The sequence below is a fragment of the Aphelocoma coerulescens genome, chromosome 3 (genome assembly GCF_041296385.1).
Source record: "Aphelocoma coerulescens isolate FSJ_1873_10779 chromosome 3, UR_Acoe_1.0, whole genome shotgun sequence".
Taxonomy (NCBI): domain Eukaryota; kingdom Metazoa; phylum Chordata; class Aves; order Passeriformes; family Corvidae; genus Aphelocoma; species Aphelocoma coerulescens.
In genome coordinates this window covers 93533583-93677761 of record NC_091016.1, presented here as the reverse complement: position 1 = coordinate 93677761, position 144179 = coordinate 93533583, and the positions used below count along the sequence as shown (strand labels likewise).

The 144179-nt window shown below is 38.4% G+C and overlaps 1 protein-coding gene across 5 annotated transcripts; it reads right to left on the bottom strand.

Moving 5' to 3' along the window:
- Positions 1–42791: 42791 nt before the first annotated feature.
- On the bottom strand, positions 42792–143374 carry COL12A1 (collagen type XII alpha 1 chain). 5 transcript variants are annotated; one of them, XM_069011310.1, is made up of 67 exons: positions 143203–143374; positions 142936–143030; positions 140245–140352; positions 131884–132000; positions 131067–131210; positions 130126–130182; positions 129177–129440; positions 128899–129063; positions 128274–128447; positions 127177–127467; positions 126350–126952; positions 124694–124966; positions 122175–122447; positions 120974–121246; positions 109210–109479; positions 107064–107330; positions 104961–105153; positions 103207–103328; positions 100457–100606; positions 100251–100370; positions 99579–99743; positions 99245–99391; positions 98487–98626; positions 97209–97338; positions 96043–96188; positions 95647–95776; positions 94711–94850; positions 93859–93988; positions 91657–91793; positions 91243–91375; positions 91115–91141; positions 90662–90804; positions 88417–88546; positions 87410–87549; positions 86194–86323; positions 85301–85443; positions 84252–84381; positions 83185–83327; positions 81628–81757; positions 81311–81430; positions 80554–80700; positions 79683–79799; positions 79109–79255; positions 78947–79021; positions 78255–78394; positions 76283–76406; positions 75945–76088; positions 73924–74088; positions 71196–71234; positions 70964–71102; positions 68661–68803; positions 68176–68285; positions 62958–63107; positions 62477–62554; positions 61794–61880; positions 60904–60957; positions 60284–60379; positions 58801–58854; positions 57841–57894; positions 56641–56694; positions 55468–55539; positions 49431–49466; positions 49255–49321; positions 47531–47719; positions 46428–46496; positions 45216–45386; positions 42792–44037 (listed from the first exon to the last, which is right to left on the bottom strand). In XM_069011310.1, exons 3-67 carry the CDS (start codon positions 140315–140317, stop codon positions 44027–44029), a joined length of 9195 nt encoding a protein of 3064 aa, XP_068867411.1. In that variant the 5' UTR covers positions 140318–140352; positions 142936–143030; positions 143203–143374; the 3' UTR covers positions 42792–44026. The 5 variants fall into 5 exon arrangements, with proteins under 5 accessions (XP_068867411.1, XP_068867412.1, XP_068867414.1 ...); XM_069011311.1 differs by lacking the exon at positions 142936–143030 and having other exon boundaries at positions 143074–143374; XM_069011312.1 differs by lacking the exon at positions 42792–44037 and adding an exon at positions 44053–44820 and having other exon boundaries at positions 142936–143374.
- Between the last annotated feature and the right edge of the window lie 805 nt (positions 143375–144179).

Here is a 144179-nt window from a genome sequence, read left to right as displayed (position 1 = left end):
ATTAAATAAATGTGGTCTGACATACTTCATGCCAGCCCATAAAGTGCTCCTCAGTCCAGGCCCACAAAAAATGCCAATAAATGGGGCTGCTAACCCTCTACAAAGGCTCCATGAACACATCTCATTCACAGAATTGTTCTTAGCTCTATGAATCTTATCTGTACAGGAGTATATGCATTTTCATAGACATTTTAAACATGAAATCAGTCCCTTTTTTTTTTCCAGAATTTTAAAGTTATTCAGAGAGTGAACCAGTTTGAGACACTGACATTTCTGCTTTCATTCCTCTTGCTGCAGAATGCTTTAACAAGTGATAAGAAATTGACTCATACTTTAGAAATATCTTGCAAGTTATTTATTCATACATAATAGCTTCTTAATTTAGATCAGAGTGTCAAGTAGAAGTATCTCATCCTGAAACATCTTAGAGCTGAATCTCAGTCTTCATCTGGAGACAAGGGGCCATATATTGATCTAGCTGCTCATACATAGGTCAGTCCTGCAGACTTTATTTAAAGTCAATTTTCTCCAAGTTAAACAAACCAAACCCCTCAGCTGCTCCTCATTCCTTTTATGTGCCAGCCCCCCAGCCACCTTGGTATCTTTGCACTGGGTACCATCCCTTGCTAATCTATCTCTGGGGATGTAACCCTGGGTAGCTGAAAATTGGACACTGCAGGCATGGACTCACAAGGGCTGAGTGGAGCAGACTAATTGTGGTTCTGGACCAAATAGCTACTGCAGTCGAGGATGTGATGAGCCTTTTACTCTGCAAGAGCATCCTCTGGACTCCTGTTCAGCTTCTAGTGTACCAGGATCATCAGACCTTTTAGAGATTTTCTCCCTACCAGCCAGTCTCCAGCCTGGGTTCATTCCCTCCAAGAGCAGACCTTTGCATTTCTCTTTGCTAAATTTCTTGAGATACCTGTCAGCCTTCATATCAAGGTCCCTTAAGGCAGTCCTACCCTTTTGTGAGTCAACAACTTCAGATAAGAATTCATTGATATTACTGTATGAAATTTACCTTCAAATTACCACTCATTCCTAAAAATAACTCACACAATTAATTATTTTTATTCTGTAAGATGTCAGTATTCTTTGATGTGTATGTCTCCAGGACTAAAGATATTCCCAATTTCTTATTGTTCCCTCATTGTTCAAATAAATTAATAAAAATTAATAACTTTCTTAAGCTCTGGTCTGTTAGCTCAGAATGAAAATAGGGTCAGTTGAAGTCTTCCCACTCATTAGGTTTCCATTGTCAGATACTTGCCAAGGGTTCAGCCACAGTTTCTTGGCTTGTGTTTATAGCACCAGAAACTCCCAGGTGGTCTCTCTATCCAATTATCCACCAGGTTGGTATTGGCTTCTGTGATGAGTTGGAGGTATCACACTTCAGTCTGACACAGCCAAAGTCAAAATGCACTAATATGAAACATTCTATTTCAATAGTTTGTTGAGCAATACATGTTTCCCAACTTCCTTTTTTGGACTGCCAAATAATTTTTAGAATGGGAAATTTATTAAAACTTAGGTTTAGTTTGGTGAAGACCCTCAAAGTTTTATCTCCATCAGAAACTGAATTGGTGATCTTCATAGGAACATTCTACTTATAGTTTCCAAAAAAAACAGTCCGTAAAACAACAGAACAAAATAAAAATTGGTCTCAATTTCCACCATGATGCTACTTTGATGGTTAGTAGCATTCTGTATCTTCTTTTTCTTTCTGTACCACTTACAGCACACTTTTCCAAATTTCTTTCAAAATGTGGTATGAGGAGAGAGACAAGTGGCAGAAAATCCAACCAGGTGAGTTTGTGGAGGAGAAAATATGTGCGAGAAGGATGATGGAGGAGTGTCACAGTATAAGTCTCTCCTCATGAGTGTATGGGCCACAACAGAGATGGGAGCTGCTGTCACAATCAGTGATAATATTTACCATCTGCACAATGACAGGACCCAAATGGGAAAATTTGGAAGCTCTGACGTAGAGAAAAAAGACACCAGACAACATGTTTAAGCCACAGTGTGGTCATAACTGACATAAAGGTTGATCAGAGAGCAGGACCTGGAGTGTAAATAAAGTACACAACATTACCATTACATGAGAGCCACTCTTCAGACCAGAACCTCTTACTTCTCAGGCAACCTTAGCAAATTGAATAATAAACCCTAAACCAAGGCTATTTTATACTAAGGAGATTCAAAGAAATAGTGTTCTTTCACAAAGGACTGTGACAAACTGCTTGCATTGTGCAGATTTTCCCCAGTCTTCTAAGAAATGGGCAGTATTGGAATCCTAATTTTAATTAATTTTACCAGTAGAATTTCAGAAACCTGTAGAGGTCTGTAGTAACAAGACTCCACCCTGAAGTCGTGCTGGAGCACTCACAGCTGCCAGCAGTTAGATCTGTTAGGATGAACTCCTCTGAAGTTGCTGTTGGCTCATCACAACAAATCACTGTGTGTCCAAGATTCTTCTATGTGCTGGTGTTACAAACCCTGTGGGCAAGGAACAGGGACACGGGCTGCTTTCTAATAGTTATTTTTCTTAAGAAAAATTCAACAAGGGATTATTACTTCTATTTATCACTCACAGAGAGGAAGATCACCTTCCTCTTATTTCTTTGATTTGGCTGCTAGATGACACAAAGTCACAGTCTATTTATTTTATTCACATCTGAAGTGAGATTAAGAAAAAGGCTAATGCACGAAGACTTAGCACAAAACTAGGAGACAGGGCTTTATAGTACAGCAGGAACCTGGTATATTCAACCATGTGGCAATAAGAAAGATAAATAAAGTTCTGTTGCAGACATCCATTTGTTTCTTTTTCTCACCAGCTTCAAAATATTCTTCAAATTCATGGAAAACACTTCTCAAAATCTCTAGTGACCATATTCTGTCTACCTAAAAAGCAACTTCTCATTGGTTGAGAGAACATTATCAACTTGCAAAATAAAATAAAAGAGAACTTCCATAACTGCACTAGTACTGCTAATCCCATAAAGAGGGCAAGAGTTTTACCTTCTGGGCACCACCAATTAGGAGGTTGTGCAGATCTTGGGCTAAAAATTGCAATCAGAGCCTCTGTGTGTTTATCACAGTTCCTTAATTGAGACAGAGGTCAGACTACGCTCTGCACCATTTGTCTTTGTTAGAAGTTCTGCAGAAGTCAGCTCATTCAACATTTCTGGATTGTATTCTGCATACCTTGGATGCTGTAGACAGCCAATTACATCCATCCAGGTAGTTATGCTATAAAAGGACCATTATGGACCTGTTCCTAGTTTGAACTCTCTAGGCAGCTTCTTCCTTTCTTAGCCTTTAGTTAAGGGAAATTTTTTCCAAGATACTTATGAGAGCCTGTATTTTACTTCACCCCAATCCTTGAAACAGGACTACTTTCTGAACTAGATTTCCTTGAAAAACATCTCAGGGTTTTCCCATGGCAGGACTCTAACATAATACAGATGAAAGAAAGCAAACACACTGCTCAGGCCTTGATCTCCCACTTACGTGCATAATTAATTTCACATGGAAAAATATTTCCATTGATTTAGGATTCTTCATAAGCAGAATATGCAGTTCATATGTATTTGTAGAACTGGGGGTCATACACTGTACACAACCGTACATTTGTTATTTTTATTGGGAAAATATTGAACTAAAGGCCTGGAGACTTAAGTATGACAAGAAAAAGAAATTTTTATGATTTATAGTGTGGAAGCCTTTTCTAGGCTCAGGAAGAATCAAAAAGTAATGATTTTCTGGCTATTGACACACAGGCTTTATGCTTTGCCCAGTCACCTCTTCAACAATATTAGCTAATCCAAAACATTTTGAAATTTCCCATTCCCTAAATTACTCCAATCTAAACAGATCAGTGATTAACTTTAAATCTGCATTCCAAATGGCATGCAGCTCTTTGGTTAAGCTTTCTCTTTGCAAAGAAATTCTTATTTGCTTTTATTTCAATGTTACATTATTTTTGGTCTAGATGTGAATGCTACTTAAGCATTTAAAAATTAACCTGCTGTTTGGAACAAGAGGGGTAGAAGTTCTGGAAACCCTTAGTCCCTTTGTCTGACTCCAATAAACATCATAGACCATAATATTTCAAAAAATTCCAACTGCTTGATCAGCTTGAAAAAGCTATTAGTATCCTGGCAAAAACTTCACTTAAATATGTACACTTAATAAAACTTCCATAATGAGAACAATTAAAATTCTATTATGTCAGAGTTCTGAGCAGGAAGCCATGCCTTATTTTTACCTCTGTAGGAATAACACAATTCATAACTTCAATGTCCACTTTTCACTGCAGTGAGCAAGCTGTTTAATGCTGTCAACAACACCAGGTTCCCCCTCCAGCATCTGCTTTATTGGCCAACACATATAAACAAAGCAGCTCAGGTCATGCTTCCTGCTCATTCAAAATAAGGAATACCAGGCATGAACTCTTTTGCCCTACTTTTACTGAGCTCCATAACTTGAAAAAAAAAAAAAAAAAAAAAAGAATCCTTTTTCCAGCATTTCTTGCAATTCTTATGCCAGGAGAATGCATTCATATGTTAGCATGACGCATAAAGGAGTACTCCCTTGATCAAAGAGATCAGTATTTGAGGTGAACGGGTGTGAATCTACTGAACATAGGCTAACATAAGTATACTAACAACATTACTAAGCTAATGCAAACTAAGATATAGGCTTCTTTCTCTAGTGATACTTCGGAACTAGCAGCTGTATGAGGAATAAATTAATGAGTTTTGTTGCATTGCTTGCAATGTCTGGATTCTTTCACAGTCAGTTTTTGCACTTGTCTAAATCGGCAGTGAGGTTCATTGGGAAATACAGTCGCCACACCAATAGTCCTTACTACTAGCTTCTTAATATTCACCAGAATTTCCAAGCAAATATACCTTCCTAACCATCTTCCATTTTAGAACACTAACCACTGTGAAAGAAGTGAAGAAGTAACAAAAGGCTTTTCATCCTTCTTTGAGAAGAATAGTCACTGATCCTCTATCACTTTTAGCTATTCTATGGTAAATGCTTTAATTTCTAGCTAAAGAGAACTACAGAGTTTACACAGGAAGGTCAAAATCAACATGAGAATCACTACAGAAAAGTTCAAATTAAAAAAAAAATTCATTCTTCTTGGCATTTATAAGTGGAAAGCTGATAAGCTGTGCCACCTTGAAAAGTATCTGCGATTTCTGGTGAGCAGCACAGTCTATTCATATGAGGTTTTCCTACCTAACAGCATCAAATCACAGAAACAGAAATGCTCCTGAAACAAACCTCTGCAAGTCTCAAAATCACACTCAGAGAGAAACAATTCCCAGTACTAGATCATGCCTGGCATAGCTTTGTCTAGCCAAGGCTTGAAAACCCCCTGAATGGAAACTCCATCAGCTCTCTGGGAAATCTAGGCCTGTTTCTCCAACCTCTCAAACTGAATTCTGTGCTGTTGTCTCATATCATCTGCCACTACTATAAAGATGTAAGATCCAGACCTTTACAACTGTCATTCAAGTATTTGTAGGCTGCAGCCAGACTATCCCTTAGCTCCCCTTTTCCATGCTGAATGAGCCAGCTGTCCTAACCCCTTTGCAAAGGCACTCTGTTCAAAATCCCTGACCACTGAAGAATGCTTCCTTCAGACTCTTGCCATTTCTCAACATCCACTTGAAACGGGTGCTTAAAACAGGTTGCTGCATTCCAGATGTAGTCTCACCAGAGCCATGAAGAGGGTTACAATACATTCCTCCAACTGTTTGACCACACCTTCCTAATGTGTGCCGTAGCCCATTGTCCACTTCTCCTTGTTCATAATGGCAGTGCACTTTTGTTTCCTATTCCAGTAGTTTTTCAGAAAATCCTCTGGTGTCCCTGTGGAAAAGAAACTGATAATGAGTCAGTAGTGTGCACATGCATCAAAGGAAGACAGCCAGCTTTTGGGCTGTATTTAAAGAGTTTAGCCAACAGTCAAGGGAAGTGACTATTCCCTCTTTCCTGCTCTGTGAGGCCACATGTTCTGTGTCCTGTTTTGGGTTTGCTCCAGTACAAGAAAGACATGCGGCTCTGGGATCACTCCAGTAGAAGAGTCACCAAGGCAGTGGGGAGGCTGAAGCACAGGATGTTCAAAGAGAAACTGAGGGAGTTGGGTTTGGTCAGTATGGAGAAAGAGGCTGTGGCTATTGCTACCTACAATGTACTGGGAGAGTGTAGAGAGAACAGGGCCACTCTTCTCTGAGGTACAGGAAGGAAAACACAGAAAATTCCAACTCAATATAAGGGAAAATTCCTAACATGAGGGTAGATAAACACTGTATCAAGTTGAGGTGTGGAGATATTCAAAATACAGTAAGACAAGGCTTTGAGTAGCCTGATCAAATGGCCAAAGATTCAACAAGTCAACCTCCAGAGACTTTTTCAACCTACATGAGTCAGTAATTATTTGTCCTTCACTGTATTCCCAAGGTCTCCTGCAGCAAGGCTGCTACTCAGCCAGCCTGTTCCCAGTCTTCCAGGTGCAGATATTTGTTCTTTTTGTTGAAATTCATGCTGGCACAATCCTTAAGTTTCTCAGGGTCAGTCTAAATATAAACTGTGTCCTTTGCTATATCAGCAGCTCCTTCCTATCTTAATAATGCCTGCAAATTTGCTGAACAGTGCTTTCTGCTTTATGATACAGGTCACTGATAAAAATAGTGAGGAACATCAGCTCCATTATCAACCCTGGAATACTTTGCTTGTTACTGACCACTGCCTGAACACAGTCATTTCAACTCACCCAATGGTCTGATCATCTAGCCCATCCTTTCTCAGCTTCCAGATGGGAGTTCTGGGGTCAGAAACCTTACTAAAGGCATATCCACCCCTCTCCCCTCATTCTCATAACCAGTCATTTCACTACAGAAAGCAATCAGGATGTCTGTTTCTGATTACCTCCTTGTCCTGTTTGAGTTTAGAAATGGATTCCAGGAGAAGGTTGTGCACCACAATCTTTGCAGGGACTGAGGTAAGCCAGCAGCTGACAGCAGTCCAGATCCTAGTTTTTGCCATTCTTGCATATGACTGTCTTGTTTGCTTTTTCCATTCATCATGATTTTTCACAGACAATACACAGCAGCCTTGGAATCACAGCAGTCAGGAAGGCAACTACAGCAGCCAACTTTTCCAGCACCTTTAGGTCAGTACCAGGAATATGAATGTGTCTGGATGAAGCAGTTTCTGGCTTGTTCACACAGCAATGGCTCCTTCCCAAACTGTTCTGATACCTGCAGGGAACAGGGAGAAGGTTCTGCCTGTGATATGAAATGTGAAAAAGGCCCTAAATGCTTCAGCTTTTTCCATATAGCCCACACTGTGTTCTCTCTTATACACCAGCAGCCCCAAATCTTTCCTTTACAATTTGTCCTTCGTGTTCAATATAATGAAGCTATTTTTAGCTTTAGGGTTTTGGCTTTCCTGATTTTGTGTCCCCAAGTACCCTAGTGATCCTTTTATATTCTTCCTTTGTGGCCTGTTTTGTTTCAAACACTTTCACTGTTTGTATTTCAGTTCATCAAAAAGAACCCTTTTGAGCAAGCTGGTCTTGTTCTGAAACTTCTTGTTTTCCCACATAAAAGGATGTCTTGATCCATCAGTGAGTTCACTGTGAAGGAGTCATCCAGCTCTGTTGGGTACCCGGCCACTGCATGGCTGCTTCACAGAGGACTTTGCTTAGCAATTCCTTGAATAATAAAATCTGTTTTCTGAAAGTCTAGAGCCCTATGTCTGCAGCTTTATTTCCAGACTTCCTCCAAATCCTGAGCTTCATTGCCTCGTGCTCCCTGCATCTTAAGATGCCATCAGTGTCTGTATTTTTCAGTCCTTCTCAGTCTGTGGGCAGTAAGTCCTACAGAGCAACACCCCCGGAAGGCCTCTCCAACACTCGCATTGGAAATGTGTCACCCACACAGTCCAGCCTTGGGCTGTCTGCATGAAGGCACATTGACCTCATAGCAGCTGTCTGGACAGCTGAGACCACTCATAAAAACAGGTGCCTGCACGTGGGAGGTTTCCACTGGTTATTTGGAGAAGGCCTCTTCCCTTGTTTCCTATCAATCAGGTCTGTGGCAGACTTCCAAGATGTCCTTAGTCTTACCTTTCCTCTCCAAAGCTGATGCAGAAGCTTTCAGTTTAGCATGTCTCTAGTTCTGCCCTATAGAGCCCTGTGAATATAAAAGATAACCTGCTCCTTATTTTCCCTGGATATCACTCCTCAATGGCCCATTTTCTCCATGGATTACCTTCCTATCATATTCCCTGTCTGATGCAAACAGACCCTGATTGAGACTGGCCCCACCTTTTGTCTCCTCAAACCTTGATCTCCTTGTTCATCAGAAGAGGTCACTAAAGGCACCAAGGGCAGTGAAACATTCTAGATATTTAAATGATGGCATATAAAAGCAGTAATCAGTGAATAGCTTATGTACAATTATTCTCAGGAGTAAGTGGGATTTTTAAAGTGTACTAAAACACATGATATTTGCATAGAATTGCATATTGACATAAGAGGCAGAGGTAAATTAGAGGCATTCAGCTTGGAATCTTCAGCTCAAATTTGTAGTCTTTATCCTTGGATCCATAATATGACTTCAGGGCTTGTGTTCCTTGTGCTAAGTTTTTAGATTCATGTAAGTAACAGCTTACTTACAGTGTCATGCTAAGATCTTAAACCTTTTTTCTACTAAATTCTACTAGTTTAGGCTGGAGAAAGATCAACTTTATTTATCTTTATTTTGGCTGTTGTGGCTCTTTCAACTGCCAGACTCTTTGCATTTCCATTTAACATTATTCACAATAATACTAAGCATTTGTATGAGGATCCGTGTATGAATTATCTTACAGTCAGTAAGTAGCTTTATTTGCAGCAAATAATTTTACTTTTTTTTTTTTTTTAATTTTAAAATATTTCTCTTTTCCTATAGCAATTATATTGTGCACTACAACAAACTACAGTAAAAAAATTTAAGTCATATTAAAATGCACTGGTTTCCTAAATTTAATGTAAAACATTTGGACTTCATTTTCTTCCAGACACATTAAGTTTTTATGACTTCTTTTTGAAAGATTGTCCTGTGCTCCATAATTCATATTTGTTTCTGCTCTGGCACATTATTCATTTACCAATAAATTTATTATAAGATGTATTTTGGAATTCTTGTATTTTGTTTTGGGTTTTTTTTAATTATTTTCTGATTTCATCTAGAAATTCAAATTAATGCCAGACAAATAGAAGCAATTATCTGGAAGTCAATCCAAAGATAAATGCTCAAGTTTAAGCAGAGTGCAGTATTTCACTATTCTGTGGTGTTCAAAGAGAGTATATAACAGCAAAATTGTGTTGAGATGTCAATTTTTCTATTATTTCATTCCATGCTTGAAAAATAAAATTATTACTTCAATAAAAAATTTAATATTTCCTTCAGGCATTCTTTTTAGTAACAAAAAAGGTGCCATCCAATCCTACAGAAAATATTTTTAGATTTACATTAAGTCACTATTTTAGGCATAAAAAATACTTGTGGAAAACTAAATTAGAGTTTCCATCACATGAAAAAAACCCCACCTTTTAGTTTCTCATAAAGTCTAGGGTTTTTAAGAGGTGGCTGAAGGCAGCTTCCATTAGAAGCATTGGCACTTACCATCACTATGAACCTCATCACACATCTGTAACACTCAGTTTGCTTTGAAACTCTTGACCACATGTGGTTTATAGTCAGCCTCCAGCTTCTGGAGTTAAGGTTGTTGTTAGAAAAAACAGTGTTAGAAAGCTTTGTTCTTAGAGGCCAAAAATGGGTTTTGCGTGATCTGTTTCTAAACAGATTTCTGCACCTGCATCTGCCACCAGCACTCCTTGCGACTGTACTTTCTGGAAAATAAATCTCTTTTATCTGCCTGCTTGCAGTGCATCCTCTTTATGGTAGTGGTCATAACTTCTGTGGTGTAAGAATGCACCTGGGGCACGAAACAGAGCTCACTGTTCCACAGTCCGGCAGGAATTTGACAGAATAAATACAACTCTTCTTTCTTTCAGACCCATGTTGAATACAAAGCCCAAATTGTAAAACTTCAGAAAACTGTATCAATGGATAAATTTAAGCCATATCAAATTAGATATTTTCCAGCTCCTGACCCTGAACCTTTTGTTAAAACTTGAACTCCGAAATCCAAATTATTTTTAGCTTCAAAACCCTTGGCTAATTTATTTTCATTTTGCATGTCTTTGTGCTTCCAGTTTCTGGCAACTTCTACAAGTAAGAATGCCAAAGTCCTCCATTCAAATTGTATCCTTTGCCAAGTGAAAAGGGGAAAACACTCAAAATCATGCAAGACAGTCTTTTCTCATGAGTCTTCTGTTCTCATGAACTTTGTAGGCCAATTCTAGAAATACAAAAGTTCATCATGTAAGAGACATCAGATAAGGAACCAAACTTCTGGGATTCACCCATTTGTCACTAATTTCTCTTCCCTCTGGCAAAAAAAAGCAAGACTGCTGAAGGAAAGAAAAAATGTAAGGAAGGGAGAAAACTCCAGAAATCTAAAAAAAATATTAAGAGAAGATCCATGAACAGACTGAAAAGAAAATAAAGAAAGTCCTGAAGAAAAACTAATGACAATAGGCTGGGCAGAGCTGCATTCAGGAAGTGAATTATGGAGAGGAAAAATGGGATAAGATGGGCATCTAATTGGATATAGACATGGGCTTTGTCTTAGAAGCTAAAAAACTACCTTAACCTGAGCACCTCAGTTCAAATAGCCAAAGCTGAGGTGAGCATTACCTAAATACTTTCTTATCACCTTCTTCATTCTTTTGTGTACATCAGTAATTCTTTTATTCTACAATACTGGCAGTATTTTAGGATCCTCATATTTATACAAAGGTGTACTGGTTTTAGTTTGGGTACAGTTTACTTTCTTCACAGTGGCTGGTATGGGGGTCTGTTTTGGATTTGTGCTGAACACAGGGTTGATAATATAGAGATGTTTTTGTTATTGCTGAGCAGAGCTTACACAGAGCCAAGGCCTTCTCTGCTTTTTGTACTGCCATACTGGGAAGGGGGCAGGGGGCCTTGGGAGGTTGGGAGGAGACACAGCCGGGGCAGGTGACCCAAACTGGCCAAAGGGACATTCCAGGCCACGTGATATCATGCTTAGTATATAAAGTGGAGTAAAAAAAGGAAGATGGGGGACATTTGTACTGATGGTGTTTGTCTTCCCAAGTCACCATTAGACACGATGGGGCCCTGCTCTCCTGGAGAGGGCTGAACACCTGCCTGCCCATGGGAAGCAGGAGATTAATTCCTTGCTTTGCTTTGCTTGTATGCACAGTTTTTGCTTGTCCTATTAAACTGTGTCTTTATCTCAACACATGAGTTTTCTCACTTTTACAATTGTGATAGATGCATCAAAACTCCTGATCATTATAGAAGCCTTTATCTCAACTCTGTGGATAAAACCTGTGTATTTGAGTGCTGTACTACAATATATGACAACATAATGCAGGGGCAAAAAAGCAAAGTGTGGGGGAAGAGACAAAAATCTATTCACATTGTCTTACTTTCACTCACATACCTGTAGATCCATCCACCCAAGCACTACAATGTTCTGTGAACTCACACCATGGCCGCTGCACTCCTCTAGCTATTTACAGTCTCTTGACATAAAGAGCCTTAAAAAATGCCATTATCTTGGAACTTGGAATTACAGACACTTTAATCTTATGGTTCTCATATTATCTGATCAAATGATCCTAATCTTCTGAATTTTTACATCATTGCAAGACCTTTAGCCACATGACTTTCATCACATTTGTCAGGAGGATAAAACCTCACATAACTTTGAAAATGTGCATGTTTAAAAGGTTATTGCTATTAGTATCCATGGATATCTGCTGGGATCCCCTGCAGTGCTTTCATGAGCTACAAGCTGGTTGTGATTGCTGTGAATGCTGTAAAACTCTGTTCTTCTCATTCACCAGACACTAACCTTTCTTTGCTGAAGTCACAGGTCCACAAAATCTATTTTTTTTCACTAAAAAAACACTTTTTATGATGAAACTAATATTATATTGGTTAATGTTTGGTAGAAATCCATTTAATTTTTATTCTTCAGTTCTAAAAACAACAGAGCAATAGCGACTAATAGAAGAAACCTCACAATAGCAATCCTATGTATACACTAAATATGCAACTGGCAATGAGAAGTATTGACTATGTAGAGACACTTGTAAACACTGCATATGTAAATAAGTAACTAAGCAGAGGTTAGAGTATTTTTCTTTTAAAAAATAGGTTTTCTTATTCTTGGAAAACACCATTCTTGCAAAAAAAAAAAGACAAGCTGAAGCCTACTATTGCACAGTGGCCACCATGTAGCTCTTAACATTAGCTAGCAAGTTTTCCTGTTAATTAAAGCAAGCATTTTTCCAAGAGTCTCAGTTAATTGTTCTCTTATACCAGTCTATTTTTGTTCCTTTAGGCTGTATATAGGAAACTCAGCTTCCCAAACAGGCTGGAAGAAGCCTGGGAGTCCTGTCCTCACACATAGATCTCCTTACTTCAGCTCTTTTCTCCTCTTTCTTTAACAATAGCTTTCAAATGAAGGAAGAGGAGATACTACAATCAGTTAATATCTGAAATGTTTCTCCTTGATTGTAAACAGCCTCTGTTGTGAAAGAAAGCACAGTGCTGTTTGCTGGCATTAATAAAACTTTATTAGAGATACCTGATCTATATTGCAGAAACACAGAATGCTGGATGAGAGCCAGTGTCCTGGATACAGTATTCCTAACAGTGGGTTTATCTTGTTGTACCAATGTAATACACATTTCACAATAAGAAAAACCTCATCACCAACCACCTTCTTTTTCAGCATGACACAACCATGTACAGTTTCACAAAGGCATTTTAATTTCTGCCCTCTTGGAGATAAATTCCTGGCATGTGAATGGGTGAAGCTATGGCTCACAAGGTGCTGGGGTGATCATCAGGAGCAACTGGTCTGCTCTTTGCTGGTTCTTCAGCCAGCTTCCCTTGTGCCTTCCTAGGTAATGCATTCCTAGGGAAGAAGTTTCTACTGGAATGTACACTTCCTCAGTAAAACACAGTTAGGAAAGGTTACTCCTTCCGTTAATTATTTCAGCTTTACGCCTAATGTTCAATGGGACGTATCCAGGCCTTGCTGACTCTGAAAGGCTCGCGAGCCAGCCACTACATTGAGGTGCATCTGTCTGCGCTTACAGGGAGGGTGCCAAAAATAGCAAAGGTTTAGATCTCTACAGCCAAGACTTCTGAAAACACAGGCCAAAAAACAGTAAGTTTGACATCAAAATGACTCAAATCCAACAGATGAAACAGATTACAATACAAGGTTAGAAAACAAAGCTGCCCTTTGGCATTCAGATCATTTTCACCAGCCTTCCCTCAGGCCAACAGCTTTCTCCTGATTCTCTAGGCTGCAAAAAACACTGGGCAGCCTGTGTGGGGTCCACTGGGAAGGTCTTCTTCCCACCACCTTTAAGATGTGTGTTTGTTCCCTAAGTCTCTCAGAACACTTCCAACATCTAAACACTACAGGCTCCCGCTGGCTGCCTCCCTCATGCTCCATACTGACCATTCCATCTTCTGCTCCAGATGCGCGTGCCTAGATAGTCCAAGAGAAATCTCCCAGGACCAGCAGCATCCAGACAAGGCAACCAGGGGCCTTCTCCCACTGCCTAGCCACTCTATCAGACAACACCATACAGTATATCAACAGGTAGTAGGCACATCAAGTGAATGTTCCTGCATCTCCTCCATCAGTTTCTCTTACTTTATCTTCAGACATTACAATACTATTGACTGGGAAAAAAAACAAACAAAACCAAACCAAACCAATCAAAAAAACCCCACCAAACAAACAAAAACCAACCAAAAAAAAAAAAAAAAAAAAAACCACAAAAAAAACCAGAAAAACAAACCAAAACCAAAAACCCAAAAGAAACCCCAAACGAAATAACTCCCCAAAACTTTCCTCTCTCCCCAGACTTTAACTGGTTAATGTTTTCTCTTTACTTGCCTTTGTGGTGCATGGTCACAGATACTCCTCTGATTTCTCTAAATCCAGTTGAGAAGCTCAAAGTCCTTTTTAACAGTCATACATTTCTTCTATGATTTGTCACTTATATGTAAGTGTTTTGTTTCATCATCTCTTGACATACGTACATCCTGATATAAATCAAAGTTTTTATCTTCACAGTTTCTGATAACCAACTCTTGTTTTGCTTTCAATTATCTCTTTTAATTTACTCTGCATTTCTAATGCTGTCTCTGGTCATAAATCTAAAGTCAATGTGGTCTTACAAAATGGACCTGTTCATGTCTGGGGATTCAGAAGATTATTTATTTAAAATTTCGTGACCGATTCAGGATGCTGCTAATAAAACATGCATACAGAACTGGCCACATGTTCACATACAATGGTGCTCCCTTGCTGCCTATTTGCCCCTAACTGCTTAAAAGAGTAGTCAGGCAGACACATACAATCAAATGAACTTCCAGTATCTCTGATGTACCTGTCTCAGGTGACATCCTTTCTCTTTGTCTCAGCTCTATGCACAGGAGCTGTGTAGGCCATGGTACTATGCACTAACAAGCTCCTGAGAGTTGTTTTATAATTCACTCCAAAGCCTGCACTAGAGCATAGCTTATTACCACAACAAAACTGTATTTGGACTTGACTGATTACACAGTCTGTTCTGAACCCTTTTAGTCCCCAGGAACGATGATCATCCCTGCTATTAAAAGTTGTACAACTAATATGTCAGTGGAAGTTAAGAACGCTTCAATTCATACTGTGATAGTCTCGTTCATCTGTAATGTCTCGGGGGCTTTTATCTTTTGCATAGAAGCTCATGGTACATCTCCATGAGACTTTGAGCATGCCCCTTGCTTTTTTGGCAAAGGATTTGTAAATTTAGGACATGATTCATGTAGAATGTGTCTATCTATAACTAAAGGAATGGTCCACGTTTCCCAGACTGGCACTACTGATGCTATTCTGGTCACCCTGAATGTCCTGTAAGCAGCTGAAGCACATACTTGAGAAAGGCTGGATTAGGCAGCAGCTCTTCTGGAAGGAGACAAAAGTTTTGGTCATTCCTAAACTGAAAGGATCATCTATGCTCTGTTGTTGAAAAAGATAGAAAAATCCCATTCTGGTGGAGAAATGGGGATCTGCAAAGCACATAAAGAAAAAAATCCTTTTCATATGGTTCAGGTGACAGGAATTTAGCTGAAGTGTTTTGTCCAGATAAAGGTGCTGAAGTTTGATAAAACTGTGGATCAATTAGGGAGAGTCCAAATGAGAACAAAGAGTAAGTCTTGAAAAGGGTAGCCTAGGCGGAAAAAAACTGAAAGATTCTGGAAAAATTATTAAAGTGCAAAACAGAAATAAAGCCCTTTCTTCAGGGTGATTTCTGTTCATCTGCTCTGTCTTACCAATAAAATCTTAAGGTCACCCAGTGCAGACTGCATATTGTAAAGTGTTCCCACAACTCACTAATTTTCTAAATACTTTAGAATAAATGATAGGATGTAAGAATTTAGCTTTCTTCCTTACTTTATGCTATCCTTAGTAATGGATCTAGTAACAGCTAGTAATCTCACTAACAGCTGACTTCAAAAAGGACACTCTTCTTCAGATTCTGCACTGGATTCAAGAAGGATGACCTCAATAATTAATCTTCCACTGCTGTTCTTTTCTTTGTAAATAAAATTCCGCCAGCTGCTACATTCACACTCCTTGAAAAGTGAAGATGTCACGCTTCAAGTATTTTGGTGGTTATTGCTTGTTTTTTTTATGGCTTTGTCACTAGCCTGTTATTATATGAGGTTTTTTCCAGATATGGTGTTTGTATCAAACCAGTAAGAAATATCCATGGTGCCAGGATGCTGAGCTTACGTAAACAGAAATCATGTAATTTTAACCCATGGAATCTTAATTATAAAGTATTCCGGACACTTCTCAGTAGAGAAGGTCAGTAGATCTGGGTCAATGAACATCACTGATATCCAGAGGGTAGAAAGAGTCATTTTTAAACATGCTGTTTTCCAAAAATGCTTTTGAGCTTGTAGGTCATCCAAGATTTCCAGAGTCTAACAAACAGGGAAGTTTTTAGTTTAGGCTTTAAATACCTTCTATTACCTTGACCCCACATAATGTATGGGCAATAAATAGGAAGATTTCAAATCAGGGAAACTAATTAAGTATGCTAACCACCTCTTGTATATTCTGCTCCAACACTGTGCCCATGTTGACCCATCACATGTTTTTTTTCTCCCATCGCTAAGTGTCATGGGTTAGCAAGCACAGTCCCAGAAGTGATGTCCTTGCCAAGGAGTGCTTACAACTTCCTCTATGACCTGACAGAACCTATCAGCTGGCCAGAATGAATATGGACAATTCTTTAAGCCACTTAAAGTTGTGACCGCCTCTGTGATGCACACTTAAGAATAGAAACCCTGAGGCAGAGGCTCTCTCTTGTTTCTGGTGCTGGGACAGGTGGCTACGGGCCCCGTGTGGGGGCCAGTGGGCCCGGCCCAGGCCCTGCTCAGGCCAGGCTGGGCTGGGCCATGGCCATCCTGGAGCCATGGGTCCTGTTCTACCTGCGGAAACCCCCCTCCCCGCCACTGCCTTGCCGTGGGCAGCCGGAGCGGCTTGGCTCTCTCCCCTCTCCACTGTGATAAGAAACATTCCAGCTGCAAGGCCGAGGTGAGATTAACCCTTTTAGTGCTGTGAAGAGCTGAAAACCTGAGGGAAGAGAAAGAGGAGATGCTTAAAGCTGAAATTCTGTTGTGAAGCTATGATATGTCAGAGTACCCATTGTAGTTCCATGAAGATATGGGGGGTGGAGTGTTCAACTCGTGCTTGTGAGCAAAAGCACCTGCGCTGAGATAGGCAGATGCTGACACAGCTGTAATTTCATGAGAAGTTTGGACAGGGAGAGATGAACCAGATGAGGACTTTTGCTCCAAATGGGAAAGGAGAAAACTTCAGTTCCTAGAGATGCTCCCAGAGGTAGCCCTAAAGATGAAGATGAGGAAGACCCTTTGCTCCCAGGGAAGGAGAAGGGCCTCTGTTCTTAGAGATTAAATGCTCCCAGAGATGGTTGAAGAGAACTTCTGTTTCTGAATGGCTCAACCTTAAAATTGTACCCCAAAAACCTTCAAGAGGGGACCCTCGAAAGCAGTTGTAGGAAAAGCTGCAAGTTGGGGGAAGAGACTCACATGCGAGCAGAGAGACTCCTCTTCCTAAATGGACTGAACAAGGTTATTATGGAAGTGGTAAACAGACTGAACATCTGAAGGGTTGTCTTTTTACATTGTCACTGGGAGAAGGGAGGAAGGTGGGGGGAAGAGAAGAGTTCTGAAGGTGTGGTATAATTTTTTTTCCCTCTTTTAGGTCTGTTAATAAACTTCTTTATATTCTTTCAAGTTTGGTGCTTGCTTTGCGTTTCTCCTAATTCTTATCTCACAGAAGATAAACAGTAGTGAGTATTTTGGACCAAACCACTACACTAAGTTTCAATGCTACCTGTGTAAGAGCATGAGCTATGGATATGATCTGTTTAAAGGGCTTCTGTTAGTGCCTAAATAATTATGAAGAAAAATCCTTCCCTGAGATCAGTGACTATTCAGAACATATAGCAAATTTGAGTATAAGCCTAAAAATCTGTTAAGGTCAATTATTCAATAGAAATGTCAATGACAATATAGGGGCCTATGAAAAGAAGGGAAAGTTCAATGCTACAAAATATCAAAAGCTGATAACAATTAAAAAGAAAAAACCCACAACATATCTTCCTTCTAGGATATTTCACTTCTAATCTAAGCCAATGACAAAGTGTCTAAGGACAACGTCTTTTAACAACTTAGTTCCTAGAAAAAGTACAGTAGTTTACATGTCCATAAGCCAAAAAATTCAGAGTAGGGTTTACCCTAACCAGTGGTAATGTAGCTCTGTCTTTGTGGAATTTTTGTTTATCTGTAGGAAGCAATAGTGTAGTGGATATTAGCAATGTTGGCAGTGTAAACGGCCATTAGGGAAATGATTAAAATTATTCCAAAAGCTAAACATTTTTAGAAATACTTCAGTTGCCCTGCTGTTTTCATTACTTTTTTCCCCCTTGAAGTTTTTATTCAGCTTTTCCAGTCTCTGCCCATCACCCAGAAGTCTTTCTTGCTTTACCCTCAGACAAGGATACCCCAAAAAGTCTCATGCTAAAACCATGAAAAACATTTTTTAAAAAGCTGAACTGAAACCCCTGGGCTCTCAGCTACAGGTGTGGATGTGGCCCCAGGAGAAGATGTTCAGGGCAATTAAGGCTTATTTCTGCCCTCAGATCCTGAATATAATAGAAATTAAGTCACCACAGAACTGTAGTAAAGGTGCTGTTATGGAATTAAAATTGGTTGGACAAGAGGAAGCAGTGTTTCAGCAGTAGTGTCCCTTGGGATGTGCTCTTTGGAGTGGCTTAATTCACATCTCTATCAGTGATCTGATGAGAGGAACATGGTTATACAACAACATGATGAAATCTCCAAGTCTGGCAATGATACTAAGACCTTTCACCTACTAAAATGCTCAGTGGGTGGGCAAAATGTGGTGAGTGATTTTCAGTATGGAAAAACAAAAGGTGATACGTTTAAGTACAGGGCTACGAAGATGATTTGGGGGCTGTATCACCTCAATTATGAGGAAAGGCTGAGAGAGCTGGGCCTGTTTAGCCTGGAGAAAACTGAGAGGGGGTCTTATCAATGCATACAAGCATCTGAAGAGAGCGTGCCAAGAGGATGGAGCCAAGCAGCAACAGGAAAAAAGTGGAACACAGGAAGTTCCACCTGAATATAAGGAAGAACTTCTTTACTATGCAGGTGACTGAGCACTAGAACAGGTTGCCCAGAGACGCTGTGGAGACATTCAAAAGCCATCTGGGCACAATTCTGTACAAGGTGCTCTATGGGACCCTGCCTGAGAAGGGATGTTGGACTAGGTGGTGTCCAATCTTACCATTCTGCAATTCTGTAACTCTTTGAAGTAGAAATTATGTATATCATGTGTACAGATGTGGTTTTCAGGTCTAAATTCAGCAACTCAGTGTGCAACTCAAACATTTGGAGTCAGCTCTCTGAAATTGGCTTAGTGTGCAGAAGCAGCCTAAAGAGAAGCATTGGAGTGCACTGTGTCACCAGAAAGGGCATGGAGAACAATTTCCTGGGCATCATTTTGCCAATGCTGAAAACTTTGTTGCACCTGCATTTTGTATAAGGTGTGTAGTCTTGGTCTTCACCTCTACAGGGAGCAGGGGATAAATAAAGTGCAGAGGAAGGCTCTTAAAATGATCAGGAGGATGAAGTAGCTGCCGTACAGTAGGACGTTAAAAACACTGGGACATTTAAATTTGGAAAGTAGGAGCCTGAATGATATATTCATGAGGTTTACAAAGTGGTTAAAAATAATACAAAACATTTTTCAGCATAGTCCACAGAACTGTAACAGCAGGCACTGGCTGAATTAGCAGAAGGTTAGTATGAAACAGCTCTGAAATAAAGTACACTGTTTATACAAAGGGTAGTGAACTTCTGGAACTTTTTGTCACAGGAGTTTGTGAAGGCAGGAAGTATCAGCAGGCCTAAAAGGGTATTAAACAAATTTAAGCGCAGCAGATCTACAAACAGATACTTTGGGACTACAAATTGTTCTGAGTAGGAAGTGGTTCATTCTTTACTGTTCAGTATGGTATTCTGATTGTTTGTCCTTGAGGCATTGTTGTTGGACAGGCTTTTATAACTGGCAGTCTAACAGTTATCTGCAGTTTATCTGCATTTACTCAAACAACTCTCTTTGTTAATATCAGCATGGGTAGGGAGCAGAAATCACAACCAGCTTTACAAAGCAATTCAGGGTGGAAGATTTGGAAGCCAAGCAGGCAATCTAGAACAGCACCAAGCAGATTATTTAGCCTCCCACCTCCAACAATCTCTGAACTGCTGCATACACATTGTATGTACCTGGCTCTGTTGCCCATCTTACTTCATAACAAACTCTTCAAATTAGTATGGTTCAATATGATATTTGTCTCAGAAAATTCCCTGAGGTGAAATAGTTGGAGGTCAGAAGAATATTTGGGAGAAATACCTCCCATGGTGGCCCTCTAGGATTCCCCTTGCTCTTGGAAAAGGATACTGGTCTGAGTCAGCATGGCTGTTCCTGCTCTGACCAGTGCTCCTGCCATATATTGACTACATGAACAGAACATACTAACATTAAATCTGAAATGAAATCTACTTGCCTGTTGAAGCCAGACAATAGCTGGTTTAATTCCTTTGCACCAGGCAGCTCAACCAGTTGGAGGCCTTAAGAATTTAACATTTGAAAACAACATATGGAAGGCAATGTTCATGTACAAACCTCACTGACTGTCTGTCCCCAAATAAAATTTGGTCACTTTTTGGAGATGCTATGAGGTAGTTTAAAAATTTCAGTGGTTATTCTGTTCATTGCTATTTTGATCCTCTAAGGATCACATTCTATGACTTGTTTCTGGGTTGTTAATTTTAATATATTTTAAATTGGCCCATTTTTCATCTGAATGTTATTGTGCTTAGACAACATGCTGGATATGGCATTTTGTAGCTAATTAAAATACATTCAAATATTTTCCTTTAAATCACACAGTTAAATAACATGAAGAGACTATATAATTAATATACACTCTCTATAATTACATTATTTCACTTTAGTTTTACATAAAGCCCTACTATTTCAGAAACCAGATCTTGGCAAATTTTAAGAAAGCAGAAGTGCTAACTCAACACACTGATGGAGAGCCAAAGCCTGGAGATACTACGTGACTTTCTTGAAGCTGCTCAGGGAGCAGCAGAGGAGCTAAATTAGTGCTAGATCTCTTGGGTTCTGAATCACAACCACAATATTGCCCTCCCTCTTCTCACTACTTCTACTCAAGCAACAGTATCCTATACTGATCTTCTGCAACTACGTTTCTAGGGAAACCCAAGGGAATCTATCTTTTTGGACCTTCCTTCTGTGTGTAAGTATGCTGGCAGATGGGTGGCTGAGTCACAGATGCCAAACATCTGACTGGGTGAGGCTAAGCAGTAGCCAGAGAGCAAGGCTGCCAAGCTGCTCCCTGCAGACAAGGATCAGAGCCTGCATGTAGCCAGCAAATGTCCAAATGAGGACGTTAACAGAGAAACATCTCTAGCAGGAGTCATGTGTTTTGGCTCCTCCTCAGCCTTATGCCACCACAATAACCCATCATGGTAAACCAAATTTGGAACAAGAAAAAAACTCTGGACATAGAGTTCATACATATAAAATTGCAGTTCATCCAAAGAGTATTTTCCAGACTTCTGAGGTCGATGCAACATTTGCTTACTCTGAGCAATATTGCTCCCAGCAATACAGACATTGTTTGAACAATACAGACCCAGACTGAACAATTGCTCTTAACAATGCAAGCCATTAAACTCGTCAGCCAGAGAGCCTAGCAGAGTTAATGAAACTGGAAAATTCTGCCATCTTGGACTCTTAGAAGTGAAATGAAGTGCCAAAAGAAGCATTCCCAGAAGCTAAGTTTCATCCAGTACCCCAGAACTGTTCTGTTCAGGAGAGAAGGGGCTGAAAGCAGTAACCTGAAATACAACTTGTAGTTTGCAGGAGAATAACTTTTCTCTTCTTTGCTTCTAAAGATGGCAATTTGGGGAAAGTAGCTTCCAAAATGTAACTCAGGCCTTTGGACATAATCCCAGGGCTTCTGGCCTTTGTGAAGGGATTACACAAACTTCAGAGGGACTCCTGAGACCTTGTGAGCCACCTCTCTCTGACACAGGGGGTTGAATGTTTTTCCCACTCACCTGGTTTTCTCCAGTCCATTATCTTTCCACATCAGGACACATCCTGTGGGATACATTAGATATTAACCAACTAATATTAACAAATTCTTCTTTGTGTCTAACCTCTACATCACAGGTGATTTCAAGTCCAGATAATGTCATTAGGGACAAAATCAATACTCATAGCAAATGTTTTGCAAAAAGCCTGGAAAATCTGAGCTGGGATAGAGAGAGCCATTTATCCCTTCTTCTCTCATGACTGTCTCTCTATTCTGCTCATGGATCTTCATTGGGTTATTCCCACAAACAGATAATATGTTTCCAAAGTGTGCACCGCTTTTACTTAAAAGATTTAAATTGTGAGAAATTACATTTCCTTAGTTACAACATTTTAATAGTTACCTTCATAGTCAATAGTGTCACATGGTTTACTTGGGTTTGATTTCCAACTGCTGGACCTTTTGTTTTCTGTTTTAAACTGCTTTATTTTTTAAGCAAATTAAATTGATCTTCCCATGGAGAAGTGTGGAAAACTATTTTAATAAATGATGGAACATGAACATAATGTTAGTTACTGGGTAATGTGCTTTAGCTTGTAGTCGGTGACCTGGACAATAATACTGTGAGCTGCCCCTAGGTTATGACATACATAATAATTCAAAACAGTAGTGCTACATAGTGATGACATGGCAGTTTGTGCAGCTTTGTATTGCTTTTGAGGTGGTCATTAGATCACAAAATCAGGGAGACAATATTTCTTTTTAAAAGTAGAGTGTAAAGTACCATGCAAATGGTGAACTATAACCCAGGATAGTCAAACCTTATCCCTGACTGCTTTTTGGAAACCACTTCTGTGATAATTTTTTGTTTGAACAATAAAAATATTTTTACACGCATTTCTTAGCTCAGCAAATCAAAATTTTGGTCAATTGTCTGTTGTTAGTCATAAAATAGAAGGGCATTTTAGGGAGTATGTATATGCACATATAGATTTGTATAAAAAATACAGTGTGCATGTGTCTGTGTCACTTCTATCTCACCTTTTCCAAACAGCTTGTGCCCTATCTGCCATAACCTGATTAAATGCATATTAATAACAGATGTTATATTCCTTTCCCTTTCCTGCACATGATAATTTTCATATGTGTCCTGCACGGGGCCCAGGATGGGACCTCCTCATCCCCTGACACTTGGAAGAGTGTCTTGTGACTATTATTATTGCTAATCTTTAGTGATTATTTGCTTCACAGTGATGCCTCTGTGTGTCAGTCATGTTCAGAACCCTTGTGCACCACACAGAAAATTTGTATAAAGGAAGAGACAATAGTTAGATCTACATAGAGGGGCAGTACTTAGCCTGATAGGTAACTCTCCCAGCATATCACCAACTAATTCTGTGCCTCTCAGGTACTATAGAAAAGGCAGATGCTAAAACATCTCTGTGGTTGTTGAATTTATTAATACATATGAAGAGGTTTCTCTCTCATCAGAAGACCAACTTGGGAAAATGAATGAAGGTGCTTCTCATAAATATGTGATAAGAGGATGGTACTGTATTGCTTGGAGCTGGTACTGGCAATAAATAGATGATACAACAGCTTCTCAGTGCAGTTGGAGAGGACAAGGAAAAGAACACTTGCAGAAACATTCCTAACTAGGAGCCAAAATGTTTGGCATGTCACTTTTAGGTCAGGTGCTATAATACTGTACTATGCCAGTATAAGGCCATACTAAAATCACAAAGGAGGAAATCTAACCTTTTTATTTATTTCATTAGATATCCTGAATAATGGTTCTATATGGCTTAAATTTTTATTAAGAAAAAGGTTTAGTCAATGGACGCTTTATTCCAACTTACATGATTTCCCAGCTACACATCCACCCCTCTAGGAGCTGACAGATTCTGCTGGTGGGCAGACTAGACACAAGGAGCAGCAAGAACTAAGAAGGGGTGTTGGCTGTGTCTTTTCACTCTGAAGGACATCAGTGCATTACTTAGTTGCATCTGAGGCAGCAGTTCCTCAAAAATGTTTGCCCAGCTGCAGAGTTGGAGGACTTCTGCCAGAGAATGCAGTGGAGAAAACAGAGAAGTGAGTGGAGTTCAGGGTGAGGGCTGAGTCCTGGCTCATCTCCCTACAGAGACACAGCCTTGTTGCAAGCTAAGGAGGAACATCTGATGGAGCTCTACAAACCAGTGCAAGAGGCTTCAAAGCAGCCTCATAGAAGTCATATCTTGCAGCTCTCAGCAGAGTTAAAAATTACTTGAAAAAAACTAATGTACTAAGCAGAGCAGAATTTTGAACACACAAAACTAAGACTCAGGCTACTTGCCTGTGTGCTGTGATTTATATCAAAAATGGGGAGTAAAAACCTATAACCCTTCACAATGCTTTGTCTTGAGTCTTACAAGCTAAAAGTAGCTGTAGGGTTGTGGTGGAGATGACCCAGATTTGCCAAGAATAGAAAATCTATTTAATTATTTGGGTTTAGGTAGCAAAAAAAGAAGGTGCAAGGAGCTGTCAAACAGTCAGCACCTGCTCCGCATGCATTAGTGTTCACATGTACAAAAAACCCCAAAACCCAGATGCGAGAACAGAGACATCCTAAGCTTAGACTAGCTGGGTTTGGTACACACATTCTAAGGCTCTTTATGACTGTGTGGTCCTGCTTATTCTTCTACTTGCTGGCAGGAGAAAAAAGGTCACTGGAAATCCTTAAACTGCCTGCATGACAGATTAAACAGTCTGGTCTCACAGTAGCACTAAGAAACTTGCTTGCAGACAAGGCTGAGCAGGAAAGCAGGACTTTGCTTGCAGGAAAGCAGGACTTTGCTTGCATCATATCATCATTAATATCTACGGTGGTATAGACAAAAGCTAGACATCCAGAGATTGCCTACATTTCCTTCAGGCAATCCACTCCAGATGCTGTCAAGTGACTTCTAGCAGTGCCCTGCTTGGAAAGAGGGATTAGCTGGATGATCTCTGCAAGGGCACTAACTTGTTCCAACATAAAAAAAGTCAGAAGGACAATACATAATAATTATTTCTATTTCTGACACATCTTACACTACACAGTTTCAGAAATTGAAAAATACAGTTCTGAAAGCCTCAGCAGTGATGATGTGATCAGAACACTAATATGTTATACAGCAGGAAGGAATTACTGAAAATTCTACCATGCATACAAATCTTTGCTCCTACTGACTAACATCCTCTTTCTTGTTGGTATGTCTCCAGAGAACTTCCAAAAATAAATTCAACTGGTTTTTAAAAATACACATTTTGGATTATACTTCTTTAACTAATAGATCATGGAAGGGATACATCTAGAACAGGAAATTCAAAGTCTGACTATTAAAACAGGAGAGATTTTGCAAGGAACTTATCGTCCAAATTGACTTAGATGTAGATTTAGAAGCTGAGTAACAAAATTTCCAAGTGTCCTGATTTTTGGCAATTCCAGTTGCAAAAAGATGTCAATTGCATGCCTGGTCACAGTAAAAGAGAAACCTTCCCAAGGTTATGGAGTGGTCAAAGACAATGCTCCAGATCTCCTTGCCCTCCTTCTGTAATGATTTTCTACAACTAGGGTCATGAATGTATCAAAGATAGGATAATGCTGCATATAATAGGATTTTTTTTTTCACTGAGATGGACATCTATGTGTCTGCTGCTCCTGTTCATGAAGAAGTGGAAGTGTAGATTATATGGCAAGGGGAGGCGCAGGTACTTATAAAGAACCCAAACAGAAGGAGATGACTACTGCCAGGAATTAATCAGTGTATGTCTTTTCTCTGTCCCATAGCCAGTGTCTCATTCTTTAGCTTCTCTGTTCTGTTCTGTTCTGTTCTGTTCTATTCTGTCACCACATTCAACTCTGGCAATACCAAACTCTTAACAGCTAGACAACAGGAGGGCAGGGATCAGATAAAGTAGAAACTTCCTCATGTCCCTAAAGATGTGAAGAAATTTAGAATGGATCCACAGAGAAAGAAGGAAATTTGGGGGACATTGGGCAGGCAGAAGAGAGTAGAAATAGCCACAAGAATAGCTGTGGTGGGGAATAGAATTAAGTCTATGGGCGTAACCTGACCACGTGTGACAGCCTTTCTGATCAGGGGAGGACAGCAGTCATTCTGCTCCCATTCTTCCAGGACTTACATTGTCCTAAACAGACTCTGAAAAGGGCACAAGCTTCTGTCTCCTGCTCTTTTTGCACACTAAGAACAGCTCTAGAGTGCAGTCCAGTGCAAGTGGGCTTGTTTTGAACTATGGCTTTATGGTTCTTTTAAGATTAATGTGGTTAGGGTTTATATGTGGGAAAAAAGCTGTTACTTACTCCTACATTCTTTCTATGCTCACATGTACTCCAAATAATCCATAAAAGGTCTCCAACATAATCATTACACTGGTCAAATATGAAAGGCAGTCTTGCAAAATTTTACTTACTCACACTGCCTCTGTGAGTCACCTTTCATTTTAAGCAGTAAGTAAAGCATTTTTTGGCTCTTCTTGTCGCCACTGATGAAAATAAGGATGAATAGATTTTCTGTAACTGGAAGGCAAATTCTTCTTCTGTTCTACCTTTTCTTGCATTTTTGCAAGTCTGAAGCCAAAGTGTTTCATTCTGATCCAATTTTATTGTGTTTTCTCAAAATCCATGTGCTTCCTAGACATGAAGAGCACCCAGTGCATATACAAAACATCATATTTTAATTTATCTGCAATTTTACTTTTCAGGATTTAATCAAATGATAATGATAGCCGGCTACACTTCTGGAAAATTTTCTATGACTTCCCAGAACAGTGGATAATTGTCTAACTAGATGTTGCCCTCTGTTGTGTGTTCAGCTGTTGATGTCTAGCACTCCTCTCAATGGACACACTGGTCATGACCCAGTCTTAAACATCTTCTGTCATATTTGGGAAGGTACCACAAAGCTGAAGACTTTTTCTGTATTAACCTGAAACTGATAAAACAGGCCAGATTACAGGACTCCATCTGAAGAAAGTAATGGTTAATCATTTTTGAAGCACTTGTAAGCAAGGAGCAGCAGCTTTCCAATGTTCTCACTCCTGTTCTTTATACACACTAGACCTCTTGGGAATAGCTGAAGCATTGCCAGAAGTAATTTTTATTTTCTTAGCTAACATGAGTAAAATGTTTCAGATGCTGAATGCAGTTTACGTTCTACTTCACTGTGCCATTGATTATGCTCACCTGGAGCTGCAAATGGGTTCTTCTCAGGAATACTTATGGGGAACTAACTGCCAGTATAGCAAACAGCTGTCTTTTAAACCACCATTCCTCAAGAAAAGATCAACAAATTCTTAATTCTTTTGGCTATTGTTTATGCAGTGTTTATTCTTACAGTGTTTTCCATGTGCATGTAAATTCCCTGAAAATAACTTACCAATAGTCTAATTTGTTCCAGTGAACAGAATTCTTCAGGTCATTGGTTTCTGGTATTTTTTAAATGTGATGATGGGAAATCCAAGTTCAAAGCATGCACAATCTCTTAAATATTGTACTTAAAAAATCAACATGAGACATAACTTTTAAATTGAGACCCATGACAGTTCTCCAGCACGGTATGATGTTATGTTACACTTGAAGAGATTATTTGACTAGCTGATACAGTGTACACAGAAATTTCCCCTGTGTGTTTTTGCAGCTCCCTTGGTATCTGCATGCCTTGAAGTGTTCAGTGTATTTATTATAGGATATATATATATAAAAATTAATCCCCACAATGGGAGAGACGGTACCATGAAATCCCTTCCTAAGACACTCTCTGGCTACCAACTTTGCCAGAATCAGATAGCTCCCATAAGATTCCCCTCCTTAGACCTACCAATCCTCATCTCAAATCTCAGTGCATTTGTAGGTTTACTTAGATCAGACGTCTGGTTTCAAAAGCATTCCTACTTTCCAGTCCAGTTATACTTACAACCATTTCCAGAATTATGGCCCACCTTTCCTGAGATTTACTAGTTCCTGTGCAATATGCATCTAGCTAGGAAAGTTTTTGTTATTTTTTTTAATAGCTGAGGACTTGAGTCACAAGAAAACTCAGCACCCTGGAGGACTGGAACAGGTTGGATAAAGGCATCTTTCTTTTTGTAAGTGTGACTTAGATTTGAAAAAGCTGAATCTTTGAACTCTGGCCCACTGCCTGCATTTCCTGGTAACTATAACAGACATGGACCATTTGTGAACAGCTCAGATATTTGGACGCCACTAACATACATAAGACTTGATCCAAAACCCACTACAGTCAATGGAAAGACTTTTGGTTGATTTCCATTCTCTCTGGACCAGGAATACTTCATAAGGCTAGAACATACATGCTGTCTTTTGCTGCTTTTTCTCCACGTAGTAGCACATCCATATTGCCTTTGCAAATATTTTCCAAATAATGGTCCAAAACAAAGACCCGAGTGCCTTAGCACAAAGTTCCCTTCTTCATAGAAAAATTCCAAAGGGCATAAACAGTGACTGTGAGCCTAAACACACCTAAACACACCTAAACACACCTAAAACAACAAAATAGTAAGTAACAAATGCTCAGTAAAGATAATTCATCATCTATAATGTGCAGAAAAACAAACAGAAAAGCTTTGAAACAGGATTACCACTATGAAGGTATGAGTTTGTACAAATGCAGATCCATTTATGAAACACTGCAGCAATCAGAATTGCTAGGGAAATTAACACGAGAATAATGTGGGACTTTACCCTAGAAGCCACAGACACAGTATTTTTGTTTGCATATAAAATATAAATGATTTCTGCCAATTTCTAGTGGGAGTCACTGATTGTTTTTACTGACAAAAATTACTGTTACATTGCCAAAATTGTAAAATAATCATGAGATGTTTCATTAAATGGGACAATTGAACTGAGCTCCTGAAAGAATGGGAAAAGTTGGCACACTGCAAAATTTGGGCTCTTTGAGCAAAAGGAGATTCTCCCTGCAAACTGTTATGGAAGGATCTTAATGTGTTTGAGAGAGGGAGAGCACAGGAACTTCTGTGCCTGGGGCTGCTCGACTTGTATTTTTTGGAGAGTGGGAGTCCTGGAGCTTGTAGGACACTGATGGGCTAATTGCACGAGTACAGTTGGTGCTGTGAAAAGCAGCAGTGGCCCTGCGGAGTCTCCATCCCATGGAATCACAGCAGTCTCACTGAGGTGGCACAAGTGTCAGTGTGTACATCCAGAGCCACCGCAGCAGCAGAAGGAAAAATTAGGGGTTCAATAGTAATAGAACAGCTTGCCCAGATTCAGTCTCCAAGGAGCACTTCAGGGCACCAGGATCAGCGGTGAACCTGCTGCCCTGCCAGTCTAGACATGTGGACACTTGGAGGCCCTGGGATCTAGGCACTGGACATGGAGCCACTTGTACCACCTTGCCCTATTATTGCTTTGCACTAAGACACGGCTCTCACTGCCAGTCACAGTCCTTCTTGAGCCCAAGGTGCTGCCATGGAAACAGTCTATTTATTGTGTCCTTGCTCTTATGAGGTTGCTGCTGGGTTTGAAGGTAGGGCAAAGTGTTTCAATTCATGAATTTCCAAATGATGTGGAGTAGTGTTATGGTTTTAAATCACCCAAATTTGATTGTAAGGTTGAAGTAATGTAAATGTTCATCATAAATCTGAACACATCAAAGCAAAGTTTCTCTTCGGGGATGCAAAATAAGAACAGGATAGGAAAATATGGGAATCAGCCTGGTTTTCCAGTTGCAGGTAAACATTAAACACTCCAATCAATACTGGATTAGTGCCAAGGAGGACTAGGATAACGCATCAGAAAAGTTAAGATGATAAACAAAAAATCAAAATAGGAGATGTCTATAGATATAAAAGATAATGTTTCTTTTTCTTTCCAAAACATGTCTTGAGAGCCCTACACTCTGCAAGAACAGACTGTACTGGCATGAGCAGACAAAAAGCAGTGGGAAAGACTGGTAAATCCCCTTTCAACCACATAAACAAACTTGTCTCTAGGCATGACATCACAATCCATAAAAGGCTCCAGTGCTAGGGTTTCATTCTGCTTTGAGTGTCTTAAGCATGCATTTTTGACTTGACTTGTTGAATAACCCCAGGGGGGAAATGAAAACAAGCAATCAAGACTTTCCTCTATTCATCAGAGTTCTGAAGACAGTTTCCCACCAGCTGACACAATGTAATTCAGCCTTTTCTTGAAGAGCAGCATAGCTAGAGAGAGCTATTGGGCATGGATTGTCCTCCTGGCAGGAATGTGAACTGCTGGTTTATCTTGTGAAAGATCAGGTGTTTTTGTTTGTTCACAGTATGTTGACTGTAACAGAACCAAATGGGTCCATTTAGATGTAGATATATAATTCATCCCTTCCTGAAAATCTTTGTGTTTGTGATAATGCCTGGCAACAAACCAAGCTTCCACTGAAAGGCCTGAATCTACTTTTCCAGAAAGAACAATTTAGTGATAATGTCAAAATAATATGTTACATCCAAACAATAATGTGCCACAAAGTGACAAACCACTGACAGACAGATGTCAGTGATCTGACAAATCAATAAACAGCTGTTTCAATAGATAAGAAGGTTCCCCATTGGGTAAGTCATTGGTGCTCCAGTTATTGCAGGGGTCCATGCTCCAAAGTTTTCTCTGAATGGCAGCTAATGATTAATTTAAAGCAGAGCATTTGGGTGAGGGGGAAGATTGGTCTTCTACTTTCACTTCCATTGCTTTCAGACCCTTATGAGGAAAGAGAACAAAATCAGAAAAAAAGACCTGAATCTATTATTGCCTCATTTTTTCAGTCTAAAAATAAAAAAGTCTTGTAAAAATCTCACTTCCTATGCTGACTACAATTATTTATTTTGCAAGGTGCTGGGGAAAGGTTAAGAGCAGAAATTGGATGAGCACAGTCAGAAATCAGCTATTTTATGACCCACCAACTCCATCACCCTTCATCAGTCCTAAGATGGCTTTTTCCCTAAAAGCTTTTCCATGGAATAAATTACCTCAATTTTCAATTCTGCACAAAGAAGTTCAAAACTGCAGTTTTTCAAACCATGGTAGATACTAGTGTCTGAGACAAAGCACACATTTCACTTGTGTGTGGGATCAGGGCTGTGACACGCTGGATAACCTGGGGTGGGAAGTTATGCCGTCTCTGGAACATCACTAGGTCATGCAGGACCCAGCAGAAATGCTTATAAGCCACCTCTGCACACGTCCTCTACTAAAACTTCAGTCACTCTTTAGTGTTTTGTCATCTGTTTACATAAAAATTTTTTCCTCTCTAAGGGGTCACTTCTGAAAATAAGCCTCTGTTTTAAATGCTTTGACAGTGACTGCATAAATTTACATGACGCATTTCACAATCCTTGGAAAATTTCTTTGCTTATGATGGATGCTCAACATTTCTTTGAGATAAGTTTGCAGTGGGAGCTGCGGGGGAAGGTTACACTGGCAAGACATCAAAATCTGAAGAAATCATAGAACACTGCTAATAACATCTTTGTGCTTTACCTCAACAATTATTTTTACAGCATGAGGAATTGTGCCAGAAATTCAAATTACATTCATTTTATTACATTTGCCCAAGTGTTTTGCATGCAGGTATAATCCACTTTGCATCACAAGAATTAAGTAGGAGCCAATTACTGAATCATAGAATTAGAGAACTGTTGAGCCTGGAAGGAGCCTCTGGAGGTCATCTTGTCTTGTACCTAGACCCAGTGGCCCAAGACTATCTCCAGAGAGTTTTTGAATGTCTATCCAAGGATGGAGACTCCACATCATCTCTGGTCAACCTGTGGCACTGCTTAGCCACTCAGTCAGTGGAAAGGTTTTCCTGATGCTCAGATGGAGCCTCCTGTGTTTCAGATTGTGCTTATTGCCTCTGGTCCTGTCACTGGATACCACTGGAAAGAGCCTGGCTCTGTCTTCTTTTCTCCTTCCATCAGGTGTTTATACACATTGATGAGATCCACCCTGAGCCTTCTCTTCCCCAGAATGAACAGTCCAGCCAGGTTCTTCCATCCCTTGAAATTGTATTTTCTTGAGTGTAAATGTCCAGCTGGTAAATCTGACCTGTTGCTTCTTTACATTCTGCCCAGTGCCCTTTGAAATGTGTTTAGATGATTACAACATGGAGCTTTACTACATAAACTTTTTCCCCAGTTAAGAATAGCAGCACTAAAATTGACCTCATTTTTCAATACACATGAAGACACAATTGGATAGGAAACAACCTCTGAAAATATTGAAAATGTTAAAGTTCAAGGGAAGGCAGAGAGATAAGTTTTTGCTGGTTTTGGTGATTTTTAAATTATTCAGTTGCCTATATTTAATTTAAATATATATGATGACAGACTTCTAGGAATTATAAAACTGATTTCAATTTTATTCATTATTTGCTAAAATAATTTGGCTTTTATATTAGCTAGCTCACATGCTTCTGTTCAGTGGCAGACACTTTGAGCAGATGTGCCCTTTGTGTCTTGCCTCTTCGGAAAGATGGATGGATATTTTTAATGTGAAAGAGACAATTCTTTCATCTGTTTTATTTCTCCTTGGGGCATTTTCTAGTTTCTACCCTAATAATTGCCCGCAGGAAAATTATTCTGCATTTTAATTTTGTACGATGTAAGTAACATGCTCAGCTAAGAGATCCAAATCCACCCACTCAAAGATGATATTTTCCCAGTCTTTGGCTTGATGAAGTTCAGCAGGGACTGAGGTTCTGTATTCCAAAACATAAACTAGGCATGGGATCCCCAGCACAGAGCACTTGCTATGCAGTTTCATTCTGGTTAGCTTTGTATTTTACTCTTGACTGTCCATCCTTCTGTAAGGCACCTCCTTCTTCCTCATGGAAAGCACTGGGTGACTGCAAAGCACAATCTCATGATGTAAAGGGAATGAGTTTACTGTAGCTATGGATGGCAAAGTTAACTACCAAGTCCTTTATATGCATGTTCATAAAAGGCACACAGTGAGTTCTTACATGGAAGGAATTCTTGAAAACATGACAATTTCATTTATATTACAGCTGCATAGAGGCACATGTAAACCCAACCTGCATCTGAAGTTGTGGAGTTACACGTCACCTTCCATTCAGAAATTACTTAGATGTATTAATGTGGTACTAGACCTCACCAAAAACTGCTCTCATACTCTGCTATCATCAGATCTTGCTAGATAGGGCTCAGCACCATGAGAGCACAGCTAAACAGTCTTCTTTAAAAAGCTGGTTCATGTCTGAAAACAGAGTATACCAGTCCCAGTGCCAAACAGAAGCTGAACTTTCCCGGAAAAAAAAACAACTAACTTAACTCAGGGTACTGAGACCTATTGAAATTCTGGCTATAATTCATGAAATTCCGTGCTGATCCATTTCCAATGAGTTTATTAAAGGCAAAACTCAATTGGTTTGGAAGGAGCTAGTTCTTTCTCCAGTAGAATTTCTACCACACTGAAATGTGGCTTCTCCCACAGTACAATGCACAATGCTACTAATGTTACAGGATAATCATAGTCCAATGTAATGTGCCAAAAGTCTGCATACTAATTGAAAAATGCTGGTTGTAAATTTTGGCTGCCAAAGCTGAATTGATTCATTCAGCTTTAGAAATATGTATCCTTTTGCAGCATTTTGTGTAGGTGTGGGACCTGGGGAAAGATTAGCAAGAATACAGTCAGATATAGCATATAAAGGAAGGTGAATTTAAAACTGGAACAAAATGTCATACAATATTGGTAATAAAGTAAGATCTACCCAGCTGTTGTAGCTGGAGCCATTCTTAAAACTGCAAAAGCAAAATCAGTTGTATGTGAGAAATATGTGTATAAGACATGGCAGTGAATATAGAACTTAAGAATCACAAAACACATTTTATCATAATGATCATAATTTGTCATAAAGATCATAATTTATCATTCTATTCACTCTGTTTACACAGAATGCAAAACACAGGGAAAACAAAGCCATTCTACACATGAAATATAAGCTATTTGGAACTTCTGGGGTTCTAAAAGCACAGTTGACTACACTTTCTTAATTTACCATGCAGTGGAGTGCCTAGGTATCCCAGAAGCATTCTGCCAAAAGGGGACATAGTGAAACTCATGGTGTTGTAAGTTACCATAAAACCAATGTGTTATATTTTGGCCTGCATACATTTTTGAAGCCTTTCAATATATGAACAAAGTCTGACAAAGACGGTTGACAGGTAATAAAAATAAGGGAGATCTGCCTATTCTGATCACTTCTAGGTAAGACCTATACCTTGATCTGAAATGAGACTTTTCTTGCATATGCCCATCCAGAGGGTGTTTTACCTCTCTAGCATCTCTAAGTTCAGTTTGAACACCACCACATCTTATGAGACCATCTTAGAAGTACTTTTAAGAAGGAATTAATAATATATTTTGGTTTAGAGACCTCAAGAACTCTTTGTTTACTCTAATGTGCAAGATGAATCTATTAAAATACATGACATTGCTATGCAGAAAATAGAAAAAACTCTTCTTGTGATACCTAATCTCATATCTATATCTATATCTATCCATAATATTATCCATTCACCTCTGAATAAAATGATTCAGAGATATGAAAAGAGGGGTTTTTTTATGTAAAAGAGAAATTTAAAATTATGAGTGGCAAGTCTGAGTAATGCAGTTAGACTGAGGTTGAGACATATCACAAATGGACTGAGTCAGCCACACAGCTGAATGAGTAGGGTTGTTAAAGAAAGTCTTTATTTCAGGAAATTGGTAATATTGCTTCTGACACAGTCAGTGTTTGCCTGAAAGAGTATAATCTATTTCTCCTTTAATGACTTTCCATTTAGATTTAATTTCAAGGAGAATTGTCTAAAATAGCTATTTATAAAAACTGCCTGTGACTCTCATCCACTCTACATTTCTAGTATTATATCTGTATACTGGTACATAAGGCAGGATATAGCTATCATTCACATTTCTACCATATTCCCTTTTGAAAAAATATCAATAACATTCTGCTGCCAAATGTTGTATTTTTAGAATATGCAGAAATTGTGTCTGTGTATTGTCTGCCAGAAATGGATGGTGAGTACATTTATTTTAAAGTGTAGGCCTCTTACTTCTGTTTTTATATTTCTGTAGATCATCAGCTAGAATCTTCACAATTTTTTTCCCAGTAAATCTCAATAAATCACAGCACAAAGCATCACCTTAAATATGAACATAAAGGTTTGTGAGCAAAACTGTGGGGTTTCTTAAATTTTACATCATTTCAGTGTCTGTAGTTCAAGTATTATATGTGTAATATCCCAGTTCTTAATTTATTCCACTTCTGTGTTTCCAGCAGAGGCCTCATTGTTATCTTTATTTAGTGACAACACTCTGTTCCATCCCTCCAGCAAGACTCTACTGCACCACATTCCAGTGTCAGCAGCCAGTGTCCCTCCCAGCACACCTTCAGCCTTAGTGGGAACAGCCCATACAGCCCTCATAAGGGACAGGTTTTGTACAATTTTACAATCCAGCCTGGTGAAGGAATAGTTCCAGTGATGACCATTTAAGGATTTCCCAACCAACCATTGTTAAAATACTGCGTGAGCAGAAAATAGTATTTTCAGAGACAGATGCTGAGCCTGACTGTCCTTTCCAAATAAACATGGGAATCTCCCCACCCTGCCATGCCCCAGGATGCCATTTCAGCCCAGCCTGGGGCCATCAGCCCCTGCCCCAGCACTGTTATGAATCATGAAAACACTTTAATTTTGTGCCACTGTCTAAGTAAAGCTTTTGATCTTTTCTATACATTTAAACATCTTTCTCTTCAAATTTCTGGAAACTGCACCTATTTCACTGGAAAATTTCTTGTCTCATTTATGGGGAAGCAAGTGCCATAAAAGGAAGACACCTCTTTCAGACATATATTTGAGAAATTGAACAGATATAGGAAATGTTTGGTGCTGTTTTGACTTTTGTTGCTACTGAAGAGAGATCAGTTCAGGAGATTGAGAAATATAACCACAGGATACTACCTTAGAGGATGCACTGGCCAGGATTTTACAGTTTACAGGCATTTTCTGTCAAATATACTGTAGACAAGGGCATTGCCAAATAACAACAGAGAGTATTCATGGTATTCTGAGGAACTGCCAAAGAAAACAAGCCTGCAGATTACACTTTATTTGATGTTACGCTGACATTTTTCACATGAACGGGGTTTCTGGAACTGAAAATTAAAGGGTAAACATCTAAGAATGGATTTTCGGCCAGGATTCCTGCTTTTTATTTAAACCTTGGTTATGGTTTTATATCTTTGCTTATTTACCCACAATGAGAAATAATGTTAAGATTAAAAGCCATTGCAGTTAAAAGAACATTATTTTCCACTGTCTTCCAGTGCACCAAAAGATGGGTAATAGCAAAATGGAAGTCACATGGGGTACATGATTCAGGAATTCTAGAAACTTTCTTAATATTTTTTGTTCATATACTGCCAGAAAAATAGCAAGTAAACAAGTGCTTGGAATAGCAGGAAGGCAAAGGGAGTGGAAGACAGCAGAGGGATCCCTGTCTGCCAGACTTTACTTTGCCAGGCTAAACAAGCCCAGCTCTTGCAATCAGCAGGTGCTCCAGCCCCTGGACCACCTCTGTCTTCCCCAGATGAACTAGCTGCAATGTGTCCTTATCCTTCATATTTCCTGGAGCTAAACAGGCAGGAGGCCTTTAGAGCTCATAAGCTTCAGGGAAGAAAGGGCACGGAAGAAGGGAAGGAACACCGTGCCAGGCAGGACATGTTGGCATAATATGAGAGAGAAAACCGCTCCTGTACAGTGTACAGTAATCTTAGTTACTTTGCTCTGTTCGTTGTCATGAACAGAACCCAAAGCTGCAAACATTAAATAAAGTGTTGCAATTTTCCTGCAGAGGTTGCTATGAGGCATAAACATCAGGGCACTAAAACTGATAAACGTCTCATATTTTTTTCAGTTTGGCAGCTGCAAAATAGGTATTACTCAAAGTATTTATCAGTTTTATATACTTCTTCTTATCCCAGACAGGAATACTTGTTTTTAATCAATACTGGAGTTCTTTTTTTTGCTCAGAGACCAATAATTCTGGTGAAGTTCATGACAGTAGGCCCAGGATATGTGCCCTCTCTAAAGGAAAAAGATACAGCTTTTGTTTTCTTCTTTCTGGTATTTCCTGTGCATCTGAAGTTTTTCTGCTTTCATTATAGATCAAGGAAGAAAATAAATCTCCTTCATTATTTTTAACTTCAAAACTTGACAGGGATAACACGCTCTGAAAATGAGAAACAGAAAGTATTTTATTTCTTCTCTGTCTCATTTTCATTATATATTCAATATTTAATATTATAAAAATAATCTTTGTAGTGACTTGGAAGATAACAAGGCTGGTTAAAGAGGCCAAGTTATTAGGGCCATATTGCTTTCTGAAACTCAGAGATCAACAGGTGTCTCAAAGTAAACACCCAGAAATGTCATGTTCTTAAAACTTTAGGAACACTTGAAAATCCATCAAGTAGCTTGCAAGGGCCCAGGAAGCAATAAATATGAGTTTTGCAAAGAAAATGTACAGTGGTAATGAATAAAAACCTCAAGACATCCTGGACTGCCTATAGAGGAGTGACAGACAGGGGGAGTCAAACTGGGCACAAAACTATTCTTCACAAACTGTTCAGAAACAAACAGGAGTGTTCAGGGATGAATAAATTCATAACCACAAAGCTGACACAGACATGAAACTGAGACCAGCACTTGTGTGACATCTTAATACAGTCTTGCTGCATTTCCTCATCAAAAGGAAAATATCTGATTACTAAAGTCTTTCTGAATCTCCAAGCTTAGAGTACAGACTTGTTCACTCAAAGCAGGACTACAAATGCAACCTCATTAATTTGGTGGAAAAAACATAGCTGATCATACAAGAGAATTTCACAATCACTGTCTGAGGTGTAATTGTCACAGTTAGCTCAATGATTGAACAAAAGAACTAAAACAATAAAGTGGAAATATATTAAGCACAAATCAATGAAAGTGCAACTGAGCATTTTTTTTTCAGATGCCAATAGTGTATCAGCACTAAAATCACTGTTGGATTCTATTCTTTTTAGCTGAATGTCATCTAAGAAATGTTCAGATGTGGAGAAGCATTCAAGAGGATTTCTTTTAATCCCCAACTCCTTTTCCAGAACATGAAAGTGATCAGTAAGCATTTTTTATTAGTTGGTCAAGGCAAAAATTTGAGGCCTTCTGCAGGATACTGAAGGAAACAAACCCTTTATCAGAAGCTGTGTTTTCTTGATGGCTATAAGCTGGTCTGATCTTTTTGACTTTGAAGACCAGAAATACAACTACCTTCATATCAGTAGGTTCAATGGTACATTAAAAATAAAACTATACAAAAGGTGTTCATTCTTATTTAAAAACTGACATGAACAATTCATATTCTCGCAGTGCAACATCTTCCCAAAATGTTCTCCCATTTGTAGCTGTGGTCTGAGCTGCAGTCAAAAAATGCCAACACATCATTTCACTTCATAAGAGCAAGGGCAACCTCAAGGATTGTGTGCCTTCTTTAATGTGTTTTCCACAGAATAATTTATTTTCGAAACTTGCTAATCAGAATTATTGCATTTTAGATCTATAGAGATTGATCAAGTTATCACTAATATATATTTTTTTTACTTTTTTTAATACAAAGAGGGGCCTTCATGGGAACAAAGATCAATGGCTTGTGTTGTTTTCTGAAACTCTTTGTATCTGGCCAAATCAGTTATTGTCCCTTTATCATCTCCTTTTATAAGTCTCTCTGAGCAGTCAGCACTAGGGCATTCAAGAGACTACTGCAAAACCACAGTAGAAGTAAAACTGAAGGACAGCACTCCTACATCCTTTCCTTCACTCCATTTTTGCCCACTATTGCACAAAGATCTCAGCAGTGATGCATTATCACAATATTTAGCCTCCATAAATCAGTAATGTTGTCTGGGTATTTTTGCAGTTTTGCTATCCATGCTATCAGAAATGCAAAGACTTTGCTCTCTGAGCAGAGATGTGTGGGACAATGACTGTCTTCATTAAGTTCCTCTCTGTAAAGACAGAATCACAGAGTCACAGAATGGGTAAGTTTGGAAGGGATCACAGTGAGTCATGTGGTCCAGCCTCCCTGCTCAGGGTCATCCCAGAGTACATGGCACAGGATTTTGTCCAGATGATTCTTAAATATCTCCAGTCAGGGAGACTCCACACTCTTTCTGGGCAATCTGTTCTGGTGCTCAGTCATTAACAACTAAAGAAGAAAGTCTTCCTCATATTCACATAGAACTTTCTGTACAACAGTTTTTGCCCATTGCCTCTTGTCCTGTTGCTTGGCACCACTGAGCAGAGCCTGGAAACTTCCTCTTGGCACCTTCCCTTCAGATGCTGATAGACATTGATGAGGTCCTCTTTCAGTCATCTCTTCTCCAGGCTGAACAAGCTCAACTCCCTCAGCCTATGAAATGCTCCATACTGATTTGAAGCAAGCAGCAACCCTTTCCCACCTGCTTGTTTGTATCCACAGTTTTTGCCAGAATGAGTGGAAATGTGTATGCAATTAAAATTCAGCTTTCAAACAATTTCCCTCTTTAAAACTGCCAGACTATATAAACTGCTCAGTTGTGTATGAGATATTCAAGAACTGAAATCTGTTTGTATTTACATTGAATCTGTATTTTTCCAGTATTTCTTTGGCTCAGCTTTGCAACAGCTTTCCCAGAAGTGTCATCAGTAGCCCTACCACCTCCTGAGAGTCATTCCCCTGAGAATTCCTGGAAATAAGTTTTCTTCCTTGTTGGCCTCAAACAGTAAACACTCATTTATAAGCTGCCCAAACACTTAAAGTATTCTCTTAATATTCTGGATGGGCCAGTGGAAGTTCTTTTTGCTTCAAAATGTACTGTCAGAAACCTGGCTCATGTCAAACAGGTGAAAGAAGTGTTAATTAGCTTTGGGGATCATGGGGATTTTTAAATGAAACATAAATGCTTATCAGCACTTATCTCAAGTACACAGATGGTCACGACTCATATGTCACAATTCTGTGCCTGCAGGGAGCACATAACCTAGAGCTTACATCTACCCTGCAGATCTGCAGATGTAAATCTACAGATGTAATTCTGCAGAGCAGAATTTTGTCCATAAAAATGTATTGACTACCAATAAGTTCAGGTTTTATTGAATGTTTAAATATTTCAGGCCACCAGATCATCAAATAGTGGTATCTCTATTAGGATTGATATCAATGAAGAATAAAAAAAAAAAAAAAACCAAGGCATCCTTGGCATGCATTCGGTGTATTTTGTGAAGAAATAAAAAATAATTTAAAATATATACTTTAAATAAGGTAAAATTTTCTGTTTGGAGGACAGAAAGGAATCTTTCAAATGAAGACATGGGCATCTAGTTAAACTTGTCCTAGAGACACACAATGCCAAAAAAAGACAGATGGGAGATCAATGCAAGATGTCATTTTTTTTAAATACTAGTCAGATAGACATTTTCATTAACTTCTCCAAATTTCTACCAGTATCTTTTATTTTTCTGCCAAACACATGCCTTTCTTTATCGTACGTGAAACTGCAGAACATGTTTTTGATACCCAACTCTGAACACTTAGAAAAAAGCATAAAGAATTAATAGCTCAGATTGTTCTTTAAACATTCCTCAGTTCAACCCAGAAGAAGCCTCTTACAGTCTAAAAGGCATATGGCTGTAATCAGGATCACTCTTTGAAATGCCGTTTGTTTGCATTTCGTTTCACTGATAACCAGGCAGGCAGTCTATGGAGTTGTGTCATTTCCATTTGTGGACACTAAAATTTGCCATGCAGCTTCCAGTGCAGAGTAAGATTCAGTGATCAGGAAGCCAGCCTGCACATCTAGCTTCACTTCTGTGACAAATGTCTTGCATGATCTTAAGAAACAGAGCTCCAGCTTTCCCAGTTATGTCAAAAGGCTTTGCTCCAGGTCCTGTGGCAAAAGCCATTTCTACTTATAAGGTAGACAATTAAGATACCGTGGATAAGAAGGATCACCACCAATCCACTCTCTCCTCCTCAATTAGCAAGTAACTCTTCTGGCCCACTCTTGTTCTTTCCCCACTCACTCTTATCACCCTCTGTAGGTAAAGCTCCATCTCAGCCATCAGTGTGATCAGAGCTTGTGTGAACACAGATACCTCCTAAGAAGGGAGGAGCCAGCTCACAAATAGTCCCAGAAGGATGGAACTCAGCAAACACCACACCCCCACTTCCTCAGGCAAGCTATTTGCTAATGTCAGCGCTGCCACAATGCTCACAGCACACCAGGAATTAGAGGTTATGTAGCTTTAGGCACTCTCTGCAGTGCAACTAGTTCCTCAGGTGGAAAGTCTCTCTTCACCTGCAGCAGCCATCCACCAGAAATCTCCCAAAAGACAGCAATTAATCCTCACAGTTGATCTCATTTTCTTTACCAAATGCTTTGCAGACTGAATTTCTTAAAAGTTATTCATACCTCAGACAGAGGAGGCATCTCCTGCTTTAATCCACCCACCTCTAGCCACCACAGCCCAAATACCTATTAGACTATTCCCATTCTAATTGATTTTTGATACCTGGCATTTTCAGATGATTGACTAAATAACACTAATACAATACAAATATATTAGTCCCACAATGCCTTTCAAAAAATGAATAGACACATAAATTTTCAGTAGTTTTATTGAAAAATGCCTCTTTCATTTCAGAAATAAATAATATAAGGCAGTGAAATTCACAATTTGCAGTTAAAATATAAAAGCAGCAATTCTATATCCATAGTCTTGCAAACAATTTCCAACTGCTTTCGGTAACTAAGAAACATTGTATTCTGAAAAAAAAATCCATACTAAATATACAACATAAACATGCAATTCCATCTCTGCAGGATTGACTGCAATTTGGCATAAATGTAACTGTGTCTACAAACAAGGAGATTTCAGGCATTATTAAACTGTATCCAGTTGATACAATGATTTCAGCTACTTAATGTTTGTGGTGTTTAGAGGAGATGTATAAGAGCAGTATATGCTCTGCAGATTGTAACTTAGAAGAAAATTACAATGATACTGGAAGGAGAGGGAAATTTTTGTTTCTTTTTAACTAGATATTGCAGACCTGTGATCTGACTGAACTGAAAACATGCATTTGAAAAAGAAGAAAAATGTAGAGCTAAAGCAGAAAGTCCTTAGAAAATTTGCAACAGCTCTGTGGTTATTTTTGTTTTTGTTTTGTTTTTTGTTTTCTTTTTTTTTAATGTATTTGTTTTTACATTATTTTAATGAAAAGGCAGCACTGGGATAACTGAATGCACACCTTAATCTGTATGCAACCACTATAAGCAACAGTATGTTACAAGCATTTCCAGAGCAACATGAAGTGTTTGGATACACACATTGCTATCCCCACATAAGCAGGATACAAAACAGGGGTGCGTCTGATATCAAAAGACCAGAAAGCCATATTGCAAAAGGAAGGATGCACTTTCCCTGTGTGTATCTGCAAATGCAAGCACAGCAAAAAACCAAAAAAAACACCAACCAAAACAAACCGAACCAAAACGCAGATCTTTTACGGTTTTGTTTTTGCATTTCTTGACAGTGATCTTTTCCAGCGCATGTGCTCAGGGTATTCTGGTGAATGCATTTCAACTCCATAGTCCTCATACTCGTCCTCTCTCCTTTCTGACTCCATAGGTACTATAAAGGGTTCACCTTCAGGCTGATAGGGTCCACTTTCAGGCACGTATGGTTCTGGTTGAAAATAGTTGTCCGATTGAACATAATAGTTATCGCATGTCTTTGAATCCACATATGCAATGAAAGTTAGTCTGTCTACATAATGTTAGTTCAACCTTATTTTCATATAATAAATATATAAATAATTAGTTCACTGGGGGTATTTCTCAGTTTTGCTCACGAATGCTTTTTTGGCAGTAAAATAATAAAAGGTTTAAAATTCATCTTGAAAGGCTTTGTATTTATAATACACAAAACAGTGCAGAAAGAGTCATAAATTAGGCAAGGGACAAATCATGGTAAAACTATTTAAAAAAACCCAAACAAAACCAAAGCAAATCAAATAAAATTACTATTTTACAGCTACTTCAGTAAATCTAAGCATTGGGCTTTATTTTAAACTGCATAATTAATAGAAGATATGGAGCAGGTAAAATGAAGAGATGGGTTTGGTATATACTAATTTTCTCTGAGAATGGGAAAGTAAGTGTAGACATAACTATCACCAGCGGCAATATACAGTACATGTCACTTTCTCGTGCTGTTCCTCGTAACAAACCGAGTTACAGCTGGTGCTTCAGGAACACCAAAAACTACAGCAAAACAGAAGAAAAATAATTATAAAACTTTGGTATTTATAACTGCAGTTACAGGTCCAACAAGATTACACATAAAAAAAAGGTATATGCCCCAATTCAGACATGTTGGTAACAAGCAACAGACAGGTAGGTTTCATAAGTTGTCAAAGATGTTATTCTGGCATATAGCAAGCAGCAGCAGGCTTTTATGCAAAAGTATCACGTAGAGTTGTTAACAGATTTTAGTGGATACAGTCCCATACAAATCATTTACAAGCCACAATTAGTTTACTATTTACATAAGTTATTTCTCATTTTCCATGTTAAATCTTTCTCTCTTCTAATGGCATTACCTTTGCTGGTTAGTAGTTTTACAAGCCTCCTTCACCACTGAGGTTTTTGGTGGTCTAGGTATTTTTTAAAAAAGAAAGACTGTCTATTTTATTATTGAAATGCAATAGGCTTAATGAATTGATATCACTGTCCTTTATCTCATTCACGAGTTGTGTTAGTAAAAGTATCTCCCCGTTCTATGAGGTCAACATGGTTCAAGAACCATATCCGTGGTGAAATATCCATACGGACTCATTTTCTAATAAGCACGTGCGCAAACATCTCAGAAACAGGATTTTCATGTATTCAAACTGTAAGCAGCACTGGCGACTTAGAAAATGTGTTAGCCGAAACCTGAAACAGGTCAAAGATGATGTTAGTCTTTTAAAAAGTCCATCTGATGTGCAAAAACATACTTTCATCCAACTAAATACATAACAGTTAAGTCTTAGGCATATATTTATATATGTATACATAGCTGCTTACTAGAAAAAACACTGCTGAATCACAGGTACAATTTTCTTTATTTTTCATTTAAATAATAATTTTTTTGTGAGATCTGCACAACCACCTGGTTCTTTAACCAGTATCACTGAGTCTGCAAGTGTGTACATATATATATATATATAGATATATATTCTTTTCTTTTGTTTTCATGGATACATGCACAATTACACTAACAGCAAACCATATCCAATAGTAGTATCACATACACTGATTTTGAGATCTGGCAAGGCATACATATTAATTTGTTAACAATACTGTGGTCCTGCAGGATCCCCATGTTAAAATATATTAGAATCTTTCCAGTCAAAAATTGGTGGTCACGATGACCCTTCCTGTTTTGGTTGCAGAAGCAGCCTACTGTTTTGAGCTACATCACAAAGCAAAAGGCTTAAATGACTCAGGGCTAATCAGACTCCATGGTGTTTAACTTGGTAGATATTGTAGGACAGTGGTGCTTTTTAGTTGTCTGCACTGTTATCACTAAATGGATTTCCTTTGCTGAAAGTTTTTATTTCAGGAATCAATTTTGTAAAACTAATCCTGACATGGCTCTAAAAGAGACACATGGAAACTGCCAACCACAGCATTCCTTTAATTTTTCAAGAGAAACATGGAGAATTCAACCTTGTTCTGAAGACGATTGGAAGGGGTGGTGATAGAGGGGGAAAAAAGAAGAGAAGAAATTGGTCACTTAAATCCTATGAGCAACATTACCAGCTAGTAACCATCTACATTAAAAAAAAACTAAAAAAAAACCAAAAAAAACCCCAAGACTACAATATTTACTCACTACTTCCTATTTAAAATAAACCATGCATAACATCAAGTAATCCTACACCAAAGTCTTAATGGCTGCTCATATAACTGCACATTACAATGAGGCAAGCCTGCTCACAGCAACCATCTCCTCCTGACTCAGTATGTTCAGATTAGCAGGACTGTCTCATGTAAAGCAGCTCAATATGAACAGCCACATCTGTGACGGCTATTTAAGGCAAGGTAAGGTTAAGTTGTTCCTAACCTACCTGGGAATCCTTGGCCATTGTAAGGGATGCTAGCACACTGGGATGAATCACAATATCCTGGTGGCCCTGGGGGACCCCGAATACCCGCATTTCCAGGACGGCCTGGTGGCCCTGGTGGTCCTCGTGATCCTGTGGAGCCTGGTGGACCAGTTCTAGATTCTCCTTGTGGACCTAATTTTAGAATTGAGAGGTTGGGAGGTTGTTTTCTTTAAGAGCCATCTTGATAAAACAGCTAACTATACTTCTGTCTAGACTACACAGCCTAGGCTGTCTCTGGTGAGAAAGCACTCTCACTTTGTTGCTGTATGGGGGTCAACAGAAAGAAAAACAAAAGAAATCTAGAAATGTGACTCATCATGAGTTGCTTCTCTGTGTGTGGCTTATTTAAGTATTTATTCTTAGAAACTAATTTAGTAAGGTTTGAGCCAAGTAAAGAAACATCAATGAATTCTCTGGTTAATTTCCCCTTTGTGTAAGACATGATGATCTCAAGGGAAACTACTAGATTAGACAAGCACACTGGATTTCAATTAAAATATAGGAGTACATCCATTATACTGCCCAGTAGCCCCAGGATAGATGAGGTAATGTTTTTTTTGGAACCAGTCTTATTATGGTTAGCAGAAAAGTACAGCTTCAAGTAACTGAGGCTACAATTTGCTGCAAGCATATTATGGTCCTGTAATGCAAAACCATTTTAGCCTAGTAAACTACAAGCAGAAACAAGTGATGCAGCTGATTTTTGCCAAGGCATAAAGAGAATTTCATGATACAAAACCCAAAACTAATAGTCAAATCATCTGTCTCTATCATCTGGTAACTCTGCATGTGGGAGTATTTTGTAGTCCAGCAAGTAAAAAAAAAAAAAACAAAACGAGGTACTACAAAAGAATCATCTGATAAGACTTATGAAAAATATCTGTCAAATATTTGGACAATGTATTTTCATGAAACACATTTTCACATTAACAAGCATGCCAGATGACTAAATTAAAAGATAAATACCTATTAGCCACATCCAAAAGTCTTTCTAAATTGCTATTTTTGTTGGGGTTTCCTACAAATTTATTAGAGTAAATGCTAATACATGTCAAAAACATGAAGTGGACAGAGTAAAGGGTGTTCATTCACCATATCTAGCCTCGTTCTCTATCAAGAAATGTTTGCTTTTCTCCTACTTTTCTGTAATCTTATTAAACCAAAAATATTTACCAGGTGGTCCTGGCAAACCTCGTGGTCCTTGGGATCCACTCCCTCTTTCACCTTTCTCTCCAGGGATTCCTACAGAATAATAAAAAGGCAATGAAAATCAAAGAAAGGAAACCACATCAACAAATATTTCTTCACACTCTCTAACATTAATATTTACTTCCCATTATTTAATGCAACAAGAGTGGTTAAAATTTATGTTCTACAGATGTTCAAATGTGAGTTTGGGAAAATAACTTGGATATAAATATAGTAACCTAAAAATAAAATAGGATGCAGAGGTTACAATATGAATAAATTTTCTCAAAAATAGAAAAGTTTTGAGATACTGAAAACACCACAGAACCCTATTATTTTAAACTACAAATGAGAAGATATTTTCAATCTTTAATACTTCTGCTATAAAGGATGTTTTACACTTTCTTAGGAACAGTTATAATGAAAAAAGTTTAGGAAATTCTCCTGAATTCCTTGATTTATTCCTAGCTTTTTTTAAAGAGTATAGAAAATATAACCAAAAAAACACAGCACTGAGCCTATGCTATAGTAGAGTAGTTCAAATAAGCAAAGGCCACAACATAGGACACTACAGACACCCCATGTGATTGCAGTGATCCAAGATAGCCATAAAGTAGGTTTACCCATATGGTCATATTCAGTTCAGTTGCTTCCCTCCCTCAGAATATTGTAAAGAGCTAAGGATGCTGATCTAATTCTTTAAACTCCTACATTTTATATGTGCTAATGACTCATTTTCTCTCTTAATCAGTGTTCTATTTTGCAAAGAGTTGTGTTACTCCAAACAGCCTTTCAAGATGCAGCTGTTTGGTGCCAGAAGAATTCTGAGAATATTTCCCTGGGATATTATGTGGAAGCCTCAGACAGCAGCCAAAATGTTATTCCAATTTGTATTTCATGAAACCTGAGCAAGAGAGAGAAAGGAAAGCACTAATCTAGCTAACCTTGTTTTTCAGATCACCACTGTCCCTCAGGCAATCCCAATGGCCTAGCAGGGCTTCCTAGTCTGACATGGTAAAGGCAGCAGACTGCTCCTCTGGCAGCCCCTGCACTATGTCCACAGTACAGCTGCCTTGGAATTTATTCACCTCTTTCACCAGGTGGTCCTTGGACCCCAGGAGGTCCTGGGAATCCTGGTCTTCCTCCAGGTCCAGGCTCTCCTCTTGTCCCAGCAGCTCCTGGGGGGCCAGGTGGACCTGGTGGCCCTGGCTGGTTACGGTTTGAATAATAATCATTTGGGATTTGATTCAGCATTTGATTGAACCGGCTCATTTGACCTTCAAAAGAAAATAAAAATGTGAAATGAGTGCAAATCTTTTATCAGAGTGGGAAGGAATAAAATATTATCTCTCTTAATTAAACCCTATTTTTGTTCCCATTCAATAAATTAGTACAGATGAATTAGAAAGACTTAAGATGAACGTCTGATAAGAAGGCTGAACATAAATGGAGGAGGGAGGAAGTCAGGGAGGAAAGATAAGGGAGATTCTGGAAGCCAATGACATTAAAAAAATTTATCATAGAACTATCAAAATCAAAAAAAGAGGCTTTTTTTTATAATACTCTCTCTCTCAGAGTTCTATTTAGAGGTTGCTTTTACTCTGAAGAACAGAAAGGACTTGCTCCACTTCTAAAACTGTAGTATCACATTTCTACATACTTTCAGAGCTCTGCAGCTACCACAGGCAATATAAATTATTCATGTGTGGAGCTAGCAGCACAGTCGATGAAGTCATTTTCTTAAGCCTGTAGGATGCACAGGCTTGTATCTATATACCTTCTGCATATGGGAAAATTTCATTTCCAAAAAAAGGATGTGTGAACAAAAGAAACACCATTTTGAAACTATGCAGGAAGGAAGCCTTAACGGAGAGACATGCCTGATTAGTATAATGTGTATAATCCTAGCATAACACTGAAGAGATCAGCTGAACATGAAAAAAATAAGATGGCGATGCTCAAAGAGATATTAAAATATCTTGGGTATGACATCCTTATTTGTAAGCCTAATGCGTTCACGAATGTAACTTTCCTTCTTATTTTTCTTCTTATTAGCAGCCATCACAGACATTTTAAGGGACATACTGTCCTCCTCCCTGTGCACAAGCACTCTTAATGATCCAACAGTCAGCACTTACCCTTGTAATAGATACAATATTAAAACCAATTTGCCTCTGTCTTTCTTGGCAGGTCTACTGATAGCATAAGCACTGCTACAGGGTCAGAGAGAAAGCTTCTACAGAGAACAACTTCATGGGCTGCAGAGCTGCACTATGTGGCAGTAGAGGACTGAAATTCAATTCAAAGTCCCTCTCCAAACAAATATTGTTTTTACTTGCGTAGCACCACTGATTTGGTGCACAGTATTTACCCATCTCTCACCCGTCTTTCCCCGCTGGCAAAGTATCTGCAGTGAGCATCCTTTTTCTCACTGATTCCCTTCTCTTGAAGATAAGACATATTTAATGAGAAAATATATACTGATTTTATTGCAAAGATGAAGTAATTTTGGACCAAAATGACAAAGGGAACATCACCAGAAAGTTAGACTTGCATGTGTATTTCCAAAGGTCACAGATTATTTCCAACTCATCTTATTCTGTGATTCTGTGATTATCTAGCCTCTGGATCTGGCAAAAACCTGCTGCTACATTTTTTCCACCAAATCATTTGCATTGGACAGCTATCAGATTGATTAAGCTCTCACCATGATCTGTGGCCAGTGTCTGTCACTTCAAATTTCAACCATTGTTTTCTCTTTTTAACAAAGTAGTAAATTAGTATGGGAAACAAAGCAAGCAACACTGTTTACCATTTATCAGTTGTTCACAAACTTGTCTTGCAACTGCTCGCATCATGTTTTGAGAAGCAATATCACCCTAAATAATCAAATGCAAAACAAGTGTTTTATTAGCAAGTGTTTGTACTTTTAAAGACATAGTGTTTAATTTAAAAATTATTATAAAAACTGATTTTAAACAGACTTACTCTGTCACCTTTTTCTCCCTTCATTCCAGGTGCACCCTAAAATAAATAAGTAAAAATTAAGCAACTGAAGGATTATGTTGTTTCATCCCAACTACAGGTTTGAAATGTGCAATTCTAGAAAAAAATTTTACTTCTTCAAAAAGAAAGATCTGGTTTTCCTTGAACTTTTCATTTCAGAGATGCTAAAACAGGTGCCAGAAGAGAGTGGAGAAACAATGATCTTCTGTCTGTCATAAAACACACTAACAGATGCAGAAGCAAAAGATCTGAAGGAAAAATTCAAACAAGGACCAAAAAATGGATGTAGTCTGACTCTTGGATCATGCTGTCAATTTCAAAGTTGAGTTTCTAGCATCATATTTTTGTAAATGGTCAATGGTCTTTTATGAGTTATAGATGACTTTAATTTTAAGTCTTAAGACAACTTATCCTTAAAGAAGGTAAGTTAGAAAGAATAACATATGCCACGGTAGGGTAGTCTTCATGAACCCATATGAAAGGGGTTCTGTATTAAGTGAAATAGAGTTATGCAGAGATGACACATAACATGGAGAGAGATGGCATTAAGTGCTTATCCTATTTATAATGACAGCTTCCCTCTTAATTCTCAACCATTTCTAGTCTTAGAAAGGTCTCATAGAAGTCTTATTTTGAGCTCCTTACAATTACTAACATTTGCCAACTTTTCTCTAACAGCACTTTCCATTTGCCTTTGAATAGTTTAGTGGTTGCAGGGTTTTCAGTTTTCAAGAGTACTATGTAAGAAGCAAACCAGAAGGACTGATTCTAATTTTTATATATGTATGTGCATATCTAAAACACAAGGAATAATGAGGGGGCTAGCATGAGTTCATATAGATTTTCATTTCTAGCCTAAATTACTATTTGAACGTAAAGCATATTTCAAAGGTGAAAGACCAGTTTACTCATCTGCTGCTCTGCATGGCTCTCCACATAGTGATACACACATCCTGAGTGTTACTGCTTTTTACACTGTAGTATTTCTTTAAGGAATCTATTTATCACCATTAACAAAGCAAAGGCCAAGTGTGGGCTGCAGCTGTTTCTCATAACATTCCTACAGTACCCGCAATTAATTTCAACAACACGAGACACCAAATCATTCCACTGAGGTCACAGCAGACACCTCTCAAGTGTGGTGACACTGTTTCATAGATTTCTACCAAGGGCTTGGGCAGACAAATGCCCTTGGGGTATGTCAGGGTGCAAACTCAGTGTACTCTCTGAGCTTCTCTGCTGTAGTTGCACACACCTACCCCATGACATGCCACAGAAAATATGAGACAGTTCATCCATCACTGAGTTAAGCAGTTGTCATACGGTACATTTGCATCATGAATAACAGATCATTCTTGAAAAATTAATTGTACAGATTCAAATGAAAGATTTAGAATGGTGACACCATAAATGTGCCATTGGAATAAACTATGCCACCAATGAGGCAGCTGCAAATATGTACTAAATATACCCATGAAGCTGATGAATATTCTTTCCCTTCTGTCCTTTCATCTTTAATCTATATTTTTCTTACTCTGTGAAGTCCACAGGGAAATGTCTGTTTTTTAGTTTTAGCTTATTACAGCTACATGCTGAAGCAGACTATGGACTTGTAAATGCCATAACATAAATAAACAGCAACAACTAAAACCATCAGGAAAATAAGTCATTTCTGTCTGTCATTCTCCAATAATTAATGTTGTGGTAAATGATGATGTACTGAAGCTCTAAAAGATACCTGATTCCCATATAAACAGACATTAGCGTCTCATTCATAAACTATTACATGTACCTGAAATATCCATTGAACTGAACCATAGGTTTTTTTTACTTGCACTAGTCTATAACATGAAAATCGTGGGGGAAAAATGGTTAAAAACTATTCATGCTTCTCTTTCTGTTTGAAACTTGACAATTTTTCTATTTTCTGCAAGCATATTCCTCTGAAATTATCTGCTCTGTATATATTTATACCTGCTTGTTTTATTCTCATTTGTTCGAAGGCTTTCATAGTACAACCTTCCATGAGAATCAAACCATACAGTACATCTTTTATTTATTCACTAGGTAAATCCAAGCATTATAAATCAGATTTCTCATCTACTATCCTGAAAATATCCTGATAATTACTTAAATGCCATGTTCCAATTCATTGGGGAGGGGAGGGGAGGGGAGGGGAGGGGAGGGGAGGGGAGGGGAGGGGAGGGGAGGGGAGGGGAGGGGAGGGGAGGGGAGGAGAGGAGAGGAGAGGAGAGGAGAGGAGAGGAGAGGAGAGGAGAGGAGAGGAGAGGAGAGGAGAGGAGAGGAGAGGAGAGGAGAGGAGAGGAGAGGAGAGGAGAGGAGAGGAGAGGAGAGGAGAGGAGAGGAGAGGAGAGGAGAGGAGAGGAGAGGAGAGGAGAGGAGAGGAGAGGAGAGGAGAGGAGAGGAGAGGAGAGGAGAGGAGAGGAGAGGAGAGGAGAGGAGAGGAGAGGAGAGGAGAGGAGAGGAGAGGAGAGGAGAGGAGAGGAGAGGAGAGGAGAGGAGAGGAGAGGAGAGGAGAGGAGAGGAGAGGAGAGGAGAGGAGAGGAGAGGAGAGGAGAGGAGAGGAGAGGAGAGGAGAGGAGAGGAGAGGAGAGGAGAGGAGAGGAGAGGAGAGGAAACTTAAAATGTTCAAATCATATATGCTGTTTCTGGAAATATTTTTGCTGACTAGTCTAGTAAAGATCTTTGGGCTGTCTTCAACTACAAGTCATGTTGGTAATACCGGGAGGTGCTCTGGTAACAAAAGCACTAACATTGTTCCAAAATATTGACAACAAAGGTTGCCCAGTGAGGAAAATGCTAATGCCATTCCTTCATTATAAGCAACATACAGTCAATTTTAAAATTCATTGAAATAAAATGAGCCTCATTCTTCAATTTGTGACCTTGCAAACGCACATTAATTCAGCCTTGTGGCTGGAAGTCTACAAGCTACTTGGAACTAACTTTAAAATTTGAAGATTAGAGGCTGACTGGCCATGTTAGCAATAAAGTGCATTTTCCACCTGGATATTTCAGAAACAAACTTTCAAAAAAATAATTACAACTGCAATTACTGAGTTGCTATTTGCATCTTCCTCCCACTTGGCTATATGCCTCTTAAATTTCAGTTTATTTTCTTTTAATAGACAAAAAAGTGCACTTTAGCCAACAGCTTGACAGCGTTTTGAGAAACAGCAGCTGCTGCTGGCATTCTGTTTTGTTGATATCCTGCAATGAGGGAGTCACTTGGGGTCAGTGCAAGGAAAGGCTGGTTTATGCTGCATGTGGGATTTTTTTCTAAGTTGTGGGATGAAGGCTGGGGCTGCAGCATAGTTCTACTGCTGAAGGAGGACAAAACAAAGGAAGTTTTGCTATTTTTACTTTTAAAGATAATGTGCTCAATTGTTTTTCCCAAAAGAATGTTTGCTCCCCTCAAGAACCACCAGCTCATTGCTCCCAAAGCAGTGTCTTTTTGAGACTTCATCTAGGACATCTGCATAGATGGATGCAAGAGCAATGAACACATGGCAGCAGAGAATGCAAAATTCTCAAAACCTGCATGTAACTCACAACAGACTTGGACTACCCTCAGAAGGTTTTCACAGTTTATTTGGTTCTGGAGGTATCAGTTTAATAGCACCTTACTTACTAAATCTAAATGCCTTGCATTTTTCCCTGGGAACCATCTAAATCAACAAAGTCAGGCCCTGTTGTCACAGAGTCTGTTTTATAAACGGGACAGCTCTACCTTAACACCACTTGGTCTGCCTACCCCTTGTTACTGTTTTCAGTCTCACACCTATAAAACAACAAGTACTGGAACTTTTCGTCTCTAATAGTCCAAGATCTTCAATTTCCCATTATATTTTTTCATAGAAAACATATCCATTTCTTCTTGAACCAATATCCTCTTCTAGTTTAACAAGCCTTTCTTACTCTTGATGGTTGTTACCTTATGACATGTGTATGAACTGTTATGGAATTCTTACTCTCTACCAGACAGATGACAGTCTGGTAGAGGATGACAGTCTCTTCTAGGATAGCCTGCACTCAGTTCTCAATAAATTACCAACTCATTTGTGCTCTTACTGTTCCTTTTTCAGTCATTTTGTTACTACACTAGAAAAAACACCTAAGTTTCTCTTGAGGGTATTTGTAAGCAGATCAAAAAGCCAAATTTCCTATTTCCATGAAAATTCAGTTAACATTTCTAGGATATACTTGTTCTAGTATTAAGTACACAGTGAGGTAGAGAAATGTTTATGGTGTGGTCTGCCTCAGCTTAGCACCAGTGGTATTGGATACACCAGGAAGGAGCTCCAGCTGACCACATTCACTGGGAGTAACTTTGTAACACCAAGGCTGCTCATAATTTGCAGGTACTTTTATACCTTTTACCGGGAATACAATATTCCTTGGTTTGTAGTCATTCTCCTGACTTTCCTTTAATAGTACTAGCAATACAGATTGTTCAGGTAGAAGAAAAAGGCAGGATCTGGTCAAAAATTATTTATTCCTTGTATTTACCAGAGGCAATGTGAAGCCTCATTATCTTTCTCTTCAGGCAGAACTATGATTCATGACAGCGCAAGTTGCATTTGGCTGTCAGGCCGCACCTTTGGCAACTGTAATACTGCACACAAAGGAAGGCCTTGAAATTCTGTCCACCAGGAATCTGATAAAACATCTGTGCAAGGTGCAAGCCAGAATTCCTGCTGGGATCTGTTCTAGAAACTTTAGAAATGGTAAATATGATGTGCAGTGTCCCATTACAAGGAAGTGCAATAACTGTGGGGAAAAAATGTACTTCTAATTGAAAAGAACCTTTAATAATTAGAGTGTAGAGAATTTAGACAGGGTGCTTGACTGCCTTGACTTGCCTTGCTTTGCAAAAGCCTTGAAACTGGTCTTGTAGCCAGATTTCCTTCTAAACACATTATTTACCTGCAGATCTTTGCTTCTGAACTGGGTCAGCTATCCATTGTCCCAGGTGAAGGAAAAATCAGATACACCTGACAACTTAAAGCTCCCTTGTGAACAAAGCACAGCACTTTGTGCTCCGACCATGTCGATTCAGCATGTAACCAAGCACGAATATCCCATTAACAATGCATATCTAAAGGCAGGGAAGCTTCAAGACTTTCCTAAGACACTCCATGTCTTCTACTACAAGGAGAAATGGAATTTATAGTCCAGCAAACACAGATGTGTGTATGAGGAAATGACCCATCTTCCAAGCGCTCCTGGGAGCTTCCACTTCATGGCCATCAAGTTTCCCAGCCTACTATATATCCTTTCAAATTATCCAGCTTTTGTATATACAACTTCACTGAAGCAGGATGGAAAATTCTACATGACTGCCGTACATTATTCACAAGTAATGAATGACTTCTCATTTCGCTTGCTGTCTCCACTCCTGACTCAAGCATAATTTCTCAGAGATCCTATAAATGAATCAAATTAAATTTCTCCTGAAACTGTTGGTGGGAGGCAGCACCTCCTGCTCTTTCTCCCTTTCAGGAAGCACTTTAAAAGTTTGAATAGAACCCACAGAAACCACTCCTAAATAATTTTGAAATAACATTATAAAAAGCATGAAACATTTTCAAAACAGAACTGATTATGTATTATTATCAAAGATTGTCCACCTTCAGCAGTTTATCACTTTTTTACTACACACACATGCACCAATGTAAAGACTTTACAATCATTTTGGTGACCTAGTTTTTCACGCTTATGCAGTGTAGGAATGAATATATGTCTTGGCACATAATAGCCTACAGTCTTTTTAGTGGAAACAAGAGACCACAATTTCCAGCCCCAACTATTAAACTCAGCAAAATGGCATACTGTAAAAATAAAATTATTTTTAAAGAAAGGCTTGTGGGTTTAGGTCAGCTCCACTGTATTAATCACCATCATAAATGCAAGACAACTATTTAAAGCAGCAGAAGTCTCATGCTCATCAACAGACCGTAATTTTAAATTTGATACTCTAAGTGTATCATTATCTTACTGGTGTCCCACGATCTCCTGGTTTCCCTGGTTTTCCACTTGGGCCAGCAACTCCTGGAACTCCGGGAGCACCCTGCAGCAGAAGACATGGAAAATGAATTGTAGAAATACACAACCTAAGCACTAATAAGAAATATGTTACTGTATTGAGTCCAAAGTAAGACTGAAAATGGTTCCTATTGGGCTGTTTTCTGTTAGGTACATATCAGGCTTGAAATTTCTTTTGTGGAGTAAACAGTTTGTTTCTTCATGGAAATGTCTTCTTTTACATAACACCATAGTTTCACAGGCATTTCAGCACCAAAAGATGCAGAGAGTGTGTATATGTTTTTGGTGTCATTCTTAATGGCAAATTCCTAAAGCAGTAAAAAGCAGTTTGTCCTTCTAGGTTCACCTAGCAGATCTGTGATCCAAGTAAAAATCCACAACAAGAAGACCATAGAAGTCATTCTAGTGATACTAGATATATACAAAAAATTGAAAGACCAGTATCAGATTATGTGATAAAAGCTCATCTGTATATTCACAAAGGAATATGAGAAAGACGATTGTGGGGGAGCCCAAATAATACCCGGCTTTAGAGGATGCTGTCTATATATGTAATGCAAATGTGTGCTCTGTGTGCATTTGCCTACTGGAAATGTATCTTCCAACTTGCTACAGTTTGGACTCGGTGAGATGGAGCTGCAGCAACTTGCCTATCTCAGGCTGTCTGATTCAACAAATGCTTTTCTCTAACAGCCAGCCTCTTTTCTAGAATGGTCCCACAAAACACAATGAAGCACCTCTTTAAGCAAAAACTAATTCTCAAATACTCTTGTCAAGAGAAACTTGTATTGACAGTGTTTGTTTTCACGAGTGTACAAGCAATAAGCCAACTGGTTTCAGAAGACCTATCCATGCATTTAAATATCATGGCTAAAGAACCAGATAAACTGGTTCTTCCCTTATTTACCCCGGCAGAAATCTGTTTCAAAATTACTGCTACAAATGTTTGTGAATAAATGCTTTGCCCAGATGTCTGCTCACCTTCTACCAAGAGTTTTTCAAACCCATTTAGGAAATTAAGCAAAGGATCCATTTCATTTTTGACAGAAATGGAAAATGTCAATATGGCTCTCTCTTGGCTCTGGTCTCTTAATTCAGAGTATATCAAAGACACAACTGTATTTACCGCTGGTCCTGGTGGGCCTCTGGGACCTGTGGGACCATCTTTTCCTGTGAAACCCTATTCAAAAACAGAAGCAAGATTAGAAAAAAATGGCCTTTACGATTATATAATTGCAATACTCCTGATTACTACTAGCATTTCTTTTAAAACCTATCCACAATATAAGTTATAAAATAGCTATCACAACTCATGCTAGAGAAAGCTATGGAACAATGAGCTTCAGACACTTTCGATGATAAACTGAAAATGAAATCAATCTTAGTATTTTTAAGAAAAGAAATCATCATTTTATCCCAGAGGAGTAAAATATCTCTTTTCGCTGTTCTCTCATTCACACCTCCCTCTCAGATATTTCCCCTGAAAGAATGAATGCTGTGAAATCCCATTTCAGTAATCTAAGATAGCATTCACAAGTTAATGTTGATGGTCCATGACCCACCAATGCAACAGTATCCTCTTTGGCAACTGGCTATCACATGGTTGTCTGTTTTCATTTCAAACTATCAACTCCCACTGAAGGACAGCTGTAAATGCATATATCAGCTATTAATTTTGACTGTAAAGGCAAATCTTTCCTTCAGTCATCTTAAAGGTGACATTCCACTGTGACAACAAAACAGATTTACTTAGTTGACCCCCGTTAGAAGAAAGGAATTGTAACAAATCACAATGAAATACCTGTGTACATACCCTTCATTAGAAGAGATTTCAGAATTCTCCATCCAAAGAAAAGTTCTTAGCTCCAGATAGCCAAAGGTTTAGGAGCAAACCTGACGTACGTTTGGCACAGACAGATTCCTTACCAATATGACATCTCCCAGACATTGAGATACGCAGTTTCAAAGAGATCCCCTGCGGCAGCAACAATGGGGGGAGGACAGCAGGGCTGAGTGCCCCGGCAGAGCCCTGCTCAGGGGACACACTGCTCTATGGGTGAAGGCAGCTGAGAACTTAGTCAGGGGAGGGAGCAGGGCAATTTTTCCAAAACCTATCTGGCTAACAATAGCTGTCTGGGGAGGTTTTCACCCCTGAGGTGTTTCCAACCCTTCTGCTTCTGTCTCTCCAGAAGGGATACTGATAAAAGGACTCCTTTTGAAAAAACATTTGAAAATGGAAAGATATACAAAGAAGAGGAAAAAATCCAACAAAACACAGAAATGACATTACTTGGTCTTTTCAGAACAAAAACTGAGGAAGCCTTACCCTTTCTCCTGGAGGTCCCACTGGTCCAGGTGGACCAGGTAAACCTGGCGTTCCCTGGAGGGAGAAAGTGAGAAATTGTCTCTGTGACAGAACAAACATCACTGCTATGTCATTCCATATATCTCAAGTATATATGTTCTTCCCCCCTTTCTGTCTAATCTCATTGTACACTAACATGTAGCATTGCTTCCTACAGGACATTACTACTCCCTAAAAGTATATTACTCAGGGTTATAAGGACTAACGAAACAGGTAAAAAATACAAGGCCCTTGGCCCATGACTGACCTTATCTGATAACTGAAACTCAATCCACAACAACATTTAAGCATTCCCCATATAGTATTTTTATCATCAGTAAAATTAAGGACAATATAGTAACCAAGGAATATTTGTTATATCACCATGTGTGCATATCAATGACCTTAGATTATCTAAATTTGGCCAATTATTTTATTGTAGTTTACAATACAGAAACCTGCACGTAACTGAAATGTAATATTGCTTGCTTCTTCCAGAAAGCATATAATTAATGTAGCACGGCCATTTGAATTCCAAAAGCAGAAAGTAATTAGGAAAATTGCTGAAGAAGGGCTCAGCAAAGATTCTGCAATCTTTATTTTAGGAAGGCACTTACCCGCAAGTGGCCAGAAGATGAGAGACCTTCCTGGGGGATTATCAGAGTATTCTTCCTAATCCAGTGGTCTGTCATTGTACATTCACAACTGTCCAGAAGGACATTTGGCTTCACCAAGCACAGCTGTTTTTTCACTTTTGCTGTTTTGAATGGTTTACTATTTCCTATATTTCAAATTTCTAAGTGTAAGCTAACTATGCTTCCAAAACTATGGCTTAGGGAGAAGAGCCTCTGACTCCTAGTGACGTCAAAGACAGCTGTCCAGCAGCCAGGCTGCACCAGGAATAATGTAAAATTACATTATCTTGTCTAAGTGTCGACTCACCGATCGCCCTGGTAGTCCAGGTTGGCCAGCATCCCCTTTCATTCCTTGACGACCCTATAATTTTCACAAATGATTACAGAATACATCACACTTCCAGGACACAAGGTGTAGGAGCATATAAAGAAGCAATTTGTTGCCTTTTACAACTAGCTTGCCTTCCATGTATGCTATAGCACATGGTATAAATGCACAGTCTATAAATACACGAGCTAAACTTGACAATACAATATTTTTTTTACAGTGGCTTGCACAATAATCCAGCATTAACAACTGTTACTAATCAAAAATTTTATAAACATACACTGAGAACATGGATCACAATTGATATGAAAAATGAAACTACATGACTCAAAAATGCTCTAAATTCTTGTTAGCTAATAAGAAATTCCACAAATGTTGGTGTTTTCATTCTACAGACTTTTTCAAGTGAGTGTGATGAATAAATGTATTATTTGTACTACACATGTAAAAGGATTTTTTGTCCATTCTTGCTGTTTGGTACCTCTAGATCATCCTGATTAAGTTTTTCTTCCCAGTATATAACAAAAAAAAAACCATGAAAAGAGTTCTACACAGGGTAAAAAAATCATTCTACTTTGTCCTTACAAAGCAGAAGGTATTCCTGATGTCTATTTTAAAGTACATTTTATTTTCTATTTACCAAATTTCGTTGCAGATGGAGCAGGTAACCAATTTTCAAATGAAAAATGACCCAGCATGTAATTAGACATCACTTCTGCTTTCCATAAACTTTATATTTTGAGCAAAGACTTCATAAAAAAAGCTCCTGAATATATTAAAATTCAAGTTGATCTTAAATAGGAAACATCAAAATTATATTCCTTCTTTTAGGGTGATTATTTATTAAAATATGGCAAAAGCAGCCTTAATACATTCACAATGCAGACAAAGAGTTGTATATGCTATCTTCTATAAAAACCAGAACACATGAAACTTCATCAGTGTTAATACGAGTTACTCTGGCTTTAAAGGCACGCACATGAAATCAGAAGTAGCATCTTGCTAAAACATGGATGTTGTTGCCAAGAAAACCCCTAGCTACTGACTTAAGCCAGAAAATAGAAGTTGAACATGTAAGTCTGTGAGAAAGTCTTCAAAGTAATATTGCATGCTTAATTTTGCTGTACCACAGTTTGACAGTTTTGAGTCCTTAAACTGAAATGCCTAGCAACTCTACAGAAAATCCATTAAGGCTGAAAACAGAGTAGCACAACTTACACTACAGCACTTAGACTCTGTCCCTTCATTAGAATCCCATAAGCACATGCACCATTCAGGACAGAAAATGCTATTGTATTAAGAGACTTGTTTCAGAAAGACACGTGTCTCACAATACTGCTGGGAACAGGGACAAATGAATGCTCAGGCAAAGGCGCCGCCCTCTTCCCAAGACCACCACCCCCATGGACAGCTCTGGCTCCACACACATTGCCTGCTGATGGCACTCCAAAGGTCCACTCACCGGTTCACCTGGGATTGACAGCCCATTGGGACCCTGGGGACCCGGTGGACCCTGAGGCCCAGGAGGACCCGTCTCACCACGAGGACCAGGAGGACCCTTAAAGCAGAAAATTGAAACAAAATTGTAAATGAGAATCCCTTCTGAAATCCATAACTGCAAAATCCTTTGGGTTGGAGACTTAAGGTAAGTCAGAAGCCTGGAGACACATTTAATACTTCAGAACAATGGTGGAAATAGAACAAACATTGTTCGAGAGGCATATCCTTTCATAAGCTATTCTCTGATTCATGTTGGCAGTCTCAGGCCAGTACATGCCCTCTGGCAGTGCTAATTAGAAGTATTGTCATCTCCTCTGTACAGAAGAGAGAACAGTAATGCTGCAGCGTGTATTAACACTCTGATGCATGTAATCCCAGTATCCTGACATGTGGTCAATGCCTTTGAGGCTACACAGACTATGATATACAGTCTCAAATAGGCTGCACAAAAGTAACATAAAGGCATATTTTCAACTGAATTTTTTTAATCTCCATTCTTAGCCTAAAACAACGCATAAAAATTTTCATACAGGTAAGCCTGTGGCAACATTATTATAGATGCATTTTAGGAAACATACTTACAGATGATCCAGTCAAACCCCTTTCACCTCTGGGGCCTTTAGCACCTGGGCCACCCTAAATTGAGTATTTGGAAAGAAAATGTATTTTATAGACAGAAAGCAAAGGTGCATAATACTGGTGTGCATTATGAATTCCCCTTAACAAACTCCTATGTGAAGCTCCAAAGTTTTGAAGTGTACAGATCACACTGCTAAAAAGAGTAGTAGAATAAAATATGCATCAGGAACTAAGCGAAACCACATCAACTTCAGCCTTGTCAATTCAGCCCATGAAAAATTATTATTTTGATTTTTGTCTCTGCAGACATAAATTTATATTCATCAAAGTCTCTGAATACCTCTCTAGTAGATTACCAGACAACTTAACTGGACTTTAGATTTCTTATGCAGCATTTTTGATAGCTTCAAAATACGACTACTGGGCTGAGTATAACTCCCTATACTCAAAGCAATTGGTAGGAGTATGTCCATTCCATAAATTACTCTCCCTCCACATAAAAAATAAAGTAATTTATTTCCCTGACAGAGTGAAGAATCTTTTCTTGGAGTGAAATCTTGACTCTGTATTTAGGAAAAATATTTTTACAGTCCGTTAAAAATATCTTGTACATGATGTGCAAGAGACTGGGCCAGAGTCTTTCAGCCTATCAAACAATAAGGAGCTATTCTCAGTGATCACACTGGAAATACCGGAAAAGATCATACAAACAAGTAGATGTGGTAGGAGCTGATGAAAAGGGGATGGATTACCATGATGTTATGGACATGCTGATAGAAACTATGCCTCTGACTGACATTTGTTTCACAAAACTACAGACCAACACAAAACTACTTCCATAAATTTAAAAAACAAAATTTGTCTGCTATGAATAGTTACAGTCAGTAACTTACAGCTGGTCCAGGAGGTCCTGGAGGTCCCACACTGTCTTGAGTACAGGTACAAGCATTTGGAAGAGCTGGGCATTTTGCTTCATCTCTCTGAAAATTCAATCACAACTTATTACTGTCCTTTTAAAGAACTCAATGGCAGCATGCTTGTCTGAAACAATAGCAGGAAGATTCTCTATTATCCAGTTTTCAAGTGAAATTCACAGCTAAGCTGTGGTTTCCAAATGTTTCTACAGGATCTTTTATATTTTTAGAAAATTTTCTCTGTGAACTATGCAAGGCATTAACAATAGAGGCACAAGCAAAATATTGTTCTAGTGTTTATATGCATTTTACAATCAGCTTGCCCTGACAAAGAATAGGTACTTTTTGAATGCTAATCTAAGAACAGATTAATTAAATAAATATATATATTCCCCATTTATAATACCTAGAATTTGAAACATCACTGAAACACAAATATAACAGACATTTTTTGCACCATTTCTAAGGGGCTCAATTCTAGCATTACAACCTTACTGCCTCAAACACAAAACTCTGAAATGCGGTGTTGTTGACTGGCTGCTCTGATAACTGTGATTTAGAAGTGTTGTCAGTACAAGGTTTAATACTAGCCTAATATTAATATTATTAAATTTACTATTAATAACACTTTTCTGGATAGCCTCTGGTTCATTTATACTTACCATAGATGGGAGATCACAACATCTGTCTCTGCTAGTCCAAACTGGACTGCAAACAATGTCAAAGTTCTGGATTTCTAACTGTAAAAGAAAGTAATACTCTTGAAAGATCATTAAGTATGTTGTTAAGTATGAAATCTATTGACATTATCATTAGAAATTACTCCTCCATTTATTTCTAATGATAGAGAATCCAGAGTAAAAGCACTCATCTGCTCTCCTTATTAAAAGAAAAACATTCCTGCTCTTGTTTGAATTTACCTGAGTGCAACTTTCAGCTATTAGAATTTTGTTCTTGCAACTCTGCTAGAACAAGAAGATATAAAGACCAAACTTCTCAGTTAAGTACATTGGGTTTGACAGTATAGACACATGAAAGCTTTGGGTGCAACACTGGTTTCCCGGCAAACCCTAATTTCTAACCTCTTCTCTGAGAAAATTTCAAGGTCTTGTAATAATGAACAGATTCATATTTATTGCTTACTGTTGCTGATCTTCGGTCGCCTTTTAGAAGTTTCCCAAGTATTTCATAGCCATCAGTTGTGATATTGCCAGCCTCCTTAATTGGTTTCTCCAGTATTTCACTGCAGTCAATGTAAATCTTAACATTTGATGAAGTTACAACAATATGGACCTGAAAAAAAGTTTAACGTAATATTTAGAAAAGGCACATGGGCACAATTACTTTAACATTTTAATAGTATTTTGCTGATTCAGTAGTACTGTTTTAAACTTGATTCCTACTAATCCTGCTTTACTTCCAACTGGTGGAAAAATTCAAACTCAAGGAATTTGAATTTAAAAGGAAAGTCTATGACATTAATAACCTCTTTAGAATGTGTTGAAGGTCAACAAGATGAATACACAAGCGCAGCTAAGAAATATTATTTAATGTACTAATTGAACTATTATTACCTATTTAAAAAGCTTGCCTGAAAATTGTTTTAAGATGGCATAAAAGTAAAAAATAAAAGAACTTTTGAGAGGAAGTAAATATAAGCATTCCTTGTTCTCTTCTGATGGCTGAGACCAGACAAGATGTTTGTAAGCCTGGGACTGCCCACTGGCTAATAGACTCTGTAGTTCAGAGAGTAGATTGTTTCAGACCCAAAGATACAGAGTTCAGTTTCCACAGATGACTCAACAAGAGGAATTAACTGCATTGAGATACAGGAAGCAACCAGAGAAGCCTGCCCAGAACGATGGAAAATAATGGAAGATGCAAGAGAAGATTTCCACAAGAGAAATCTGCTTACAAAAGCATATGCCAAAACAAGGGGAGACAGGGAAGAGGAAGAGATTAAAGATTGGAAATAGAGGGCATTTAAGAGGGAGAAAGGAATGATTGTAATGAAGAGAGAGTACATTTACCAGGAGAAGAGAATGAAGTGCTTGGGGGAAACATAGTAAACATTAAACAGAGGAACACACAAAATCTAAGCAAAGATTATCTTTCCAAACATTTATGGTATGTATGACAAATGTTATGAAAGTGAATTTTCTACATTTCTGTGAAAATATAGAAAACATTTAGGAGTCTCCAAGAAAGAAACTGGGGCCATTTCAGCACATTTAATATGCAGTTGTTGAAAGAGCATCTTCAGGCAACAGGAAGTTTTCAGGGGCTTTATATACTTTATCTACTGCGTATATTTCATATACATCATTATAACACCTATGTAATTGTTCAAGTATCAGCACATTAAGAGCAGGAGTAAAGAATCTCTGAAGTATGTATTTATGTTTTAAATCTTCTGTTATCCCAGTACATAACCATACAGAAGCATATTGCTATTTGATGACTGCTTTAAAAATTGGCATAAAGTTGAGAGATTCCCCTAAATGTTCTGAGTCAACAAGAGCCTGAACAATCTCCTGAGAATTTTTACTTTTTTTTCCCTTTTAAATATTTTCCCATGCAGACTTTTTTTCAAGGCGTCAGCACAGCTTATCTAAAACTCTTTTAAAATTATGTGCTTATGCTTTATATCTCAGTGCTGTGTATACAAGTGGTGCTTTTAATTAAAATTCCCAACAGTGTTCATTGAGCAAATAATTAAAAGAAACAAACAAACAAAACAATTGAAAGATAACTCTGTGTGTCCAAAGTATAATTTGGTATTACATGCCAATCTTTCTATAAAACAAAATAACTGCCCTGCCAAAACTTTAAATTCATTATAATTTGTACATTATATACTCAGTCATTTGCTTATATGACTAAATTTTACAGGTTAATTACTGCATCATCCAGTTTAAACTCATCACAGATGTAATTTACTAATTCTGAAAGGTGCCTAATATGCAAGTCCTTCTACTGGAATGTTAAGTATTTGTCACAATTTAAATAAAATAAAACACATTGCATAGCAAACACAGATAGTATTTTCATTAGTGCAAAAAACTTAGGAGAGGTAAATCTATATCAGAATGTTGAATGAGATCAGCTTGAAAAGGTTCAAATAGGAATAACTGCTGAGCATCACCTATCTATCTAAAAAACCGATCCCAAAAATCAAAACTAAGGAGAGCTCTCCCAAGTCATTGACTCAGTCAGTTAAACACTGATTTACTGCCAGACCTGAATTCCAGTCCAAATCTCATGGCCTAGGCAATAAATCTAATTAAAGCAGGCATCTGGTGTTTACAGTAAATAAAACATCTCTGTATTCAACCCCGATACATTTTGTTTTCAACAGCTTCTCACACACCAACATAAAGAATCTGTTCTGCTTAGTTCTGACTATTTATTCCATTTATGACGTTTTACAAAAGAAAACATTTTTTAATTTTTCTCTCTGGATGCCTTATAAGATAAAGTTTGATGGTGTTCTGATCTGCTGCTAAGTGAATCACATCAATGAGCCAAGCAAACTAATTTCCCATATGTATATCAGCAGAAAGATGTACACTCATTATCAAATTTCCTCTTGCTAACTACTGCAAAATGGCAAGCTAAAAGGAAGTCTAGTGTGGTAAGAATAAGAACTAGAAGTTGTCTGTCTCTCCAAAACATCAGTTATAAATTTAATGACTGTCTCAGGCAGTCAGAATTTTTCCTATGGAACTTGCCAGATTCAACAGCTTTCACCATAGCTGTGCTACACAGAGTGTTCAAGCATGCCAAAGTAAATTTCCCTATAGTTAGGTGTAGTTAAGTGAATTTCACTGAATGAACCAGTAAGTCATCAAATGAAAGCCACAAAAATGTTTAGTATTTTGGAAAACGTCTTCTTGCATTGTAAAGATTTGTCATCTCTTTGAAACTGGATGGTAGGAGAAATTGCAAAAGTACCTTTAGAAAGGTGTTACTTTCCTTCCTTCATCCATCTGAAACTACTGCTATCCATTATTAGGAGCTAATCAACACAGCTGAGACATAAGGCTTTCCCAGCAGGTGGGCTGGGGAAGCCCATGATGCCATCATTAACAATCTGACTCAGATAGCAATCTCAGTAATCATCTGGAGAGATGCCAGAAAAGTCAGCTTAGTTTTATGGTGAAAAATCCCAAATATAGCTCTAAACCAAAGCTCTTACAGCTACTTTAAATATTATCAAAATCTGAACTCTTAATTCCTTTCTGGGAAAAAAAAAGAAGGGGAACTACACATTGCATTAAATAACTGAGAATTTTTTTCTTAAGAAATAATCTCTTAAGCAAGAATTCATAGTTGTAAAGCTTTAAGACAATTTGCAAATCACTGCTACTTGTGTTCATTGTATGGCATCTTAGAATCACTTTCTCTCAAAATGTCTTGCTGTATTTAACTATTAAGATGATACAAAATTTTGGATTTTTGTTTTCCCTGTACTTGTTTTTCACCAGCAAGTGTAATAAACAATTTTACATAACTGCTAATTTCCAGCAGCTAGCAGGTGTCACAGATTTTTCCCCATTTGCTCTGATAAATGAGTAGAACATCACCATAAGTGCTGTCAGAGAAGTTTGCTCAGCTCTATCACATTTAGAGAAACTATACAGGAAAATGTAATACATCCAATACATTAGCAGCAGATATTTAAAACAGACTGCTGGCAGTACAGCATGAGGAGAGCTCCACACCACTGACCTGAAGAAGTGTCAGCTCTCACAGTGATATCTAAAATAAGGCATGCTACATGCTGCTTTGTGTCTAAACAGTAGTTCTTGGTGATGACTTAACCTTCATACCAAAACAAGATACATCCTAGCCTTTACTGACAGTTTTTCTCACTCCAGTAGATTCATATATTTCCCTAAAATTCAGTTGTCCTACTAAGCTATTAAAAAAAAAAAAAAAGTGAAGGGCAAAATAAAGACTGCCTAATGTAGGTATGATCCAAAGCTACTCATAACTATCAGTTACAAAATCAATGACATAAACATTTCCTCATATATACAAAAATAATCAGGCCTTAAATAAATTCTAAAACAGGAATAATTGGATATAATATAGGACCAGTATGGGAAGTTATTCTCTGTCAAATTCTGAGGAAACCAATAGCTTTTATAGTACTGTGTGATTTTCATAATCACCTGTGTTTTAAACAGATGAAGTCACAAAACATTATAATGTGTGCACCAGTTATCTTTCCTGGCTTTCAGTCTAGCAAAGCTCAGTTCACAGCTTGGCCTCCAGTATGTGGAAGTTGACAGAGGCAACCCCTTATCAGTATCCTCAAAGGAATGCTGGTAGTGACTAGTCATGCAGAAGAGGGTATAATAAAGAAAACAAATGCTATACTCAATCCATATTTAGTCATCAGATGAAAATTAAACTAAATAGAAGGGAAATAAATGAAAACATGAAAATGTGCATTGTAGCTAACCAAAAATGTTGCAATTGAAGCTTACTTTCTTGCCTTAAACATGCATATTTAACACAGCAAGAAAATATTTTTAAAATATTTTTAGATATACATATATTGGTATACTGAGTCAAACACTTCCGTATGACTAGAAGTAAGGAAGCCTGGCAAGACAAAGTTGTCATAATTTGGTGCACAAAATTAGAAAAGCAAGCACAAAACTATGACAAGAGAAGGCAGATGCAGCAACATGTAAAGATTTCACTAGCCATTTTGTCAATTCAAAAACTGTAAGTTTCATTCTAAATCATAAAGAGACCTTTTATGAGCTTTATCTCCTTATTGTTGCTTCCTCAGTTAACATGACATTGGAATATTTTAGGCCCAGTGTTTTTAAGCAAAATAAAAAATCAATTCACATTCATACTTACTAAATATATACATACAATGTATTATGTTTGTTAAACATAAGAATCTTGTTCAATATGTTATTGACCTCCCAACACTGGTTCCCTGCCTACTTGCTTTCTCTGGCTATATCTTCCTCTTTGAATGATTTCAAATCATTACACTTCCACAAAATCTTTCTCACCACAACTTCCTTTCCTTTTTTCTTCCCGTTTATCTTTTATTCTTCCTCTTCCATTTGGCAGGAACCAGGCTACAATTTCTTCTTCAGCTATATCCCTCCATTTACACAATCTTAACAAATTCTTGACAAATCTCTTACATTGGTTCAAAGAAGACCTATAACTTCAGAGATCTTGTTTTACATGATCTGTAGGTCCTTATGTCAACTTCCAGTGCTATCCAAAAACCAGATACAATCACCTGACAGTGACTTCTCCTTGGTTGTCTTCTATTTAAAAGAACAGTACTTCAGAAAGCAGCATCATAATTTCAATCATTTACCTTATGGAAGCTTCCATAAAAGATTTTCTTTATGTCATCATTATCAAAAGTTACAGTTTGAACTTCTCCCCTTGTGTCCTTGTTAAAGAATGACAGCACTTTGCTGGCAGCTGCAATAAATAAAAATAACACATTTCATTTCATATATACTACTGAAACAACCATCCAAAGATACACTTATAGATAAAATCTAGTTTACCACTTTTTTGGGTAAACACAAATCATAGATGGTCTTAATGACCTGTAAGTACATAGATGTAATTTCCTTTGATTTTAGAGTTAATACCAAAGTTGAAATGTAGTTTAGATGAATTATTTTTAGTTGAACTATAGACATACAAAGTTTAAAAGAAATCTCTTGAAACCAAAAATGTGTAATCCTTTTATCATGTAGAAATGCTTTGGATTTGGAAATATTTGGGGAGAACACATGCAAAGTAACATAACATGTAATTTCTCTATGCAATAAGTATAACCATCCTTACGATCAAGCACAACTCCAACTTGTGGTTTGTAATCTCTGTCTGTAATCTGCCATATTGCAAAAGGCTCATTGGGGGATTCAGGCAGAAGACGGAATAACAGAATAATAGTGTACGCCTGTGGCAATCCCTCCGGGTGAATCTCCCTGTTAAGACAATATAAAGACATTTTTTCACGTGGAAACACACAAGGAAAATAAGATCTTCATCATTCGCTCTTTTTCAAAGAAAAGACACAAGAGTAACAGGAAAACGACAGCGTTTAGAGGAACAGACCATTTTAACCACCCTCTCAAATAGAAAACACCATTGTGATATATAAACACTGTTATTTGTTAAGATGAACTCACAGCCTGTCTTCAATTGGTCCCAACACCATGGTTAGAGAGGATGCCAGAATATGACCAAGAACTCTTGGGTACGCATTCTTGTGGCAAAATTCTATATAAACTACACATGTTTTAAATTCCTTGATGATAAGTACAGAAAAAAGGACCGCAGCTTTATTCGTTTTTTTCATCTGGCCTGCTTCAGTCAGGCAATAGCATTTAACTATTGCTGCCCTTCAGGCACAGATACAGTGACAGAGATATTTAATGTCTTCTCTGCAACTGGTGATGCATTTGGGCTCCAGCTTATTCTTTAGTGGCTCAGGTTTAAATTTATGATATTTGGACTGTTAGACATTAAAAAAGCAGAGAGCCAACAGTAAATAAATACATTCATGAAACAGCTTTCAGAACTTTCTGTACAGGAAAGGAGGGAATGCAGGAAGGGAACTGTAAGAAAGAAGATGACTACTGCTTCTCCTCAACCATTATAATGGAGCTCAGAAGGAGGTTTAGTCACATAAACATAAAAACCTTAAAATGAAGAGAGGAGCTGCTTTGTATGTTAGAAAAAGCTTATGAACCCATACAATTATGAACACTGCAATAAAAACCATATCACTAAGTCAACAACATCACACAGCACAGTGCAGGATGCAAATATGAAAGTAGATATAGCAACACAATTTATAACTTGGATAACAAGTTACTTCAGATATGGAAACAACTATGCCACTAGGATCAGTATGAGTTTATTGCTTTGGTGACTCACTCTAGAGTTTTATTTTCTGGATTCTCATGAAAAGTAAGTGCCTAGAATACTCTGGCAAGTCTATTCCACCTCTTTAGCAGACATTAGACTACATATCACAACATTTCTAAAAAAATGAGATAAATAGGAAGCCTACCTTTTTATTATCTTTTCATAAATTTATCCTGGTAAATGCAACATCTATCAATGCAGGAGAGTTGCAAAACTGGGATTATCTCTATTTCCCTAGACTGGAAAAAGCTAGGCTGTTAAGAGAACTATCATCCCCACAGGTATTAATGGCATGCCAATGAACTTAAAAATCCTGAGGTCCTCCACTTTTAAAGCTGTGATCTCAGAAGGCTGGCAAAAAGAAATTATTTCTTCATAAACCTCAGCTTCTGTATTTGTGATCTGATCTTTACCCAGTCTGGCAGGACTGCAGAAGATTTCAAAGACTTCTATGAAAAGAAAACTAAATTTCCTTAAAATTTTTAGCAACAATGGGCTATTTTTAGGCATCTCCTCTGAACCAGAATAACCTTTTCTGAAACTTACTTAAATAGATGGGAGAGAAACAAATGTAAAAATGTAAAAAAAAAAAAAAAAAAATGAAGAGGGAGAAAGGTACTGTTCCACTTTTTGTAAAACTAACTGCTAACTAAGTCTTGTTTTCCTTTGGGAAAAAATGTTGGCAAGAATGACCATCTATTACCCATCCCTAACCAAGCTCTAAGACCACAGGCCCTTGAAAACTCTGCTCCATTTGCCAAATAAGGCAAGTCAAGTAGAGGAGAAACTACCCTAGGTCAATGGCATCAATGTGCTGCCTATTGTAGTAAGAATGATGCTTCTGAAAAAAGCGATGCTAATCCCTCCATATTGAAACCATTTCTGTCCAGCAATATGGAATTCATTGTACTAAGGAGGCTGTTGCTCAACTGCCTAAGTATAAACTGTGGATTATATGCAATTTGAATGCTTAAGAAGCATAATCTCAAAGAAAAATAAGCAACCAGATTAATAGTGAACTGTGATTGCAATGGAAGAAATAGATTAGCATTTAATGAAAACAATGATAGATGTTCTTCGGAGTATATTTCTTGAAGCTCAGTAAAAAGAACATTAAATTAAGGCATCTTCCATAAGACACAAATGCTATCTATACACTCTGTTAATCCTTCATCATCTGGTCACCCTAAATACAAGTCTTTAGGTTTACTTACCGTATTGGCTGGCTGACAAAGGCATTTTTGTGGAGTCTATATGCTACATAGCTTGGGAAAGAGCCTGATTCCAGTGAAACTCCTTGTACAGAAGCAAAATGCTTCTCTGTTAGATTGTATGATTCCAGCATCTTGAAACCTTTAAGTCCAGAGAGAAAATAAAAAACAGAAACACTGTAGAGCTGTAAAAGACACAAATGGACCTATGCCAAAATATTAGAGACTTACTTACCAGGTGAAGTGTATCCCTCCAAGTAAATAAGGGGACAAGCTGAAAGACATGAAACAACATGTAATTCAAAACTACTAAGCCTAACAGGATATGAACATATGTATACTTCAGAAAATTTTATTGCCAAGATGTCTGTGCTATTATTAATTATGAGACAATTTTTGTTACATTTTTCATACTGTGCCCTGAGCTGTGGTAGATGTAATGTCAAAATCTTTACTCGTCACTTTTAGTAGGGTATTTCTACTGTGACAAATTGTATGGAATAACAAATGAACCCCAAATATTTCAAGAGTATAATTCATAAGAAGAAAGGAGGACAATGACACAGTCTTTCCATGAATATTTAAGGCATGAGTCAAGCTGCATAATAGCTGTCAGATTCACAAGAAATAACTGCATATTTATGTGGCTCCGCAGAAGCCAGCAGATGAGGCAGTTAGGGAACAAGCAGCTCCACGTGACAGGCCTGAGAATTTCTTATTTTTGCCATAGAAGGATTTCACTTGAGTAAACAACTGAGCTTTATTTAGATAATTTTAAAACAGCATCACACACTATAGCTGTACATCTTTAGCACCCCTATTCCAGTGGTAAATAAGAGACCTGTTGTGCCCTATGGTTCACATTAGGCATCATTCTACTTCTTAATGTTGTCAGTGACTGTTACTCTTTCCTTGTTATACTAGTACTTTTGAAATGCAAGATGAGATTACATAAAATACAATACTCACTCCAAAATTTTAAAAATTAACTTGCTCCCTTAAACTATGTCCAGTTATTATGAAATCTAACTTTTTAATATGAACATGTCTTCTGATGTACCTTAAATAAGATGGCAACTTGTATTGGGTTTGCATGGCAAGGTTTTGGTAATGTGGGAGCTACAAGGGTGATTTCTGTGAGAAGCTGCCAGAATCTTCCCTCATGCCCAACAGTCAGTTCCATCTGGTTCCAAGACGGAGCCATCACTGGCCAAGGCTGAGCCCATCAGCAACGGTGGTAGTGACTGGGGGATAACAGATTTAACAGGGGGCGGTGGCTGGGGTTGGGGATTGTGTGTGCTGGAATGACACAACAACCTGCAGGCACCAGAGCAGAGACTCCACTGGGCTTAACTGTGGTGAAGATTATGGTGAGGCAGGCTGTGATCCTGCAGCCTGTGGAAGTCCACAGAGAAGCAGATATCCCCCTGCAGCCCCTGGAGGACCCTATGGCAGAGCAGGTGAATGTCTGAAGGAGGGTGTGATGCTGTGGGAAGCCCATACTGGAGCAGGCTCCTGGCAGGGCCCGTGAAGAGAGGAGCCCACGCCAGAACAGGTTTGCTGGTGGGACTTGTGACCCCATGAGAGACCCAAAATGGAATAGGCTGTGCCTGAAGGACTGCACCATGTGGAAGGGACCTAATGAGGTTCAACAAGGGCAAGTGTAGGGTCCTGCACGTGGAGAGGAATTACCCCAAATCCAGGCTGGGGGCTGACCTACTAGAAAGCAGTTCTGCTGAGAATGACATGGGAGCTTTGGTGGATAACAGGCTGACTATGAGCTGGCAGTGCCCTTGCAGCCAGGGAGGCCAATAATATCCGGATGTGCATCAGGAAGAGTGGCCAGCAGGTCAACGGAAGTGATCCTGCCCCTCTGCTTGGCCCTAGTGAGGCCACATCTGGAGTGCCATGTCCAGTTCTGGGCTCCTCAGTACAAGAAAGACTAGGAGTTACTGGAAGGGTTCCAGCAGCAGAGCATGAAGATGAGGGGTCTGGAGCAGTTCTCTTATGAGGAGAGACTGAGAAAGATAAGCCTGTTTAGTCTAGAGAAGACTGAGAGGTGATCTCATTAACACAATATAAATATCTCAAAGGTGGGTGTCAAGAGGATGGTGCCAGACTCTTTTCAGAAGTGCCTAGCAACAGAGAAAGGAGCAAAGGCCATAAACTAAAACACAAGAAGCCTCGCCTCAATATGAGAAAGAACTTATTAATGTTGAGGGTGGCAGAGCACTGGAACAGGCTGCCCAGGGAGGTTGTGGAGTCTCCCTCTCTGAAAAAATTCAAAACCCATCTGGATGTGTTCCTGTGTAACCTGCTCCAGGTGACCCTGCCTTGGCAGGGGCATTGGACTGGATGATCTCCAGAGGTCCCTTCCAACCCTAACAAGGTGATTCTGTGACCCACACTGGAGCAGTTCATGAAGAACTGAAGCCCATGGGAAGGACCCATGTTGAGAACTTTGTGGAGGACTGTCTACCACTGGAGCAGAGGAAGAGTTTGAAGACTACTGCCCCTGGGGAGGAAGGAGCAGCAGAGACAACATGTGATGAACTGACCACAGCCCTCATTCTCTGTACCCCTGTGGTGCCCAGGGTGAGGAGATAGAGAAAACTGGGAGTAAAGCTAACCCCAGGAAGAAGGGAGGGGCAGGGGGAAGGTTTTTAATACTTGATTTTATTTCTCCTTATCCTACTCTGATTTCATTGATAATAAGTTATTTTTTCCCCACATTGAGTCTTTTTTGCCCATGACAGTAACTGCTCAGTGATTTCTCCCTGCCTTTATCCAATCCATGAGCCTTTCGTTTTATTTTCTCTTCCCTGTTCAGCTGAGAAGACAAGTGATAGAGCAGCTTTGGTGGGCACCCAGCATCCAGCCAAGGTCAGCCCACCACTCACTTGTAGCAGTATATAAGCAAACATATTAATTTGGGAAAAGGGAAACCAATGTCTTTTACTCACTTGAGGTAGCTGTCTCACACACAAAGGTGACGAGGTTGTCTTGAATCTTTTCAAAGGCATCAAAGTCATCAACAATAAACACATGACGCTCACTGGGCTTGCTGGCAATCTTGGCCAGTTCATTGTAATCTACATCAGCCACACCAACCACAAAGACACTGAAGCCTGTAAAAATAACACTTGTTATTTAAAATGTAGTAAACATATATTAACATTTTTCCTGTCAATATTGCACAAACCACTGACTTGTGAGGATCTACCTATGATCTACGCATTCTGGATCTCTTTTCATCCTGTCAAAGCTCAGAAGGTTTCAGACTGGTTTTTGCATCTTTCTTTCAAAACTTTCTCCTCTTTCATTGTTTTTTGGGGTATTATCCAATCTCATGCAGCCTTGGCTACATAGTTCCCTCACTCTTTAATACAAAATGTACAATTCTCTCAACTCTACAGTATCTTAAATCTGTTCTGTGGCCAAAACCTGTACAGACCATTAGTTATCCAGTTGTCTGTTTCCATCTCTTGGATCTCATGCTTATTTATTTCTCTTTCTCAGAGTAGTATTCACCTCACCAGCTTCTACTTTCCAAATTAAGTTGTCTAGTTTTTCTCTATAATCACCACATTGACATGGGCAGATTCAGAAAGCAATTCATCTTATCTCCCTAACTTGCTGACTTCAGGATAGGAAAAGTCATTGTCTATAGATGCCTATATGCTGCTCTCTTCACCAGTCATAAAAGGACCCTACACGATGACCTTAGACTAGACATTGAGTTGTCAGATGTCATAAGTCAAACGAGAAGAACCAGACCCTAGAAGTCAATCACATCACCAGGTGTAAATTTCATTGAAGAGAAACTGCACAGACATTGGAAAAGCCAGTTGGAGGCTGAAACCAGAATTCACATTTATTTAAAGTGATAAAAGTTGTTGTTTGGTTGGTTGGATTTTTTTTAAGAACGTAATTATTCCCCTGTTGCCAGTTCTGGTGAAATTTTGGCTGAAATTCTCTGTCCAGCTTAAGCATGCTTTGATATGTGTAGAAAACAAAGCAAGTAGAGAGGAAACTAAAAATGGTAAGAGGTTTTGAAAACATGATCAACATGAGATTGAAGAAAATAGGTTTTTTAGTCTAGAAAAGAGAAGACAGAAAGAGGAGGTGACAACAGGTTTCGAATACGAAGGCCCATTACAGCGGACAGTGATCAACTTCTTTCCTGGGTAACTAGGTAAATGAAGACAACAATCTCACTAGCATGAAGAAAGACTTAGGTGAAATGCAAGACAAAGGTCTCCTACTAGCAGGGTAATTAATCACTGAAACATATTGTCCAGGGAGACTGAGTAACTATCTAGACAGAGCTAATTCTTTCAGATTACAGAGACAGAGAAGATGACTGCTTTTGGTTTACATGCATGTGATTCCCATAAGGAAGTACAACATCTACTTGCTTAGAGATCAGAACTAGGTGGTTCATGCACTGAAACACAAAGTGCTGAATGCTGGGACAGGAACAGATTACTACACATAAGCCACAATAATAAAATCTGATGAGGAAGTGCAGTGCTTCTTAGCTCAAAAGGCAATAAAGGAGTCCATTCAGACCCAGCTCCTTCAAAAACTGTTACTTTAACTGGAGATCCACTGGTTTATACCAGATAAAACATAAACCTCAGCAAACCAGGCCCATTAAAGCATAAGCACTAGTATGGAGTACACTTCCCAATGATCCCTGGGGTCCACACACCAAAAAGAGAAAGTAACCACATGTCACATCTTTGAAATGGTATGCATGAAGAATTAGTTGAAATCTTTGAGAAGCCACATCCTTCCCCAGAGACAGGGCTTGAGAAAGAAAATGTAAGTCTAGGTTCAGAGAGCGCAAATTCTTTGAATAGGTTTGAGGCTTTCCCAAATCCTCAGAATACATTTCCAAGTCCATAAAGGATGAGTAAATGATTCCCAGATAATTGAAGTGACACAGAAATGAAACAGCCAGGTGCTGTGAATTGCTTACCAGAGTGCTGTATAACCGTTGCGGCTTTCCTCACCTCATCCTGAGACCGACCATCTGTCACAACAACAAGTACCTTGGGAACACCTCGCCTCATGCCACTCTCCCAAGTCAAAACCTTTTCTTTGATAAATGTTAGAGCTTTGCCTGCAAAGTGTACAATAAACAAGGAATCATTCATACTATCCACAAGAGAAGAATTATTTTATTTCGTAAGGGCAACAGTCACAGAGCTAAAACACAACAGAAAAAGCTACTTCTTCAGCCATGCAATATAGGATAATTATGCAGTTTCTGAAAATATTTTATCTTAAAGAAATATAATTACGGCCCATAAATACCTGTCCTTGTGTTTCCTCCTCTGTACTGAATATTTTGAAGAGCTCCCAGGGCCTGGGCTTTGTCATCAAATGTATTCAGTTTAAATTCAGATTTTGCCTCATCACTGTACTGCACAAACGAAACCTGAAATGGAATATAACACAGCGTTCAGTCGCATACCTCCGCATTCAGATCAACTCTCTCTACTGAAATATGTAATTTTGTATATTAATGTCTTAAATAATCAAAAATTTTTTTCTCAAATATGTCCAATTCTGCACACACATACATATTTTTATATATAGTCATCACAGCAATGTGCACACAACTCTCTTTTCTTTCTTTCCTTCCTTCCTTTTTTCTTTCTTTCTTTTCTGTGTATGAAATGTCCTTAAATGCATACGATCAAATTCTTGCTATTCCTGTGGTGAGGTATATTTGCCTATTCTCTACTTCTGAGCAGATGTACAGTATCTACTAAACTTCTTCCAGCTGTTTTTTTAGGAATAAAAAAGAATTTGTCAATAGAATTGTCAATAAAGCTGGATACGTACATAAGTGTATAGTCTTGCCTTAAATACTGAAATACAATCACTGAATATTTATTCCTAAATAATCTTTAAATATTTTTCTTATTTTTCTCCTTTTAATATTCTGTAAAATTGCAATATTATAGTATACTATTTTAATGATGAATAGAAATATTTCTGTATGTATATACTCACATCTGTTGTAGTAAATTCCCCTTTTAAAATTATTAAATTTCAATTCAAAACCTTAGCTTGTTGCACCTCAAGAGGTATGTGACTTCATTATTTTACTAAACATTAGTGTTTACATGTGTCTGTCACCTATATTGTCTTCTCTGTTTCCAGGCTGGGGACCCATATATATAGCAAGCAAAAAATATTAAACAAAAAACAAATGGAAAAGAAAACTACCCAGTATAGATTCGAGCTATAATGATAAAGAGTGTCTGAGACAGAGTGAATTTAAGGAGATCTTTTCCCTTAAAGTCTAGAAAGTTAGAGATAGGGAATCAAATTACTAAAAATATGCCTAGAACATGAAAAGCAGACCTTTAACAATGCAAATATCCTGTCAGCCTTCTGACCAAAAAAATGCATTGCACCTGCAGCTTTCTGCAACACTCCAGAAATACCATGTAAGAAACTCTCTCAGACCTCATGTCATCCATTTCATCTAGTGGAAGAGAAATGGTAATGGGAACTTAGACAGTGATTTCATCCAGCTTCCTACAAGTAGAAAAAAACTGATAATGGTGCAATGCTTATGGTAAGAAGCCTGACAGGAAGTTACTTTGACATAACTATGATCAGCCTGGTACTGCTGAAAATCTATTATAATCTCATTAGATATTACTGCTTACTCTCTCAAAATGCACTAATTCATCATAGGACCTTTTAATACTTTTACTACGCCCACTGTGGAGCAGACCCACATTATCACAGCATGAAAAGACATCTGCAAGTGCCTTTTTCAAAGGGATTCTGCTATTTAGTGCAGTAGTATTCTAGGGAGCTCAGCAACAGCAGGCCAGCTGGACCCTGCATGCACAAGACTCATTTTCTACACTGAGAAATTAAAAAGTAACCCTCAATCAAAAGTCAGAATGTCTCTAAAACAGATTTCTGATATGACAGAGACAAAATCTAGGATATGTGCCAGTTGTTGATGCCCTCCACAAATAAACAAAAATATAAAATTGACCATACATCACCCCAGCTTCTCTACCTGGAGGATTTGCACACACTGTAACTTTTGTATTTCAGAATATTAACATCTCAAAATAGACTGGATTTCCCTTGTATTTATAAAATGGCAAATATATTTATTAAATAATATGCATGCACACCCATATACATGTTTTGTACAACAATCTAATTCAAAATATGACAGCATTCTGCAAGAAAACAGAAATTCATCTTCAATTTCCCTCCAAAATGTACCCAATGGGAATAACAAACCTACCTGGATTCCAGCAGGATTGATTAGATCAAAGGCTCCTACTGTACTAAAAACAAATTTCACTACTTTGTTGAAATTATCATCACCAATACTCCAGGAAGCATCAGTCAAGAATACTATGTCTGCTTTGGCACCTCTGCATACTGAAAGTCCAAGAAAAGGAATGCTTAAAATACATCAACCACATCACCATGAAATAAATATTACTTCAAAATTTGAAAATTCAAGAATGACAAATATTCAGTAAATGTCTACTACCACACAGTCAACTTGGCAGATGACTAATGCTCTACACAAAAAAATTTATTAAAATATATCAAAGAAAGTTTCAAGAAATGTGAAAGACCTCAAGAATAAAATGTCAATGTTTTGAATTACATTTGTTATCTGATCATCTACCATAAAACATAAATTATCTGCTGAGAGCAGATAATCTCATAGACTTTCTGCAGAGCTATAGAATATCAAAAATTTTTTTCCCCAAAGGTTTGCATCTTGCTGTTCTAAACCAGGAAATGCTGAAGTCTAGTAAAGCTCTAGAAAATAGGGATGGCATTAGAAAAGGTCTCAATCTTCATTTCCCTAAAATTCTGTGCTGGCTTTAAATTCACTTAAAGTTATGAAAAATTGAGGTAAACGATGAAGTAGTACAGCAGCTACATAAAAATATTGAATAATTCTAGAAATAAACATACCATCCCGAGCTGGAGGGATTGTGGGAGGTGGAGGAGGTGTAGGTGGAGGAGTTGGTGCCTCTGTAGGTTTGAGGACTGAAAAGAAATAACAATTTTATTCTACAGCTGAAACAAGACAAATTCTATAGCTAAAATGGAAAGTTCACAGTATCTGTTACCTACCTGTATGCTCCCTCATAGAGACTGGAGGTCCCTCAAGGTTAGGGGTCTGAACAAAGACAGTAGCATTGTATTCTGTGTCTGGTGAGAGGCCAGTAAAACAGTGGCTCGTTTCTGACCCACGAATTGTGATTTCCTGTCCTCTGGAACCTGTCCAAAAAATCCCAATGGAAAGAAAGTTAGAACCTATTACTTCCCTTCTCATATATCTATACATAAGTGTAGAAATGAAGAAACTTCTTGAGGGGACGTTAGAGACAATGGGACAACTGTCCCGTAACAGCCTTTCTAGACCAAAATTGTGTGACTATTATGAACCCTGGAGCACACTGGAAATTACAATTGCAGCGTACATGTGAAACCAGGCAACTGGTAGATGTAGGTTCACTTGACAATAAGCAGCACTTCCTCTTTGCAGCTTTTTCACCACCCAAGGAAAACAGGTTATGTTCAGAGCTCTAAAACCCAACCAGATGAATCACTATGGTTGGTGCTTGCCATCAACCCAAATAAGTGGTGCTGTCACTGACATAAGACAATACGTTTCCAGAAAAGGCAAAAAATAGAATGTACTTACCATCAGTTGGGTTTAGCTTCAGTCTGTAGGAAGTCGCTGACCGATGAGGTGACCACCGGATACAGAAAGTATCCCAACCCACTTTGTAACTTGTTAGGTCAGTGACATTCAAATACACTATGAAAAGAGAGAGAAATTGTTCTCTGGAAAATAGCATGTAATAGGTAAAGCACACCAAAATGAAAATTATATTAGCAGTGCTGGTCTGGAACTTGATTTTAAAAAATATTTGCATAAAGAAAGAGCAATTCTAGTCAAGTCTCTTTATTTTTACATCTTACAGATCCCCACCTAGCTATTTACAAAGGCTCCAAATCCCATATTGGGTAACAGCTCATTTTATGAGTTTTCACCTGAAGTTTATTTCTTTACAAAATAAGAAACTTCCAAAAATGAAAATCTGACTCATATATATGGCAGTCTGAAAAGAATGTACTGAGTCAGGATGCTTGATTCATCATAACTGAAGAAATTTTTAGAAGTTACTTAGCTGAGGCCATCATCAAAGTCAGTGGACATTCCTAAGGGGTAAAAGCAGAGTATCAAAAAGCCTAGACCCGCTTAGTAACATGATTAGATTCTGTAGTACCCTGCAGACAGTTAAAGATTGACTCCAACTATAGCTTAACAAAATTTTAGGAAGTAAACTAGAAAATTTTATTTCATCAAGTCATCACTTAAAAATATATCTTCATTACTGTTTCTAAGATTCGTGTTTTTAAGATCTACGGCATGGACAGATGACAAGTATTCTCCATGAGACCATGCACAGGCTTCCCAGCAACCAGCCATCAAAATCTTCTCTTAATCAATGTAGTCTCAGACCAGCATATGTATCCAGCATGACTACAACAAAATCCTTCTGACTTACATGTAGTGCCTTGATCTGTCAAAGGTATACTCATTCCAGAATCATACTGGGCATAGACATTCACATCATAAGTAGTACTGGGAGACAGATTATGCAAAGTGTAGGAAGTCACTTCTCCCACAAAAAACTCCCTGGGCTCATTGGAACCTTGGATTGAAAGGAAGCATTAAGAACACAGAAAGACAAAGAATCATGATTACATGAGCTACAAAATTATTCCGTCTCTTACACATCAGTAAATGTTAACTTAATTTTTTTTAAAACAAAGCATATTGATTTCTTAAATTTTAGCATATTACAATGTTGCAAACAGAACATACACAGTTTTATAAACTATTGTGAAATGTTTGTGTTCAGCTTCTAGAAAGGTATGTATATTGTTTGAAGGTCACATAAAACAAAGGTTCTTCAGGACATTAGTATTCAAATACCTGTCCAATACTCATCTCATATACACCAGTTCATAGCCTTAGAAGGACAAGAGGCATTAAAGAGGTGAAAAACAAATCAGGTCACTGTATGAAGTTTTAACTCTACAATTCAATCCCTGTGAATGTATGAAACTGCCTTTGATAGTTTGTGTTTATTATAGAATACTGATCATAAGACTAAAGTTTTCATGAAAATTGGTAAACAAAGGAAATAAATAGATCCTTTAACACAAACATTTCTTGATACATATGATTTCTACTCTGGTCTACCATTAGCTACTCACTGTTCTCAAAGTGGTGTACTCAGAATGAACAAGTTTTCTTACCCACGGGTTTGTATACAATTTTATAGCCAAGAACAGGGGATGGTGAAGGATCCCATGAAACTCTGAAACGTGTATACCATTCATCAGTTATATACATATTTTGAGGAGGAAGCAGGCCAACTAAAAAGAAAGAAAGAAAACCATTCTAATTAGGCTAGTAATTGTTTTTCAATCTTTAGAAATGCAGATTGTTACTCTGCAAGGTAAGAATCACATCAAGGACTTAATTAACTTACTGAAGCCTTAATAATGTTGAAGTGCTCAAGGAATATGTCTTAAACATAAAAAAGAATAAACAACATGAAAACTATAATTACCAGTTCTGCCATTTCCAGTCAGTTGTCCACCATCTCCATCTTCATACACAGCAACAACAGTAATTTTATACGGCGTATCTGATTGTAGTGGTTGCAGTATCACATTATTCCTTATCCCAGGAACTGTTGTCTAGAACACAGAAGAAACAGAGGTGAACACACTCAGAGTCTTGTAACTGATCAATAATGACAGTAGCCAGAAACAAAAATTTGTTCTGACATTTGGCACACTCTTTTTTTATATCCATCATAGAAAAAGTCATTCAGGATACCTTAAGGGTTATAGCCTATAAACAGTTATCAGTATTTGCTATTTTGAATTACAAAACACTGTGGCCATCACAAAAACATAAATCAAATTGACTCTTGAGGCCCAGCCCTCACATCAGACTGAGATGCTGCAGTTCTTCACCAAGATTTCAGTACTCTCCCCTCATAGAAAGGTAAAATTCATAATGTTGTGTTTGTTTTCTTGGCAGAAATAGGTTATTCTGAGAAGGAAGCTCTAAATATATTGACATATAAAAATATCTCTATTTATGCATCCCTCAGTCTCCTCAACTTCCTTATGCAGCCATGCACTATTGCTGACTTCCAATGAAAATGTAGGTATAATCCCAAAAGTGATCCTGCTCCATAAGGAAGACATAAAGCAGTGAAACTATGGGAAATAACTTGAGGTATCTATCTCAAAAGCACATGCCAGTCAGCATTTGCTATGAATACCTGAGTAAAATTTTTGGTTGTTTGAGACTTGCTGTTTTTATGGATTGTCCAATCTTTTCTGCAAAGAAGATATGCGTGCTGACAAATATGTGTGCCCTGATTAAAATGTCCAGTAGGGAATTTTCAAAAAGTGAATTTTCAGCATGTGCTATACAATAATATAAGAGCAATAATAGCATTTAAATAGCGCTCTATACATGTCGTTTTGGCTGGTGGCAGTTGGCAGGAATTCTGCCATTGACCTCCACAGAATCTGAGCTTAGCTTTGCTATAAATACTCCATGAATTTTATAAGCTTCAGAATAACTTGTGGTAGCATTAAGCTGCAGGAAATGAAACACAAACGCTTACAATTCATACTGAAACTTAGAACAGCAAGTTAGATGCTGAATCAAAGTTATCATTGTTGTTGTATTAGACTCTGCTCTCTTCAATTTATAAAGTGCAGACTCATTTATTCTGTATCTTAGCACACTGACTTCGTAATGAATAGAGTATGAAGTAATAGATGGCTATTCAATGTATCACATTTGAACAAAATGCCAGGAAGCAGATTCTGTTCAGAATCTTCTAATTAATGTGTGACTCACATATTCAACATTATTTTACACACATATTTGTTCTTTAAACCATGTATGTTCTGCAGCTTCATGAAAAAAACCCCAAACCTGTTTTCTACAAACCATGGCTTCTTAACATTGACAACAATGTCCAGAGAACCCATGGAGCCTGCAACATGTACTACGTGTAGAACGAGTGTCTCAGTTTTTCTGTAGCCTAAAGAATTGGCTGAGAACACTTCAGTGCTTACTAAGGAATTACAGAACTTACATATTCATCGATAGGGTCTCCCACAGTGGGTGAATAAATGATTCTGTACTGCTGGACTGGCCCATCAGCATGGTCCCATTGTACAGAAAGGCTGTTTGTAGTCTCATCAAATACTCTCACATTCCTTGGACCACTGCGAGGCACTAAAGAATGAAAATACAGAAGGTTGTATGGGGCATGATACCTCTAGTTCAGTGTCACCCTCATCAATTCAAATGTTGCCCTGAAGCCAAAGTCAAGGGCCCTTCCTGAAGCCCTGAATAAATAAATATACATGGGGAGATTAAATCAATGATAATATGACAGTGCCTGAAGGTCTTAAATAGAAAGAGAGCCCAGCTGGAGGAACTGGAGCAAAATGGAAGGGAGAGAACACCCAGATGTGCAAAGTGAGCATCTACATACATTCTGCTTCTCAAACTCCTGCGGACAAGTATAACTATAGCCTGTCACATCTTCAAATTTTAGATGAATATGGGGATTTCACAGGGATAACATAGAAGAAGCAAAATTATTGCTGTCAACAGGTTCTGTACATGTTATTTCTAGTATGAATTTTAAAGAAGCTAAGCATAAGCCAACCAAGATCCTATGAGCAAAGTTATAACAAGGATATTTTGGTGTTTAGGTGTCTGCAGCAAAAAAACAAACATCTGAGGAGGCCAACACATACAATTACCATGTTAGACAGAACATGAAGCACTTTTTTTCCTGTTGACAACTAATCCTACCCATCTTAATATGCTATTTTTTCTTTACAAAAGACAAATTGTTATTTGCCTGTAATTTGATTTTGAGAACAGACTTTAAAGTCTAACACATTCAAATTAAGCTTATTTCCCAATTGAAAATTACATTGCTAATTATTCAAGTACCACAACTGACAGACAGCATAGCAAAAGTCTCCTGCCACAGAGGCCTGCAATTGCTGCAACCATAACACAGATGCATTAATTCAGGGTTGCACTAAATGGCTCACATTATTTGTAATCGTAACCAATTTTATAAGTTCTTCTCACACCAATTTTGACATATATTTCACAACACAAGTACTGATTGCCTCTTACATGTTCTTCCCTGTGCTTGGCTTGGATTTCCCTCTCCATCTGCATACAGAGCTATAACATTTATTGAGTAAGCAGTGTCAGGAGTCAAGCGCTCCAGAATCACATCACGAGTGTTGGCTGGTACCACAATCTAAAACAGGAACAAAAAGGATCTATATAAATAATGTTTCAGCTTATACTATTTCTTTTCAGAAAACAATTTGAATAAAATATAGAAAAATTTGGAACATGACCATGCTGCACACTGTCCAAGAAAAACACACAAGTTTAAAAAAAAAAGCAATATTGATGAAAATTCGATAACAGGTGAAAAAAAAAACCAACCAAGGAGCTCTCAGTCTGCAAATAGAATTGTTATTTTTTACATTTTACATTAAAATAGTTCAGAAAAAAAAGGAGAAACATTTATGAACAAAAACTAAAAAAGTAAATTCAGTCACAGTTTATTGACATATAAAGGACATAAAAAGTCCTTAGAATTCCTTACATAAAAACATGTACATCTACGTGTACAATATGGGTGTACATTTTGCATAAGTACATTCATGGTCAAAGTTTAAAACTGCACTTATTTCTACACAAACCCAAGAACTCTTACTTCATACCCGTAGGCCACTTTTTTACCCATATCCAGACTTCACTGCTCACCAACCCCCACTAAACAGTAATGATTTGGGGTAAGCAGGTGGTTTAGTGGTAAAATCACATAAACCTGGCATCTGGTTTCATAATTACATAATTCCTAATAAATATTTGTTGTCTCCTACTCTCTTAAAAAAAAAAAAAGGTTTAATTTAATTCATCTTTACCTGCAGTATGATATCCTCAATAGAGAGTTTTAAATAGGAGAGTCTTATTTCTTATTTCTTTCATTTCACCAAATTAAGCCTTTTTAACAATGGACTAGACTCCTATAAACACTGGGCTTTCAGTAGAGACTCTCCTGGGCAGACAGTTGGCCTGAGTTTACTATTATTTTTTACACTCATTGAAGGAAGCAATATTCTCTACACACATTTGACTAATAGTATAAAAGCTAAATTACTTACAGATTCTGATGGCCTTGGGCCAGTCAGTGGAGCATAATTAATTCTATATTGCTGTACTGGACCTGGAGCAGGTTCCCATCGGACATTCATGCTGTTTGGTGTGGGATTGTAAATGTGAATGTTTCTTGGTGTTCCTCTCTCCACTAGATCAAGGATAATTTAAATTAAGTTTTACAAAGTTGCTTGTGTAAGTTATATTTCTACTTGAATTTACAACAGTGCTCAAAAGAAGTTGAAAAGCACCTCAGCCCAAGATAAACACATTACTTTTGTTAGCCCAAAATTTGCAACGCTAAGAATCTCCATGTTTAGTCATTCCAAACTTCCGTACCAGGCAGCAAAGTATGTGCTTGTACTGCAAATTGAAAGTATGATCATAACACTTTGTTATCCTACTGTTGATCAGACATGTATGAAAAATAGTCACAAACTACACATTTTAATGTGTAATGTGTAATGTCAAGTTGACATTAGCAGCTCAAACTTCCTGGAAAATTTTAAGTACATGGTGTGGACGTTAGCATGGATCAACACCAATATTTGCTGTTTGTTCACTGGTAGTGCTACTAGCACTACAATTAAAATTTTACTATTCTGTGAAGTAAACAGTAAATGTGCTGCACAACTTTTCAGCTGAGCTTGCTTGAGATAAGTGGACTGAAAGTCTCCACAAGAAAGGAAGGAAAACAAAAAAGGAAAGGAAGGGAAGAAAAGGAAACAGAATAAATTACAGAGCTGCAACAATAACCAAGTGGGTAAACAGAGTTTTTGGCACTTAGGTTTTAGCTTTAGGGAAAATAAACTTCCACTTCTGATGTAAAATCAATTTCTAATGATCTGAGGCCATAATAAAAAAATCCTAGTATTTTCTTGGAAAGGACTATTTTACTTACAAGTGCGTCCAGTGTCAGAGGTACGTCCACCATCCCCCTCTGGGAAAACTGGAACCACAGTTACAGTGTAAGGTGTGTTGGGTTCAAGAGTCCTCAGGATGACATAGTTTGTATTTCCTGGTACTGTGGTCTACAAATTTAAAAAGAAAGGAAGGGTCAAGAAACTTACAAAAACACGCCAAAAAAAAAAAAAATTTAAGCTGTTTTATTTCTCACTTACTCCCCTACCATATCTCATTTCCAGACTGGATGTGATAAAAACTTTACAAAAGGTGAAGTTTAAAATAACATGGTTCATGGTATCTTCTGGAATTGCCTTTCAAGAATGTTCTGTCTCAGACTCAATACAAATTATTTCTATGCTTTCCTACATAATCCCTTATAGCTCTTTCCACTTTTGGGTCCAGATCCTGCTGTACTAATGAAAGTAGCAGAATCTGCAGTGATCTCTTTAATGATCACTATTTAGCAGCTCAGAGGCATTAAAATATCACTAAATCAAAAAAACAAAAAAACAAGCAAACAAGTAATGAGCAGCTCATGTTAGGAAATAAAACTCCACAGCATTTAAGAATATTTGGCACCAGTAGGACTTTAGTTGCTATTGAAACAATGGCATTCATGTACGACTCATTTCATGGGCACATTAAATTGCAGTCATGTAGAAAAAGAATCACAACTGGGAAACAATATTCCTTAGTCTTCAGCAAGGATTTCCTATTTTCAGGATTCTTTTAGCTCTTTGGTAATTAAATAATTTCAGGACATTAGAATGTGCATTTTTCTGCTTCCACAAATACCATTTGTGAAACGGTCACATTTCGCTACAGTCACATGACACTACAGTCACATAACTTCTTAGCAGTAAAAATGGGTAGAAATTAGGTCTGCTAACTTTATAACCTTTTGTACACTCTGAAGTCAGTTTTACACTCACACATAGTGCCCTAGGAATAAACAAAAAATTGTGTGTGGTATTAAATCCCATGCTAAGAACTAATCACTGATAGTCTACTATATGAAATCAAACATCTGTAATACATAAAGGAGGAACTTTCATGGCAGTGCTGTGCATTTTCTTCAGGGTGGCTATGAACAGAAAAAAAGCCAGTGCATAGGCAAACAAGATCTACTTCTCTCAGCAGCATTTCTCTCACTAGCACCATGAGCTGTAATTTATCTGAGACGGTTAGTGAGATCCACATGAAGAATTTACCATTTCCTCTGCACCTCCAGCTGTAGGTCCATAAAACACTTTGTACTGGCGAGGACTTCCTTCTGCATGATCCCATCGAACATTCAAAGTACTGGTGGTTGGATCATAAACTAGCAAGTTCTTCACAGTGGTGAGAGGTTCTGAAACAGATCAATGACCTGTCAGAAATGTGGAATGCTATTCTCTCATTTTTGCTGTCAGACCATGCCTCTGTAATGTATCCTTAGGAAATGTTAAAAATAGGTTTAGTAGCTCATGTTAAACCTTATTTGTCTTCATTAATCAGAACATCCAGCCCCATCCAACAGCATAAGCAATGCTAGTTAGAAAAATTTATTCATGGATACCATTTTGGAATTATGCAATGAGAACATTAGGATTTTTTTCTTCAATCCTTACCAAACACATTGCTTAGTCTGACTTTCCATTGCAAGCTCATAATTAAAGTAAATGCAACTGAATTAATAAATTTATGGTTAGATAATTAATTAATTAAATGTAAAGAAATTACTTTTATACCTGGAGTGTGTCTGATAGCAAATCACTCCGTGATTTCTATAGCAGGATCAAAAGAATGCATCAACATAAAATGGTAGAGTCCTAAAGTGCACACTCTAAAGGTCAGCCTCTCAACTGAAGGTGCTTAAAAGCACACATGTATGAGAGTAACATGCCTTCGGATGCTTTAAGGCATTTACTACATTATGGCATAAAACAATTAAGCAAATTAAAATGAGGAAGAAGTTCCATAGTAACATTAGAGTTTCTCTCAGCTGTAAAAACTGTAAAAATCCAGTCAAAGGCTGGTGGTCAAAGTGGTCCAGGATTTCTCTACAGCCAGTAGACTGACAGGTGTTCTTACTTTAGAGACTTGAAAGACACCAAAGGACAAATGACAAATACAGATGAGATGTATTTCACCTTAAGAAATTTTTCTCAGCTCTTCTGAAAAGCAATACATCAATATTGCTTTGTACCTAATAAGAAGACCTGAAGAAATTACTTACTGGTTCTGCCTCGTCCTGTCATTCGTCCCCCCTCACCGTCTGCATACATTGATGACACAGTAATAGCATATGGTGTGTCAGGCTGCAGCTTCTGTATCACCACACTGTTCTGTCGTCCTCCAACAGTAGTCTGCAGCAAAACAAAAGGAAAATATTAAAATCCCTTTTATACTGTCTCTTTTGTGCTCACTGGTATAGTAAAGAACGCAAGCATTTGATGCAGAGTAGAAAACACTCTGATGTATCAAATGCTGCAATGCTCTTGTGAGTGACAGTGACAGCAGACATTGAACAGTAGTAATATTTAGTACATACTGGTTTTAGCAAGTTTAGACACAAAGCCACTATTCTTTAAAATCTCCAACCTTGCATACAACCACAATTATACATCAACTGCCAGTTCTGTACCAGCACAAATTATATTGTAACTGTGTATACCCTATCATTCTTTGTACTTTTAAGACTATCTGCACATTTTCAAAGCCTATTCAGCTAGTGTGTTCAGCATAACAGTTAAAATCAACTGTTGATGAAGAACTGATAACGAGCAAGCATTTACACATCTTCACATTTCATAGCAGTAGATTATTTTAATTTACAAGCAGACTATTTTAACTTACAATCAAAGGGGTTTTTTGTACTCAAGTGGACAAAGCTCCTTTCAAAGCACAAATGCTTTTATCATCCCATCATGGCTACCTCTACATTTTCATATCTGGTTGCCTTTCAAAGCCTAACCCTAAATGATCATGTTGGTCTCTGCAGTTTTCTGTGTGCAGTTTTTGCAGACCTATCTTCAAATCACCTGTGATTCTTCTTGATGCTGAGACCATTAAATGTCAGACATAAAAGCCCTCCAGAAATTCTATTTTAAGTACCCTGGTGGGGACTGTTCTGCTGCCTACCCAACACCTACAGTTTAATAAAATATCAGAGTAACAAAAGAAGACAAGGAATTATGATCATAGGACAGCAAGTCATTAGAAGACAGACATTAAATGCCATGAACAGAGTATGAGAGTTCTTGTGCTCTCCTTAGAGGTGTTTTCTCCAATTGTCACTGCCTGATTCTATCCAGCCGTAAGCAATTAAGTCTCTTAACTATATTGTTTGCACAGATTTCAAGAGAATGATCATAATTCTCTTTTTACTCCACTAACAGCATTTAATTACAGATATTAATTGAACTTATTGCTGCTCCTTATTCCTCTAGTGATTTCTCACTAAAATTTTGTTCAACTACTTATACACATTTCAATTACGTCAACCCAAATGCATGTTGTTCAGAAGAGAGTTAAAATGTGTGTGTAAATATCCAACTGATTCTAAAGTAAATATTCCTAGATATACTTCTGAACATGTGTGATCTCCGATTACAGGAGCAAGCTAAATGAATGTGGCTCTCATCTGAGACTATTTCTGTGACTCATTTGACAGTAACCGCAACAGCCTCCCACTACAGAATAGGGCATTTTTAAGTAGCACACACTTCTGATAAACAGCCTGACGGAATTACCATTCCCAGGCTGTGCTGTGTAGGCTGCCAGTAGTCAAAACAGTTCTTGCTGACAACACAGGGAAGCTGGCTGATCACAGAGTACTGTCTCTCCATAGCATTACAGGTTCTCATCATATTAAGAGTCTAAAATACCTTAAATACTTCATTAGCACATTTTTTACATGGATTTTTTTTTTTGAAACTGCTACCTCTGGGTGGTTATTCTGACCCTAGAGTGGCAAAAGACAGTCTCAGCTGTTCACAGCATGTTTCATGGCAAAGTCCTCTGATAGTACGTGAACCACACTATGAAACCAATGGAAAACTCTGGACTATGAAAGTAGTCATGGTAGTTCATATTGTTGTGACACTTACATCTGTGACTTTTAGCCTTACATGCTGATTGACTTATTCCTCAACACACTTTAATTTTCTCTATAGATAAACAGTTGGAGTTTATGATCTCACAGATCTTTTCCAACCTAAATGAGTCTATGATTATGTGATTTTTGAGAAAACAGGATGCATCCAAAGTTATTGCTGCTCAATTAAGAGTATTCTAACTTGGATTTGAAAGGGGAGAAAAAAAAGGTGGGAGTATATACTTATTCACTATAAATACAAATCTTCATGCAAAAGGTGATTAATATCTAGAGTGTTGTGCTTTGAAAAGAAATTATTCTAATGGATTACTTTGCAGAAGGTTCATTTAAGGTTGAATAACTTTAGCACTTCAAAATTAGTTACCAACTGTTCAGGGCCATCCCCACTGATAGGCTGGTAAATGATCCTGTATCTCTGCACTCGACCACTGGCAGGATCCCATTTCACAGTCAAACTGTGGGAAGTTGCATTGTACACCTGAAGGTTTCGTGGGCCACTCTTTGGGGCTGAGAAGCATAATAAAGAAAAGAATAAATATGAAGTTCACCAAAGAGCAGGGACAAACACTTCATTCACAGTTTTAGGGCTGCATGAATGCCTGATCAAGAGTAGAATGTATTAAGTACAGGGGAACATAAACTGTAATGTTTGTAAAATAATAAACATGTGGTAATCTAGTGTTTAGTATTCTCCCAAATACACAATAATATTTATTAAATGATCTCAGTTTTTTAATGTCAACATTCGTCACAGTTTAGAAAAAGAGAGCTATGAGTTTCCTTCAATAAAATGGTACCTGGAAATTCAGATTCTTACCTTGTGTAGTGATAGGTACCAAGGGTACTAGGAAAAAAGTAGAAAGATTTTTCAGAATTCTTGTATGTATATGCCTTCTGTTTTAATAACTATGAACAACAACATGCAGAATCCCTTTATTTACTTACATGTTCGTTCACTGCCAATGAGCTCATCACTTTCTGATTCATCAGGATAGATGGCAGTAACTGAGACATCATATAATGTATCTGGATTCAAATTTTCAAAGACCAAACTATTCTCATCCCCATTTAAGATAGTCTTGTGAAGAAATTAAAGAAAAAGGAAAAAAATAAATAAACAAAACCAAAACATACAAATGAAACAGGCAAACAGTGGGATAGAACTGAGTAACTTTTCACTCAGTAACATCACTGCAAGTGGCTGTAAGTTATATGTCCTACACCTTCTCACTGGATTTCTATGGAGCACAACAAGAGGGTTTGCAAGTTGTAGACCATTTATCAATTACATTTCTGAGTTTAATAATACACCCTCTGAGAGACTGCCCTCAAAAGCATACGGTGGCTGTCTATTCTTACCTCCTGTTTTTCTCTTCCATAGGGTCCCCATGTTATTCTATATAGAGAGACATCTGGAGCTCCATGATCCCAAGTACCTCTGAAACTATTTGTGGTTATATCTGTGATTCTGAGGTTAACTGGTGCTGGCACAGGCTCTATTATGAGAAAAGGAAAAATATTCCACAAAATGTAACTACAAAATAAATACAGTTAAACAAAGGAATTACTCAGAAAAATAATTTAGAAGATTGTGTAGAAGGCTAATCTCTCAGTTACCATGCTTCTAATGACTACAATCAAGCCCTGTAGTATAACCCAGTCCACTTACAGGAGGCAAATCATCCTTCATAAGGTCACATCATTAGGTCATCGCCTGATAAAACAGACATAGCTCTACTGACCTCAGCAGAGGTCACAACTCACATGCCTACTCAAAGCAGCTAAAGCTCTGGCTTTTACATTTTGGAGTGAACATGAACTCCCATAGACACAGGTCAAGTTCCTGCATGAGTTTCTCACAAATCTTAAAATTCTTTGTATAAGCCAAATAAGTCACCACTTGTTTAGAAAGAATTCACAGTGGTTAACTGTAGGTTAAGGAAGCAAAATATTATAGCCACTAGGAAAAAAATACGTAAATAGGTAGAACCAGAGAATTAAAATAAAAATAATTTCTTTGGCAGAGCTTTCCTCTTCTTTCCTTACACACATATTCACACAACACCACAGGTATAGAACAAAGACTAGCACAAGAGCAAGCAGAAAATCTCACAAACATTTTTAAATACTTCAGACTACCAAATTAAAAATTCAGCAGAATAAATAAGAAAGATTATTCATGATTTTTTTTCTTTTTTTTCACACAAGATGGAGGGGCAGTGAAAAGGTAACATTACTCTTTTATATTGTACGTTTTCTGGTTAACTGCCTTCTTAAATCCTAACCCTTGATCAGGATGAGAACTTCCTTGATACCTGCTTTCTCCTTTCAGTCTGTCACATCTCCTGTATGGAGATCAGCTCTTACAGCTTGTGCAACTCCATTTCCTTGCCTCTATTTGTCGAGGTTACTCAAATGCTGCCTTTATGATTCTCTAAAAGTAAAGGCTGCTTTAGCATTCCATTATGCAAAACCTCTCTTGGATCAGAGGCAGGATCATATCTCTCTAATCCTCTATTATATGGCTCAACTTCTTATTCACTTTCCTAGATTCCTACATAGACTTCATAAACCTTTCCTCTGTCCTCATATTTTCTTACCAATTCTACACCTGTTGCAGTGACCCAGCCCACTGCGGGGCTGGGGCAGCGTGATGCCAATCAATCCTAGCCCATCCCCTGGATCGAGTTTCCCAAAGAGGCAGACTCAGAGGGTGGGTCGAGGGGCGGCTCAGAAGCCTAAGCCTCACCCCCCTGGGCGGAGCCCGGGTCCAAGCCGCCTCCCCCGGTTCGGGAAAATTCCCGGTTCAGGAAAATTCCCGGTTCCTCGGTTGTTCGCTGGTTCTCTGTTATAACTCCCACCTCTCGGTTTCCCCCAGTGGTTCTTGTTGAATTGTATCCTCCCCCTGGCTTATAACTCATTGGTTGTTTCCCCTTTCACCGCGGTTTTCAAACTCTCTGTAAAACTGACGCCAAGCCTCTGGGGAGCATTCCCATTGCATTCCATCCCTTCCCAGCTGGTTCGGGTTGTGAGACTTCTAACAATAAACTTGTTAGGAGTCAGACCAGAACAGCCTCTCTCTTCCTTTGTCTCCGAGCTAACGTGAGCCTACACCATCGGCTCCTGCCGTGTTCCCCCTGCAAAGAAGCCAGCCAGCCAGCCCAGCCAGCAGCTCTTTTCCTGATGCCAAAGTCGCTTCAGCAACACACAGAAGTAACACAATTGGACTCCCTCTGATTGAGGGCACACCAGAGCTCATGCGATGAGCACAAGTACTGCATTATACACCTAAACTTCTTCAGTCTTTAAGTAGGAATAGTTTTGCTTGAGTTGCTCTTCACATCTCTGCAGACTGCTATGTCAGTGTTCACTGCAGTAAGACACAACTCTTCTAAGATTCCTGTGGTTTATTATATTGCAAATAATGCTACAAGTGCAAGTAAAGTATTTCTCGGATTAAATTAGAGCTCCACCTAAACTCTATAACATATTGCAACACACACCACTTAAATCAAGCATAAGGCAAAAACAACCACAAGAAAGATTATTAGGAAAACTTACGAGTGACAGCTTCTGCATTTGTTGGTAGGGATTCCCCTTCGTCATATACAGCAACAACTTTTACATTGTACAGTGTTTGGGAGGAAAGGTCAGAGAGAGTAATGCTGTTTTTGAGTCTGTCAAGTTCCACCTAAGAATAAAAATAGTGACTTAAAGGATTGTAAATTTCTCTATTTTCTTACTCTGCAGAAATTCCTGCACTGAAAAACAAAGAAGTATTCTGCACTAAGTTTTGCCATTTACCCTTAAATTTACACCTGAATATTGAGTGTTCTCTACTAATTCCCTTGCAAAACATTATTATATCAGATACACATAGTACTTGTGGGTTATTCACTGCTTTATTCCTTTGGAAGCAAAGATGCAGACTGAACCTTTAGAAAATTCTATTTCCTTTAAAAAAATCAAATTTAATTCTCCAAGAGCTGGTTTATGCCTAGTAGTGCAATTAAGGAAAGCTTGCACATAACTAAAAGACATCTCTAACAATGATCACACATGTTCTCTCAGAAGGCAAAGGGGCTAACATACCTTTATTCCACTATCCTGTCCTCTTAATTATAAGCTGTTCTTAGACCTTGGCAAGATGATACTTAAGCAGAGAGTAGAAACTACTATTTACCAAAGCATATTAAAATTCTCCAGTCAGTTTAAGGATTTTTCCTCTCAGGAGGAGGAGGAGGAAGAAATCTATCATTCAGTTTCCAAGAAATCAATACCCTTTCCTGACTGAAATCACCATGGACTGGTGTTCTTTACTCTCAGTGGTGGGTTATAATACTAGTTTTACTATTATTTTAGTAATCTAACTTTTCAAAGTAAAACTCTTTCTTTGTACTTTAAATATTTTACCTCCTTTACATCGGCATCATCAGCTATTTTGTATCTTAGGATGTATTTTCGAACTTTTCCTGGGGCAGGATCCCAAAGGACATTCATGGTGCTGTGAGTAACATCCTGAATTGTTAAACCTCTGGGTCCAGGCAAAGGTACTGTAAAAATAATGGCAGTAGTAAGTGCATGCTATTCATAGCAGAGGTATAGGTCTCTCACAGATGGAAGTGAATTCTCTTCATGTCTTTCAGTTAAAGTCTTTTCAGTGAAGGGAAGCAATCACTTTCTGAGAAGTTCGTTGTCCTGGGCATTAGATGACACAGTTCAGGAGCTTATTTTCCCAGCAATGAGCAAAATAGCTATAAACTATGCTAGTTTCACATTTGTAAATTATGACTACAATACTTCTAGAAGTATCAGGGCTTAAGACCATAACTTTTGGTGACAATAGCTACTTTTCATCTATGGGTAATGGTTTAAAATTTTTAAGGACATAGAAGTAGCCATGTTGTATGCATCTAGACCAGAAGCATGCCTCTGCCAATAGGAATTGTTTAGGGAAAGGTATAAAAAAGGAAGCCATTTTTAGATCTATTTTTTTTTATATGACATATTTCTTCAGTATTTTCTATACTTAAGAGGATGTCTGAATTCAGGAACAAGGTTTCTAAATTAATGCAAGCAAAATCGAGACCTTTTAAAAACACTGTGATCTCACGATTTCCTTCATTATTCAAATTAAAAATTACTTTGTTCCCCTTTTAGTAGCTGGACCCTTTTCATTGAAATTGCCTTTGAGATCTCTGGGAAGTGTATGAATGTTAGAAAAATACATAAAACATGGTTACGGTGGTCTTCTAAATGAAACAGATGATATGAAAACTGTTGCATGAAATATAATTAAAATTAAATGTTGCTGAAGCAATTACAAAGCAAAAATCAAGATGCCCATACATGTCACTTCCTGTGTGGTGAGTGGGTCACTCTTCATATCACCAAATAATACGTAAGCTGTTAAAGTGTACTCAGTGTTGGGGATGAGATCTACCAGCTGCACCTCATTCACTGACGGTCCCACACGCATCTGCACATGAAAAATAACACTCCATGTTTAAAAACTGAAGAAAGCAATGGCAGAAAAGCAAGCAATGATTTAACTTCAAGGGAATTTTGTTTGTGAGATTCACAGTATATTTACAATTTCCTGACTGATGTCATTGTATATAATATCCCACTAAGTTCACTGCACTTGAAGAAGTACATGCCAGTCTTTTGACTATTATGATAGTCTAACAGTTTTTCTTAATTTATTTTTGGTAGAGTACAGGTAGCAAAGACAAATTCTCTTACTTCTTTCTCTGTGGCTGGGACTGTGGCATTCACAGGTTCATATGTTAACAAATAACCGGTAGCTCCATTGAGAGGTTCCCATCTCACTCTCATGTAAGTTGATCCAATATCATAAACATTTAAGTTTCTAACTGAAGAGATTGGCACTGTCAAATAAAAAAAAATATATTAATTTATTTCTTTCAGCTTCTTCCTATTTAATATCACAGGTCATATCACTGAGAATATTGTACCTGGATATTAGGGCATATTATGGGTAGTAGAGAGGTGATCTGCAAACAGTGGTATTTAAATTCTTAGTTTATGAATGAGGTAATGGTCGTCATATTTTGAATGTGGCTACAGATTTTCTACATACACAGCTAAAACTCTTACAAGTCTGCACTGGAATGCTTTAGTCTTCTAAAAAGCAACATTAACTCACATGAAAATTCTAATATGAAACAATATGACTGGCTGGGGATCTGTACAAAGAGAGTTTTTGTCCTTTCTCTTTGTTTTCTGTATTTCTCAAATTATTAAATAAAGGAAAAGTTTCCATAAAACCATATAAAAAAATAACAGAGACTTGATAAAAATTATACACGTATTTTAAGGATTTTTGACAAGCCTAATACAAAAGAAGTAAAAAGAACAGCAACAATTCAATATTATTAAAGAGACAGAAGAGTGACCCTATGTTGCATTCAGCATAAATATACCTGAAATCAATTATGTAGACAGCTCATAGGAGAAATATAGCTAACTCATAAAAGTGGCATTATTGTCTTGAACTGGCTTTTGCTAATTAGAAATAATTCTGTCTGGTAGTAGCAGGAATTAATTACCTAGCATAAAAATGAAGGAGTAAGTATTTGTTTATGATTAGATTTCAGGAATTTATAAACTCTGTCTTGTAATTCATGTCTGTTGTTCTAGTTTTGTACAATCACATTTTTGGGCCTAGAAAGAAGCTGGGACAAATATTTTCTACCACATTGCAGTTTCACTTTGGGGAAGTTTTCCAAACAACAAGCTCTGAACAACCAGAGTAACACAATACGGTTTAGTAATTCAAATTAAATATTTTGCATCTGCTAAGAAGAAAACCCATAGTACTAAAAGTTCTACTGGACAGGTGCCAAATTGGCTGTTAACATATTATTCAAGATCCATTTGTAACTTACAAGTTGTTTCCCTGCCGATCAGAGGTTCACTGCTTTCATCTTCTACCACAGAAAACACATTAACTACATATTCTGTTTCAGGTTGCAGATCTTTCAGAACTGTTGTTCTTTCCATCCTACTTACATAAAACTACAAGAGAAGCAATGTTAATCACTTTAAGAGAAACATGTTTGTAATCTTATCTCTAAGAAAACTAGTCATTCCTAGTGAAACTGCAGAAATCAATGACAAGGAGATAAATAAAGTCTGGTCCTAATTTTGTATACATTTTGTCTGACAATATACCATTATTTTTGCAAAGCAAGCTGTAGGGAAATCTCAGACAGAGACTTGTTTCAAATTGAGCTGGATCTACTTAGCATACCTTACAGTGCATTCTGATTTCACACGTAGTTTACACTTCTATATTACTAAAGAACATAAAGAAAGGACTGAGGGGAAAAGGGCCACTTTGGGAAAAATTTCAAAATCCAGGATAATCTAGATGGTTACAGCACAAGGCATTAGCAACACTTTGCAGAACAGAAATGCCAGGAAGTAGTCAAATTATAAAATCAGTGTGCACTGGAATGACAGCTCAAACTTTAATCAAAGGCCAAATCTTGAACTCTCCATGAGTCAAACATGAGTTGAGATTTAAAAGCCACATTCAGAGATGGGAAATTCACAGCTAGGTACTCAGAGGCACCTAACTTCATTCTCCTAAATAGTGTTCTATCTGGTTAAAAAGCATAATGAGCAATTCAGATATCCTAGAACCAAGGGTTGCCAGTCACTGGCTCTCTGTGTAGAGAAGTAATAACCACAAGATAAGTTTGATCCTGTGCGATACACAGTTTGGAGTCATATAGTGTTAATCTAAGCACTTCTTAGAAACTGTATCCCCCACTGTCTTGTTTCTACTAAGAAGAAAATGCGTGAAAAGGACAGTGGGCCTACCCATGAGTATGGTCAGAAAATTTCTGGTACAGACATATTTCAACTAATATATGGCAGTGGAATATGAAAATAAAGGAATTACTAGAAATAGAAGACAATTCTTTATAAGAAATATATTTTACTTCTGGATTCATGATATTAAAATAATCAAAGTCATACATATACTCCTACTTTTTGTAATTTTGTGAAACATTTACCAAAGCATGATATTCTAGACCTTAGGAGCATTTTTAATTTGCTGTTATATCATACACAGCACAAATTCAGAATGATATTACTATGATATGGAAGTCCAAGGTTTTCCTGGATGATGTCAAAGATGAACATACAATACTAACCTGTTTAGGGCTACCTCCAGAGGTAGGATAATATTCAACTCTGTATCTATCAACACTCTCAGGAGGTGGGCTCCATCTCAGTCTGAAAGAACGAGGTGTCACTTCGGAAATAACTAAATTTGAAGGGGCTGGCAAATCACCTGCAAGAGTGAAGGAAATTTAAAAGATATTCATTTATCTTAACAGAAGTGAAAAAAACCCACTTTGTGTAGCTGCTTATATTTCTTTTTCCTCAGGAATTCTTAATACAACTGCATGAAGAGATAGCTCACCTTAACACACTCAAGACTAAACAAATTCCCTGTAATTCCTATTCCACTTTCAACACCAGTGTTTCACTGAAGAACCATCAGCTAACATTACTGTCTTTCCATGCCCAGCTTTGGTTTTGGGCTGTCAGATACCAATACCTGAAAAGAGCAGGGCTGCTAAAATTTTCCTCATTGGATGAGTATCATCAAACAACATGCCACAGTGAGTAAAAAGCTGACACACTAAGAAAGACACTTCACGATTCTGGGGAGAAAAAGAAGGCACATCCAGCAATGTCATGCTGCGTTAGTTATAACATAGTCACTGTTGGAAGGAAAGGAAGAACCCCTGCAGGGTAGTCTAGGTGGACTGCACAACTTCCTCACACCAGCAGCTGAAAAAACAGCCCACGGCTAACAGAGTGTTCCCAATAAGTAATAAAAAGGAATTAGCAATGCAAACACGTAAATGGAAAAAGGATGAAATAGACTGAAAATGTGATGTACCTGGACCTTTCACACTGTTACATAGATTTGTGGTTACATTATCAACAATGTCAGCCAGGAAGGGGAAATCTGCAACATTGTAAGCATGGATGTCATCTGGATCCGTTGCAATCTGCTTCAATTCATTTTCATCTGCATTTTTAATACCTTACAAGAGAAGAAGAAAGCAAAACCTGTTAGAAATTATGGCTGTGAAGCATGACACCATGCAATTAAGTCCCTAAACATGTTCTTTGAATAACCTTTTATGTACTTATATATGTGGCCACTTCTCTGCGTTTAGCAGATGGGCAGGAGGGGGTTGCTGCAGGCCATCTCTTCATATAATACTTACCAATTGCATACAGTTCCACTCCTTCATCTCTGAGTTTTCTTGAAGGGATGGCTACATCATCTTGTGATTTGCCATCAGTGATGAGAACACCAATTTTGCGAGCTCTGGGCCTTAAGCCAGCATTTTGCTTGAAGTTGTTTCTTAAGATGAAATCCAAGGCCATTCCTAGCATGACACAAAGAAAGTAACCATCACTGTAAACTATTTTCGTATAGTAGTCATGGTAAAAGATATTATTGCATCCTAGTGACTTCACTCTGACAACAGTTCCACAGTTTACTTCCCTTTAGAAGCATTTTGAATCAAGTTGCAGCCCATCATTTAGACTTCTCAGCAATTCAGCACCTTCTTACCCATTGAGCATCAACCTCCTGACTTCCACCAGCCTTTCTTCTGGTTCCTGGTTGTCTTCATCCCAACCCTGACATGGAACTGGCCTTCTTTCTTCTCACAGGCTCAACAGCAACACAAGCTCTTCATCACCCAAAATGTCTTCTATCACGTTTCTCCTGAGTTTATAAGCCTATGCTAGATCTGTTCTGTTCCAGCCATACTGAGCTGAACTGTTAAGTCCCTTTCATCACGGGCACATTTGTTTTCACTTAATTTCAGGGTCAGCTACTAGAATCGTTTTCACTGGAGCTTAAGTAAAATCCTGGCACTGTGACATACCTGTTAGAGTATTGCCTCCTTTGTATGGTAAGTTGGCTACAGCCTCTAACAAAGACTGTTTGGTTCGGTAAGCATTGAGATTCCATTCTGTCCTGGGATCACCACTATACTGTGCAAGACCTGGGAAAAAAGCCATAATTTACTCGGTTATTATGTGCCTTTGTAGCAGTTATGCTCCATTTTCCCTCCAACATATGAGAACTTACCAATCTGTACTTTGTCAGGACCAATATCAAAAACTTCAACAATACGGGCAATAAAGTTCCTGATGGTTTTAAAATTTGGCCGCCCGATACTCCATGAGCCATCCACCAGCAGCACAATATCAGCTTCTGCTCTGGTTCTACACTCTAGACCTGCCGTGTCAACCAGAAAAATATAGCCTTAGCATGATGGCTTGCTTTCCCCATCCTTTTAGATGACATGTGTCATGAGTTAGCTTCCAAAATAGCTCTAGTTTTATTCACTGGCACTCTGTCAAGTATGACCTATTTGAGAGCATTATTCACACTAGTCAGTGGTTCCATGGCAAAAGCTGGATAAATTTCTTCATGTATGTTTCCTTTTAAAAATAAGCCTTTGCAAATGTCAAGGCCAGTGTTCTCTATTGTCATGTCACTGTCTGTTTTGGTCTTTAAAGATGGCTGATAACTTGATTTCAGAAGTTTTGTACAAGACTACTAAATGAACCACTGATATGGCAGTGAGTATTATCAGATTATACAATTTTATGGTATTTTAGTCTGTCACAGCTAAACTACTGATTAATTTTCAACCATGTAATAGTGGGATTAACATCATATATTACAATCACTTTCAAATAAATTGCATTCCTCAATTTTCAGGGGAAAAAGATATAGTAATACACATGGTATAGAAGTTTGCATGTACAGAAAAGAAAGAGCACAATCCAGAGAAGACACACAAGCATAAACACAGGTCAAGAGATACAGAGGAAACAAGAACAAACATTTATATAAAGCTGCGATCTTCTAAAAAAATAGGAAGTTATTTCAGATATCTTCAGTTTACAAATTACAGAATAAAACATGCATCATATTGTTTTCATCACAAGGAAAATCACAAAATATTTATACAAAACAGAAAGACACAATAATTTTATCCACAGCCATGTGCAAACAAAATAAACCAAAATCCTTTCTCTCTTTTTTCCTGTAGATTTTGTTACCAGCTGCAAATTTTCTGGCTTCCTGCCATCAGAGCTTCTGGTCTTTATATGGAAGAAATCCCATTGAGAAAAATCAGCCACACTCATCACAGTTGAAAGATATTGTGATTTCATATATGTTCCACAGAATTGATCCAACACTGTAGACTCATGAATATAACTATTCCATGTACCTGGGGGTTAAAAGCATGATCCTCTTCTGCACAGAAAATATAGATCTAGTCTTTAGTCAGGACAATAAAATCAGTTGGGAGTAGGGTTTAAGTCAAACCACGTTAGTTCAAAAAATTGCATGCATAACTTTAATATGAATGTTAAAGTTAGCTTTATGTACAATATAAAAGTTAATCTATTTTGACTTTTATATTTCTTCCAACATACTATAGTTCCCCGCATGGAAAATTCTAGTAAATGTGCCAGATCTAGGGTGATTTTTCCCCCATTAATAAATAATTTACTATTACATTTACAATCCAAGACATAAATTCATTTTTCACATTAACCATGACTCAAATCCATGCATTAGTAAAACTAATTAGCTTAAAGAATATAACATTGAAGACAGAAATGAGACCTACTATGATGAAAAATAACAAACCACTCTTGGTGCAATTTTTTGTTGCCAGCCCCATTAAAGCTTTAGTCTAATATCACTGATGCCCTATTTTAGGAGTTTTTTTCAGTTTTACCCTCTAGTATTAGACAGAGGAGGACACCAATTAATTAAGAAGTTTCTAAAAATGTTTCAATAAAGTATATACAAGATGAGTATTTTTTACACAGCCCATTGTGGGCTAAACAGAAACAATATAGTCAGCTGTCAGAAACCTTTTTTTATTTCTTTAATTCTGAAAGGACTTTGCAGTTAGATTCTTTCTCCTCACCAAATTCTCTCTGATGGTTATGCAAGCATTGAAATGGCAGAGGAGAACAGGCTTTACTTATTTGTGTATACTTGGCTATTCAGCAGCAGACCTGCTTTTTTATGCTTTCCATGAAGGGCTGAGCCCTGAAATTTTCTTCAGGTGGTGTAACTGAAAGTATGATGAGCACAACTATTATCATGCAGAGGCCTATTAACTGCACCAAAGGGAGATAATATCATAACATTCACAGAAACCTTGAAAGAAAGATTTAGCTACACAGTTGAGAAACTCCCAAAGAGATACCAGAGAGCACTCTGCAATTGCCTTTCTGAAAAAGTCTCCTCCTACTGTAGTAAAAAACCAAAAGACTAAACAGTGAATGTATTGAAGATACACTTAAATAATATACATTAACACTAGGACATTCCCAACTATCAGATCTTTGTTCATTATATCATCTTAGTCTTTAAAGGAAAAGCCACCATATAAGGACAAGCAAAGGGCCAACAGTCTGCTTAAAATTCCTTGTTCTACTCCTGTGAACACCCCTGTAGATGAGCCATGATCTCTGTTCAAGAATTTGACCTTATGTGATTTAACACAGATGTGGACAGCTTGAAAATGCAATGCAGATGGCTTTGAATAATCAGGAAAACACAGGTTGCCTGCATTATCATCTTTTTAAGATCATCTGAAGGGTGCAGAGGGCTAGAATTGTGAACTGGGCCATGCTTTTTGGTCATTTGAGACCAGGATTTATGTCATCAGGGAAGGAAATATAATGAATCCTGTAAACAAGTATGTATGTGCATTAGAAAAACAAAAAGGAAATGTAGTAAACTTTTGGTCTCTTTGTAATCCAAAATCAAGACTGCCTTTTCTTTGATTCAGGCACATTTACCTCTAGATAAAAATGGCTCCGAAGTAGTATCTGAAAGGGTGGTCATCTCCTGTCCAACCAGAGGGTTGCTCTCTCCTCCTTCAAACATCCCAAAAACATTTACCTTATAGGTAGTTCCTGCCCTGAAATAGTTAAGGCGGTATACATTAATTAAAGTCATTTGACTAGTTAAATGCTAAACACTTCACTTATTAAATTGTGACAGAAAAAAAATACCTCATGGAAAAGAAGGTGCTAAAATATGAACCCCAAATTATGAAGCCAATGTCTTCCACAAGACACTGAAGTTCAACAATTTAAAAGCTGATTTTACACTCTATACTTAAATTTATAGCCTTCCTCATTCAAGTTATTTAATTCTGGGAAGAGAAATTGTCCAGGCAGCCAGAGATCAGGTTATGATAGCTAAAGCCCTGGTAGAATTAAATCAGGCCAGGGACATCGAAGGCAACAATAAAAGTTTCTATGGTACGTCGATGAGAAAAGGAAGATTAGGGAACAAATGGGCCCCCTCCAGAAGAAAACAGGAGACATGTTTGCCCAGGATATGGAGAAGGCTAAGGTACTGAATTATATTTTTGCCTCAGTCTTCACTGAAAAGTGCTCCAGCCACACTGCTGGAAGGTCGCAGAAGGCAAATGCAGGGACTGGGAGTGATGCCTGGGCTGCATCACAAGAAGCAACCAGCACGTCAAGGGAGGTGATTCTCACCCTCTGTTCTGCTCATGTGAGACCCCACCTGAAGTATAGCATCCAGCTCTGGAGCCACCAAGGTAAGAAGGGCTTGGACCTCTTGTAATGAGTCCAGAGGAAAATCAAAAAGATGGTCAGAGGGATGGAGCACCTATCCTGTGAAGACAGGCTGAGAGTTGGGGTTGTTCAGCCTGGAGAAGAGAAGGGTCTGGGGTGACCTTATGGTAGCCTTCCAGCACCTAAAGGGAGCCTATAAAAAAGCTGGAGAGGCACTTCTGACAAGGGCATGTAGGACATGTAGGACAAAGAGTAATGGCTTTAAACTGAGAGTGGATTTAGATCAGACATTAGGAAGAAGCTTTTTACTGTGATGGTGGTAGGACCTTGAACAAGTTGCCCAGAGAAGTCGTGGGTATCCCATCCCAGGACATCAAGGCCAGGTTGGATGGGGCTTTCAGCAGCCTGATCTGGTGGAAGGTGCCCATGTCAATGAGATTGGAACTTGATGATCTTTAAGGTCCCTTTCAACCCAAACCATTCTGTGACTGTATGATTCTTTGACTTAATGATTCAATTTTAGTTATATTTAGTATACTTGCCTAACAGATTTTGACATGGTGTAAAGCCTGCTTTAAAAATCCAAGCCTCCGAGAAAATGAATCAATAACTAAACTAAGCATCTTTTGAGAAACGTGAGACAAGAAACTTTTGAGAGGAAACTATAGAAATCCCAAATATCCTCCCCTATTCCATTATCTTTCTCATGTGAAATACAGAATACAGCTCCAGCCTGTATCTTTGCCTCCTTCAGTTGCTGGGAGAACACCACAAGTGATGTAAATGGATAATCTTAGAAAGAGACCTACCTGCCAGGTGCCTTTCAGAGATGGCATAACAAGACCTTCATGGCTTATTGACAAAATTACTTTCTTGCTTACAGTAGATTTTGCCAGGCATTTCAATACCAGATCAAGATTAAACAAAATCCTAGGCTAAAGTTATTTAAAGGAAGAAAAACAGAACAAAACAGAACAAAAACCAGCATGAGGGAATATCCATACCTAAGCTCCTCCAGTACCACTGTGCTGTCATATGGCCCCACTATTAATTCTCCAAGACTCCCATCATCTTCAGTAGGGTGGAAAGTTACTTTGTAGCCCTTCACTCTCCCTGGGGCTGGCTCCCATGTTACTCGGAAACTTGACATAGTTGAATCAGAAGTTCTCAGATTTCGAGGTGGCTTAAAGGGAGAAGCTGAAAGGGTGGGAAACAAAAGAGTTTAGATCAGGTCTGCACATGGAAAAAATCAGCAAGTATGCTTTTATGTAAAAATATATATGCAAATCCAGTATTATTGACAGTCCTAAACTCTTTGTTTCTTTCTTTGGGCACAAAGACAAGTATTAAGAGATGAAAGGTGAGATTCCTATCACTTATTTTAGCTATCTAACCAAGAGGTACGTGCGCTAAGTCTATTGTTGAGGCTCCCTCTGCAGTCAATGAACTGAGGGATAAATTGCCTGGCAGCTACAGCAACTTCACCAACCACAGGTGTGGCAGTGTGTCAAAAAACAGTTCTTCAGAGGAGTGCCAGCCAAACAGCTTAAGGTTTTTAGGTCAAGAGCAACTTCCTCCGAAGACTAACAGCTGCCCACTGCAGGGCAGTGCTCACAGACAGAGTGGTTAACAAGCTGCTGCTAGCTTCTGCATTTTGTGCAACTTTTGTGCAACTCTAAAGTGCAGTCGTGGAAAATACTGCAGCAGTGTAATCTCAAAGTTGCAAAAGAATGGGAATTAAACAGAAAGTTAGCACTATAGCTTTGGCATGAAAGACGGAGGAAAAAAAGAGTTTGCCTTGTCCCTGTGCCTGTGCAATTGTTTAATTATAGCTGAAAGATCATAAATGTCCTCAAATTGTGAATTCTGCTGAGAAATAGTAGATACACTCCTAATCACAAGGAAAAGTACAGATTCTCTGTCTCATCTCTCATCATACTCCCTGAATTATTGTGACAGCTTCAACTAAAAAGATGACTCAGGCTCCATTTGCTTCCAAAGAGTGTTTACCACCACTGTTATTTAGACTGAAAGCAGAAAGACATATCTGTATCAAGATGGAGAGTTCAAAAATCAAAAGCAGCTGGATGATCTAAAGTTTACCTCAGTATAATTTTCAGCATTAAAAAACTAGGTATTGTTCAAGAGCTGGTCAAGTTTTCATGACTCCTTTATATCAACTACATTTTAGGTAAAGAAGAAATCTTTCTTCAGTAACTGAGGTGCTGGTATCTCCACTGTTAGGATATATTTATCTTACTTCCTGTCATTATTCAATATAACATATATTCAGAGAACAGAAATGGCATGAACTATTTAAAGAGTACCTCAATGAATGGCACTAGTGTCACATAGGCAGAAACATCTTGAAAAAGATTTTCTCTTGTTAATAACATTCCATGTATTGAACAGAAAACTGACACTAAATCTGGTTGATCTGAATGTCTAGAGAACATTTCCTCACAAAATGTAAGGCCAGTATCACATTCATACTAAAGGTAGAGTAGAAAATGAGTTTTGCTTTTACCACAAAACTGCCTTCACTGAGATTTAAGAAATGTTTTAGAGTTTCAGTTTCTGAGAGAGAAGACAGCCTGTCCAAAAGACCATGAAGTCAGACTTCCACAGATGAATCTTCAAAATCATCTACTCCTCCTTTTTAGTACCTTAGGTTTTCCACAGAAAATATGGTGACCAGAGAAGACAAACCTAAATAACGGGTTGCTGGGTAGCTATTTAATCAATACCCACAAGCAAAAGGCAAATTATGAATCAGCTGACAACACTTGATTAAGTAGTCTGTCTTCCTCACAAAACACCTTTTTTGAACTTCTGATGACAGCATTTCAAAACAAGTCTAGTATTTTCAAACAGATTTTACACCATATTTACACCTTTTAATATCAACAGCAAAAAGCTGTGCTCAGGCTATGCCACAGTGAAATCTCAAACAAATCAAACTCTCTTCTCAACCTCTAAATTTTCTTCAATTTGCCTGTCAATTCATGATCTTGGCAGACTCTACCATGCTGTTCTATGTTTCATGACTATTAATTTTAAGAACAAAACTTGCATTATGAAATCCTGTACAACTTTGTGGTACATACCTGTTGTTCCTTCTCCTTTTCTTGATTTCCCGTGTCCAAAATCATAAATTGGAACAACAGTTAGGTCATATGTAGTTCGGGGCTTAAGTCGCTTTAACACTATGCTTGTAGCAGGAGCATTTACTCTTCCAAACATTTGTCTTCCTCCACTGCGTGGCCGGTAGTTCACACGATAAGACAAGACTTTCCCAGGTGAAGGCTGCCATGTAACTCTCATTGTATTTTCTGTCTCGTTGTCTACTGTCACAGTCCTGGCATTTGGTGACACTTTCCGGTGTAAAAACATGGATACATTTTTAGTTTATCATATACCAATATATTCAAATGCATGACTACAAAAGTAGTTCTGCTGTAGTAAAACATAAAATTGCCTTGTTTAAAATTGCAGTTTTTGATTGTGGGAAGACACAGGGGAATCTCACAGGCCATTGTTAATTATTTTTTAACTGTAATGGACTAAAGAAACAGCAGTGTGCTTTTCACTACTGAGACAAAAAAGGGGGAAGTATAAATCACATGATGACACAGCATAATTGGGAGTTTTATTTAGTCACACTTTTCAATAATCCACTAAATATTGGATTCAGCACTCTCAAATGAAAGTGATGAAGTCATTTATTTTCATGAATACAATGTCCTATAGTGCCCAGATTTTCTAAGTTTTGACTTTACAGGTCTGATAAGGTACTGGTGAATACCTAAACAGCTGGCTGTTGAACTCCACACAAACTATCCTGCAAATAGAGATGAGTGACTTTCCAAACGCTTGGAAAATCACTCATCACAACGTAGCGTATGTGCTGAAATAAGCCCATGAACTAATAAAGCATTTTCTCGACAAATTGCAGCATTCAGCTTCTAAGAGATATTTTCCAGACTGTACAAATGGTATAAATAATCCCAAGTGAACTGACAGATATGCAATGTTGGCTGTCAGCCAAAATAAGCCATCTAGGTTTTGGCAAAGCTGAACCTTCTTGGCATGGTGGAAGCGGTCAGTACTTCATCGCACAGTAAGGTAGGCGTTGTAGTTCTTAGGAACTGACAATTTCTAATTGTGTGTGTACCATAAAGATACAATATTAATCTCAGGTCTGGGGCTATTTATAGGCCTTATAGCAAGTTACCTCAATCAGCACACAGAGAGTCAGCACAAGTGACATGGCTACACTGCCTACTTAACCTGGAAAAGCTAGGACAGCTAGTGCTGTGCTTGACCAAAGAAGGAAGCCGTGGGACGGCAGTCTGCTTTGACTCTGGGGAGTCAGCTCTTACTAACAGCAGCAATCACTACTCTTGCAAAACCTTAAGAACAACTGTACTGGGTCAAGGACAGAGGTTAACGTAGTTCAGCAGCCTGTCTCCAACAGTAGTCAAAACAGATGCTTAGGACAGAGCACAAGAACATGTAAACACACATGATGCTTCCCCAAAGCTCTCCCTCAGGTTTTTTCTTCACATGGCCCCTTTAGGCAAACAACAGAAATGTCAAGCCTGATCCAGAGCATCCCTTCATTCATTCTAACTCCTTTACTTGCCAGTTCTTGCTATAAAGCAACAAGCCATCCCTGGTCTCTGTGTTTTTTCACTTTGCCTACATTTCAGGAGAGTCTTGAGCCTGCTTTGACAAATACAAATAATAACGTTTGGCAAATAAGAAAAATAAGAGCCCCAGAAGGGTAAATAACAAATGTCAAAATCACACAGTGAGCCTCAGTTTGAGGACTGTGAAGACTGGAAGGGCAATAGCTTGGAAAGGAAACTCATTGGTTCTGTGGGAATTTACCCCATTTTTCCTCCTTGCTCTATCCATATTTCCTCCACCTGATTTTCAGCAGTCACACCAAACCTATGAAAGGCTAACTTCAGAGTAATATGCAGACAAAATCATATCTTAACTTGGAAGTAAATATTGCTGAATCCAAACCTTTATGACATAGATGAGATTTTGTGGATTTTTTAATGGTCCAGCAAAATGCCAGAACTGACTGAGCTGAGGTGGCATTTTGGTTTGGGAAAACTTTTCACAAAAATAACGAAACAAAACAAAAAAAAGATGAGGAAAGTAAAGGTCCATTTTCTTTAAAAAAATTATAATTTCATCAATAGCAGAATGTTACAAATGGTGGTAATGTACTACACTTACCATCAGTGAAAGCCTCTCCTTCTACTGGGTCTCCTTCTCCGCTGCTGTAGGCTGCATATACTGAAACCCTGTATTTAGTCTCAGGCTCCAAGCCTTCTATCACAGCATCCACTGTATTTCCAGGGACTCTCTTCTCTCCCATGGTATCATCATAAAGTGATTTCCATATTATCCTATAATGGTTAACTGTTCCTGGAGCTGGTGTCCATGATAACCCAACTGTAGTGTCAGTTATATCTGTAGTAACCAAATTACGTGGTGAACCGCGTTCTGCAAGAAAGAAAACAGCAAATTGTCTCTTAAATACAAATGGAAAAAGCTAGCAAAGTACAAATGTGAAAGTCACATAATCTTAAGAGCTAAACCAAACTTTTCCCATCAATATTATTTTCAATAACATACAATTGTAGTTCCAAGAGAAAATAGATAAAGGTTTCAACAAAATGCTTAAAGCTAACTTTAGACTATACATGATCCTATCCTTACCATGTAAGATACTTAGCAGTCATGCTTTAGAATATGCAAAATAAAAATGGCAGTATTCAAAGACTTGGATTGAAACCAGCATTTAAATGTGGTGCAGCTCACTTAGGTAAGTTTTAATTCTCAAAAAATTGATTTTATTTCATTCATTCATTCATCTTCATTGTTATGTGTGTAACTTTTTTTCTAGGGTTAAATAATGGAGACTTTTACGGAATTACAGAATCACAGAATCTGCTGAGTTGGAAGAGACCCAAAAGGATCACCAAGTCCAACTCCCAGCCCTGCACAGCACCATCCCCAGGAGTCACACTATATGCCTGAGAGCATTGTCCAAACACTTCTTGAACTCTGTCAGGCTGGTGCTGTGACCACTTTCCTGGGGAGCCTGTTCCAGTGCCCAGCCACCCTCTGGGGGAAGAACCTTTTCCTGATATCCAACCTAAACCTCCCCTGACACAACTTCAGGCCACTTCCTTGGTCCTGTCACTGGTTACCACAGAAAAGAGAACAGTGTCTGCCCCTTTCTTCCCTCTCATATTCAAATTTCCATAAACCAGGACCCTCAGTGGGTGCCTTTCCATGGCACTGCTTTCCAGCATCTCATTCCCTGCTCTGTACATACATCCAGGGCTGCCCCATCCCAGATGCAGATTCTGGCACTTTCCTTTAGTGAACTTCATATGATTGGTGATTGCCCAGTCCTCTAATCAGTCAGAGTCCTTTCTCTGACAACTTTATTTTCTTATTTATTAGTACTAGTATCTTCCAGAGTCCCACTTACCAGATCAGCTATTTAATTTTATGTTCACAACTAATTTGCAGTGTGTTTACATCATGCCACACTTACTGTAGAAAACACTATCCATCTTTCTATTCATAAAATCTGTACCTCTTTCCTCCCTGTAGTTTGTTTCAGCCAGCATGGAACAAAGGAAGCAGCTCATTAGTCTGTGAAATCCAGTTGTCAGCCAGATATGTGAGTCTCACCTAACACACCAGAGTAATTCCTCTGCTTAAAAGTGAAACTCATTGGTCTAAAGCGGTGCAGTGAAAGGAATGCCTCTGTTTAACATTTAATGTACATTTATAACATATGTTCAATTTTCCTGTTGCAATGGCTTGCTTTTGATGGCAGGAAAGGAGCACTAACTGGTGGATTTAATGCAACAGCCTCACCATAGCAAAATCTGCAAAAGGGCTCTTTGAAACCAGATCCACAGAGACAAAGGAGCACTCAATTCTTTGGTGTGTATTCTCTGTGGGATTTCTCACTGTACAGGACATTCCTGAGAGACTCCTGCTTAGCAAGAGGACTTAAACACTTGGGGTGGCCTCATGGCATCACAGTTAAGTTTTACCCTCACTGATAAAAATATATCCCTATACTAATCCATAGCAGCCACAGGACCAGTACCAAAATTCTTTTAACACAGAGGAATTCAATACTTATCCAATTTCCACTACTTAGTCTCATTGCAAGAACAGACCTCACTACATTCAGAAGGCTGAAGCAGTTTCAGGCTGAGCAACAAGTTGCTCAAAGTGATATGCTGAGTTTTCACTTTTCATATTCATTCATCTTTTACTTCCACCAAAATCTGCAACATTTCCAAACACAATCCCACCAGAGCAGACAAGATTATCTGTAGAAAGTTTTGGTTTAGAAACATTTCATTTCCAGTGCAACTTCATTAAAAGTGAGTCAACTAATCCCACTTGGCTTAATGATGAATGGAAATGAACATCAACCTATCAAAGATTCACCAGCTATGCAGAGTACAGAATCAGAGGGTACCACAACATTCATGAAGATGACTCTCAAATACAGCTAACAGAACATGTGTTGTGGGGGGTTCTGATTTTAATTCAGTCTTAGGGCCATTCCATCCGGCTTTTCTGGAGACAGTTCTTTTTCCATCCTAACTCTGCATCAGATCTTACAGTTGTACCCTTCAAACTGATTTTTAGCCTCACAATGTAAATTACCACAATTTATGGCACCTTCTCTTAAAAAAAAAAAATGTTAAGATACAGAGGGTTTGGTAAAGTTCACTTATCATTTCACAACAGTGATTGCATATACTGAAAAAGTTATAGTGAAAAGGCCTGATTCAGCTCATGCTTCACGAAGTCTCACCGAATTCAGTGACTGCATTAAATGAAAGCCAGGGCAGAATCTTAAGTCCAAATAACAATTTTCCTGGAAGCCTGAAGAAAAGATTTGCCTTCAAAAGTAAATTACACCAATTTTTCTGTCTGCTCTTAAGCTCCTACTCTCAAATCTTGGCTTTTTCATACAATAAAAAAAATATTAAAGCAATCCAAATGGAAAAAATATGGAAAACCTAACTTGATAGAATGCACAGATGTCTCACAAAAAACCCTTTTCTTTCCATATTTTAATGTAATATAAATATACAAGTCACTTTATTTTGGCTACTTTAAATCATGGCTCTGCCACAACATGATTTCAGTATTAAAGTATCTGCTACCACAGCACAATTTTTTGCAAGTCTACTCTTGGATACTACAGTTAATGATATATGTTGGAAATACTGCTAAAATAACTTCTTATTTAAAACCCTTATTGATTAAGTCATTATTGAGGTCATTAAATAACAGAGGAAAATAATTTGTTTGGAATGGACTATAATGAAGAGCATTTACTGTAATGTTTTGGTTCTGAAAGAAATATTCTTTGGAACTAAATGTCTTTTTTATAAGGCAAGGTAAAAGAGGGAAAAGGAACTGGGATTTCTACCAAACCACTAGAACTAGATGGAAAATTTTTACTTCAAATAGTTGGAAACTGCTGACAAGACAACTTACCTACTAAGGGAAATTAGACTTTTTATATGTTACATTGCAACTGAGAACATTTCTTTAACATAACATGCTAACTTGATTTGCACCTCACATGTGAAGTGGAAGTTCACTCACAGCTTTTTTCTGCTTCACTTGATCTCCCACAAGTGGGTTTTTTTTTATTTATTATTAGGGGAACAGCTATGTTTAAGATGCAGCCCAACTGTATGTCTTAAACTATTAATATTCCATGAAATATTATCAAAGCTGCTACACTCAGAGTCAAGAAACACATTTATGCTCCACAATAACACTGGTATAAATGTGGTCACTAGCAAATATACAATGAGACCTATGAAATATTCTTCCCTTGGATAAAAACAAAATACCTGGGTAACTTGCTTACATTTCATATACACACAAAAATCTACAACTGTAACATCTGAACACTCATTTTTCTCCTTTGGTCAACGTGTTCAGAAATGGTTATTGAGCATCCACTTTTTGCCTGCTTGTTTAAACAGGATGGATAAGGAGCATGAAGACAATGCACATCATAAGAAGGAAAAGTGCTGGCTGGCTGGGTTGCAAGTAGGTATCAAAAGACTCCAGCTTTTTCTTGACTTGAAATGGAATCTAATGTATGTTCATCACTTCATACATCAGCAAACAAGGATGGAGTTGGATTTTTAAAATTATTCCGTAACAGTCATGAGGTCCTATGATGCTCTGGAGCACCAAACCAGCTGGTGTAAGCACAGCTGTAAGCCATGGTGAGTGCATACACAGGAAAACAAAATGCTTGCATGGACAGGTCAAACTCCTGCCTGGGAGAGCAAGCAAGTCACCAGCTTCAGGCTGTCAGATCCACTTTGACAGTTTTTAGCTCAGAGAACTTTTCACTCCCTACAGTCTCTTGTACATCTCTATCGCTTAGAGCAGACACACTCTCAAAAATTCACTTCATGACTTTCAGTCAGGTGCTTTTATACCCTGTTCTGGACTTCTGAAATGTCCAGTTTCCATATTAAGTTTTTCCACTGTAGTGTGCCAAGACACAATATGATATTAAAGCAGTTTCCCTCTGTCCACTTGGCTTACTTTCCGTAGCTCTCCAGCAATCACTGTTGTTATTGAACACAAGACTGAATCAGCTAAAATTAAAATGTTGACATTCATAAAAATCAAATGTCCTTATTCAAATGGCCTTTCCCCTCAGAGACATTTGCACAACTCCAGCTCATCTCTGTGGGATTTTTACATGCAATTTGGGCCCAAAGTTTAAACAGCTTTCTGTATGTAGTTTTTAAAACCAGGTTTCGAAATCAATCTGCAGTGGTAAATTTTGTGAAAAGCCATGTTTCATTTAAGTTAAACATAGGATTTCTGTAAGCCAGCACCCTAAAATGTCAGAATCAACTAAATAAGCCTTCACTTGCAGTGGCATATACCAAAACGTTCTGGCCTGAGTCCTATTGTTTACAATAGGCAAAAATCAGGAGTATCCCATTGTGTCAGCAGGCGAGGTTGCCACAGCCAAGGATCCAAGTGCATGCATCAGATGAGATGACAGCAGAATCATTTCATTGTTACTCTAATGGTCAAACTCTCCTCAGCATTAGAGGAAGCAGTCACTTGGATGGGCCGATATCCCTCCCTCCAAGTCATAAAGTGGTTAGAAACCAACCCTCAGGCAAGTAGAGAGGGGATGTGGGCATGGTGCAAGGGATAGCCAAAGACTTACTACGCAGAGGCATCCTCACATGTCCCCATTAGAGCAGATTTCTTCTCTTCTGCAGAAAGGCAAGAAGATGCCAGCCAGGAGACTTCTGACCCAAAACAGAGGGACTTTGGCCAGAGAACTCCTGAGTCCCTGATCTAGGATAATGCCAATAGGTGTTCACATTCAGTCCCTTTAATATTCCATCTGTTTTTTCCAAGTTATTCAGTTAACACTGTGTAGAAATACCTTCTTATTATTCACTCAACCTTCCCCTCTTGGGTTTTTTTTCTGATACATATTTGATTTCCTTGATAAAACTAAGATAATTTTCCACAGATTACCAAGTCAGTTTCAAATGTCACACTCAAAAATCTTGGAATGTACAATTTTAAAAACGCATGATACAGCATTAAATCTCCTGAGGACACTGAATCCTTGTTTCTGTCAGGACAGAAGCAGCACTACGCAGTCTGACCATTACGTAAAGTCGCTGTGATATGCTAAAAACCTCATTGTAAGAAAATGTCTCTTGAATTTGTACTATTCTGCCTGTAGGAGGTCATTCATTTCTAAAGTATTCTTATATTACTACAGAAACAGCAAAAAGGGATCATTTATTTACTAAAGTACTGCTGTCCATTTTCTGACCAAAAAAGAGCCCGCCTCCAAAATCCCCGAACCTAAACTATAAGAAACATATACATCAGAAAATCACTTCAAACTGAAAATTACACAGTCATGACAACTTTTTCTCATATATTGCTTTAGTACAGCTTAATTCTCACAACACAAATAGCTACTCCTCAAACAGGATGGAAGGTTTGGGCCCTGTATCACCGAAACAAAGATTCTCTTCCTAAAGCAGAAGACACAATGACATAATTATCTCTCAGATTTATCTCCTGAATGTAATACAATATGCCTCTTTTTGCTTATTCTATAAAGCACAAAGATAAGAAACAAAATGGGCTGACACCTCTGCTAATGGAGACCAGCAACCTCATATATGTCAAAATAAGTTTGTCCTTTTTTATCAACAGTGTGTCTAGCCTAGGATCTTCACTGAAATAAGTGAAATACTTGGAAATTTCTCACTGCAAGCAAGATGGAAATCTGATCACTGAATATTTTTTCTAAAAAAAAAGTAAAAATAAACCAGCCTTTTTTCTAAATTTCTCTGAAATTCATATTTAAAAGTGTAATGACTTGCCTGATTACAGTTACTCAAATATTCTTAAAACTTTTCTGAAAACCATATAGCTGCCAGCAAAAGGACACATAAACCAGATCTTCTGCTTTCAAGCTTTTTGGACATTTATTAGGATTAAGCATTTCTGTATAGATTGCTTAATCTAGCAATGAATTTGTTATTCTTTAAAACAACTGCAAATTATGAAAGTTAATCTGTTTAGCAGCTAATGTACAGTATGTTCTTTTCATCTGACAGCATGCATTTGGGCAGAAAATCAAACTCTTGCCAGACTTAAAACCACTTCTCTTATTAAAAAACAGATTAGAAAAACAGTAGCTCTCACAAACTGCTCGCTGTCTGCTGCATTTAGACTCACCGCCCTCACCGTGTTTCTCACTGTACTTTATTTCTGGTGTATGATGTCTTGGATAAAGATCATATGATCCCAAGAAATATCGAAAGCCAAATGGTTTGTTTGGAGTGTTTGGAGATGAGAGAAAGACTTTTCCCTAAGACATTCCATGGGTGTTTCTTGCTTGTTCTTCAAACTGTATTACATAACATCAAATATAACAATCAGTGTAAATTTGTTTAGTTCCCCCAGCTGTCACAAGCCCTGTTCCACTGCAAGGCAAATGGCAGCCTGCACTGATTTAATTTACTTTAGCAGTTTCAACAACTTTGTGTGAGCTGAGGAGAATCATAGCCAAAAAGTATGTCTGAGGAAAATTTTTCCATGGCACCTTTATAGAAGTGCTCCAACCAAAGCTGCCCAGTGATGGATCGCCATGCACTTTTGAAAGTGAGAGAATAAAAGTGGAGAGTTTTCTACAGCACATATTTTGCACATGCAGTTATATTTAAAGCAGTATGAAATATAAAGCTCCAGAATTTTCACCTCTGGATGGTACTTCATAACTGTAGACAAAATCAGCCAGTGACTGAAAGAGGTCATATAAAAGATGAGAATGCTGTAAGTTTCCTGAAATCTGGATTACTGAAGAAGGAAAGCACACTCCTTCAAAAAGGGGGCAAATATGTTGTTTCCCTTTTCCTGCTCCAAAAACACCAAGAAAGAGAAATAAATCCATTCTCTCTGAATAATTATTACCTGGTAATGGAACAGCACTCTCAGAAATGAGTCATTTTCTGATTACTCATTTGCTAAACTCTCTACACTTTGTTGTCTGTGAACAGTTCATAAAATGTTGATCCTCTGGCATGTGTTTATCTTTGGGCTGGACCAGAGAGCTATGCAAACAGTTTATAAAAGAGATTATCTACAGTTACTTGGGGGAATATTTGCCATCTCTGTTTTATGCAGAGAAACAATAAGGGCAAGCGTATGCTTAGCAAAAAGAAAAACACAAGGAGAAACTGAGATTACCCAGATGGTAAATGGTATCAAGTACACAGAATGATTTCTGCGTTTCTGTGGATTCATTTTCCTGCAAATCCTGAAACAAGCAAGCGACTTCAAAACTGAAAAACTACCATGCAGAGCAAAGAAGAAGAAGAAGGGGCAAATTGTAACTGCTCCAAAGTACTTTGGAGATAACAAACATAACTGAAGGGCCTTCAGTGAATGCCTGGGCAGACATGTCTGTGTAGATCAGGTTAGAGGGGTCTAAAACTTCCTCAGGTTTTTTCCTCTCTTCTGAAGGATTCTCTTGTCTTAGAGTAACTGCCCATGTGGATTCTCCTACTACATGCAGAACAAATTAAATCATTACTGAAAGCAGGAAGAATGTTTGCCTACATTCTTAATCACAGGAGACCATTTAGTTGTTCAGTAAAATTCCATAAACACCTGAGAGTTTGGATTTTTCATTTCCTGCAACTTGACTATAAGATAGTTGGAGAAGGTCCTGTATCCAGCTCCTCTTTTCTCACTTTTCTATTGGTGCTGAAATGTTCTCTACACCCAAACTGATTCCTCTTAGGCTACATATCAATTCCATGAACTAGCAACTATCCCAGTTTGAAAGGCAATCTCAAACCTAGCTCCTGATATGATGAGCAACTATGGCACCACTGACTGAATAGGTTTGGTGAGAATTCATATGGTGAAGACATCAAGTAAGCCCCATAGGGATTCCTGATACAGGAAAATACTTAAGTGTTCAGTCTTTCTGGGTTGTTGGCAATGAAAAACACACACCAAACTATTTTGTTTCTCAGACACCATGGCTCATGGAAAAACTAACTGAAATACTAAACACTTTTTTATGCTTCCTTAGCTTTTTTGTCATTACTGTTGATAAGTTTATTTCTCCAGAAGTTAAGACCTGTCGTATTTCCAGCCTCAGTCAGACAAGTTATTTCAGCTACTCATTACACAGTGAAGTATTCACTTCACTGACCTGTGTAACTTTTCATCCATAAATATGGTCCAACCATATTTATTTTAGCTTCACAGCAAGCATGACATCTCTTTTCATGTAAATTTCTATACTGAGCTTTGAAATTTGAATGTTACCTTTCAGTTCCAAAATTGCAACCCTTTTCTTCATAATTGTCTGTGCTCAATGACTTCATTTTATCCTTCAATGAGGTAAGACGAGACCATTTGTTTTATATGCTACAACGAGTATTCTGAAATCCTTTCATACTACTAGTCAGAGAGTCTTTTAAAATACCTACCACTATGTACAAAGAGTCCTGGCTTAATTAAAGTACTTTTATTGCCCCATAAAACTTCAGATATGCTGATTACTGAAATACATGGTAGATGTTCCAGGAGGAAATATGATGAATTAGACTTTTGATGTCATGCAAAAAGAAATTTGTATTTTGTTCTTTCCCTTTGATCACCCTGTACGGACTGACATCTCTACAATGCTCTTAGTAACATTTTATCTAACCAAGAAAATTTAAGAGACAGTTTTAATATGAAGAGTAATGTTTTCTGAAGAGCACCCTGATAGGATTTTCAGATCCATCTGAATCTTCAAAGAATTTACCCTTGAGTCATACATGTCAAAATGGTAAATAATTTTTAATTTGGTTTCCTCCCAGCTGAAGAACTGAATAAAAAGTCATTCAGTTGAGTGGCAGGATGCTCCTTTATTCATATTTATCCTGAGAAAAAATCTGTCACCGAATTTTTAAAGCAATGTTTTAATTCAGTTGCTTAGAGCAAAATTTCTTACAGGAATGTTTCTGTGACCTTTTAAGTCCAACACCCATTTTAAGCTTTGTCTGGTTGCATATAAGCCTATTCCTAAGACAGAGGCAAATATTCTTTTAAATTATTTGGCACTTTAACCAATATTGAGAATGTTTTTCTTCTTATTAAAAATTTAGCAATGCAGAAAGTCCAAATAAGAATCAGAGCCCTCAAGAGGGATACAGGGCAGGGAGCACTGAAAGGACAAGTCAGTCTATACCTGAGAGTGAATTCTGTTTTTCCGATGATTTTGTCAGTTTTCTGATGATTTTGTCAAATTTCTGATGATTATCTGAATCTTTTGGATTCTACTGTATTTCATTCACTGCTCTCTCTAGGATGTGTTTTAACTGAAGCCCTAGGCAGTGCCCTAAAAGATTTTTCTTTTGCTCAAGTTTTATGTTAGGATAAAAAGCTAAGCTTACTTTATGAATTTGAAACAAACTTGATCTCTTCACATCTCAATGTTAATAAAGGAGCTCTTCTAAGTTTACTGCAAATATAGTCAATGAAAATGTTTCCACCCAATGTAAACAGTTAACTTGGTCAACCCTTTACTAAAATTTGAGGTATGTCCCTAAGGAAGTGAACAATTCAGTCTGTTTAATAGTGAGACAGAGGCCTCTCTAGATTTGCAAAGGAAGCCTGAGGCATTCCTCTATCCACTGATAGCACAGAGAAAAATGATGCAGGGCTGTCAGGTTCCTACATCTACTTGGGATACAGTCTGGTTTTGCTCTGAGAGTGAAATTTGCGTTCCTGGATAGACAGTGGCTCATGTTCAGTGGAAAGAATAAAGGAGACTCTTGCCCAGTATACTCCAATGTTTTGGGAACCTGCTGGGGTGTGGAGGTGAATTCAAACCCTCCCACAGAGGGCAAAGTCTACATTTTCACCCTCCCTCTTCCTTCCAAAAAAGTCTTAGACCTAGGAAGTGGCAGCACCACCACCAACAGGGAAGTTCATTAGGTCCTGATCATCTCTGGCTTTTCTGGAGGATATGGGCAGAATATTGATACCTGATCTCATTTACCTGGATCTCAGCAATGTTCTGGGCAGGAGACAGGCTCTTTTCTCCTACAAAAGGAGCCTTTTGGACTTTGCATGGGTAGAGAAAGCAAGGAAGTTAGGAAACTTTCAGTATGATATGCAAGGTGCCTGATTCTCTGATGGCTGCATCCTGTCTCAGTGTAAGCAGGTCTTAGGTAGTGGGACAAGCAGGCATTTAGTGTCTAGAGCTCTCACTTACTCCTTGTATAGTCAGTGGACACAGAAATTCTCATTTGAAGGAAAAATGAGATCTCAGATGGACTATCTGCCTACTGGAAATATTTGCCTTTCTTCATCAACTGCAGAAGAATCCTAGAGAATCCATGCTGCAAATGGCAGTGTTCAAACAAGTGCCTAAATTTTAGTAGGAAGAATTCAGCACATTGGTGAATCATTGGAACTGATTTTTTAATTATTTTATTTTACATTTTCCTATTTAAAATAGGTTTTCTGGATTGTTTCCCAACCTATGTCATGAACAAAAAGCTAAATTGATGGAGAAACTGAGAATCAAGTATATTCCTACTGTAACTTGATTAGCAACAATGGACAAGTCTTAATTCCACATAATTCATCCATAAAATGTTTTCAAGTGTGGTGCCTATACAGCTATAGTACCAGATTTCAGCAGTACATCCCTGGCCAGAGTCACCTTCCTTTCAAGGCCTATGAGGCAGCTTTCCCTATCCTCTGACAGTCTACAGATGACACTGAGAATGCTCACAGAGAATTAGTCTGGAAAATTCTCTGCTCAAAGTCAGAGAAAGAGCAGCCTCCCCTCCTTGTAAGAAAGTCTTTGGGTCTGACTTATGCTTTTGCCAGCATTCTGTTTATGCTCAGCTCCAGGCTCTTAGTTAGAAGTGGGATTTGACCCATTATCTGTAGGCCTAAGACTATGTGTTTTTTCTCTGATGCAAAAATGGCCCCTGAACATCTTTCAGTCTCAGTACTGTAGAAATGCTGCAAATTTTCAAATGGATGAGATACTTTAACCTCATTAATTAATCCTGTTACATTAAGAACAATATGCAACTAAAACTACTTGGAAAATTATGATTAGACAAAATATTTAATGGAGGCTGGTGTAGAAGTACAGTCAGTTTTGGTTGGTGTTTCTGGCAGTAGCTTTTTCAAGAGACACAGAGTCCCCTCCACAACCAGTGATTTAACCCACTTTTTTCTTTGAGAACAGTAGGTTTGGAAAGCCCATATAAAGTAGGAGAGTGTCTTTATTTTTCATTCACATATTTACTTCTACAGAAAACTTGGGAAGACACTTTAAGACACCATAAACACCAGTCAGACAATGAATGACTGCACAGAAACAATAAATAATTACCTTCAAGTGTTTCTCCCTCTCCAGAAAGGGCATCTCCTGCTCCAGAGGCATACAAGGCAGACACAGTCAGTGTATACCTAGTGGCTTGGTCCAAGCCTTTCAGCACTTTAGAGGTGGTGTCACCTTTCACAGTCACTCCCTTAGTTTCACCTCCTGTGACTGGAGTGTACGTTATAAAGTACTGCTGCACCTTGCCAGGAGCAGCACTCCAAGACAGCTTCATTGTTGATGTCGTAGCATCAGAAACTCTCAAATTTCTTGGATTTCCTCGGACTGCACATGTCAAAAGATTTTGGAAACAAGTTGAAGCAAGCCTAATTTCTTGGTTTATCTGTTAGGTTACCACTACATAGGGTTTTATGCTAAAAAATAATTCTTCAATAGGCTGCACCAATGCTGCTACAGTGGACCCTTAGTGTAATCAGGACTGTACAATCCTATCCCCACCCTCCTTAGGTAAAAATGCCCAATAAAATCAACTTAATTTTTTTTTCCTGTTAAAGCAGGCTCAGTCCTGGAGCACTTATACATACTAGCACCTAAGGATATGCTCAGATTCAACAAAGATCCATGTTGAAGTCACTGTCTTCAGAATCAAGTCAAAGATGACAAATGATATGTGAAATTAACATGTTTTGGTTTACTAAAGAGGTCTTTTTGATGGTAACTTTCATGGGTCAGTGAAATTTCAACAGTGATCAGGACATTCGTACTGTCTGTACTCTCTGGACTTAGTTAAATAAGGCACGATACATGTTAAAGGATCATGCATTTTCACATACGTTAAACCTACAGTGATAACTTGAGAAAATGAAATGTTTCATCAATTCCTTGCTAAACATTCAGCACAAAGTGCAAGCAGGGTCTGAATTTGCTCAAAAGGTATATAAGGTATATAATTTATATCATTGACAATATGAAGAATCATGGGGACAATTAATTAAAACATTCGAGTAGATTCTTCACCCAATTTACCTTGCCACAGCAGGTTCAAGATACTGTATTTTAAAATTAAATATTGCAATTTTGATAAATTCTATTGTCTCAAGTTATCTCTTAGCTAGGCTTGGGCAATGTTATAACTGTGTTCATCTAGGATGATACATATGGTCTGTATGGTTTATTCTCTTTTCAGTATGAATATGTCAACATGAAGCAAGTTTTTCTCATGCTTACTGTTTTAACAGCATTGATCATGTACCTTCATCAGTTTTTGCATATCCATTCAATGAATTCCCGGGCCCAGACTGATACTCAGGAATAACAGACACTTCATATCTTGTATCTTGGATCAAATTCTGCAGAGTAGTTGATCTATCATTTGCTGAGACAGTCACTTGTCTCCTTTCTCCTCCAGTAAGTGGTCTATAAACAAGCCTGTACCGTAGGACATTTCCTGGAGCTGGAGTCCAACCAACTACAAAGCTATCAGTAGTTTCATCTGTTATCCTTAAGTTTCGAGGAGCACCTTTAACTACAAAGAATATACACATGTCAATTGTAAATATTTGCCTTTAGTGAAGCAGTATCCAAAGCAAAACCAAGCCAATGATTCTGTTAGCTCATCCAGTTTATCAAAACTGCTTATATTGCCCTCCCATTGCTTTAGGATACACACACCTTTAGTCATTTCTGAAAATTTAGAGTCAGAGTTACATTCAGCAGTGGAACAAAGTTGTCCCCAAAAGTACATTCATCCCAGTTTATACAACTGCTTCTGAAACTTAAGACAGTCTGACTGTGTTTAGCAGTAACAGTAGAACTGAACTGTGTAAAGAAACATTTGGGCATAGTGAGAAAACTTCTTAACAAAACAAATAGTATAATTTTCCTCGCTGTGGCCATTTGCTTCTGCACCACTTCCATTTACAGGTGTTTGTCAGATACACCTGACTACATACAGGCAGCTATCCTATTTGAAAGAACAAACAAAGAAAAACAAAAAAAAACCCCACCAAACCAATTCTATTTCTTTGACTATTTCAAACCAAAAATATATTCATTGTAATAGGAGTTGCATCTAATGTTTAAAGAAGGTTTCTGAATTTAGTCTCTAACTCAAAGAAATAGGTTTTTATCCTAGAAACGAAAAAAAAACTGTGGTGAATTCTTTAACCTCGCCTGGTCCTTGAAAAAAGACACAGCAGTTCAGATGAACTCAGTGGGCACATCAAACAAGATTTGACTCTTCCAACAGTCATAAAGATCTGCTGTACTACACACTGCTTGGCAATATGTAGCATTGTCACTTAGGGAAAAAAGTTCTGGTTTTTTTGTTGTTTACTATCTATATTCCATAAGTATTATTCTTCCAAGTTGAGTGAAGTAACTAATCCTAGTTTTAAAAAAAGAAACTTGCTTTCTGTTAATCAGAAACACAATACTCAACTTCAAATCCTTTAAAAGCCTGAAACCAAAGTTAATTGCCAAGAAAGCCATCTGGCTCAAACTGTTAGCTAGATCTGCATGGAGAGCTGCTGATGTTTACGTGACCGTAGAAGAACTCTGTCTTCTCAGACGTGCTGGGATATCATCAGATCACAATGTTAACAATTATTTAAGGTAGTATCAGTTACAAATGGGAAGACAGATTTTTTTTTATTAAAGCTTTTTCTTCTGTCCCTTACGCATACAAGCTACATGTTCTATCAGCCAAGAGTTTGTCTGTTTTCCTAAGGGAAAATTATGTGTGGCCAAAATATTCTGACTGGTACAGTCATGGAAATGTGCACACTGACAATGAAACCTGTATCTTCCAAACTTAACATCCAAGCTAAGTTATTTTATAAGTGTTTATTTCTATCAGTCTTAAGAGGAAAGAGCAATTAACAAATCTTCATGCTGTTTCTTTTGCTCCCTTGGAACCATTTATGTCACCAAAGGTCACAAATGATAGCATGGAATAATGAAAAGAAGATCAATATTTTTAAAAGCATGATTTAGAGTAGACTGAGTATTCAACGACTGGAATAGAAAATCAAATCTACTGTCATGCTGTTCTTTTCAATCAGGAGAAATGCATCATGGCAACTCCATCATGAAAAATTAAAGCTACCATGCTTAAATTTACAGCCATTGATCACATAAAACACATATTGACATCAATGGCAGTTTTGAATCAGTTATTGGATCAGACCAAGGAATTTCTGATAAAAAAAACCAGTTAACCAAAACTCAAGCTCCTTTAAGCCTATTGTATATAAAACAAAACTTCTGATAGTGTTAAATTAGATGTAGACATAGCAAATTGCATAGGCATACATTTGTCTTTAAATGCATTGAAGTCAACGTGCATTCCTGCATCAGAGTCATAATTATTAAATAGAGTAGAATAGAACAGAAGAGTTCAGTTGGAAAGGATCTACAATTTTCATCTAGTCCAACTTGAGTCTATATTGACAATAATTCATGCCACCAAATTTAATATTGAGAACACACTACTTCATTTGAAAGGAGGCCACTGCAGAAACACAGCATCCATCCAACATTCAGGAAAAATAAAGTCCAATCTTAGCAGCTTAATGGTTGCACATAATTGGAATTTTAAATCTTTGCTGAATATATTGAGATACAATAATGTTTATTCTCATCCTGCATGGCAGTACAGCTTCTCAGCCTTATTTGGCTGTTCCTCATTTCCTCATTTACCCGTTCTCCAGCTAAGCAAATTCTTATTTGAACATATGACTCCCTTGTGTATGAGAATAATGGGAATCCTACCTTCTAAGGTGGTTTCCTCTCCATCCAAGGGAGGGCCATCACCATCTTCATATTCAGAAATCACACTGACTGCATAAGTAGTTTCAGGTAATAAGTTGGTGAGAACTGAGCTAGTACTTGAAGCTGGCACTGAAACAATGAATTCATCTCCACCGACTGCTACTTTATATTTAATGAGATAGGACAAAACCTCTGATCCTGCTGGAGACCAGCTCACTTTGAAACTCTCTGATGTTATGTCAGAAAATACCATGTTCTTTGCAGGTACATAAGCTGTATGGAAATAAAAATGCACATATGAGGCATATTTGCCAGATATGTTAAACACAAAATTTCTAAAATAAATAATAAATGTTCCTCAATAATTTGATTTATTCTAATTTAATAGATATTTCGTTGCATGCGCACAGTATCTGTTTTGTGTATTTGCTTATATCTATCAAATTTCAAGAAGATCATATCTAGGTTGCCTAAAATCTTTCAACAGTGAATAGAAGCACCAACTCAGTGATTTCTAGATCAAGTGAAAATGGTCCATCTAGAAAAAAATGTATTTATGAAAACTTAATTTAGAATCTGATGATCAAGTTGGGTTTCCTATTTCATATGTCCGATGAACAGCAATAACATTATGTTCTCAATGAAAACTAAAAATTGTTGGGATTTTTTTCAGATCTAGATTAGAAGTAAGACAAAATAAAAACCAGTATTTTTTCAGGAATGAGGTCAAAGGGGAAACAAGGAATTTGACATGAGGCACAAACACAAATCTGACATCCCGGGCTTGTTTTGGTTGGCCTAGTCAGCCTAACAGTGGGGATCTTAAAACTGTTTGAGCCCTCTAAAACAAAGGCTGCTTTGCTGGTTTGTTCCTCAAAGCTATCCTGAAACAAAAGACTTATTTTTAAAGAGAGTGGGGCTTTCAACACTGGGGATCCTTCAATGTTAGTGTCCTACTAAACATCGGTAGGGACACTGTGGATCCAACTAATCATAAGTAACTTTATCTGACTAAACGTTGGCCATTTAGAAACCTTTTGAATGTTAAATATTATCTATGCTGGCCTAATTTGGATGCATGTGAAGACTTTCATGTGCTACTTCATTTCAGTCTTTACAGTTAGATTGCAATCACTACCACCTAGCATCTGCTGTCTCAAGTTGTCTTGTCTAAGCCCATTTCAGAGGGCCATTAATTTTACCCTAAAAATTAATTAAATTGCCCTCTAGAGTATTGGAATTACTTTGTTGCCTTTGAATATCTAAAAGACAAGCTTAGACTTGTCACCTCATTTTATAGAGCAAAAAAAAGAATGTCCTGGTGACTTTTTTTCTCAAGACATTGAGTGCAAAAGCAGAGCCTATCCACTAAGGTCATTCCAATAGAAATGCATTTTATTAGCTTTTTAGATACCTAGCAGAGTTGGGGGAAAATAATTCTCCAATAGTTTTTTCATTTCCATTTATCCATTAATTTCAACTGTTGCTTTTAATATGTTTGAAAATGAGCAGCAAATTCCCAGTTATTAAAATTGTCATTTGTTTATGGGCAATTTCATCAATATAAATTCCTTAGTTGACTATAAGCACAAAACTGATTCAGATCCTTTTGTCATTACATTTTCTGCATTCCTGTAAGTAATAGCAGTTACTTACATTTTCTCCTTATAGCAGCCAGTTCCTGCTCAATTCGTAGGCAGACAGATTGTGTAAGTTCAAACGATATTCTTTGAAAAGCATCAAAATCTTCCACAGTGTAAACATGGGTTTCCGCAGGAGGTGATGCAATTGCTTCCAACTCTGTACGCACTGCATCCTTCACACCAACTGCAAATATTTCTACATCTGCATCCCTCAGCTTTATTGCAGGTTCTTTAAAAGCATCTGACGATTTTCCATCAGTGATAAGAATCATGACTCTCGGCACATTTGGTCTTGATCCTTTGCTGGTAACAAATACTTTCTCCCTCACATACGTCATTGCTTTGCCTGTGTTGGTAGATCCACCTCTGTAGGGGAAGGTGTTAATAGCCTGAATTATGTCTTCCACTCTGTTGTATCTGTTCAAAGAAAACTCCATATGGGGATCTCTGCTATACTGGACAAGACTTATCTGAACTTTTCGAGGTGATATCTCAAAGCTTTTAACTAACACTTCCAAAAAGGCTCTTACTTTTACAAAATTGGCAATACCAATGCTGTAGGAACCATCCACTAAAAACACAACATCTGCTTTTACATCCACACCACGTGAGCATTCTGCAAAGAAAAAGAATAGCCATTGTAAACAGATTTTCAATAACCACAGAGCATTACAATCACATCTGTAGTTCATGTATTACACAACTGCTTATAAACATAACAAACTATGCTAAGCAAAGCTTTTTCTCAAAAATAATAAAGGTATGATATTAAAACATGCATCAGAGATTTCATCAATGAAACGCTACAATTTAAAAATAAGGTAGTGGCTCCAAACTCACCCACTTGAACTTTTACTTGTTGTGTTTTTTCCATTATCGTTATTGGCTCACTGGGGGTCAGTCCTTTCATTGCATAAACATTAATTTGATATTCTGTGTCTGGAGAGAGATCTTTAACATTCAGAGCAGTAGTCTGAGGGCCCACACTCAGTACATGTTGTTTTCCCCCAGCTATCATTGGAATGAACTGCAGACGATAGCCAGTTATTTGGCTTGTGGATGGATCCCAAGTGATTCTAACAGACTTTGAGGAGATCTGAGTGGCCACCAGATTCGAAGGAGGCTCCACCACTGAAAAAAATCAAAAGCAAAGCCAGAATATTAGTTACAATTATAAACATATTTTCTTAAGAGGTTTTTTTTCTGGAATAAGTTTAGTTATCTTTGCTTGATCTTTACTAAAAATCACTTTTTGGGGCTTTTAAAAGCATAAATAAACAGAAATGAATTACAGGACAGTCCAAATGAGACATCAGTGAGAGGGCAAAAATATGAACAATGCATTTATGGTCCCCTAGTTATAGCAGAAGTTCCAGGAGAAATGCTGCCCTGCTCTAAAACTGCTTCAACCAAAAGTGAAAGCTACACTCACAGAAACACAGTAGAAAGTGTGAAAAATGCAGAGTACTAGGACAGCAGAGTCATCTCTACTGCCATTTTTGTCAAAGAATAACTAGTTACTTAAAACCTTACAGGGCCAGAAAGCCTCAGTGATACAGCTTCATGTCTTTGTTTTCCCCATATTCTTCAGTTTTCATGCTTTGGTTCTTAATCTATTACATATTCTGACCCTTCACCAAGCAGGTTTTTTCCTTTTAATACATTTTTCCACTGAAGTGATGCATGTGTCGAAACTCACTCTGATAACTGCATATCACTGTGCTGCCTTTGAAACAATGGAATAATGGAGGTATTCCAAATCTACATCACATACTCTGTTATCCTGCATTTAAAGACACAAAACTGAGACCAGTTTTCCACACTTGCTAAGTGAGACAATGGATCAAACTCTAGAAATAAAGCAATGTAGGGATAGCCTCTTCAATAGACATTGGAATAAACTGAAGCTATAAATACGTTTTAATAAAGTGCCTCACCTTCTTCTCCACTAACCAGTTCACCTAGTTGTTCATCAACACCGGAGCACACTTGCAAGATAATTTCATTCTGTATATCCACAATTCCATCAAAATTAGCCACATTGAACACATGCTTCAGTGAAGGCTGAGATGCAATTAACTTGAGTTCCTTTGCATCTGCTGCTTTGATACCTAGAAGTTGCAATAGACAGGACTGTGTTAACCATAAAATACAGACACCTGTGAATGTATTCATGAAGTATCAAAACATCCTGGGGTAAAGCTGAGTTTAAATTAGTTCTGCCTTCTGTCAGGATCAATAATCAAACTACAAAATAATGATTAATGCAATGAGGTGGCAGATGCACTTTTCAACCAGGGAAAATAATGTGGTATAAGTGAAGAATGAGGCCAAGGTTGAAACAATGCTAGTCAGTCATATTAATCTCCATTAGGAACTACGTAATTACTGTCAAATTAACACAACTGGTATGTTCCACTCTGGAGGGCAAAAATGACCCATTTCAAGGCATACACATGAAGAAGGGGAATAGTGAAATTCTTCGAACACACAGTCTGCAAAGCCTATAAATTAAATTTTTATGAAAGTTAATCTCTCAATCATTAGAAAAACTCAACATACCCAAGGAGAAAACTTCAACTCCTATGTTGCGAAGCTCTCTTGCAGGAATTTCTACATCGTCTTGAGCTTTTCCATCAGTAATGACAATTGCTACTTTGGGAAAGCCTTTTCTTGCTCCAGCGGACTCAGTGAAGGTGTTTTGAACAAGGTAATCAATAGCCTCACCTAAAACCAACATCACAAGTTGTGTTTTTTTAGACTTGCACAAACTAGGATTTAAAGCAAATTTGAACTATGACATGAAATGCTCAATAAACATCTATGTGGGAAATCTGTACCTGTCATTGTGTTGCCACCTTTGTAAGGTATCCTTTTAATTGCATCAATAAGATCACTTCTTCTGAAATACTGATTTAAATTGAACTCTGTTCTTGTATCTGAACTGTACTGAACAACTCCAACTCTCGTCTTTTCTTCCCCAATGTCAAAAGCTGATACAAGGGCAACCATGAAGTCCAGAATATATCCAAAGTTATTTCTTCCTACACTCCATGAACCATCTACCAGGAAAACTAAATCTGTCATGGCACTTATGGAGCATTCTGGAACACAACAGGGAAAAAAACCAAAACCAACTCTATTAGCAAATGAGCAATTGCATTCTTACAAATCAGAGAGAAATGTCTAATGGAAACTTAGTAGGTAAAAGCCAAAGCAAACAGATATTTAAAAGATTGATCTTATCTGGGATATCTTGCTTGGGGAAACATTATGCACCTAAGAACACCCATATGGGTTTTCTAATGGTCATTATCAAAAGGGAACTGCTTTGAGACACCTCTCATGCTAATCCACAAGATCTGTTATGCCACAACAGATGAAAACACCCATATAAGTCTTTTTACAATGATTTGATGTTACAGAAAAAAATTGTTACCACTTGTGCCTTGCATCTTTATTTCCCCATTATAGCTGCACAGGCTCTTCTGCAAAGCCTTTTATCCACAGCACAACACCTTTCATAAATAGGACCAAGATACTCATGGACTTGCTCAGGTTAGTTGCATGAAATCCCTAGTTTCAGTACCAACTTTGCACCTTAATCTTTCAATGCAGCTAATAAATTCCTTCTATCCCAGTCCTTAAACAAGTGTTCTTAGCTCTGCACAACTTTACAGGCTAAATTTTTGGTAGGTAACACAGAAACACAGTTTAATTTTGTGGGGTGTTAGAGCTAGATTTCAGATAAGATATATGTCAGATAAGTTGAAAGGCAAAACACCTTACTTTGTAATTGAGCCTCAATGTTCTTTGTCTCTGGTATCCCTGGGCCGCCTGTCTGAACTATACAAAGCACAACATAGACAGAATTAATGGAGGAAATAGGGTTAAATTTTTAAACACCAGAGAAAATCACATAAGCATTTAGAGACACACATCTGACAAGCCTCAGAACATGAAAACATAAATTCAGGTTGTGAATCTATCACCTGTACTTACAAATTTGACAACACAGTATTCAGGGTGACACAAAATACAGAAAATGTAAATATCTAAGAATCCTCTGTATTTGTACTTCTTGTACAGTCATTTCCTGAAAATTAACTGCAACGTGCCTGGAAGAAATACCAATATTACCCCTCTCTAACACCGAGGGGAATTAATAATTAGTAATTTTCCCATGGTTCTCTGTGAAGCCTGAGACATGAGACAAAACACGTCATAGAAGAGAGTCTGCTGTGCATTTTTATTTAAATTTATTTTATGCTTTTTAAATTATTAATACAAATTATTAAAGCTCAAATTCAATATTTTAGTGTGCATTGAGGTATATTGTGTCATATTTTATTATTATTTGATGAATATAATTTGCTTTCTCACACAGGATGCCAGTCCAATTCATTTGTTACTGAGGTCAGTGATGATCGTCCCCTTGACTTCAGCAGATGCAATTTATAGGAAGTAGATATAACTCAAAAACCTCAGAGGCCTCCTGCCAAGAATACTATAGAGGTTGGCAGACACTATATCCATGTTATTATCCTTTGATCTCTTGCAAATTTTCTCTGCTTCTACTAGGATTAAGGGAAAAAGGCTGTTTAGACAGCTCCATCAGAGGAGAGTTTAGGTATGTGGCAATTTTGTTGGAGAACTGGATCAAAGTCAAGTTTTGTGAATGACCCCTCAGTTATCTTAATTGGCTTTCTAACTGTATTGCAGCTACTTACTTGTCAGCTGGCCAAAAACAGGTAGACTCTCCTCTCTGTCATCATATGAAGCTATTGATACAACATACTCTACATCAGGTATAAGATCTGATATGACAGTTTGGGTAGTGCTAGGTGAAAGAGTAAATTCTTTAGTAGGTCCATCTGCAATAAATATATAAAACACTCAATGCAGCCTTAAAAGCCAATAATATTGATAAGCTGATTGTAAAACAAAATGCAACAGACAATAATCTATCTCAAACCCAATGACAATTTTAGAATTATACAATTTCTGTTTTCATGAAGTATAAATATTGAAACATGAAACTTCAAGCTAATGTGCCTTCAATAGTGAATAAAATTACTAAAGTGTTTAATAAATTCCAGGAAATTTGAAACTTGAAATGCATGTACAAAATGTACTATCATCTAGCAAATCAGGTCCTGTTCTGATCCAATATCACTTTTACACTGATTATTTCTCAAAGTGAAATAGAATAATGGCTGTCTTACACAGCATAATACAATTCTTGAACTTCAATGTCAAAGCATAGAAGAGGAGCAGAGTGATGAGTCTACCTTCTTATTGCTCCTTGCAAAGCAAAGGCATCCAAAACTTGTTACTTGCAGTTCCAAAATGGTAAACACTATGGCAAGAATAGCTCTAGCTTGGAAGAATCACTGTTTATCCTATATGCCCTTTGCTGCTATCCACACTTGATCACAAACTTCCAAAATATTTTAACAGCTACTCTCATACCTAAGTTAGATATAGGTGAAAATAAACTAACGTTTCAAAACATGTAATCACATAAAAAATTTTGACAGAACTCACCATTTGTTGGAACCACGGTTATTCTGTAACCCACTATTGCATCTGGTGGCCTTTTCCATGACATTTGAACATTATGTTCATCTATAATTGTAAAATTCAAGTCTGATGGTGGGTTAACTGCAAAAGATTTATACCAGGTAGATGTTTAAAAGCTTGAACAAGTTTTGGCAAATGAATAAATAAAACAATGTTGAGCAAAGCTTACTAAAATTGTCTTTGCATAAATTTGTTTCCAACAAATATAAAGATATGTTGTTGGAAAAAGAGTAAAATAAAAGCTGACAAAAATATGACAAAACATCAAAGAGTATATGCATTACAGAGGACAGCACAGAACATGTTTCTTGAGTTGCCAAGACATTCAAGAATGGCCAGCAAAATCAAGCACAATAGGAAACACATTTGGATACATGTACAATGAGTTCACAGATAATCACCACATATGCAAACGTTTCACATAACAATTAAAGGAAATTTTTTTACATGCTGGGTGCAATCTGTAGAAGCATGCCAAATCACAACCTGCTTACAATATCATGAGATCATTTAGGATGTGGAGAACACAGTACTCTTCTTAATTAGACATCAAATTAAGCTTTTAAGATATAGTCTCTGCATATGATATTTCTCATCAATTTCACTGAATCTAGAAACTTGGCAGAGTAAAGAAATAATTTAAATACAGGAAAAGATTGGGTATTTAACGTTCAGTAAAACAATTTTTGTTAGGGTCTAGATGCGAATACACATGCAAAATGTATATCAGTAATAATGATACACTGATGTATCATTATATTTCAAAATATGGAGAACTCCACCCCTTTGTTCCTAGAAGCCACTAAAGTGACATACTTTGCATATAACAACAAAGGATTCAGGAACTAAGGGGCTAATAAATGGCGTTAGCAATAGTTGCAATTTGCCAAAATATTCGAGCTGATGCAAAGTTCACAAAAATAAAATTCTACCTGTTTACACCAGATTTCTGTACAATTTCAAAGGTGTAAACTATTGTTTTCATGTTCCCTTTGCAGCAGGTGTACCCATACTAATAGTGGCATTTTAACATAAAATGCCAGTATGGTTCCAAACAACACAATGGTTAATTATGAAAAGACAACATCAAAATATATTTAAGGACATTTATTTTACAGAATTTATAGAAAATGGCAAAGAGGGCACCAGTGAACTGAACAAATGACTGCAAATAAAACTTGTAGGAGCTGATGACAGAAGTAACTGAACAGTACAGAAAGAAATAGTTTACACACGCTAATTTGCAGCGTCATGCATACGTAAATGAAATGTTGATTATTGGTTTTTTAGCTTCCCACAATGGACAAAGCCTCCATGTACAAGGTTCATTACACAAAGACGTTTCAGAAATATTTTATAATGATATTCTCTTTGTAAAATTGTCATGCTTATTCATGCAGTATTTTACTGACTCACTGTCAGTGCATGGTAGGTGTATTATATATTATTGTTTAAATAGGTCTAAAAAGTAAGATTAGATCCAGCCATACTTTCCTCAACTACTAGTGAGAGAGTTTTGCAGGCATTTTTAAAAGACAGATCTTCTGTTTCATAGAAGATCTCCATCATATGTCAGATTTCTTGTCAGATTTGAATATCCTTGTAAAAGCAGATAAAGAAGTAAATGCTAGAATGTTTAATTATGAAGACACTGTCCAATTACAAAGAGTAAAACTGAGATAAAAAAATATGGCATTTTTTCCTTTTAATTTTCTGTAGTTTCCAACCATAGGATAATATGGCTTTATAATACCGATACAATAAATAACAGTAGTGCTGAAGTAAATGTTATTTTTCCTGTTGTCCATACACAGGCAGTGAGATTAGACCATTAACTGCATGCACAGTTTATTCATCATTCAGTTTATGAGTATCACAATGCTAGGGATGGCAAGGTAGTTACTTAATATCAAAATCATGCAACACGTGTTAATAGTAAAATACATTTAGATGATAAGAATATCATTATAAAATATTGTTTCAGTAGCAATGGCTCAGGACAAATTTAATGCAAAGGCAGAGACAACTGACCTGAGCATGCTTTTAAAAAAAATTCAGTACATGGAAAAAGTAGCACCACCAACCTTGCAAGTAAATTGGAATGTTGCAGCAGAGACTTTAGGCTTTAACTGCTGAAGGACAGCAGGAGCCCAACTTGTTGATATCCAAATGACCGGATTCCAGATAAACTGAAAAAGCTGACTGTGAGGAAAAGTCTTTAGCATTTTAAAGGATTTTATTCCATTTTATGATAATTCAGGTGTGGATCTTGGCAGGTAACAAGAATAGTACATTGACACATAAGTGATGTATCCATTCATCCAGGTAATCACAGAACAATGGCACTGCAGGGGAACGCAAAAGTCCTCCCGTCCATCCCACGGTCAAGACAAGATTGTCCACCCTATGACATTCCTGACATGTTTTCTCAGATCATTCTTAAAGACCTCCAGTATTGCCAAGACTGCCAGCTCCCCACAGAAATTACTCCAAAACCTCACTGCCTTTATCATTGTAATTATTTCTGAGACCTAACCCCCATCTTCATTGCTGAACTTTAAATCCATTCATTCTCAGCCTACGGCTGGCTCATCAAACTCAAGCACTGAATACTTCTCCCACTGAAATCCAAAAAGGAATCTTGCTGAGTGAAAAAAAAGCAGTTTGGATTCAATGTCATCAAAATATCTTCCAGATGGCCTGTGAGCTTTCGATACTCAAACAGAATCTCCAAAACATCCATGGACCTTCACAGGGGTCAGATTTCACCCAAGTGAAACCAGCTGTGGGGTGAAGACCAAACCATGGTCATATGACTGAGAGTAGTAAGCTGATCTGAAGTACAGCAAAATGTTTAGATGATAAAAACCTTATTGTGATAATAAAATAGGGCAACTGTAACTCCATTTCATTAAAATTCTTCTCCCAGAGGGGAATTAACTAGTGGAAAAATAATACATCTGCAATATTGAATCAAACCAGAGTTCTAGGAAAAAAATGCCCCTTGTTGTAGTAGGAGTTTGCCCCTTTTTAAGGGACAAACCTTAAAACTTCACTCAACAAAATGTTACGTGTGAGTGCATCTTAACTCCAGCAAGCAGTCTTGATGTCAGGCTGCTTGCAGCAGTGAAGTTGCACCTATTCTTACAATGTAGTGACACTGCTGATCCTTTGTCCATCAAAATCCATGCCAAACCTCTCATTGACTTGTCAAGGTACAGGATCATGATCATAACATGTCATAGTGTTGTAGTATTGCCTTCATACAGTGATCCCACTGTTTATGCACAGAAATGCATGGTTCCCCTACAGTTTTCCAGAGGATTAAAAAAATATCTTGCTTTACAACAATCATGTTTCCACAGCATTAATTCTAGCCACTGTTAGAATTGTGGTATGATAATTTCCTTAACTGGATCTATATTATTCTATATTATGCACTACAAAAGAAAAACAAAAGAAAAAAATCAGACTTAATAATACTTAAATTATTGCCAGTTCTTGTGTTATATCCACATGGAATAAGGGTATAATTTCTGAAACAAAAAAAATAGAGAGCAAAACATCTTTCTCATGCTATGCTGGTTTTATATTAGCTTGTATTACTTCACAGGTAATATAAAAAAGTCTACAGCTTTTTGCAGATAACACAATGTGACTACCAGAGGATCCCAATGAATACCTTAACAAGACAGAATTAATATGTAACTGGAATATCAAGTAATTTATATCTAGAACCATATTTAAAAGTGATATAACTTGGAAGTAGTTGCCATTCACAATCCTTATGTGAAACATATGTTGTGATTCCATCACTGGAAAGGACACACTATAGTTAGCATGTAAAATTACATGTTAGCCCATGTTAAAATAACATGCAGTCTACAGAAGCTGAAGAGTAAGCTCAGCTTTATGATCCCAGCAATAAGCCCAGCTGAGGCTGGAAGGTGCCAAAACTCCTCATTTACTATTTTTTTTCAGAAATGACATGAATTTGGCACAACTAGATCATGACCCCAGTTAAGCTCCTCTGAAATCTGCATTGCCAGTGTGACTGGGAGAAACAATGACCTACAGCCTAGATATGTAGTAAAGAGCAGCTTCTCAAAAGAGTAGCTTCACAGACTAGTTAGATATTCATTGCCAATTGCAACACAGAAACATCGCCATCTGTATCTTTTCTTTGCATTTTTTTTATTTTATACATGTATATGAAATTTCTTCAAAAGAAAAAATGCATAGCTCATAAATGTACTTTGAAAAAAAAATCATTTAAATCTATATACCTATACTACGTATCTCAACTGCATATATATACACACATTATATGTATGAATATTTACAAAATTTTACACGTTTGTCCATATATATGTATGTGCATGCATATATACACTTACATATGCACGTATATTTTGCTTCTAATTAGCAGCAGGAAAAACAGGGAGGGTGTATAGTCACCCTCAGGTATATAAAAATTTCAATTTCACATATCAATCTACATGGCTCTCTATTTAGAAACTTTGCAATCAACAGCTTCTTTCTCAAAAGATATTGCCATCAAAAGATAATAAAATGATGGTCCTACCAACCACTTCCAAAACTTGAAAAGTTTCAGCTATCCCAGATCACCTCTAAATCATTCAGTCAATGAAAATTAGTGTACTCAACACAGTTTATTACAAGCCAAAAATTCTAATCCTCTGCAACTGCTGTGCTGCAAGTATTTGTCACTTACTCTATTGGATGTCATGGTAACAGATTTTTCACCATTTTTCCTTTCATGCACAACAGAAAGGTTCCACACTTGGATCAGTGATGCCCTCCTTCCCTTCCTCTAGCCTAGAAAACAGACTTTTCTAGGTCTGAACCAGTTCCTGGAAAACTGAAAAGTCAGCACCTTCAGAAGCTCAGTTAGGTTACACAGAACCAATGATTTCCTCATTTCTTTCCTGTGCCTTTGAAAATCCCTCTGTATTAAGAAATATGACATGGTACAGAATCCATGACAACATGACAGCAGTAACTTGAGGTTATAATTAACAGATTCTTCACACACCAATATACTTGACTTAACTATGACTAAAATAAGACCCCTTGGCTCTTTGTGATCACAGATGAAAAAAATACTGGAACAGAAAGAAAATCCGACATATGAACAGACATGGAGTGCACTGGAGTATTGCTGTGCTGGACTAAAAATGCACAAAACAACTTAAAGTATAAAATATAGAATCACACACAAGAATTTTAAGCTGGGAGGGAGATATCAGAAGGATTGCAAAATAAAACAAGAAGAATTTCCCTGTAAAAGGAAAGAGCAAAAATGCTGAGCATGAAAACAGATTTGCTTCCTTGACCACGGTAAACAAACAACTTCCCCAGTGAAATGGCATGAATGCATTTAGACTATAGGTTTTACCCCCTCTGCTCCTAAAGTGTCTGCCCAACTAGAAGCTCCTGTTCTGTCGTACCTCTGTAGAAAAGCTCTAACACCATTGCTGCGGCTCACTGCCTTGCCAAGAGTAGCAGAACACAGCTCTCACAAATGACTTCAGAGCAGCTGTGATGCTGATGAAGAATCAGTTTCATACTGGAAGATACAGGAACTGATGGACAGCAGCATTGGATAAACACCAGATCTACTCCCAGGGGAGACTGAAAAATAAAGTCTAAAGGAGGGCAGAAAATAAAACAGATTTTTCTTTCCTCTGCTCTCACCCCATCTTCCCACCTCATATCAAGAATCTTCATCATATTAAATGGCCCTCTCCCTTATTCTCCTCTCACTTTTTCATCCCACCAAGTGTCTACCCACACCTTTGGAAAAGAAAATTCAAACTGCATGTCTTGTGAATGATACAGGGAGACTCAAAAAGAACCAAGAAAAGAGACACAGGACTGACTGACTGACTGGTGGGGAAGGATAGCTTTGCCACAAAGTGATCTGAAATTTGGAAAAATAAGACTAAGGGACAAACTTTCACAGCTGAAAGTCAGTTCAGCAGACAGGATTTAAGTTGCAATGATACCAGAATAAAGTAAATAAATAGGTAAGTAAATAATTTGCTAAAGTAAATAAGATGCAATTTACAAAATTATGCAAACTTGCACTGCAAAATTGAAACAGTGCAGAAGAATGACCAGTACAGTACAAACAAAAACCTGTAAAAAACACAGTAAAAATCTCTACAAAAGCAGTTCCCACCACAGCAAGTCCTAAGGTACTCCTAGTTTTGAACTTTCATTTTCAGCACCACTATTTCTCACTCCATTTTCAGCACCACAGTTTTTCACTCCTCACTTCCCTGTCTTACTTCAAAACACTGGAGCTAGGAGAATTTTCTCATAGAAACATGATCACTGTACATTAGATATTTTATTTATCAAACATTTCTGAGTGCAGAGTAATGTAAGTCCTGTCCAAGAGCCCTCTACAACTCTCAAGATTGGGCTTTGTCCACTCTTTTCCTTGGCAATAGTGCATCCTCCAATATCTAATCAAGGTCATCCAGCTATGTGTCAAGTTTTGCCATTATAACTGTGCTGCTCCAAATACATTTTTGTAGCTTGCTTTAACAGTACTGAAGCTATGACTGGTTTAGTCTACACTATAGCTAAGTAAAGCAATTTCACTTACATTCCAAAATAACATACTCCATACATGTAATTAGTAATGCAGGACAACAGCAATATTACTCCAGCTCCAAGTGAGCTCCCTTCTAAGACAGGGAAGAATGCACAAACACATCCTCTCCCTTCCTCCATCAAAACTGTACACTTTCTCTGCTTTCTCTGGCACAGCAGTCTTGCATTTCAAATGCAACTCTGAAATGACTTCAAATGACCTTTTTCCGTTCCTTTGCCAACAACAACGCAGCATGAGAGGAAGGCAGAGGACTGATTCTCTCCTAGGGTGACCAGATGTTGCATTACTGGCAAAAATGCCATCTTTTTCCAGAAAGCCAGTGTATTTTACATCTGCATGCCCCAGGCAAGCACTACTGCTTGGGGGGCAAACACTGCAGAGGCATCTCTGACTCCCCATGCTTTTAGTAGTCATCAGCCAAAGTGACCAGGTCCAGACAAGGGAGCTTGGGGCAGGCCATGATCAAGGAATTTGTTTCAGTTCAAGGCAGAAAGAGAAGGAACGGGGAAAAATGAATTATCAGATGCTGGCTTGTTTTTTTCCATTAAGTCCAGGGGAGTTCACACCTACGATGGAGTCAGGTCCCAGAGGTCAGATCAAGTCATTTCAGTGCAGGATATTCAGCATCTCTGTTTCCCCTGGCAGCCACTGCTGGGAGAAATGCCATGACTATGACCAAAAGGCCAAGCAGCTCACACTGAGGGCACAGGACACAGTTGCTGTTAATCCACTGGGGAGCAAATGCAGGGCCAGGCCATTTTGAGCCACGCTGTGGCAAGTGTGGCAGTGAAGATGGGTCTCCCCACATCTTCAGCTGGAGGCAGGATGCTGCCAGGGCTGCCAGGGGCCTCAGCCTCCAACCCTGACTGGGTTGAAGGCTGAGGAGGAGAAGGAAACTCTCTTCTGAGGTGACAGTACCACATGTACGCCAGAGCCTTGGAACCCCGGCCGCCACAGCAAGGCCTGGCCCAGCCTTCCCTTCAGTGGTGCCCAGGACTCATGTCACAGCACGGGTAGCACCTTCCCAAGCATGTTCCCCAGTCCTTCAGGCCCGCCACAGAAGTTGAGGTGTCCCTGGGGGAGGGTCCGGCCACCCCAAGGCGCAGCCGGGGGTCGCCCCGCCGAGCAGGGGAGGCCGATGCACCGGCAGGCCGGTGGGGCAGAGGCGAGGCGTCTGGCTGGACAAAACACACAGGCGCAGAGAGCCAGACTCTGTTGGAGCATTTTATTTCAAAGTTGCAGGTTGTTGGGTAGTAGGTTTTCCATTTCCTCTCTCAACATTATTAAAAGAGGCCAGAGACCAGACCTTCTTGGCCCATCCTGGGGGCAGCGCTGTGGCCCCGGCCACGCCGGGCTGCCTGCCAGTGGCAATGGGCTCCTCAGGGCGCTGCGCCCGGACGGCCACACCAGCTGGCCCACGTCCTGTCTGTGGGGTGGTGTGGACAGCACACCAGAGAGACAGAAAGAGGGAGATACGATCCAGCTCACTAGCCGGGAGAAACAGAACACAGAAGGAGCTGGGCAAGGAAGGAGAGGCATTTCTCTGAAGGAGAGAAAGAGAGAAGGTGATGTATTCACACTCAAAAACAGAGAGGGAGAGAGCCAGTAGCTCAAGGCTGATTGGGAGATTTTGTGGTCAGCGGGGCACCGGGGCAAGGGGGCAGGGAGGGGAAGGTTACCTTCAGCCTCGATGGAGGAGAGGAGGGTGGCTGCACACAGAGCAGCGACTGCCGAGCACAGCGCTGTCTTCATTTCTGCCCTTTCAGATCACAACAACATGAATGAATCTGCAATGATGGGGAAGGGGGGAAGGGGGAGAAAGGAGAAGGAAATGATACATGTGGATTAAAGGATTGCGTGGGTGTATTCATGAAACATAAAAAGGACAAACCATGGATTTCACTTTGTTCCCTCATACCCAGCCCCCACCCACGGGACCAGGTTGAAACCTCTAGACTTGAAAACTGTCCAAGACGATGAAATATCCGTATGACTAACTGGACAGTCTCGTCTTGCAATAATGTGCCTTTTGTTGCTGAACCCTTTCCAATCACAGTAAGCACATGAAGCTTTAACCTAGTTAGGGTTAATTTGATCAGGGAAGTGCAGTGAAGATCTGTGCCTCCGCACAAGCAGGAGCCAGAAGGGAGCTCCATGACTTCATCGCTGAATGTGATGATAGCTAATTCAGAGGTCATTCCTGCCTTGGATCAACTAAATGTCTCTTTCAGCTGGGGATTTTAATCGGCTCCTTTTTCATAACTGTTGAACCACTTAGTTAGCTTTGTTTTACTGGTCTCAAGGCAGTTTGGAAACTGTAATAAAACTTTTTTTAGGGGTTCTGCCTACAAATGTGCTATTCTTCATTTCTTGAAAGTCTGAAATAGGTTATACAGAAGTGTGTGTAACACAACTGAAATCTGACACATCTGTCTAGCCATGATGTTTCAACATCTGATAATTCATTTACATGTCCTGAGAGAAAATAGATTTAAAATACACTACGTAAAGCTGACAGGCATAAGAGTCTCACAATCACTGCAGGTTGTCTAGCAAAATAGGTGTGATTAGGCCAAGTTAGCGGTTCTTAATTGCAAGCAGCCATACTTTCATAACTATGTGCCCTAGGTCATGTAAAATTACTGCCAATTACTCCAGCAAAACTTCCAAATTATTTCCTTGTCTAAAGAAAGTCTAATATGAACCTACATATGCATGTAAGTGTTTCTAAAATTTTGGATTTTCTATCTCAAGAAGTAGGGGAGTGACAATTTGTATGAATAAAGTCATAAATGCATCATATATCATAATTAGGCTGGGGGAAAAAGAATTCCAAAAGCAATTAGGCAACAGATTTTATCAGGAAGGTGCCAAGAGCAAAACAAAAGAAAAATACATAAATCAGTAGTCCACAGAAACAACTGAAAGGGAAAACAATATTCTTCTACCATCTAAAGGACTACTCTGCGAGGCACATTTAGTGGAGATCCAGGAATTTCCCAGTTACTGACACTGAGATTAACAGGCTTCATTTGAGCAGCTGTATATACTTGTCGTAGCCAAATGCCTTTACTGCACATGAAAATACCAAGAGCTCAGTGAAAATCTAAGCAAACGTTTCAGTCTAATGGCAGTTCCAGTGGCTAAACAGAAGAGTAATATCGACCATAGTGACTCCCTGACACTAACACAGGAAAGGCCAAGGTTAGTATTAAAATGCTCTGAAAGCTCCAAATTCGTATCACTGCTCTGCGTGGGAAACGGCTGCCCCTGGGCAGATCTACAGCATCCTGCAGTGAGTTTAAGGATCGCCTAAATTCAACGTGAAAGGACGTTTTGTCGTGGAAGTCTCGTGTGAGCTTTGACTGCCATCTTTTGATCCTTTTGAAGAGCAACAGAAATTAATCATCTCACAGTCATCTAGGAGTTTGCCACTGCTGCAGGTCTACCATTCCTGATACACGTTTTTTTTCATTAAATACACCATCTCAGCCGAAGCCTTCATTTGCTAACCTAGAAACACTGTTTCCTTCTCGCAAACTTAGGTGTGTGAAAGAAAGCCTGGAGCTGGCAGAGGAAAGTTCCTCTTACTGGCTCAGCAGAGACGCAGCAGACCTCGCGTCAGGACTTAAGGTTTTCTCATGGATCTTTAGAAATCACTTAGAAAAAGTCCAACCCGAGCTTTCACAGTGCCAGTCCTACCTCGCACTAATTCAACCTACAAAAACGTAGCCAAAGCATTTCTAAACCACACAGTGCATGACATTTACCACTTTCGAGAAGAAAAAACTAACGTAAACAGAAAAAGAAAAAAACCGCAGGAAAAGCCCACTACCTATCAAAGACACAAGAAACTGGAAGCAGGAGAAAGCATCACCGGCAGCTGAACACACAAGGGAGGGAAGCGAGAGCTCCTGCCAAAGCCGCAGCGGTAGCGTGCCTGCAGGCGCGCTGGGCGCTGACAGCGGGTTCCGCCTGGAGCCTCCGGCCGCCGGGAGCCTCCGTCTCCGGGACATCACCGCCCCTCCCCGCATTTCTGCCCAGGAACCCGTCCGCCAGCAGTGCTCGGGGCCGGCATCCCGCTGGGCTCCCCCTTGCCTTTCCCTGGGCTGACAGCCAGCAGCCCCGGGGCGCTCTGCCCCGCACCTCTCCGCCCGCCCGGCCGCACGCCTGCAGCCGGCTCTGACATGCCCAACGCGCGCACACACGCTCCTTCCTAATCCCCTGTCGGCTTCCAGCCCGGCGCTGCTACCCCAGCCTAAGGTGCATTGGAAGGGGCTGAGTGCATCCTGCGTGCGGACAGAGCGGGACACGGGGGCCGGCGGCGGGGCGGGCAGGGGACCCCTGCTCCTGCCCGGGCACACACAGACCTTCCGGGGCGGCCGCAGGGTGCCGGGGTCGGTGACAGCTCCTCCGGCGATGACTCCGGCGGTGCCCGCAGCGGCAGGAGCCGCAGCCGTCGGACCTGGATAAAGGGAGGAGGATAAAGGATGAAGCTCCGGGGGCACCTTGTGGAGGGAGCAGCAAGTAGCAGCAGCGGCGAAGGAGGAGCAGCAGCAGCGGCAACAGCTGAGAGCAGAGGAGGCGTCTCGGTTACTGTAGCTCCCGATGCGAGGGGTCTGTCTGGGAAGACTTGCCTTCTCCAAGTGGGAAGAGCCTCTTCTCAATCTGCTACTTAATAGAGGGCTGTTCCCAACTCTCAATTTACCCTCGTAAGCGGTTACGAAACTGCAGGGAAGGTGGACTGCTGCCACTGGGTGATATATGCGCTGCTGTGCTCCAGCAAGGAAGGGGATCCACTTCTGGAAACTGGCGCATACCTCCGCGCATTCCTGCGGCATGAGACGGGATCCGCGGCGGCAGCGCGCCCGGAGGCAGGGGCCCGGCCCACCGCCCCCTCCCTCCCTCCCCTAGGCTTCCCAAACGGAGAGGACACGGGAGGGCAGTGGAAAAATTGAGTCTCCGGGCAGGCTTCGAGGGACGGCGGCGCGGAGGGTGTCCCCGGGCGGGGGGTTCCACGCAGCCCCCGTCGCCCCCGCGGGGGACCCGCTCGCCCTGCCGAGGCTGGGCTGATCTCCGGCACGGTCTTGCAGAGAAGCGCGGGCACTGTCGGTGGCGCGGCCGGGAGCCCGGAGGGCAATGGTGATATAATCATCGTGACACAGTTCAGGTGTGTCTGGCCTCAACGCTATGCAGCCATACATACATTAAACATACATTAAACACACAGTCCAGCCGACAGCCCTCCGCCACATAGGTGTTTTACTTCGAGCACAAAGCGTTGCGGGTGCCGGGAGCAGCCTGCGGCGGGGCGGGTACGACTCCCGGGCCGAGGGACGGGGCGCACGGCCACACTGACCCTCCCTTGGACCCCGTGGAAAATCCGCGCCCATAGCCCATGTCTGAAATTCTGTGCTTTCCAAAGGAACTGCACCTTCCAAAATCGGACAGTCCGCTGGGCGACAGGCTCCGCGAGGGTCTCCCATCACTCGCTCTCGGGAGCCTGCCCGGGTCACTCGGCGTGTCTCGGCCTCTGCAGCCCGCCGTGCCGGAGAGAGTGACACTGCGAAACACCCGGGCCCTTCCCTGCCCGAGGGCGCAGGTCGTCCAGGGG

Excerpts from the sequence above, each read along its gene's own strand:
- COL12A1 (XM_069011311.1), bottom strand. The coding sequence starts at position 140,317 with ATGAAGACAGCGCTGTGCTCGGCAGTCGCTGCTCTGTGTGCAGCCACC. Across the intron at positions 81,758-83,184 it reads GAGACCCTATCGATGAATAT|ACAACAGTTCCTGGGATAAG; the intron begins GTAAGTTCTGTA and ends TCTGTGTTCTAG. Across the intron at positions 76,407-78,254 it reads TCAATCCTGCTGGAATCCAG|GTTTCGTTTGTGCAGTACAG; the intron begins GTAGGTTTGTTA and ends ATTCCATTTCAG.